Genomic DNA, 144,179 nt, shown 5'->3' with positions numbered 1-144,179 from the left:
CATGGATGCGTGTGATCAAAGTCTCCAAGGATGTCTCCTTTTGTTTGTGCCGCAAAATATTTTGGAACTCCCTCCAACATTGTGGTAGTTTATCAATTATGCCAGCTACCACCAAATTGTCTCCAATCTTTATACCTTCGGATCTCAATTCTGCCACGATCATTTGGAAGTCTTGTGCTTGATCCGCCACCGATTTTCCATCAACCATTTGGTAACGGAAAAATCTACTAGCAGCATACTTCTTTGCACCCACCTTCTCGGGGTCATACTTGCTTTGTAAAGCTTTCCAAATTTTCTTGGCAGAATTGTAAGTTGTATCATAATAATCATAGAAATGATTGGCAAGACAATTCAAAAGATAAGAGCGACAATTATATTCATCTTTTGTATACTTATCTATTTTTTCTTGATGGAGACTATATTCTTCCTTACTCATCTCATTGGTAGGAACTTTTGATGGATTCTTATCAGTGAGGATGTAGGCAACTTTGAGAAGACTCAAGTAGAAGAGGACCTTTCCTTTCCACCTCTTGAAGTCGGCTCCCTTAAAGCGAAAGGGCTTGTTGAGATCTCCAACAGGCTCATTTGGTTTCGCTTGTGTAAGCTCCATGTGTTGAATCTCCTTAAACTTGTTGGTGCAAACACAATAATAATGGAAATAACACAATGAGAAACTGAATAGTACTTCTAAATATTATTAATTCAATGAGAAAAAATTACACAACACTATTTGGACTGAGGCGCGGCACTCGCTCTCTTTAAGGAGATTCAAGCCCTTGGTTGGCTAATCTTTGTAACCGATGCAGACCTTCTCTGACCTGTCTCCCCCAGGATACAACAGCCCAACAAATATTGTATGGCTAGAACAGCTTTTGCACAAAGTGTTCAAGCCCAAAACTCCACCAAAAGAACACATTTCTTTGGCCCGAAATCTCTCAAGTATTTAGGAATATTATTGAATTCACTCTCTCACACAATACTCTTTGCTTTTTACTATTTTCTTCATTCACTCTTGATATGAAATTAGTCCATAGCATAGCCGTATATATAGTCTTCCAACCCTTCACATAACTTACATGTTATTTATTAATTTAGAAAACTTCTCTTAATTTATTTAATCTAACTTATATACAAGTAACTCTTTCTTTAACAACTCTTTCTTTAATAACTTTTATTATAACTCATCTCTTTATTCATCTTCAGTTATTTTGAGTTTTAACATATTTAATTTAAAATGTACTAACAGTATCTACTCCCTAACTCATGTGAAAGAAAAATTGTCATCTTCACAAACCAAAAATCATAGTTTACCCCCATCAAAAATAGGAGATGAAGGTAGTTAAACTCCAATATGGTCGCCATTGCCATTGCTTTCGTTAGGGCTTGTTTTCCGTCATAAATCTTCACACCTAGTGTATTTTTTCACTCAAATTAAGCTTTAATACTACTATGTTGGCTTTGGAATGAAAGGGACCAATGATTTTGATAAGTTTCCCTTATGATTCTTCAATCAAGGATAATTTTTTTCTAGGAAGACAACAAATATTTTCGGAACAAGGGAGAGAGAATGAGGCTGTAATTTTCTTCTTCTTTCTTTAATTGATTCTATACTTACCAATTACATGTATATCTTTTTCAAATATAAATGACATTCCTTACACTTGTCCATCATGCACCCACTTAGATACATGCAAGTAAATGACAATAAAGGACACAAATTCAAAATACATAGGAAACAACTATATGCATAGCTGTTGAATGCTCAAAGAACTGCAAATGGGTCCAATTTCCAGGTTTTACCGGTTGAATCGGCAATTTTCAGGGTTGAATAGCCGATTTTTTTAGTTTGTTTTCATTTTTGGTTCTCGGTTCAACCGGTCGGTCTAGTCTGGTTTTTAGAACTATGGTGTTAAGTATCATAATAGGTGTCTGAAAATAGTATTGATAAATTTGTTTGTACCAGCGACGTAGAAGCTCTACGAGGATCCCACATAAATTTATCATGACCAGCCTTAAGTGATCGACAAGAATTGACAAAAGGAGCTCACACGCAAGAATTGCACAAGTGACACAAAGAAACTTGAATATGGGCAGGTAGTTTGCATTTTGGGGTCCTAGCTTTATCCCCAAAAATGCAATGCTATAGATAACTGCTGCCATCATGAAGAACAACATGATTGCACCATGTTCTTTGAGTGGAGAGATGCCCAAGCCTTGATAGTGTACTCCAAGAACGCCAAGTATGATCGTGATGAGAAAATTGAGAGGCTCGTGGAATTTTGTGGAGGAAACTTCTTTCTCACTTGCACAATTAAAAAACAAGATGTATATATAATTATTGGTGACAATTTGATAATATAATGAATAAATATTGTTAATTACTTTTTATTTTGTATTTTAAAGTTAGCAACTCATACATAAATAATATAAAATTTATATTACCTAGCATCACTCATATATATATACTCTGGCCCTTAAGCAATAGAAAAATCTGAATGCCAGAAAGTACATTTAAATTTTCTAGTATGGTAAGTTCTAAAAATTTCATTCCAAACCCATGAGTATGACTGCAATATTTATAACAGCTGCCAGCGCAGCTCACCATTAACAAAATAATTTTATTCATTCAAAAAGTTCAAATTTCTCTTCTAAAAAAATAAAATAAAATAAAAAAGGTTCAAATTTCATTCGGGGTAGAACAATTTATGCTTGACAAAAGAGGCATTTAAGGCTCAATTGTTGGAGAGGATGAAATTTCCTTTGGTATGTAAAACAAACGCTATTGGAAAGAAGTCAACCAAAAAAATTATACTATAATCATTGACAAAAAATCAATCTAAATTATGGTAGCATGACACCAAACGTGGGTTTGCAATAAGAATATAAATACTATGAAATTATATTAACCGGTTCCATTATACTAAGACTAGTAAGGAAAAGTTGGTTTTTGGAGGATCAAAATCCATCATCTTGGGGCCACTTTCATGGAACTCCTTCATGTAATAATTTAGTATATGTTAGATGAGAGAACTGCATACATTTTAAAGAAATATTTAAAGAAGTCTAGATACCTTCTTTTGTAATATATAAAAAATAAATAAATATATAAAAAAAATAAAAAACTTTGAATATATATATATATATATATATATATAGAACACAATCTTGAGCTTGGTCCAATACCCTCCGTATTTTATGCACATGATTTTGTCGCATTACCCAATTTCTTATGATACTACACCTTCATTGATCAAAGTGGGGAAAAACAATAAAGGCAAGATAATGGCTTATAAAATTTAACTTAAACTTTAACAAAATAGCTAAAGTGAAGCACGTACTTTCTTTCATAGGTAAACCATGTGCTACAAAATAAACAAAAACAGTTCATAAAAAACAGAAAAATGAAGCCCATAATGAACTACGGAGACTAAATTAATCCACATCTTTATTATAGTCCAAATATTTTTTAGTTGTTAAAATTATTATTTAAAAAAAAAAAAAAAAAAACACGCACACACCAACAACAACACATGCAACAAAGACTAGCGCTTTCTTACGGTTCTTTTCTCACCCATTCAATAAAGATCTTGGGTTGTAAGACCCTATTTAAACACGCACACACACACACACACAACAACAACAACAACAACAACACATGCAACAAAGACTAGCGCTTTCTTACAGTTCTTTTCTCACCCATTCAATAAAGATCTTGGGTTGTAAGACCCTATTTAATTTGCACAATTGAACCTTCAAATACCAGTGTGTCATATCAGATTTTTATATATTAGTAGATCTAATTAGTTCAATTGGTAAAAAAATTTGTTGTCAAGTAAGAGATTTGGGATACAAATCTCACCTACACAAAATTTTGACCTAATGATAAAGAGTAATTATCATGTCGTAAATACCATAAATTGAAATTCTATATATCTGTAAGAAAATAAAAATAAAAATGATTTTTGCGGAATTAAAGTATGAGTTTAAATTCAATAGCAATCTCAAGTAAAACCTCTGATGTACATCATCCAATACCAATGTGCCACATAAGATAAAGGTCTCACACATACGCATCAATACTATTTTTCTCAAAAAAAAATTTAATCTCATTAATACCCTATTAAAAACAAAATAAAAAACTCATAAAATACGTAATAAGAAGGGCCTTGCACCAACACGTTGGTTGGCTAAGTGGTAAGGGTTTGGGCCAACATGCATCCAGGCATGGATTTCAGTTCCGCCACTAGTAGTGTGTTATGGCTTCGTATACCCTACATGTAAGCTGTCTACCTAATTTGTCAATGACTGTAATGTGGAATCTTAGCCTATGAGCTGTTAGAATGCTACTATAGTTACGCATAAGTAGAAAAGTCACCCTGACCATTCGACAAAAGAGCTGCCGAGTTTGGGTTTATAATTACATCCCAAGCTAGGTACTGCTTATGGTATTCCTCTAGTTGAGGAAGAATCAGGTGGCATGGTATTGGCAACTTTGGCTTGGTATGAACTGGCTAGGCTAGTAAGTACTAATTACTACCTAGCTGGTGTTTTACGTACTTTAGTTGCCAGAAAATGAAGAAAGATAAAAGACATACCTTCCTTCATAGCGCTTTGATATCTTTGTTTTCTTTTTCTTTCGTAGGACTGATTCACGTCTCCCAACCAGATTATCAAGACTTCTTTCATCTTTCATCTCCATGCTGATCATGCTATACTTCTCCTTAACTCATGAGTATCAATGCCAACCCCGTACCTGTTATATACTGAACATTTCCTATAATTCTTATGATACAGTAGAAAATGCTTGCACGGTTTTTGTAATTTTTAATTATATCATGTATTTGGTAAGATGGTCTAGATTCAGTGATTTACTCCATTTGGTTGGGAATGTAAAACCTACCCTATGATAATGAAGGAATAATATAATACTAATGAACATTTTGCTAGCCAGGGTCAAACCAGACAACTCTATCATATGTTTGGATGTTCCCCCACCCACACACTTAATTTATTTATAAAATAATTTAACATTTTTAGTAACCCTAACATCACTCTTTTTGCAATGGGTGATGTATCAATTTGTAAAATCTATATTGTAAAATTTATAATGGCATCTGTTAAACAATGTCACAAAGATAGTGTTTAAGGTGCATTTAATGTTTTATTATTATTATTATTATTATTACTTTATGCATTTTTAAAAAAATTTAATTTAATTGTACACATGTATCTAAAAAAAACAAAACAAAACAACCACAATGAACTTGTATGTGCAATCCAATATATATATCATTAATATATATTTGAAAAAAAAAATATGCATTGCAGCTAGGGTTGTATAAGCAACACAGAAAACCGACCAAACCAATCAGAATCAACCCGTCACGACCTGATATGACTCCTTCAGAAGTTGACACAGGGTCTCAACCTTCGAAAACTAACTCTGGTAGGTCGAGTGGTGGGTTTCCTCTTCTCAAACCGAAGCCACCTGATCCGATTGAGAAACCCTTCCAATTAAGGCAGAATCTACCTAGAAATAGCGACAATCATGCCTCCTATGCTCAGATTAGGCCACATTTGGCCCTCCTCCACTCAAATTTGACCTCATTTGGCGCAGATCTGACGATGTTGTGCTCTCCTCTACTTAGTTCCGACAACATATTGTTCTACTCCACTCAGATCCAGCCACATTTGGCTCTCCTCCACTTAGATTTAGCCGCTTTTGGCATAAATCCAATGATGTCGTGCTCTCCTCCACTTAGTTCTAGCAACATCTTGCTCTGCTCCACTCAAATTCGACGAAGATCTACAAATCGTCACCCACCGCCACTCCTTAATTGGTTATGCTTGAACTGATCGATCTCCCACCCAAGCCCAATCCAACTAGGCATGTGGTAATCAGTGGCCAACAGTAGATTTCATCATCTTCCAGCTGATTTGAGTAAGTTAGTTTCAGGTTAAGTCCAAATCTACCCAAACTGATTCATGAACAACCCTAATTTCAACTCATAATTAAGCATTTATTAACTTTTAACTTGTGCCTTAGGGCACTCATTAATATAAATTTATTAAATACTCCAAAAACATTACTCTTCTTCTCACATGAAGGGTGATCTCCGGCCCACGCTTCATGCGAGAGGAGAGAGCAATGCTCCTAGATTATGTACTAACTTTTCCTCACTGACAATATCCATTTATAATATCCTTACACGTAAAATTCTTATCCCTTTATTAATCCAAAGAGACATATGGACCACATGCCCTCTCTCACGGCCAACACATCCCACATAAGGAGGAAGCATACAAATGGAAAACGTTTCATCTACAAAGGACAGTGGGCCACGTACAGTTTAGCCTCATGCGGGGGGATATAGTGCAATTGTAAAAGAATAATCATCTGATAGATACATATATATATATATATATATATAATTTAAATGATAACCATTTGGTTCGGAGTCTTGGGACAAGGAAACCAATTAAAGGCTGATCGGCGTTTATGTCTTTCCATCAATCGAGAGAGGTGTAAAGTGTAAACCCATATCTAGACATGCTGACCCCATATCTGCATATGTATATACTAAACATTTCGTACGTGATTATTTGTCTGTGGAAAACGCCAAATGCTGTTTATCATTTTCATATCAAGTATTGGGTAAGATTAGATGCTCTTGGTCAAAAAGGAATTAATGTCATACAATACAAAACATTGTGTAATTTTATAATATTAAACATTGATCAAATTCAAATCTGTCTCGGAAAACGACTGCAATTTATGTCCCTCATCATCTGTCCATCTGAAAGTTAGAGAGTAAAGCTTCCTTTGGCACAACTCTTCGGCGGTCTCAGCCTCACCGTTGACTAATAATCAATATATAAAGGGCTCTTAAGTCGAAAGTTTGTAGTAGAGTCAAACACGCAAAAGTTTGAGTGCAGTGTGTTGGGATTGCTGCGTACTTACCCATAATATTCTCGTGGATTAGACCAATCTTTCTTGCATTTACATGCTTAAACTTTCACTTCTTCTCGTTTAATTTGTTAACTTATTTTTTAATCTATTTATTTAGGCTCCATTCATTTCAATGTAAAACTGTTTTTGTTTAGAATTTTTATCAGCTTAAATTAGGAAAAAATGTCATGACACTCCATAAATTTTGGGGTAATAGTCATTACACCCTCTGAATTTTTATTTTAGTTAATTCACTCCTTGAACTACACATATTTTTCAATTTGAGATTTCTTTTGGTCTACTGTTAAATTCACTAACATCCTCATGTGACACACTTGTGGATTAAAAAAGAAAAGTTTCACCCGATTGAGAGAGGCAAAGAGAGGAAAAAAAAAAAACTTGGGTCTCAGTCTTTGTGAGAGAGAAACGAAAGGATCTCCCTTAATAGAATTTTCATTGATCTCGCAGTTTAAGGACTCAATGACGACGCTTCTTGTGCTCCCCCTACTCCCTACAACACTAGGATTTTCTAAACCATGAAATCTTCATAACAATTCTTCTGGGCATCCACTACTTCTAGACTCAAAAACTAGCACAAACATGGACATTGCTATTCATGAGGTATAACTTATAAGGGTTATATAGTAAACTTTTAAGGGAGCACCTACGGTGTCGTTGGGACCTCAAACGGTGAGATCGACAACTATTCTATTGAGGTAGATCCTCTCTCTCTCTCTCTCTCTCTCTACTATTTTTTTTCATACACGTCACACGAGGACATTAGTGAATTTGATGGTAGACTAACGGAAGTCTCAATTTGGCAAATGTGTGTAGTTCATGGAGTGGTGAATTAACTAAAATAAAAGTTCAAAGAGTGTAATGACCACTACTCCAAATTTAAAGGAGTGTCATGACATTTTTCCCCTTAAATTAGTTTTAAGGAAAATTGCTTATTTTCTAGTGTTTGGTACCATCTCTAAAAATAGTTTGAAAAATATTTAACGAATTATAATGGAAATATTAATGATAAAAATACAAGGAGACTTGGCATGGACTATACCAATACTAAGATCCTAACAATTAGTCCTAGCAGGTGTCCAAGGGCCAAGGACTAAAAACCCCACACTTGCTATAACTTTATGGGGTCTCTCTCTCTCTCTCTCTCTTATAGTAAAATACTTAAATTTATCAAGTGATTTTAATGATACAATAAATTTTACAATAAAAAACTTACAAATTAACATGTCATTAATTACAAAAAGTAATTCAAACATTTATTTATCATATTTTTTAGGCAGAAAGTACATTTTAGTTCCTATATTTTCAGGATATTCCCATTTTAGTCCCTACATTTTATTTTTACCACTTTTAGTCCCTATCCTGAAAAACGCTTCTCATTTTGATCCCTATCATTACATTAGAAACAAAGAAAGCTGACGTAGCAAACGGCATGAATAAATAATATTAAATTAATGTCCACGTAGCCTAAATTAATAACAAAAAAAATTTTGGCATTCAAAAATGTCACGTCAGCATCTAAATTAAAAAAATTAATTTATTAATTTTAACTAATTAAAAAAATTAAAAACAGAATTAAAAACTAAAAATCATATGAATTGAGATTTAAGTGTGTCTTGAACAAGAACAACAAGAACACAAACCAAAAAAAAAACTAGTAAATCTTTGTTGCTGAGAAAGTTTTTATGTTAGTTCAAAAAAAAAAAAAAAAAAAAAAAAACTGATTCTTCTGGGTTTCCCTAACTAATACAAAAGCTAACGTTGTTGTTGGTGATGCGTAACCAGGTCATCAAGCATCCAAAGGTCCACCGATTCCATTAACTCGCTTCCACTTCCACTCGCCAAACTCGACTCCAGCTCAGGCTCCAAACCTAGGAATGATTCTAAGCTCGAGATTTGATCTTTCAGCTCAAACCCATGATCAAACTGAGCCACCTCATTCTTGCAACAAATTTCATTCTGAATCAGTGGCTACAATAGCACCGGTGGTGGTGGTGGCGGCGGCTCAGTGGTTTCAAAACTCGACTCACTTGACTCGGGAAAGATGCAGCGCTTCTTAGCAACCGGCAGTGGCGGCTCAAGAGTGGAAGGTGGAGTTGGTTGGTGGTGGTGATGGGCAAAGTTGAGCTTGGCTTTGTCACCACAGATTCGCATGGCGGCTTGGTCATAAGCTAGAGCAGCTTCTTCGGTTGTGTTGAAGGTACCGAGCCAGACTCGGATACCTTTTTATGGGTCTCTGATCTCAGCCGCCCAAGATCTCACTCTGTGATTAAAACCCAGATCTTTCATCTTCCTAATTCAATCTCTTGATGTCTAGTTTGTTCTCTCTCTTTTTTTTCTTTTTTCTTTTTTTATATTTAATTTCTGGGTTTGTGTTCTTATTGTTCTTGTTCAAGACACACTTAAATCTCAATTCATATGATTTTTAGTTTTTAATTCTGTTTTTAATTTTTTTTTTAATTTAGATGCTGAAGTGGCATTTTTTAATGCCAAAAATTTTTTATTATTATTAATTTAGGCCACGTGGACATAAATTTAATATTATTTATTTCTACCGTTTGCCACGTCAGCTTTCTCCGTTTTTAATGTAACGGCAGGGACCAAAACGGAAAGCGTTTTTCAAGATAGGGACTAAAAGCGGTAAAAATAAAATGTGGGGACTAAAATGGAAATAGCTTGAAAATGTAGGGACTAAAATGTGCTTTTCGCCTATTTTTTAAGTGGTGTCAATCATATTCTTGCCACATCAATTTGTAAGTTTTTTGTAGTAAAATTTATAATAACTTTAGCATTTTTCATTGGTCAATAAATTTTGTTAGGACATATGTGATTTAATGCTAGGGACATATGTCAAATTAGAATTAGTTAATCTTTTGACAAAACGTACTTTACTTGTAATTGGATAGATTTAGGATGTGTTTAATGTTTCAAAGAACAAGATTTCAAGAATAAGTGTTAAAGCCATGCAAATCTGTCTAAGAAACAAGTAAAAAAGTGCTGGATTTTAAAACTCGACAGCTATTTTGACAACCAGTATCTATTGAGGTTTAAAAGCTGTTAAAACCCGATACTCGACAACTAGCTCAATAAATAAGCTATCTATCGAGATTTATAAAAAACTGATTTTCAGCTCTGATTTTCATTCAATCTGTGTATATGTTTGGGCTTTCTTTTCTCACAAGCCTAAAAATATATAAGGATTATTTTAAGGGCCAACAAAGGTGGCGCGAGTGTGAAGCAAAGTTGTGTTCATGCAAATTGTGACCGGAGACAGAATTTGCTCTAGTTCATCTTTCTCTTGAAGAAGTTACTGTGTTTGTACACTGTAGGGTTTTGTAACCGAGGAGTTTCGTAATCTTCATCGTGTGATGAACTGAAGAACTTTGCAGCCAACATCTTTTTCAAGTTGGTGAGTAAGCCACATACTAGGATCCGCGCATCAAATTGGTTAGTCACGTATTGGGAGCCATGCATTGAAAATGAGAGATTGTCACTACAAAACAAGTCTAATTGGGTATTGGGGTAAGAGTTCAATTGTAAGTTGGTATAAGGTATTGGAATTCCTTTACTTGTAACCGCTTGTTGTGATAATAGTGAATTATCGGGAGTGGTGACCTTAAAATCACCTTATGGGATTTTTGCCATGTAGTTTTTCCCCATTCGTAAAGAAATCACCGTGTCAATTTAATTTCTGCTACATTTATTTAATTGGTGATTTGTTTGTACTACCACGCGTATTGCATGCTAATTGAATTAATTAATTAACTTGGCTAATTAATTTGTTAATTTATTTCAAGGGGTTAATACATTCATGGCCTATCAAGTGGTATCAGAGCAGGCACACTCTGATTAGGTTTTAATCTTTACTGTGTGATCCATTGACCCCTGTTTGTCATGGATAGAGGACTGTCTCTTATTATACCTCCTTTATTTGATGGCATTAACTATGCATACTGGAAAGTACGCATAAGAGTTTTCTTGCAGTCATTAGATGAAAAGATGTGGCAAGCTGTGGAGATAGGCTGGACCAAGCCTACGAAAGCGCCGGTCGACTGGGATGATGCTAAGATCAAGGCGGCAAACTTCAACAGCAGGGCATTGAATGCATTATTCAATGTAGTCACAAATGAGGAATTCAAGAAGATTTCCTCTACTAAAATTGCTAAGGAAGCATGGACCATTCTTTAGACAACCTATGAAGGAACCAAGGTTGTCAAGGATTCAAAACTTCAAAGGCTTACTACGAGCTTTGAAGAGATTAAGATGGAGGAGGACGAGTCATTTGATGATTTCTATGCCAAGCTTAAGGACATAGTGAACTCAGCTTTTAATCTTAGGGAAACCATTCCCAAACCCAAGATTCTTAGAAAGGTGTTTAAATCTCTACCCGAGAGATTTCATGCCAAGATCACCGTAATTGAGGAATCGAAGGATATTGACAAAATTCTTTTGATAGAGCTGGTTGGAAATTTGCAAACCTATGAGTTGGATTTGACAAGGATAGGGAAATCAAGCAAGAACAAGAGCATGACATTGAAGGCCAAGAGCAGTGATACTGATGAGTCTTTAGACGATGAAAATTCTAAAATGAAATCCTATATCACCCGACAAGTCAAAAAGTTTATGAAGAATGCTAATGATAAAGGATTTGACAAAGACCGCAAGCAGTCTAGCTCATCTTAGTTCAAGAACCAGGACAAAGGAAAGAAAGATGCTAGGGATGACAGTTAGTACACTATTCCCTCAGGACCAAAATGCTTTAGATGTCAAGGCCTCAGACGCATGAAACAAGAATGCCCTACATATCTCAAGACCAATGGGAAAAGCAAGGCACTTGCTGCTACCTTGAGCAACACCGAGCCTGAAGATGACTCCGACAATGAGGATGATGGAATCCTAAATGCGTTCACTGCTGTTGTAAATCATACTAAAGGGATTTTTGAAGATGTGGATGAAGAAGAGGAATTGGTGGAGTCTAAGTTTGAAAAGATGGATGAGTAAAATGACATCCACACGGTTTATGCAAAGTTGTACAAGGTCTCGGAAAAGCATGAAAAATTGTATAGGTTGGCCACCAAGAAGCTTAGTGAAGTGGAGCATGAACGAGAAGAAATTTCCACAAAGTTTGATGAAGCCAATCAGACCATTGGAGCACTGAGATTTGAGAATAATTTCTTGGCTAAGAAGACTAAGAAGCTTGAGGTAGAGTTTTTCCAAGTTAGAGCCCAGTTGGAAAGGACTTCAAGTGCAAAACTCAATGAGAAGCTCAGTCTTCAGAAATCTGCTTCCGATCAAACCGATTTAGGGTATGATTTCTCTTCTCCTAATATTGCCACTTCTAGTACTATTGTTTTTGTTCCTCCTACTAATAATGTTGAAATTGAGAACAATGATATTAGAAATGAATTAGCTAGTGAGAACATAGACAATGGTAAATCTATCTTAGGAGCACACCCTAAGCTTAATAAGAAAGAGATCAAGAACCCTAGAGCTAAGAAGGGAAATACTCAAAAACCCAAGCAGAAAAAGCAGCATTTCTATCATCACTATGGAGCAGATGGACATACTTGACCTAATTGCTATAAGTGGTTAGCCACTGGACAGAGCAACAGCATGATCTCGTCAGGAAACCAAAATCAGTTTCCATCCTCCTTTGCTCCTCTTAGAGATCTTCTCAAAGCCCTCATGTTTCTTTCGAACTTGAACGGTTTCAATTCTTCCCCCTCACCATCGGATCAAGAGTTTGTTAAACGGAAAGGTTCTTCCAAGGTGTGGAAGGAAAAGACTCCAAGTGATTCTGTCACTTTTTCTCTCTCTCCCTTTTTTTTTTTTTTTTTGCATTACTTGTGTGTTTTTCTTTCGTGTTTTGAGTCAATCTAGTTTTATATATTGCTTTATTTAACATGTTTTGTTTGTTTATTTTTCAATTTTGCTTTATTTTGTTTTTCATAAAAAAATTTTTTTGAAAAATTAGAAAAATACAAAAACAATGTGTGTTTGTGTACCTTGGATGGCCATTGAAACAAATTTTTTTAAACTTTGTATCATTTGTAGCTTAGATGAGCTTCTCTATGCATAACTAAGCAAGTGAGTTTTCTGGCTCGTGTTTGTGATGAGTAAGGTTAAGTAATCTCTTGTACTTAACACTCGTATCACTCTTTTTTACGGAAAGAATTAGAAAATCCTAAAAAAAAGACATAAATAACCATCTCACTACTGTTGCCTGCCAATCATGAAATGACATTTGTATGCTTCGACATAGCAAAAATGAAATGTCAAATGCTTAACATCATTGGGAATTTCTTTTCTATCTTTTATATGCTCATGCATGGTTTGCTTAAAAGAAAAATATGCAAATAAAAATAAAAAGAAAAAAGGATCAAAATGCTTTATATATGAATGCAAGCGTGTATTCTAGGAGATGTGGGAGTTATAGGGTGTACCTCAAAGGTGATAGTCCCCATCAAACAATTATGATTGTGTATGAGTTAAAGTGATTTTCTCATATCTCAAATCATCATAACATGTAGACACTTATGCAATCTTGCAATGTTTTTCACACACAACACGCAATATTCTTTGCCACTTTTGATACATGTGCAGGTGCAATGTGATTTTGCCATCACAAGGAATACATGTGTTAATGCAGGTACAATGTGATTTGGCCATCACAAGGAATACATGTGTTAATGTATGCTCACTAAACTGTCTTAACTTGTTTTTGAAATATTGTTAAGGACATATTTTATATAATTGGCTAATCCTTTGACAAAACGTACTTTACTTGTATTTGGGTAGATCTAGGATGTATTTAATACTTTAAGAAATATGTTGTTCAAGTCTAGTATTAAAGCCATAATGATTGAACCAAGAAACAAGTGAAGAAAAATTGTTCACTAAAGCTGGACAGATAGCTCGACACCTGCGGACAGATAGCTCGACACCTGCGGACAGATAGCTCGACAGCTTCTCGATAGATAGCTATCTATCGAGGTTTAATGAGGCTCGACAGATACTATCTATCGAGGTATCTATCAAGGTTACGGGAATTCAGATTTTTAGATCTGATTTTTGGCCTATGCTTTTGTATTTGTGTAGGGTTTTTTTTCTCACAACCCTAGACATATATAAGGCTTATTTTAGAGGTCGTCACATAAGAAAATTCAAGAAAAACATATGCAAAAGATGACCAATGCCTTATTCTCTCTAAAAGAAGCTACTGTGTCTTTGCGCCTTAAGGTTTTGTAACCAAGTGCTTCTTAATCTTCATTGTTGATGAAGTAAAAAGCTTTGCAGCCAACATCTTTTTCAAGTTAGTGTGTTAGTCATGTACTCGGGAGCCGTACATCATTGGTTAGTCACGTACTAAAATCCATGCAAAAAGGGTGGCGTTCATATATTGAAGAGTTTAGAGGTTTTGAAGCGGTAGAAGGTTTCTGCTGTAAGTTCATCTACGGGGATCGTAGAGTTTAAGGACAAAGGTTTTGTACTAGATCTAAAACTTCTCTTTATTATAGTGGATTGCTTTTCGGGAAGGTTTCCCCCCAGGTTTTTTTACTGTGAAACTAGTTTATTTCATTGGTTTTCCTGGGTCATCATATCTTGTATTATTTATTTTATTCTACTGCATGATTTTGACATGATATTGATGTTTATTTGTTTTAACAAGTTTTATTCATAATAAATCTAATTAACAACTTGGGTTTAAAACTTGTTAATTCTATCAACCGGGATCTAAATTTTCCAACAAATATAAAATTGGTTAGACTTGTTTTGTGTGTGTGTGTGTGTGTTTTGGATCTATGAGCATGACATTTTTTTGTTTTGTTGAGAGATGACTTTGAGAGCTTAAAATGTTGTTTGGATCTTTGGTTGTATAACATGCTTGATTGCATTCATATTTGTGTTTTTTCTCTTCTTGAAAAACTATTTTTAAGCAATCTCGACAGCTGCTAGACACCTCTCGATAGCTAGGCTATCTATTGAGCCCCTTCAGCTGCTTTTTATCGCATTCTCGATAGCTCCTCGATAGCTACTTGATCCATCAAGAAATTTTCTGGATGCTCAATAGCTTCTTGATAGCTTTTCGATCCATCGAGATCCTCTAGCTGTGGACATCTCTTGACAGATCCTGGACAGCTCTACAACAGCTTTTTCACACATTTTAAATCCCGACACCTCTTGACACCTCTCGATCTGTCAAGATTTATGACTTTTCTATATAAAGGATCTGTGCGATTTTTCTTCATTTCTCTTCAATCTCTCTCAATTGTTTTCAGTCTTTTCACCTCCCAAACACTCTTTTCTCTCTCAAAACCTTCAACCCATGTGATTTTCGGCCTTTTCTTGTCTCAAATCACTTGGTATGATCTCTTTATCTCTCATTCTTCATGCATTTAGATCTAGGTTTTGGGTTTTTGAAAAATTGTTGGGGTTTTTCAAAATTAATGAAGTTTTTGTGAAATTTTTGAGATGGATTTTGTATAAATGATCCTAAATCTTCATGCATTGCATCACATTTGCATTATAACAATGTTTCATGCATTTTAGATGTGTGTTTACTTTGTTGCAATGTTGTGTGCTGGTAGATTTGATTGGGCTGAACCCATGATGTATTTAAGTTTGCATATCACCTTCTTATATATTGTCTTTTTGGTGCTTTTCTTATTATCTCTTTCTCTTCCTCTCTCTCTCTTTCTTGCGTTAGTCTGCACTATGGCACCCAAACGCAAATCCACTCCGTCGCAGAACCCTTTTCGTTCTGGGGCATCCACTTCTTCTTCTGACCCTACACCTTCTCATGTATGGTTCCATGATGATAAAGCCTAAAAGGGCTTTTCAGAGAACTTTTCTCGATGAGGCATTCATTCGAAACACCAAGTCATCTTATCGGATTTTTCCGATACTGACCTACCCACTGTCATTTACAGTAGGGGTTGGGGGTCACTATGTGACATCTCGGTCACTTGTTCTTCCATGATCATACAGGAGTTATACTCCAATATGCACGGATTCGATCTTCTCTTGCCTTTGAGGTACGCGCATAGTAGTTACTTCGGATATTGTATATGAGGTACTACACATTCCTAGGGTAGCACATCTTGACTACCCTGGCTATGATCGTCTAAGGACTGTATCCAAAGACAAACTCTCGTCTCTCCTCTCTGAGACACCTTCTTCTTGGGGTAACCGTCAAAACACCCCTTGCTTGGACTTTGCAAAAGGTCCGAGGTTCTTAAACATGGTGATGACATTTATTCTTCATCATTTGTCTCACTATAACTCTATTACAAAGTCTCATGCTTAACTTTTGTTATCCCTCTTAGAGGATATCTCTATCAACTTCCTTTCTCACTTCATTCTATCCTTTATAGATGTCTATAGGGATACGGTGACCTGTGATAAACTCATTTTTCCTTCGGCTATCACGCGTATCCTTCGCCATTTTTTTGTCTTCTTTCCTGAGTCTCCTCACTTCACAGTTATGAGTGCCATAGATGCAGCTACCATTCGACGGAGCGAGGCATAGCTTAGATCGAGGTAGCCTCGAATAGAGACGGCAACTCCTCCAGCTTCTACCGCTCCATCCACATCCGCTCCTTCGTCTTCTGCGAGTGGAGTAACACTTAAGGCCATCATGGCATAGCTTGTGCGCATGGATGCTCGCCTTGACACACTCAGTGATGAGTTGTGTCAAGTGAACACCCGTGTTGGTCGTATCGCATGACGACAGGCTACCATGGGTGGTTTCACTATTGCTTCTTCTCCATCTCCATTGGCTTCTGAGGATGAGAGTAACGATGGCTCTGGCAGTGATGATGTGGATGAGGATGATGGTGCTAGCTTGCCCAGTGATAATGAGATGTCTACTTGATGTACTTACCCTTTGTCACTCATGACAAAAAGGAGAAATAGTTTTGGATATAAGAGTAGTCATACATAGAGGGAGGGTTAGCATAAGAGATTTTTGTGACAGGGGGAGTGTTTATGAGGGATGTAGTGAGGACTTTTTGTATCTTTTCTACTTTTTGTATCTTTTCTTTTCTTTCTATTTTAGATACATTATTTTTGTACATCGATCTTGTGACCACTTAGTGATAGCAAACCTTGTACTTATGTTGATATATATATATATATATATATTGAGGTTGTTATTACTTTCTTTCACTTATCTTCACATGCGTTGTTTCTTTTCTCTCTTTATGCATATGATTCTTATATATTGTATGCAATCTCTTATTTCTATTTCACACTAAGATGCCGTGATGAGTTTTGTTTAAAGTGTTTCAGAAATACAGGTTGTCAAAGTCTTCTTGCCATAAACTCTCTTCTTGCAAAGTTTTTCAAGAGTTTGTATTAGGATAGATTTTATTGTATTCAACAAGTGAGTATGAGTTGATTGATTTATAACTTCTCTCATATGTTCATTTGTTTGTTGTGGTTTTGTCACGGATTGCCAAAGAGGGAGATTGTTAGCACATATGTGATTTAATGTTGGAACATATGTCAAATTAGAATTGACTAATCCTTTGACAAAACGCACTTTACTTGTAATTGGGTAGATCCAGGATGTGTTTAATGCTTCAAGGAACAAGGTTTCAAGAATAAGTGTTAAAGCCATGCAAGTCTGTTCAAGAAACAAGTGAAGACGTGCAAGATTTTAAAACTCGATAGCTAGTATCTATCGAGGTTTAAAAGTTACTAAAGCTTGATACTCGATAGATAAGCTATCTATCGAAGTTTATGGAAAACAAATTTTCAGCTCTAATTTTCATTCAATCTGTGTGTATATGTTTAGGCTTTCTTTTCTCACAACCCTAAACATATATAAGGATTATTTTAAGGGCTATCAAATGTGGCGCGAGTGTGAAGCAAAGTTATGTTCATGCAAATTGTGACCGGAGACAGAATTCGCCCTAGTTCATCTTTCTCTTAAAGAATCTGCTGTGTTTGTACACCGTAGGATTTTGTAACTAATGAGTTTCATGATCTTTATCATGTGATGAACTGAAGAACTTTGCAACCAACATCTTTCTCAAATTGGTGAGTAAGCCGCATACTGGGATTCGCACATTGAATTGGTTAGTCACGTATTAGGAGCCGTGCATTGAAAATGAGAGATTGTCACTACATAATAAGTCCAATTGGGTATTAGGTAAAGGTTCAATTGTAGGTTGGTATAAGGTACTAGGATTCTTTTACTTGTAACCGCTTATTGTGATAATAGTGCATTCTCGGGAGTGGTGACCTTAAAATCACCTGGTGGGGGTTTTTGCCGTATAGTTTTTCCTCACTCGTAAACAAATCACCGTGTCAATTTAAATTCCACTGTATTTAGTTAATTAGTGATTGTTTATGCTACCACGCGTATTGCATGCTAATTGAATTAATTAATTAACTTGGCTAATTAATTTGTTAATTTATCACAAGGTGTCAATACATTCTTAGCCTCAGTACTAGAATAGGAAACAATATCTTGCTTCTTGCTATGCCACGAGACAAGAGAAGTACCCAATAAGAAACAGAAACCTGTGATAGAGCATCGATTAGTAGGATCACATGCCCAGTCTGCATCTGAATAAGCATGAAACTCGAGAGAAGACCGAGAGAAGTAGTATAGACCATGATAAAGTGTACCCTTGACATATCGTAAAATCTAAAGAACGGCAGTATAGTGGACAAAATGAGGGGCATCCATGAACTTACTAACCAACCATACCTACGATATGTGAAATATCTAGACAAGTAATAATGAGATAGATTAGACTACCAACCAATGGACGATAGGGAGTAGCATCAGATATAGGTTCACCATCCAAGGGTGCAAGCTTTGCATTGTATTCCAAGGGAGAGGAAACAGTCTTGTTGTTAGTGATACCGGCTTTGGAGAGAAGATCAGAAACATATTTAGCTTGGGAAAGATAGTATTCATCAAAGGATGAGGTAACCTCAAGCACAAGAAAATAGCTGAGAGTGCCCAGATCTTTCATCTCAAAATATTGACTAAGGAAGTGCTGAAGAGAGTAGATACCTCCAGAATCATCTCCAATAATAATCATATCATCAACATAAAGAAGAATAAGAGTGATACCAATAGAGGATCTTCAGACTAAGAAAGTAGTGTCATAAGGACTCGAAGTGAAACCCTGCTGAGCAACAACTAAGCTAAACTTTTCAAACCAAGCTCAAGGAGCCTGCTTGAGGCCATAAAGAGCACAGCGAAGGCGACAACTTGACTACTTAAGTGTGGATAGCTAGGGGGTGGTTACATGTACACCTCTTCTTGGAGGTCTTCATTGAGGAAAGCATTCTTTATATCCATTTGATAAAGAGGCTAACAGTGAACAGCAGCCACAGCAATGAGACATCTGACAGATGTAAGATGAGCAACAAAAGAAAATGTCTCATAGTCAATGCCATACTTATGATTAAAGCCCTTGGCAACTAGGCAAGCCTTGTATCATTCAACAGATCCATCAGCCTTGGTCTTGATCTTGTAAACCCACCTACAACCTACTATAGACTAACCAGAAGGCAAATCAACCATATTCCAAGTGTGATTCTTATGAAGGGCATCTAGTTCTTCGTTCATAACTTTCTGCCAAAGAGGGTCAATATGAGCCTTACGATAGGTGTGAGGTTCATACAGGGTGGCAAGAGTAAAAGAGCAATGATAATCAGTAAGGGGGATGATGCTTACCCGAGTAGAACGACGAAGTTCAGGACCAAAAGGAGACTCAGGAGAGGGTGGTGCCACAGGATCCAAGACAGGCGGGTCATATGCCGGGGACAAAACCAGAGATGAGTCGTTTGGAGAGGCAGCCGATGTCGAAGAATTCTCCACAAGTTTAGGATAGAGATGGAGGAAAAGGTCAGTAAAAATGGGAGACTAGAGGAAAAGGACGCAGGAAACTGCTAAAGACTCGTGAAAGGACGATGTTCCCAAAACTCAACATGATGGGAGACACGAAGGCGATGAGAAATGGGATCATAGCAACAAAACCCCTTTTGAGATACACCATAACTAAGGAAACAACAGAGAAGAGCATGAGGCTGGAGCTATGTTCGTTCATAAGGAGGAAGAGAGACAAAACAAGCACAACCAAAAACCCAAAGAGAGAAGTAATCAAGGGTTTGACCATAGAGAAGTTCGAATGGTGATTTGTTATGTGTAGTTGGTGAAGGAATATGATTAATGGTGTACACAGTAGTGAGTGCAGCCTCACCTTAAAAGCGCTCAGGAAGAGAGGCAGAAATGAGAAGGGTGTGGACAACATCAAGAATGTGACGATATTTTCGTTCTACACGACCATTTTGTTGAGAGGTATAAGGACAAGACTGCTGAGTAAGGGTCCCATGACTATCTAAAAAGGATAAGAAAGATTTATCATTATATTCTTGAGCATTAGATTGAAAGACTTTGATGATGCGATTGAACTGTTTTCAATTATTTTATAAAATGTTTGATAAATAGATACAAGTTCAGACCTATGGTGAAGCAGATAAATCCAAGTATATCGAGAAAATCATCCACAAATATGACAAAATATCTAGATCCTCCCTTAGTGGGAACAAGGGTGGAACCCCAAATATCAGAATGTATAATATCAAAAGGTGCAGAAGAAAAGGAGTCACTATTATTAAAGGACAATTTTGCTTGTTTGCTAAAATGGCAGGAAGTACAATCAAATTTTGAAACTGAATTGAACCTAAATGACCTTAAGAAGCTAACAACTGAAGACGAGATAAGGATGGATGACCAAGACGAGCATGCCATAGATCAGGTGAGGGGCTGGCAATGGTAGCAGTTGCAGAAACAACTTTTGAAGGAATCTTCGAGTCATGAACCTCAAACATGCGACCAATCTTACGGCTTGTCCCAAGCACTTGACCCGTCCAGGGATCCTGCACATCCACACCATGATTAGTAAATAGAAGATCTATGCCTAATTCACAAAGTTGACCAACAAAAATCAAATTGAGGGATAACTTTGGGATATGAAAAGTGTTTCCAAGGGATAAACAAGAAGAATAAATTGTTCATTTATAACTAATAGACATAGGAGTTCCATCAACAGTGTAAATGGTGATGGGGTGTTCTAAGGGTGCCTTATCAGAAAATTGTGATTCATCAAGAGTCATATGGTTAAAACATACAATATCAAAAAACCAAGGTTGTTTACCTGAGGTGACAAAAAGGGCAGTGGAAGTTTGGGATAAAACCTGTTGAATTACTGCCTCAATATCAACCGTAGTAAGTGAGGAAGCCAAAGATGGACCTGTAGGAACCGATGGATCTGAAGGACATACAACAGCTGCCTGAGAAAGAGAAGCTTTCTTCTACTCTTGCATAAATTTCTGCAGTTTGTGACAAACTGAGATGTGTTGGCCTTTGACGTGGCAAAACTCGCAGCGAGTATCTTTGGAAGATTGAGAGGTGAGACGCTCAGAGTTTATTCATGGAGGAGCAGTGAATACATGATTAGATGATGACATGTAATGAGTAGGCCAACGGTTCTCCTTAGAAATGAGCTCCTTGACTGTAGCATCAAGAGAAGGAGTAGGAGACTGCTAAGCAGAGAAGCCCTAGTAGGCTCAAAATCCTCATGTAAACCCATCATGAAATGCATAAATTTACAGCGATCCCGATATTTGACAAAGAGCTTAATGTCCTTAGAACACACTAGTGGAGGATCTACATAAATTTACGGTGATCTCAATATTTGACAGAAAATTGTTCCCATATAGTAGAAGTCTGAGAATAAAAATCAGAAATAGACTGACCTGTCTCTTGGAACATTTGATAAAGTTTTGATTCAATGTGGAACTCCAGGCTTGAATCATTAGTGCAATTATAGCAATTGGCTAGAAATTTCCAAGCAACCTCAGTAGTCTCAAGATGAGGAAGAAGATTATGAATGGAGGGAATAGAGGTATTGATAAACAAAGACAAGATCTTACTCTGAATACTCTCCCATTCCTCTAGGCATTCTTCATAATCATTCACTGTAACAATAGTCTTGAAGGCATCTTCAGCAACTATAGCTTTGGATTGAGGTTTTAGTACTGGCTTAGGAATTGAACCAGTCACATATCTCCATAGTTTACGACCCTTGAGAAAGACCGTCATATTCTGAGACTATGCATGATAGCTAGTAGGACCATCCAACATAATGGTGATAGGACGTATGATATCTCGTTCATTTTGTTGAGCCATAATGAAGAAAATGATCAAAAAGTGGGATTTAGAGACCTCAAATGCATAAACGAAGCCTAAAATCAAAATCTATGTGAAAACTGATCAAGACTAGTCGTGTTGAAATTTTTTAACTTTGGTCAAAAAGTCAATGCAAATGTCAACGGTCAACAGTCAACAGTGGTGGTCAACGGTCAAAGTCAACTACTGACGTGTGCTGACGTAGGCAGATGACGCGAGGTGCTGACGTAAGTTGATAACGAAGACGCTAACGTGTGCAGGATGATGTCAGCCTAGCTCTGACGTGGACAAACGCTAAAGGCTTAGGCGCGTGGCGGCTCAGTTTCTGACACGTGGAGCATGTGTGAACTACTAGTGGCGCGTGGCGGTATGTGGAGCACGTGTTCGATAGTCAAAAGGTTTAGGCAACGCGTGTTAGGTCCTTTTTGGCTGTTCTTGGTTGGGTTTTGCTCGCGATTGGCTATTCTATCACTCTATGCCTTTACTTTGGCAATTGGATGAACAGAACGATGAGATCCGAGAGTTGCAGGGACTGTGGGCGTGACGGCGGTGACTCGCTTCTGACAGTGACTACTGGGTGAAGGCAAGGGCAGCGGAAAAATGCCGGAGATGTCCATAGGAACCAGAAAGTCAGAGGAATGGCTTTGATACCATGTTAACAATATAAAGTGAGAGAGAAAGACTAAATAGTCTGTATATTGATGTATGTATAATAATGTACAATAGAGAGCCTTATATAGGCTAGATATGTGTGCAGTACAAGTAATATGAGAAAACTACAAGTACAGTATACTGGGCTAAGCCCAATGGGCTAATCTAGTCTAAGCTATACACTAACACATGCAAAGTGCACATACTAAAATTAAGATAATTTTGATTTCAAGTGATAATCCAATAGTAAGAGCTTCTTTTGTAATACCTTGGTACTTGTAATTTGAACTCTATGTCCCCTTCCCTCGTTATCAACCAATATAAAAAATTTAAGTTTTGCTCTCTAAAATTTAAAATGTTTTATTTTATACTATAATCTTTCTCCTCCTCCTATCTTTGCTGTAAATTACATGTTAAATGACAAGTTGGCATCTAGAACACATACCCGCTGACCAGGTTAGGGATGTGTCCAAACTTGATTTTACTCCTTTACTTTTTTTCCTTTATCACTATTGTCTTTTTAGAATTTTCCCGCATTGTCTGGTCCCACCCAATCACCAAACTCTATTGCCATCAAAAGCCACATGAAAAGTCCAAAGCCCAAAACGCTGTTTCAATCTACTTGACACATCATTAAAACCCCTTTTATTAACACTGACACGACAAAGAAACCATATCCAACAAAAACTCCAAGATATAAACTAGCAATCTTTCTATATCCAAAATCAACCAGAAGTCATAGAAACCACATAATTTAACAGTAATATATACCTCTTACCCATTAGTTACACCACATGAAAATTCAAAACTGTTACGGGAAAGGATAGAACTCTTTCGTACATGCATGAAGGACAAACATGATTTGGCATAGACAATTAACAAAAAAATAAATCAATTTTTCCAAAAGATAATTTCAAATTATATTCTTTCCCAAATTTTGACAACTACCAAAGAAAACAGTCAACACTAGGGTTTCAATCATTCACACTAGCAGATGTAGTACGTGTAGGCCTTGAAGTCACCAAGGATGACTTGGCAGCTAGATGGAGATCTAGCAAGGTGGATGTGGGATGGATCGATGTGAATGTGGGGGGGAAAAAAAAGGAAAGAGATGTGAATTTTAAAAACTAGCATGAGTTGATAAGGTGACTGATTAAAAAAAATACACTAGTGTAGTTTAAATATGACTCCAAGTTCAATTGACATAGTTTTAAATTAAAAAAAAAATTAAAAAAAAATTTAAAAAGGAAATTACACTTTACCTTTTTAAATTATACCAACTTTTACATTTGTCCCCATTAACTATGAGAATATATACTTACCCTCTAAACTAGATAACCAACTCCTAGGATTTTCGTGCTTAATGGAACCCTTGATTGATCATGAAGAACATGGTGAGAGAAATGGAGAGGTGCTAAGGCAGCTAGGGTTTTCTAATTGTATGCAGCCAACGTCAGTGATTATTGGAAGTAAATGAGCACTCTCATGCAAATGGTATTCTATATATGTTTAGAATGCAGAATATTGTACGAAAAGGGCATATATATAGAAATGCTAGAACAACTAGTATTACAGAATCTACAGATAGTGGTACAGTACAGTTCAATACAATGATAGTTCATAAGCCTAAGAGTACAAGGTAGCTAAGCATCTTTCCATAAAGAAATGGACAATGTAATCTATTGTTTGATTATTTGACATCATTAATTGGGAATTTAACTTTGCCATTCCACACAAATGGGCCAATTAGACCATATCTGCAATCTGATTATCATCACCTTGATTTTGTTTCTTTGTGCCGCCAAACAAAGTAAACTTGTTGAATGCTTTGGATGTATGCTTATATATCTTTTCGAACGAATTACATAATGTATTAAGTACCACGTTAGCTGCGCGATATAGGTGCTCACAAATCTGTTTGTGCTTGCGACGAATGAGCTCTACTAGGATTCCACAGAAATTAATAATCAGAACCTTGTAAGGATTGACAAGGATTGATGCAAGCAGGCCTCTTTTCCATTCAATGATGAACTGAAATGTATGTTTTCCAATAGTAAAAATACATTTATCAATTATTCATTGATTTGACCACAAATTTATTGGAAAAGTCAATAAATCTATTTCCAAACTCACTCTTAACTTTATTTAAAAAGTCAATATACATCTTTCACTATATTTTAAATGATAACAAAGAATCTTATAATTTAACTGTCTAGCACCTTTTAATGTTTCCAATGGAAACATCTAGAGTTTAAATCTCTCTACCTCTAACTATCAAATTATTCACATAAATAAATAAATATATATATATATATTCTAAATATGACTTACAATTTAGGACAAAAAAAGTCCTAGATAATAGAGCATTAAATGCACCTTAACATATGCTCTTAAGACGCTCATTAACAAAAATCATTAATATATTATTACTTTTCTCTAATAAAAACAAAAATCTTATAAATGTAATAAATTTCATAAATTTCATAATTTTTTTCACAACATCTAAGATGATATATTGTGATTAGTGATTATTGCAACTATCTTTACATTGGACCACATGAGCAGATGTTATAAATTGAAACTTTTTTAAAAAATTTTATAAAAAAATCTTTACATTGGACTACTATTAATATCATTTTTATTGTACATCAATCAAAACATATCATCTCAACAGTTATGAAATTTGTTGGGTATATAGACTTATTGATAGAAAACAACAAATCTTCACTAACATGCAAAATGCACCAACTAAATTTAAGGTAGTTCGGACTTCGGAGTTCAATTTTGTTCAAGTGATAGCTTAATTTGTGGTGTCTTATGTTTGTAGTTGGAACTAAAAGTCTTATAACTCAATAACACATCATAATATTTTCAATGGAGAGTATATATATATATATATATATGAATGCCGGTAGTTGGAACCTCACATCTCCCTCCCCCACTATTGTCCTTTTGTATTGGTTCACATGCATGTACATGCCAAACAAAGCCAAAAAACATGGTTTCAATATAGTTGCCACATCACTCCAAAGTCTAAAACCCACACCTTTTATATATGCTGACATGACAAAGAAACCATATCCAACATCATCTCCAAGATATTGGCATCCCGTTTGGCTTTAGAGTCAACCACATGAACGACTTAGCAACCTTTCTCTCTCATCATAAAAACCACATAATTCAACAGTACAAAGTAGTGTAGACCAATAATTAATTCACCACATCGATCAAAACTGTTACGGGGAAGGAAAGAACTCTTTCGTACATGCACGAAGGACAAACATTTGTAGGCATAGACACAATTTTTCCTAAAGTCCATTTCAAATAATATCCACTAGCTCAAAAGAAAAATTCAAATTCTATTCTTCCCCAAATTTTGGAAGCTACAGAACAAAACACTAGTAGATGTTGTACGTATAGGACTCAACGGCTAGATGGTGATCTAGCCAAGGTTGATGTGGGCATCAATGGAGAAGGGCGGATGCCAAATTGCCAATGGGAGAGAGAGAGAAAAGAAAAAAAAAAAAAAAAAAAAAAAAAAAAAAAAAAAGGGGGGGGGGAAGAGGAAAGAAATAAGGAAAGAGAATAAAAAACAGAAAGAAATGTGAATTAAATATATCATGAATTAACAAGTAATAATAATTTTTTAAAACAAAAACTATTAAACAATGCGGAACATTAGAGATTCAAGTTCAATCCATTTTGTTCATTTTATAGTTAAGATTAAGGTATACACTACTAAATCTAGAAAATAAAATCCAAAGGACAGAATGTACAGAATTAACAAAACTTGAAATAGAGAGGATTATGATTCTTGGGCATAGTTGTTGGAAACGTTAAAATTTTTTCTTGAAATGGAAAATAAAAATCACCTCCGCACACCCTTGGTGTGATGGTCACTCCACAAGTATAAGTGCTTGTGGAGTATGGGGGGTAAGGACTGGGGTTCAAGTCTCCAGGAGGGAGCTTCACATACATATACACTTAAATTAATCTAGAGTAGAAATTCTATCTTGTATAAAATAAAAATAAAAAAACAAAATAAAAATCACTAAGTGCTTGTGGAGTGTGGAGGGCAAGGACTGTGGTTCAAGTCTCCAGGAGGGAGTTTCACATACATATACACTTAAATTAGTCTAGAGTAGAAATTTAATCTTGTAAAAAAAAAAAAAAAAAATTCACTAAGAAAAGTGAATAAATAATGCTAGTGAATGTTCATAAAAAGATTTTATTAACCAATGTCCTAAGGGTATTCATTTAGAAAATATTTTTAGAAACTTTTTATAGAAAAAAAATATCATGCTAAAGTACATTTACTGCTTGTAGAGAAAATTTTTCAAATTAGAACAACCCAAAGAGAAAGGTTATGTCATGGTTGGGTGATTAAGGTTTGAACAAGAACATGATTACAGTTTTTTTTTTTTTTTTTCTTCTAATAATTCAATATTATTATTAAAAAAGGGAGGGATTCCAACCTTGTTTTCTTTCACAAAAAGAACCAGCTATGCTTTAACATGAAATTGATGCCAATAAAATCCAAACCTGACCAATATAAATATCGATCCAGTATTTTATGCACATGATTTTGTTATTTTAGTGGCAGGGCCAAGCTAGGGGAAAAATTTATAAGTAAGATATTTATGTTTTCATATACCCATAAACATACATAAATACACACATGGTTGAATTGATCAAACTATAAATAAATATTCTGGTGTTTTATATATTTCACAAATATTATATATAATACTTAAAAACCAATATAAACCATGAGTAGGGGTGGCAATTTTTATCCATATCCATGAACCCACCCATTACCCACCTTATTTGGATAAGTCTTAACCCAACCCATTTGAATATTTGGGTTAAATGGGTAAAGACCCAGTTGGTTATTTAATTAGATGGGTCTAAATGGATAATCCCACTAATACCCACTAAACCCATCTAAAATTTAAATAAACAACATAAAATCTAAATTTCTAGAAAATGACTAAAATACCCCTGAAACTTAAAAAATGACCAAAATACTACCAAAACCCAAAAAATGACCAAAATACCCCTAAAACCCAAAAAATGACCAAAATACCCCTCTAAAAAATTACCAAAATACCCCCAAAAAAAAAAATGACCAAAATATCCTTGAAATCCAAAAAATGACCAAAATACCCCCAAAACCCAACAAATGACCAAAATACCCCCCTGAAACCTAAAAATTACCGAAATACCCCCAAAATCCAAAAAATTACCAAAATACCTCTGAAACCCAAAAAATGACCAAAATATCCCAAAAACCTAAAAATTACTAAAATACCACCAAAACCCAAAAACTGACCAAAATACCCCCGGAACCTAAAAATGACCAAAATACCTCCAAAACCCAAAAAATGACCAAAATACCCAAAACCCAAAAAATGACCAAAATACCCCTCAAAACCTAAAAATTACCAAAATACCCCCCAAAAAATGACCAAAATATCCTTGAAATCCAAAAAATGACCAAAATTCCCCCAAAACCCAAAAAATGACCAAAATACCCCCAAAACCCACAAAATGACCAAAATACCTCTAAAATCTCTAAAATGAGCAAAATACCCCCCAAAACCTCTCAAATGTCCAAAATATCCCCAAAATCCAAAAACTAACCAAAATACCCTCAAAACCCAAAAAATGACCAAAATACCCCCAAAACCCACAAAATGAGAAAAATACCTCCAAAACCTCTAAAATGAGCAAAATACCCCCCCCCCCCAAACCTCTAAAATGACCAAAATATCCCCAAAACCTAAAAATTTCCAAAATACCCTAAAAACCTAAAAAATGACCAAAATGCTTTCTAAACCTAAAAAATGACCAAAATACCCCCTAACCCTTAAAAATGACCGAAATACCTTTGAAACCTTAAAATTACCAAAAATACCCCTGAAACCTAAAAAATGACCAAAATACCTCTGAAACCTGTAAAATGATTAAAATACCCCAAGACCTAAAAAATGACTAAAATAACCCCAAAACCTATTACAATGACCAAAATACCCCAAAAACCTAAAAAAAAATTACCAAAATACCTCCAAAAGCTAAAAAATTACCAAAATACTCCCTAAACCTAAAAAATTACCAAAATACTCCATAAACCTAAAAAATGACCGAAATACCTCTAAAACCTAAAAAATAACTGAAATACCCCAGAAACCTAAAGAAATTACCAAAATACCCTAAAACCTAAAAAAAGATCGAAATACCCCCAAAAACCTAAAAAAAAGACCAAAATAACCCTAAAACCTAAAAAAATGATCAATAAAAACCCCTGAAACCCAAATTATGACCAAAATGCCCCTAAACATGTAAGATGACCAAAATACACCTGAAACATCTAAAATTACCGAAATAGAGGTTTCAGGGTATTTTGGATGTTTCAAGGATATTTTTGACAAATTAAAGGTTCTAAGAGTCTTTCATTCATTTTATAGGTTTCGAGGGAATTTCGGTAATTTTTTAGGTTTCGGGATTATTTTGATCATCTTTTAGATTCTAAGGGTATTTTATCCATTTTTTAGGTTACGAGGGCATTTCTGTCATCTTATAGTTTTAGGGTTATTTCGATAAATTTCTAGGGTTCAGAAGTATTTTGGTAATTTTTAGGTTTTGGGGTATTTCGGTAATTTTTTAGGTTTTGATGGTATTTTGGTCATTTTTAGGTTTCGTGGGTATTTCGGTCATTTTTTTGGGTTTCAAGGGTATTTGGTATTTTTTGAGTTTCGGGGGTATTTTGGTATTTTTTGAGGTTTTGGGGGTATTTTGGTCATTTTTAGGTTTTTGGGGTATTTTGGTAATTTTTTTGGGTTTCGAGGGTATTTTGGTAATTTTTAGGTTTTGGGGGTATTTTGGTCAATTTTTGGGTTTCGGGGATATTTTGGTAATTTTTAGGTTTTGGGGGTATTTTGGTCAGTTTTTGGGTTTCGGGGGTATTTTGGTAATTTTTTAGGTTTCGGCGTATTTTGGTCATTTTTTGGGTTTCGGGGGTATTTTGGCCCTTTTTTGGGTTTTGGAAGTATTTTGGCCATTTTTAGGTTTCGGGAGTATTTTGGTAATTTTATGGGTTTCAGGGGTATTTTGGTCATTTTTTGGGTTTTAGGGGTACTTTGGTCATTTTTTTGGGTTTCGGAAGTATTTTGGTCATTTTTTTAGGTTTTGAGGGTATTTTGGTAATTTTTTGGGTTTTGGGGGTATTTTGGTCATTTTCTAGGTTTTGGGGGGTATTTTGGTAATTTTTAGATTTCAGGGGTATTTTGGTCATTTTTTTGGGTTTCAAGGGGTATTTTGGTCATTTTAGTGGTTTTTAAGCATATTTGGTGATTTTAGAGATATCAGGGGTATTTTGGTCATTTTAGAGGTTTCATGGGTATTTTGGGATAATTTTGGATGTCCAAGGGTATATTGGTAATTTTGGAAGATTAGGGGTATTTGCATCATTTTAGGTATTTATGGGTATTTTGGAGGTCAAGAAGGTATTCAAGTAGTTTTAGAGGTATTTGGGTCATATTGGGTTAAGTGGGTGGGTTACTAATTAAATGGGTTGGGTTAGTAATGGATAACTAATTTATATATAAACGAGTCATAAATGCATAAATGGGTAATTATACACCCAACCCATCTATGACCCAACTCGCCCATTTGCCACCCCTATTCAGGCTAAGCATGCCACGGTTTACGAACCATCCCAACTGAGACCATCCTTGTTTTCTTACCTGTGACTAAACCATTAGTATTAAAAATTTATAAAGGGCCTCTAGTTCGTAAAATAAAAGGCCTCCATAATTACCTTTGGACTCCCCATCTGTCAAGGTATGCGTAGCCCAACATATTAGCAAAACTATCTACACAGCAAACCAATTAGGCTTAGCCTACAGGTATTATTAGAGCAAATCTTTAGTGGAATTGACTCAGTTCAGCAAAGATAGTAGCCCCTATTGCAGTGAACTCAATTACGGTAGGCCTTATACCGAGTTAAAGCACTCGCAGCAAAAAAAAAAAAAAAAATTTGAGACACGTTATTCTGTTTACTTCACAATTACACTTTTATCACATTAGAGATAATAGAAGAGAGAGAGAGAGGGGGGGAAGGCCGGTGGAGAACAAGAGTCGCCGGAAGGACAAAGCCGGCGAAGATCGGCATTCACCCAGCAGCAGCGCCTCATCCGCCTACCCACCGCCAGACTGGGTCAGAATGGCTTGAGTCTTTTTTTTTTTTTTCCTTATTTTCTTATTCTGATTCAACTTTGCTATTATAATAAGAAATACATTTTGTTTGTGTTTTGTGTTTTGATTATGTGAGATGTTTGAGTCTCTGAGGGAGAAAAATTCATCTAGAGTTGCTACGGTGCTCTCCAAGAGAGTTACTGTAGCAACTCCAAAAAAAAATACAGGATTCAAGATTTCATTTTATTTTATCTTTCCTCACTTTTCCCTAGTAACCAAACAGAAGTTTAATCCTTTATAACTGGCTGATTTTCTCAATCTTGTTTTTAAACCCCTTTTTGGGTTTGGTGAAGCTCCGGCTCAGCTGATTATTATTGTTGGGACTTGGGAGATATGGTGGCTGTTTGGATTCAGCTGCCTGCGTCTACGTTTTGTTCACAACGCGTTTCAGCTCTTTTTTTTTTTTTTTTTTTTTTTTGGTAGCCGCACTTGTTGACTTTTTGTCAGTAAACAGTGCATTTGTGCACTGTTTATGGACCCACAAATTTCACTTTTTAATAACTTTTTCATTAAAAATGGGTCCCACGATACTATTCATACATTTAAAAATTATTTTGCTACAGTGTTTTCAATTTTCAGTTTCAGCAAAATAAGTTCTATCCAAACAGATCCATGATGTTGGGATATATAATTAATGTCTAAGGATTAGGTCACTTTACTTCAATCTTTTGAAAACCTAAAAACTAGGTTAGCAACTAGTTGATTGTTGCACATCATCTGAAAGCATACCTCTTTCAGCCATTCCATTGACCCATTCTACATATTAAACACATTAAACACACACACACAAATAAATAAATATAGAGAGAGAGAGAGAGAGAGAGAGAGAGAGAGAGAGAGAGAGAGAGAGAGAGAGAGAGAGAGAGAGGAGAGAGGGCTAGCAACTAGTATAATGTGGTATCTTTATTTTCTGGTAGAAAGTACAATGAGGTACCCATAAAATAAATAAATAAATAAAAAACAGGTATGGTACAATTGAAGGTATGATCGTATGTTGAGGCCAAGACTGGTCCTATTAGACTATTTCTACAATCTGACCACACAAATGGGCAGATTTAGACTATACTATATCTGTTTTACCAGTGCAATTCCACACGAATGGGCAGATTAGACCATATCTGCAATCTGACTACCTTCATCTTGAGCTTGTTTCTTTGTGCTGCCGCCAAAGAAAGTAAACTTGTTGAATGCTTTGGTTTTATGTTGGACCCAGTGTGATATGTGACAAAGGTGCTCATAAATTTGTTTGTACTTGCGACGAGTAAGCTCTAGGAGGATTAAACATAAAGTAATCATGACCTGCCATAGGAGATCGACGGAGACTGACATAAGCAGCTCCCATGCAAGAACTGCACAAAGAACTGCAACTAAGAGTTGCACCGAGTGGAACGCTTAGTCCAAGGATGCCAAATATGACCATGAATAAAAAACTGATAGACGCAAGGAAATTCGTGGAGGAACGAGCTTCTTTGTCACTGCACCATTAAAACAAAAAATTAATCAATGGAACTGTTTGACTTTGGATTTAAATTTTCTAGAGTTACCATGTTAATTCGAGATAGACTTTTTAAAATCTAATCCATTCATTTTAAAATAGATAGGTTGGATTCTTGTAAATTCTAAAATAAAGTTACCCAAAAATTTAAGGATTATATTCATCTCTTTTTTCATGTTATTACATAGAGATTAGTTGGGTGATTATTTGCAATTCCGGTTATGACCCACATGACATGAGTACCACTTTCAACAACAAAAAACAAAAACAAAAACTTGAAATTATTAGTTAAAAAACACAACCCCATCAAACCTTAAACATTTCGTGGGCTATTGAACCTTATTTAAAAATAATAATTACTATAAACCCACCTGTGGTATGATCCGTTTTTACTTTGCCTACTTGTAGTTTAAAACTTTATACTTTGTCAATATGAAGTTACTTCCATCAGGACTCTGTTACCCACCTTTGGCTTTTCCGTTAAAAAACAACTTTTTCAATCAAAACATAACATAACACGAATCAAAAAGTTAGGGTTTGAATTTTTTTTGAAAGAGCTTGGATTATGGGGTTTTGTGTGGCTATGCAAACAACTGGTCCTCTGCTGAAATTACTTAGAAAAATAATCAAGAAAGAAGGAAGGCAAGAAAGATAGGGCAGCGGCCAACAAGGACAAAGATAGCAACACACGTTTCAAGAGTTGAGTGCAAAGACAGCATCATTGATGTAATGCATTTTATTGTTTGTGTTGCTAAAAAATAACATTTTAATATTTTGAAAGCTTTAATACAAATGCTCTAAGCAGTAGTATATATATAGCTAGTGTTTCATTTCAAGAAACAAACAGTTAAAAATGAAGAGAAACAGGAGACAAAGATGTACCTTCCAGCTTGGTGATTTACTTCGTTTGTCCCTACGGGATGACCAAGACTTGTTGTAGTTGTTTCCTTTTTCATGATCCCCATGTCAACGTTGTTTCTGTTGATCCTCCTGGACGACGTATATATAGTAAAATTTGTGGGACGGTAGATGCATTACCAAGAAAAGATATTATTCATATATATGTTAACCGCTATATGTGGGTCCCCAGATGCTCTGCCAACAACTTACCAATAAAGGGATACAGAATAAGTTCAATAAAAGTCAGAAATCAGTAATAGAAAGTATGACATTCTCAAAAAAAAAGTAATAGAAAGTATGAGGTCTTAAAAACCTAAAGATATATTTGTCCTACATTATGAAAGGGTTGTGTTGGGAGCAAAGAGTATTCTTTTTGGAATAGGAATGAAACTTCATTAATCATTAGAAAAAAAGTCAAAGATAGGTGGCTTACAGAACAGAACACAAGCTTAGGACACACTCAAGCAAGAGTACAATTTACCTAAATCTTATTTCAGAGCATATGAACACTCAAAGCTCTGTCATGTAGATTTTTTTTTCTCGTGGGATAAAAATAAATTTTTCGGTTAAATAGTTATATAGTTGAATCTTAAGAGGACAATCTAAAAAACAGCATCTAAAATATTGTACCTAATTAAATCTTATTTCAGATTATTCATTGATCCCTTTCACAACCAAAAAAAAAAAAAAAATTATCGATTCATATCTACTCAAGAAGTGTGTGTTTGAGTTTGACAAGAGAGTGTAATTAAGTGTGTATGTGTGTTTAACAGTTAGGAGGCATTTGGTTCGCTGTGATATTACATTATGCTGTAATATTACGTTATTATAATCTTACATAAATATTATCTCAATACAAGAATATAAAATTACATTATTTAGAAAGAATGTGAGATTAAGATAATGTAATATATTTTGTAATTTTAAATTATGATAATGTTAGAAAAATAAAATAAACCAAAAACTTTAATGTCACATCACTGTAATGTGCATTACATCAAGTTTATATCACGACGAACTGGATTGTCCTTTAATTTTATTTCTACTTAAACATAGGGGTGCAGTGACATTTTTAAACTAAAAAATGAGGAATCCAAACAAGAGAAGCCTCTTAAATAATAGTATAAATAATAATAATAGAGTTGGGTCACCTCATTGCACGCGGCACGTGGGGAAGGTTGTTGGGTCACCTTCTAGTGTTTTTTTTTTTTAATTACTAATACATAAAATAAGGTTTTCTCATAAAGAGCTAGCCTTGTAGTTCAATTTCTCATAACCGAACCCTATATATATTATTACCTACAACAATGAAATTTCTATATTCTATGGTATTTTCGAGTTAATATTTCACAAAATTATTAAATATGAATGATATTCAATGATTATTAATAGAAATTGACGATAAGAGCAATATCAAAAGGTATTCAACTATTAAAGGTTAAATGAAAATTTTAAAAAGTAAAAATTTTAAATGAAAACAATCCCAAATTTTAAGAGTTAAAAGTGTTTTTTTTAAGGGCATTCTCTAGAAATTACGCCGTTTGTTATATAACTTCTAGACAATAGAAAGAACTCAAGGTTTAAACCTAATAGTATTTACAAAGTGTGAGAGTGAAAAAAGAACTTTTTAGAATTTAGGGATAAAAAACAAACTTTTAGTAAAATTTAGGGGGCTAAAATAATATTTTGTCATAATTAGAAAAAAAAAATGAAATTTTAGGTAGTAAAGGGTCTTTTTTTTTTCTTTTTTCTTTTTTGAAGAGCCAATTTACAGGCCATTTAGACACGCAAGCACAATAATAATAATAATAATAAATCTTGCAAAGAGGTATAAAGTCAAAATCGAAGAAAGGAAAAAATATATATATATACACACACATTGTAGCTTAATAGAGAGCACAATCTTCTCTAAAAAGAGTGGCAGTTACCATGATTTTGTAAGAGCTTTGTCTTTAATTAATTCTCTCTTACCCAATCTATTTGGTGACCTACCCTGTATCTACTTTCCGTCGTTGTAAAAATCGTTCAGTCTCCAACGATGTTAATTCGTTGTATGTAACTGAAACTACCCTGATTTTGAGTCTATTGCATGGATAATGTTCACGTCTTCACGCTTCAAAGATATTCATCAAATCATACAATTCTCGGAAGTTGTCCTTTAGAACATTTCTTTTTTCTACGCATACGCACATATCCCATATCTTATATTTATGTTATGATTAACACCGAAGTCAAACTCACAACGTACGTGTCAGCAATAAGTTCGGACAAAGCTTTGATTAACAAAACAAACGTTCTTGTGTGCGCGGTGAGCTTAACTTTGAGTAAGAAACAACATCTTCAGCATTTTACTAACTTGGAGGTGTACCATTGGCTAGACAGATAGTAATTTCATTTTCCTTGTTGCCTATGATTTTTATTACTATCTGGTGAGGGGTATTGTCAGGTATCTGACAATACCTGACAACCTGAGGTATTTTCAGGTAGCTTATTACTTATTAAACAAAATGGGGCATTGCCAGGAAGCTGGGGAGATTATTAGGTTTAGTAGATGTTTTGCCAAGTTTTTCTTACTACCAAGATTTGTTATTATTTTTTTGAACTACTTTTACCTGACAAGTTCAACTCATTTGTTTGAACTACTTTTAACTTCAAATACTTAAAATGATTTTTTCTTGGTAACCGAGAACTTTGGTTTGATTTCAGCTTCAACAAATCGTTATGAATGTAAAAATCTTGCCCCAGGAGTTGCCGCTTAATGTAAAGTGTCACATCTGATGTATAGTAAAAGCATTGTGTGGCTGTTTGGGTCAGACTTTCATCTTATTATCTTTTTTTTTTTTTGTTTTTATGAACATTCATCTTAGAGCATCCACCGACTCATGTAAACTTATCATTTATTTTATACAAAAAAAAAGATTCTTTTTTCTATTTTACACATCTATTTTTACAAAACACTTATATCAGTTCATTTATTATACATTATATTTTATATAAATAATATTTTTATACTCTTTTTTTAATATTATTTTACACATCCATTAACCTATTCTTCTTCTTCTTCTTTTTTCTTTCTTTTTTCTTGTCTATGCCGTTTCCTCTTTCTTTTCTTCCTCTTTCTCTCACGGCCAAAACCTAGAAGCACCATCACAAGCACTCCATCAACACCACAACCATCACAAGCACCACAACGCCTCTCCAATCCAAAAGCACCAATCAAAATCAACATCAGCGATCAAACCCACATCACCAATCAAACCCAACTCACCCCCAAAACAAAACAAAAAAAAAAAAAACAATAAGAATCTTATACCTGTGCTCTTCTTCAGTCCATGGGACACCTTTTCTCGTTTATGTCTCTTTAGACTTAGACCCAAAATCCACAGCACCCTTCAAATACTCGGAGCCCTGACCCACCAAGTCAAACTCATCCTCGTAACTTGGTAACTCAACTCGAAAAGCTTGTCCTAGACACGAGACCAGGATGAGGCACCCTCTGTGATCATTTGTCTGTGTGTTTGTGTTTGTGTGTGGGTGTGGGTTTGTTTGTGTTTGTGTTTGTGTGTATCTGAGGAAAAAGATGATGAGGATTGAGGAGAGAAGTCAGTTTGTTTTGCACAAAAAAGAGAGAGAAAAAAAAGGCGCAAAACGTGAAATTAATAAAATATGGTATAGATGAGCTACAGTAGCCGCGCATATATGCACGGTTATTGTAGCAAATGTGTAAATTTGCACAACTTTAGAAGGACTGATGTGGAAGATTTTTGGGGTAAAATGTGTAAAAATGGTTACTTTTTGTATTTTGCAAAGGTTTACACGAGCTAGTGTGAATGCTCTTATTATCTAAATTCTCTTTCCCAGTAAAATAAATAAATAAATAAATAAAAACTATAAAATGCTTTAGTACCTCTCATCTTGGATGGATAGGTGCTGAAAGATTAGACAATGCTATAGATGATGAAAAAAAAAATAACATAACATAACATAAAAATTCTTGGCTGAAAACAAAAAAGAGAGCTTTTTTTTTTTTTTTTTTGGTTGGTAAAAAGGAATAATTCATTAAAACTAGGAAACAGAAGAAACAGAGCAACGTCTCATAGAATATAGACCATTCAAATCAAAATTAAAGCTAGCCTCTAAGTCCACAGGCGGACTATAAAGCATAATGAAATCATCACTTTGGGCAACGCCCTTCCTGGCCAATCCGTCTACGCATCGATTTGCTTCGCGATAGCAGTGATTGAAGCGAATATGGCTGAACCTAGTACTTAATTGTCTGCAATCATCCAACAGGGCAGATTGGCTAACATTAGACTGAATGGGGCTTAGTAGCGCATCAACAACACACTTAGCATCTAACTCTACTTCCATAATCAGAAATTTTTTTGCTAGACATAGTTTGAGCCCATCCCGAAGAGCCCATAGCTCTGCTACATAACTGGTAATTCTCCCAATTTTTCTCGAGAAGCCAACGATCCAATTTCCGTGCTCATCTCAAACAACACCACCGCCCCCTACAAACTCAGGATTTCCTAATGATGAACTGTCGGTGTTCAACTTCATCCAACCTTGATTCGGCCTCTCCCACCTTATGTGCTTTTCGATCAGTCTGGGTGAATTTCTTGGACCCAAACCACAAAGGTAAAACTCAAGAGTTCTATGCCTAATCTTCACCATTGCACTGTGATGGGATTTTTTGTTTTGGAAAACCCAAGAGTTACGCTTCTGCCAGATTACCCATATGGCAAAAAGAAAGGTATATCTCCAAGGAATAGGACTTTGGGGGATGGCGTGGTTTTTCCTACCATTTTTTTCCAGCCACTCCAAAAGCTCGATCCTGAAGAAAGATGGATCCAACGCTTCTGCATTTAATTGCTGCCACACCGGTTTAACAACTGTACAGTCATGGAGGTTATGTATGATGGTTTCAGTAGCTTGCTGGCAAAGTGGGCAATGGGTGTCTATGCCCACCCCTCTAGCATATAGACAAGTTTTAACTCCAATACTATGATGATAGCATTTCCACAAAAATAATTGGATTTTTGGGAGAATGATAGTCTTCCATATCCACTGCCCTCTGAAGATTGGGGAGTTTTCAAGCCCCACGGCTAGAGCATAAGCACTGAGTGTGCTGAATAAACCATTAGGTGTCCCTGCCCACGCAAGCTTATCTCTGCTTCTTGCGGCAATGGCAATAGGAGTTGCTTAGACACCCAATACAACATCTTAAGGCAGAACCATGGATTAGCATCCCACCTCCAGCCACTATCCGACACTACTTCTTGAACTTCTAAGTGATGTTTCTCTCTAGTTAGGGGACCTTGCATTACCTTTCGAAGAGGTCCTTGATCTGACCATCTGTCAAACCAGAAACTAAGCTAGCTTTCTCTTCCAACAGTCCACATTGCACCTCTCTAGAAAACATCCTTCCCCTTCTTCATGGCTGTCCAAACCTAGGAGCAAGGGAGTTTTTCACTGTTGCTGGAACCAAGTCTTCGAGAATTACAATACTTTTTCTTGAGGACTCGAGTCCAAAAAGCCTCTGTCTCAGTGTTGTAGCACCAATTCAGCTTGGCCAAGAGTGAAGTATTCCTCCCTTTAGCTGTTTGGAGTCCTAGACCCCCCTGATTTTTGGGTTTAGTTACCTTCTCCCATCCAATCCAATGCATTTTCTTGGACGTTTCAGTTAAGCCCCATAGAAAATTTCGGTTAACTCTATCAATGCCCTCCAACACTTTCCCAAGTAATTGGGCACACTGCATGACATATGCAGGAACCGTAGATAAGGAAGATTAAATGAGAACAGCCCTTCCAGCCATGGACAATAAATTTGCTTTCCACCCAGCTAGTTTTTGTCTGATCTAGAACAAAGTTGAAATCTTGGCTAGAGGTCCCCTGATGCTTAATGGGAATTCCCAAGTATTTTCCTAAAGAGGGAGTAGATTGGAATCCGAGAATATAGCAGAGAGATTCTCTAGTGTCATTGTCTACGTTTGGGTAGAAAAACACCCTTGTTTTTTCTTCACTTACCAATTGGCCTGATTTACCGCAAAATAAGTCCAACACATCTCTAATGATGGAATAGTTCACTTGATTAGCCTTGGCAAAAAGGACAACATCATCTGCAAACATAAGATGGGAAAAAGTTGGTCCACTCTTGGAAGACTTAACAGGAGTCCAAAGCTTTTCACTACACTTTTCCTTAATCAGTTGACTCAAGAAATCCGTACAAATAATAAAGAGATAAGGAGATAAAGGGTCGCCTTGTTTGATACCTCTAGAAGGATGAAAACTCTCCAAAGTTCCCCCATTAAACAAAATGGAAGCAGATACAGAGGTGATGTAGCTCATAATCAGTTGAATCAAATCCTGTGGAAGGTTTATCCTCATGAGCATCTCTCTAATGAAACTCCACTCCAGCTTGTCATAAACTTTCTCAAGGTCGATTTTAATTGCCATGTACCCTTCTTTGCCCTTTGCCTCACTAATCGTATGAATTAATTTTTGAACTATGATGGCAATATTAGTACCTCTCCTGTTTGGCACAAAAGCTGTTTGGAGCGGATTAACAACTTGATCCAGGTGCAGCCTCAGTCTTGCCACAATAACCTTGGTGACAATCTTATAAACGGAGTTACACAAACTAATAGGCCTGTAGTTATTGAGCGATTCTGGACCTTGCACTTTAGGAATAAGAGCGATATGCATCCTGTTCAGAACCTCAGGCACCAACTTGTCATTAAAAATTTTCTGGATCTATTTAACTACAGAGTCTCCAACTATCAACCAGAAGCGTTGGAAGAATCTAGCATAGAGGCCGTCTGGGCCGGGGGCCTTGAAAGCTTTCATGGACCATAACGCAGCCTTAATCTCTTCCACCAACACCTTACCGCCTAGATTATCTCGAACTTCATTAGGAAGAACTACCTGCCATTAAGAACTAGGAGAAGTGAGCCAAGAGGAAAAGGTTTGAGAAGTAGAGTAAATGTCTTCAAACCCTCTCTGGATATAATTTGCTATGTCCTCCTCCTCCAAAAACCACTCCCCCACTCTATTTTTTATAGTTGTGATTCTGTTCCTTTTCCTTCTAACTAAGGTGGACAAATGAAAGAACGAGGTATTGCGATCCCTCTGAACAGTCTAGTTAATCTAAGACTTAAGGGCCCATAGCTCATGCTCCTGATCCAGAATTTGATCAAGTTCCAACTGTAAATTACTTTCCAATTGAAGGAGAAAGGAGGTGGGGCTAATAGTAATTGCACGTTGAACTCCATTTAGCCTAGCCAAAATTCTTCTTTTTTTTGCAAAAACGTTTCCAAAATGTGTCTTATTCCATGTAGTGGCTTTCTTAGCAAAATTTTCAACAGCCTCTGTTAAACTCAAACCTGCCTGCCAAGAGAAGGAGACAACACTAGGGAAAGAGGTATTAGAAAGCCAAAGTTTTGAAAAACAAAGGGGCGAGGTCATTGCATCAATCTTTTGGGATTAGATTCTAGAATAACTAGACAGTGATCAGAGTGTCGCCTGGTAAGGTGAGTAACTTGGGCTTCAGGACAGAGATGCCACCAATCCGGGGTGACAAAAAATTTGTCGATGCATTCCTGGATAAGCCCACTGATTCCTCGCTTATTGGTCCAAGTGTATCTTGATCCCGAGAACCCCAAGTCCACCATATTGCACCTGTCTAAACATTCTTTGAACTGCAAAGAGTTGTTAATATTTACAGCCCTTCCACCATATTTATCACTACTTATAAAAGGTTCATTAAAATCACCAACTAATAACCAAGGAAAATTATTTAATTCAGAGAATGCGCCTTTCAGTTATTCTCGGGCTTGCATAGATAGCAGAGAGGAGCCAGCTAGTGTTCAGGGGGGGGGTACCTTTACTACCGCGTGAATCTCCTACTCAGTGTTCGCAAGGGGGTAATTTCAACTCTATCCGAATTCCAGAGCAACCACAGACCTCCGGCGTACCCAATGGTCTCAGTGTGAATCGCTCCATCAAAAGGGAGCCTATCTGTGATCTCTTTAGCTCTAGGTCCACCTACGTGGGTTTCCATAATCACCATAATGGCTAGGGTGTGAGCTTGATTAAGCTCTCTTACATAGCTCTGAAAATTGGGCTTCAGCGCTCCTCTACTATTCCAAATGATGATATTCATAATGAGATAAAAAAAGAGGGGTGGAACACTTATCAATTTGAGGTAGGGCTCTCACTTCCCCCCTCAAATTCCATTCTAACCGAATCACCATTTCCCACTGGTTCACTGTGCACAACATCGGCAAGAGCGAAATCTGAAGAATCGCCTCCCAAACTTGCCTCCTCTCCTCCTCTAGAATTGTGCTGATGGTGAGAAGCTACCACCAGGGGTTGATCGTCGCCTTTCAAACTAGATCGTCTAGATCAGGAGTCCCCATTCTGAAGCTCTTCACGATAAGGGGAAGAAATACCCACGCCTTCATGAGTGTCAGCTTGAAACACCCCACCACTCTCACACTGATCACTCCTTCCAATAATTTTACCCACCTCTGCTGCATTTGTAAACTGGAATTTTGGATTGAAGGATGACCTCCCTCCATTTACTTTCCACGAAGTAGTGTTCAGATGGAGCGACTGCTTCTTGTCAATGAGATTAATTTGAGAGCTATTTGAAACCCTAGCACGAGCACTTTTCTTTTTTACTTTCACTGAGGCCCCTAATGCCGAGCTTGGTTGGGCTGGTCCTACGCCTAGATCGCTGCTGGTTTGATCCATATGTATCATTGGCCAATTAGCTTGAAGCTTGGACAAATTGGGCCCGAAGGGCCCGAAGGGGTTGGGGTCTACGCTGTGTTTACGTTTGTAATCCTTTAATGGCCCAATGTCCATCAAGGTGGCATGTGACGTGCAAGTTGGCAAGGGTGGTCTTGCCTTGTCCACCCACGTACTTTGGTTTTTTGGACTTTTGTGTCCATTCCTTCTGCATGACACCTCCAGCCACGGACCACAGTCCCCATCTTGTACATCTCTCTCTTGTACATCCCCTGTTGTACTATCTGAGCTAGTAGAAGCACCTAGATCATGCTTGTTGCGTAAGTCATGCACCGGCACAAAATGACATTCCGGTGCCCCCATTTCTAGTGACTGAGGAACATAGATAACAAACGGGAAAAACTCCCTTCGATGGCTGACTCTGCCACAGCCAAAACACAACTTTTGAATCCCTTCGTACGATACCTGTTTGTCTACATCAATCTATACACAGAGCCTTGCATAATATCCCCTCGCTTCTGACACCGTGTGGGTGTCGATCCTCAAGACTTTTCCAACTGCCTCACCAATCTCTTTGAGAACTTCTGCATCATAGTACTCAATGGGGAGACCATTAAATCTGATCCAGACCGCAACTGACGATACATTCGCCGTTTCAGCTTTAAAATTGGACTCCCATGGCCTAATGGATACGAAGTGTTCGCCTAAGAACCATGGACCTTTCCTTAATACGGCGTCATGATCCTCCTTGAGTGAGAAACGTACTAAGTAAAAATCCTTCTCGAGGTCAACACAATCAAGCCTGCCTGCCGGCTTCCAAAAGGCCATTAACTTCATTTGCATATAGTTAAGACTTACAAGTCAACCAAAAACCTTAACTATGAAAGCTTTGGTCCACGATGCCCGAATCCTTCGTTTCATGAACTGGGATAGCTTAACCGTCACGAAGCCTGCTCTGAGACTCCCCACCTCGTCATCGTCTGAGGCAGCATCATCTTTCTCTACCATATCAGTGAGGTCAAAAGCTTGAGTATAAGCACCTAGGATTTCCCCTACAAGTTTGTCTTTGAAGAACTTACCGACGAAACCTTGGTCAAGTCTTGGTCCAATATCTGAGCTCTCCCCCCCCCCCCCCCCTTTTAAAGCTCACATGGTGCCCCTTTTTAATCTTTTTGTTATTCCGAATGAGTTCCGCTTCCTCCTGAAGAGAGAGAGCTTTTGGGTTCATTCTATTCCCACTAGAGAGAGTAGCTTTTGAAGAACTATTTGTGTATATATATATATATATATATATTTTTATTGCGAGGACAAAAAAAAACAAAAAGGTTATCTATTGATCCACTTCGTAAAATGATTTTTTTATTTTTTATTTTTATAATTCAATAGTCACAACAATGAAAGGAGAATTTGAGTCCTAGATGTCATAAACACATTAAGAAATACCAACTAGTTGAGCTAAACTGTGATCTTAACCAAAAGAATGTGAGAGGTAACACCCAAATACATACAAAACACATTGACGTGAGATACCATAAGCTATGAATATTTGTTAAAAAATAATAATTTATTTTAAGGAAAATTACATTTTACCACCCTAAACTATACACCAGATCGCACTTTGCACCTCAGTGTTACTTTTGCTGTTATGTTTAACAGAATTCTACTGCATGTGACAAGCACATGCTTTTTGCTTAGGTATAACAAACTTAAAAGACTGAAACAACCTTCTTCAAAATATATTAAAACAAAAACTAATTTTTTTTTCACATCTCTCTCTAGCGTGCCTCTCCCCAAATTTAGATTCTTTTCAAAACCTTATGGCCCACCCACCTCACCCATCGTCCTCTCTCTCTCTCTCTCTCTTCAATTCTAATTCCTTTTCGAAGCAATTAGAGTTAAAAAACAAAAGTTGAAGCTACTTTTAAAGAATTCCTATTCTTTCTCTCTTGAAGCTCTTCCCAAGAAATGGAGTCTAGTAGGTGATCTCTCTCTAAAGAAAGAAAGAAAATAAGACCAAGGAGAAGTGAAAAAAGGCATTATTATTATTGTTGGATTGGAATTAGCTTTTAAGAGTGGAGGAGAGATCTAGTGCTTCGCTGCTGGAAAATGAGTGTGTCCAGGTTCATCAAGTGCATCACTCTCAGCAACGGTGTTGGGCAAAACTTGCATGTTGATTTCCTACACTAGCATCTAGCAATACTTTCCCTACCATCAATATAGAGTTCCTCTTTTCGTAATTTTGGCTCCATTTTGGTCATTTTCTATCTTTGTTTTCATTCATGGATCTTTCTGGCCAAATAAAGAACAAAAAAGAACAAAATTTGAGTTTTTTTCTCTCTTTGGACGATGGGTGAGGTGGGTGGGACTAGAGGTTTTGAGAAGAATCTGAATTTGGGGAGAGGCACGCACATCAGAGAGCAGACAAAAATTGGCTTTTGTTTTAATTGATTTTGAAAAAAGGTTTTCAGTTTTTTACATTTGTTCTACCTAATCAAAAAGCATGTCACATGCTATACGATTCCGTTAAACATAACAGTAAAAGTAACACCGGAGTGCAAAATGTGATAAGTATGATAGTTTAGGGTGCAAAGTGTGCATTCGGATAATTTAGGGTGCAAAGTGTAATTTAGTGCATAGTTTAGGGTGGTAAAGTGTAATTTTCCATTTATTTTATTAAAAAATATTCATATTGAGAAAAGCTTGGGGTAGAGATGAGAAAGGTATTCTGGTGGGTTTGGTTTAAAGAGTAATTAATATATGTTTGTTGTTACTGTTCTTGACTCCTGAGTGATGTCATTGTGTATAAGTGAGAAATGTTAATTTAAAAAAATTAAGAGTCCGGTTAATGTGTGTGTCCTTATTAACCGGTCATTTTGAAAAAAAATTTATAAGAAATTAAAAAAGTTGTCAAAACAGAATTACTTTTTCATTTTTCCATAAATTTTTTTTAAAATAATTTACTAATGTATGTACAAATTATGTATTCAAAACAATTTACCAATTACCACAAAATGTGAAAATAGGTAAGTGATTTTTTCTATATTCAAATTCAGAATTTGAATACAGAATACAGAAAAAGAAAACGAAAAGTGAATATTCCCACTTTTTGAAATCAAACATGCCCAAGGTTGTGTGTAAGGAGGAATGTGAGCTTTGATCGGGCTCACTGGTACGGGTTTTGTTGGAAGAATTGGGTTATGGCCTTTATGGGCCTATGGCCTATTTTCTTAGTAGCCTAGAAACTATGATTGTTAAACTGCACTGTACCCATGACTTCCAATCACCCAAATAAAACCAATGTATTGTGCATGTTAATCAAGTCATGTTATCATAAGGGGAAAAAGTTTCTCAATTAAATCAAAATAAAATTGAGGGTGAAGTACTAAACAAAAGCAAATGGAAAAAATATTATCTCAAATCATCCATTTTCTCTTCCATTTTTCTTCACAAGTTTTTTTTTTTTTTCCAAGTTTCCACATTGGAGGTAGCTTCAACACTGAAAAGATCAAAGAGAACAGAGAGTGTTGAGAGATAGTAACTAATGTCTTAGAGGAGATATCAAAATATGTATAAAAATTAAATTATAAATAAAATGTGTAAAAGAAATTAAATTATATATAATCCTAGATTGGTTTTGAGTCTCTTGACTGTCCCACGCCATTCCAAGGAAGAAAGCTATTTACCATTTACATACGAAGCACATTGATTTGATATACTGTAAGCTATTGTTGATAAACAATTAATGTTGTTGAAAAAAAACTTTCAGATTGAGAAAAACCTCGTTTACATGGTGACTAACGTTGTATGTAAGGAGAAACTTGAGCTTTTCGTTAGTTTGATCAATATGAATTCTGACTAAAGAGTTCAGCAATGGCCTTCTTACTTAGTAGTCTAGAAAAGGAGATTATTAAGTGCATCATACCATGTTGTTTAATCACCCAATTAAAGCTCATTTAATGTGCATGTCAGCCAAGTCATGTTACTAAACGGAAACATTAATTTAAATTAGAAAAAAATTGAAGTAGCTAGTTTCCCAATATGATCTAACATGTACTATTATGTTTATAGAGAGAGAGAGACACACACACACACATAATTGCATATACAAGTAATTTACCCACTCTATCAACAACCAAAAAAAAAAAAAAGTGATTTACACATCAATTTTTTTAAAATAAATAAATCATTATGGGTGAGATACTAAGCATAAGCAAATGGCAAAAAATAAACCATCACCTGTTTTACTCTTCCATTTTTCTTCTCCGCAAGTCTTCTATTACTTTGCCTAGTCTAATTATGTTGCAATGAATACATTTATTATCACCTCAACACACAATAACATAAACATTTGAATTACTTTTTCATATTGAAAATACATTATTTATAAAAATAAAAGATAAATTTTATTAACATACATTGAGGTTTGGAATAATGCTAAATAAGTCCAAAACTTTTCAAAACTAACCAATTCTGTATTTAAAGGCAATTTAGTCCCTAAACATTGCTGAGAAAAATGACTAACTAGCTAAACATTGTTTAGAAACTAAGTTAGTTTTAGAGACCGAATTGATTAGTTTCAAAAAGTTTTAAACTTGGATATTAACTTAAACCTCATATATACTACGCTCTATCTGTTTTTGATGAAAAAACTGGCCAAAATGGCCCAATACCACGAATTTTTGAAATATTTTGTAGAAAAACACTGTTTCGGAACTATATAGGAGAATACCACTTTTTATGGAACTCGAGTTCCTAGAAGTTTTGCCACCGTGGCGCTGCTGAGGTGGAATTGGGCCATTAAAAAATGTTTTTTTTTTTTTTTCTAAGGTACTCGAGTTCCTTATAAATTTTTTTTTTTTTTTTGGTTGTTGGGATTATTGACAAATAAACATAAACATAAAAATAAGTAGCTTTTTTTTATGTTTATATTTATTTAAATAGAAGCATTGTAAAATATAGAGATTTTAATTTCAAAATATGAATTTAATTTCTACATTAAGTAAAACAGTTCATGTAGAACGAGCTCCAGCATTAAGCCTCCGCTCCATGGACTAAGCCTCCAAAAATCTCCCATTAAAAACCACACAATATTATTCGAGTCGGGTCGGGTCGTCAACATGAATCAAATGATACCCTTAAAGTGTGGATGAAATGTTTTATAATGCTTAAATTTATAAAAGATACTAGTGAAAGTTCCATGCGTTGCATGGCTTTAATCCTAAATTTTCTTTATATATTTTTTTGAGAAATTATAACTAAATGAGTTATTATTACATAATTTTAGAATTATTTTCTAACTATATATAAGACAACTGATGATTATGTACATTCAACTTTTACAAATCTAAAGATTAACTGTTCATTAGTTTTGACTAAGTTTATATGAAATCATTGTGTCATTTTTTTCCCTGCTATTCTTTGTTGCTACATATGATTCTTGTGCTTTGGTTGGACAATGTCCTCTGCTTTGTAATGGCCCAAACACCTTAGGAAGTGAAATGCCTCCAGTTAGATATGTTGATGTTTCCAATATTTGTGTAATTTGAAATGTTAAACACATAACACTTATCACCCAAATTAGATTTATTGTACATTACTTGTAGCAAAAATTAATAAATTCAATACATACAGACTCATCCAAACCACACAGACCAACCACTCTTTCACAAAAAAACCATATGGCTCCTAAAGTAAGGACTTGCCACGTGAATACACAGATATGCAACCCTTTGTAATGCACCGTTTTCAAGGATGCAGAGCATCCCTGTAAAGTTTATGCATCAATTTTGGGGGTGAGCTGTCCACCATTACTACACTGATGTTCGTAATGCTACATGTGCTGCTCAACAATTTGGTACGTTCTTTGGTTTTCCATTGAGCTTACATGATTTTCTTCATTCAACGATTTCGAATTTTTCAACAAATTCAAATGATCAATACATTAGTACACAGTTTTCCATTTAATTTTCACGATTTTGTACATTTAACGAATTCAAACTTTTCAACAAATTCAAACTATCTGTACATCTAATTTACACAATTTTATTTTGTACTTTCAAGATTTTATACAATCAACGAAATCAAATTCGAACGATCTGTACATCTAAATTTTGTTTTTTACAAATTCGAATGATCTGTACATCTAATGTACACAATAACTAAATGAATTTTCACGATTTTGTACTTTCAACGAAATCAAATTTCTCAACAAGTCCAGAATATTTGTACATCTATACATCTATTCAAATCTGCTTACTACATTCATAAAATTTGTTTTCTGCATTAATTAAAACTATTCATTGTTTTCTCATAAAAATTGTTCACTGTTTTCTACATAAACTATTTCTTGGATTTTGCATAAAATTATTTTCTATTCAGCATTATTTAAAAAATTGTTCACTCTCTTTTCTGCATAAATTATTCTATGTTCACTACATAAATTGTTCATTGTTCATTGTTCATTGTTTTCTCATAAAACACCTAGTGAAATCATGTTTTCTAAATTTAAAAGCCAAATCTGAATGCTTTTTCTTGTTTGAATTTCACAATAATCGAATCTATTTTTCTGCATTGATAAAATCTGTTTCTACATTAATATAATTTGCTCTCTACACATCATGTTTACTGCATATTCAAATCTGCTTACTGCATTCATAAAATCTTTTTGAGGGGGAGAGAGTACAAAAGTCTTTTTGAGGGAGAGGGAAGGCTATTACAAAAGGCTTTCTAAAACTTGGAACTTAAACGCTTAGAATCTTAGAAACTTAGAAACTTGTCTTCTGTCTTTGTAGTCCGTCTCTTTTATAGGTGAAATGAACCATGGTAAAGTAGGTAAATTTAATTCAAGTTAATCTGTCGGTGGTATGGAAATTAGTACTGATGAGTAGTAGTCTGTCTGCGTCTGTCTGGGAATCTTTCAGATCTCGGGAATCTATTAGATCTCTTTTTACGCATGCTAGTAAATAGTAGTAACTTTTGAACACCTGTCTGGACTGTCTTGATTTGTCTGGAAGCTATTCACGCGTGCTAGTGAATAGTAATCTGTCATGGATGCCATCTTCGGTGGTTCTACCCAAGCCATTAAAGATGCAATGGTTGTCCTGAATCAAGAAATTATGTAATTGTGGTAGTCAATGTTGATGTGAATTTGAATTGGTTCAGAACCTTAGGAACAAATACAACGAGTCCATGGCTTAGGTGATTATCTTGTTTTGTGTTTCATTCTCTTTTCCCTTTGCATACAAATTTCATTCTAGATATGATTCACATTTATTTGTTCATTCTAATGATTTCTGCCTTTATATAAACTACAAAATGAAAATTCTTTGTTTGGGTTCTTAATTTTGAATAAACAGAGTAATATCAATAACATTCTGGTGAATGATCATTATTGACAACTACCCTCTAGGAAGCTGTTTTATATTCAGGTATTTGTTATTTTGTTAGCTTTAACACATTATTAAATAATTTACGCAAAAAAGAGAGTAAACAATTTTTTAAATAATGCTGAACAGAAAATAATTTTATGCAGAATACTAGAAATAGTTTATGCAGAAAACAGATTTTATGAATGCAGTAAGCAGATTCGAATATACAGTAAACATGATGTACAGAGAGGAAATTTTATTAATGTAGAAACATATTTTATCAATGCAGAGAAAAAGAGATTCGATTATTGTGAAATTCAAACATGAAAAAGCATTCAAATTTGGCTTTTAAATTTAGAAATCACGATTTCACTAGATGTTTTATGAGAAAACAGTGAACAGTTTTTAAATAGTGAACAGAAAATAATTTACGCAGAAAAAAGAGTGAACAACTTGTTATAAAGTTTACACAGTAAGTTGTTATTAATTCTCATCTGGACCTATTAGTGACATTATATTTTTCCCTACCATTAACAACTTGTCATGCAGACTTTATTATGAAATTTTTGAAAAAATATTGTGTCCATAACTTGCATAAAGAGAGGTAATTAAAACATATATATCTTGTCTTTTTTGGTAATTTACAAATCAAACCGCCACTTTTATAAGTATTAGCCAAACACTCAACTTTGTCAAAAAGCATTTTTTGATAGTTTTTACCAAACATGCTACTTTAAAAAAAAAAAAAACTCAGTTTCATATTTTACTTTTTAAAACTTCCACTTTTTCCAAAAGAACTGTTTGAAAAAGCTGAACCAAACTCACCTTAGTAGAACTAATAGATTGTGGTTTTTTTTTTAGTTGCAACTTACGCATATGCAAGTAACAATAAAGAATATAAAGAAAATTTAGGATTAAAGCCATGCAACGCATGGAACTTTCACTAGTATCTTTTATAAATTTAAGCATTATAAAACATTTCATCCACACTTTAAGGGTATCATTTGATTCATGTTGACGATTCGACCCGACTTGAATAATAATGGGAGATTTTTGGAGGCTTAGTCCATGGAAATTAAATTCATATTTTGAAATTAAAATCTCTATATTTTACAATGCTTCTATTTAAATAAATATAAACATAAAAAATAAAAAAGCTACTTATTTTTATGTTTATGTTTATTTGTCAATAATCCCAACAACCAAAAAAAAAAAAATTTATAAGGAACTCGAGTTTATTAAACTCGAGTTCCTTAGAAAAAAAAATAAGGAACTCGAGTTTAATAAACTCGAGTTCCTTACAAGGTACTCGAGCTCACCAAGCTTGAGTACCTTAGAAAAAAAAAAAAAACATTTTTTAATGGCCCAATTCCACCTCAGCAGCGCCACGGTGGCAAAACTTCTAGGAACTCGAGTTTAAGAAACTCGAGTTCCATAAAAAGTGGTATTCTCCTATATAGTTCCGAAACAGTGTTTTTCTACAAAATATTTCAAAAATTCGTGGTATTGGGCCATTTTGGCCGAAAAAACTTATATAAAGCTAGGTGGGCCATCACAGAACTACCATCCACTAAAATCCACACATTTGGCAAAGACCCTAACTTTTTTTCTTTTCACAAAAGCATAAAGCAGATTGTATTGAGTCTATTATTGACCATAAAAATTAAAAGTCACCCATCTGTATTTAGTCCTCTCTCCCACATGCCAAGATCCAGATCCAAGTCCAAAGCAAAACCCAAACCCACATAGTTCCAAACTTCCCAAATTTCCATACTTTATTTTATTTTATTAAAACACTACAAATTTAATTAAATCTTCAACGGTCAAAAAAAATTGGTGAAACCGAAAGCCCCACTTAACGTTCACTCTCTCTCTCTCTCTTCCTCACTCCACTAACGGTCATATTTCATCTCCTCACCACTCACTGTCTCTCCCAATCCCAAAGCTCTCTCTCTCTGTGTCTCTGTCTTTCTCTGTGTGTGTGTAATGGAACCAGCAAAAATCGATTGGAAGAGAATAGAGTCAATATTTGTGGAGGACGAACTGTATGAGCACATAAACGCACCCAAGTGGGTGGATTTCTTGGCTCCGCACGAATCTGTGGATGATGAGGCCTGGTTTTGCAGACCCAGTAAGCTTTTCTTCCTTTTCAACCACTATACTCAAATACCTTGTTGTGAATGAATCGAATTTGCTTCTTTTTTTTTTTTTTGAGTTTTTGGGTGTAATACTATAATGGGAAGGTTTATTTTTGTGGAGTAGTGTTGTACATTTTTCAGAAGCATGTGTGTTTGGTGATTATAGCTGAGAATTGTGTTGGTGCTTTTTTTATGTGAAATGTTTTGTGAAATTGTCTTTGATTTTGCAGATTGCAAGCATCCGAAGACTGCTGAGGATTTTCTCAAGTCAACTCCTTCTAAGGTTTGTAGTCTTGGTTTTTTTTTAATGCTTTCTTGGATGCTTTAGTATTGTTTGGTTGCTCAGAAAATGGAGGAAAATAAAGAAGAAGAATGAAATTTTGAATCTTGGGTTGATTCTTTAAGTGGGTACCTAAGATGTATTAACAATATTACCTTCACTTTGGCTTGTGAGCTAGACTGAAGTGACCATTTTAAGTTTATGCTTTAGTATTGTTTGGTTGCTCAGAAAATGTAATAAAATAAAAAAGAAAGAAAGTTTGAATCTTGGGTTGATTCTTTATGTGGGGACTATTTTAAGCTTCTTTACTCAAAAAAAGATGGAAGATTCAAGATTTCGTTTTCTTTTCTTTTCCTCACTTTTCCTAGTAACCAAACAGAAGTTTAATCCTATATAACTGGCTGATTTTCTCAATTGTTTTCCCTTTTTTGGGTTTGGTGAAGCTCACAAGCTCAGCTAATGGTTCTGAATCTTTTCCACTCCGTGATCAAAGTAAAAGGTACTAATGAAAATCCTAGCTTTATTACAGTCCAATTCAATTAGAGTTTTTCTATAGTTTATCTAAATGATTTTTTTTTTTTTTTGGTTCCAATTAATTTAGAGATGCAAAATTGAAGAGAAGAGGGCTTAACAATCCCAAATTCAATGAAGATAGCGAAAATCAAAACCCAAATTTATCAACTCCTCCAGTTCACCCTGCCAAGTCCACGAAGACAGCAATCAAATCAAGCACAGAGAAGAAGAAAATGGTTAATGACATGCCACAGAACAATGAGTTGCCGAGGCTGAAAGGCACTCTCTCGGCAAGGAACTTGTTTGCAGGGCGGGATATACTTAATCAGATCACTGAGTTTTGCAATGAATTGAAGAGAATGGCGACGAGGACGAGGGAGAGAGAGACTGTGGAGAGGTTGATTGTGGAGAAGAGTAATGTGTGTGTGGAGGAAAAGGCGACAAAGGAGGGTTCTTGTGAAGTTTTGGGGAAAGTGAATGAGAAGGATAAGGAGAAGGAGAGGAAACCATTGCTTGAAGTGGATAAAGAAAAGTCTCTAGGAATGGAGGAAAGCAGTGTTAAAGAGAAGCTGAGGAGGAAGAAGTAAGTTTGTTTTGCCCTCTCTTATTTTTAAGAAGATATCTTGTGCATCTAGCATATGCATCATCTCTCTCACAACATACAATTGTGTGAGACTCATTTTTTGAGAGAGATGAGGCATATTATAGATGTACAAGACACTTTTTGCTCAATTTGTGTATACATGTGTGTGTGTGTGTGTAAATCTGCAATCTTATTTGTGTGTATGAATTCTAATGGCATGATTTCAGTAGCTAGATAAGTTCACTTACAATAGATTATGGAATTAGTATTATAATCTCCTTAGAAGTTGATATTGAGCGCAGGAAATCCTTTGTTTAGAACCATCTTTGATGCAACTAATTAAGTGGTGATTAGTAATGGCAAATGAACCATCATATCTGTCACACCATATCATGCATATGCCAGATCTATGAGACAAATATTGCTCAATTTGTGTGCCAGTGTTTGTGTTTGTGTGTGTAATGGAATGATTTCACTTAACTGAGCAAGTTCACATACAAATTTGAAACAATGTCTATGAAATTGGTATTATAATCACCTAATCAAGTTGCCATTGAGTGCATGAAGTTCTTTGTTTAGAACCACCATCGATGCAACTAATTGAGTGGTGATTAGTAACAAGAAGAAGTATATGCAAGATGGATGATTGTGCACATTTATATAATGGATCTTGGACAAGCAATTTAATCGGTGAACAATGGGCTAATCTCAAATGTTGGAAAGTTGGGACCATTGGAGTCCACAAAATGGTTATCCAATGGTTGTGAAAGTCTCATTAGGCAGATTGTTAAATGAAGGGTTTAAACTATTGATCTATTTAGCAGCGGTTCAATTCACAAATTGTGTATTCAAGTTAGCTCCTCTTTCAAATAAAATTATCTTTATTTATTAAAAAAAAAGGCTTTAAATGATTGACCATATTTCATTTTTGGTATTATGATTATGAGATTATATGTGACGATTATCTGTGCAGAAGAGCTGATGAGGCAGAGAATGTTCCAATTTCTCTTGATTTGAACAATGTAAAGCACAAAAGAGAGGAAAGCCTGCTGCAAATTCGGACAAATCCTCCCTCTCCCCAATGCTTTTCTGCTACTCGTGGACCAACCAAAATCACCCCATCAAAGGCTACCAAATCCAGGATGATGGTATGTACTACTTTAAAAACATAATGAAAAACATGATTAGGAGGAGGCACATCTAGCTCATCTAGATTGAGCTTTAGGCTTCAAAGCTCGTGAATGTTGATCTAATCCTCGAGTGCAAACTACTTTTGGTTAGCAATTATTATATGCTTATCCAGATTATTCAATTATGGAGGTAGGTCCCGCAATAAATGTGTCAATGGGAGTCACAAGATCAATTGAAGAGGATTTACTCCCATTGACACATTTATTGCAGCAGGACCTACATTGATCCTTACTCCTTACCCAAACTCCGTAAAATACTTTATTTGAATGTTTGACAAATAATATTGCACTCAAGAAGTAATTACGGTTGTTGCCACCTTAGTAATTATGTTTGTTGCACCAATGATGTTATGACTTTCACTTGCAGCAAATATGTAGTAGACTGGATTCCATGCAAGTCTTTTTGCTTAAAACTATGAATTACCAATTTCCTGATTGATTTGTATTTTTACAGGCTACACAGGAGAGGGGGATACTTCAAGAAGTAGAGCAAAGTAAGGAGGTGATGAAAGGGGAATCTGCAGATAAAGGCCGACCTGAATCTATTGTTGAAGGAAGAGAAGCAAGAGCCTTGGATGTATTTTGGTTCCTTAAGCCTTGCACACTATCCAACTAATTGGTTCACAATTGAACAAGAAATTCAAATTCATTCTTTCATTCTTTTTAGTGTACCTGCCTCATTGTTGTATCTTATAGTTTTTCTTCTTAATTATTCATTTGGTGTTGATAATATAACTGTAATAATAAAGAAACTCAATAATTGTACTAAAATTTCATATTACATCAATAAAATGTTGTATCTTAATATCTCCATTCCTATGGAGTATTTCTGAACATGTTAGTGAATCATAAGCATGTCATATTTATTCATGAGAGACAAATCAGTGAATCACAAGACCAATCAGTGGGTTATTTTGTTCTTTTCAGGCTGATTGGTGATGGTGAGTGCTCCTTTTGCTACAAACTCTAAGCAGTATATTTTACCAAGAAATCCAAAGCAAAAGCTTGGATTAGAACCTCTAACTCCATCTTAAGATCAAGGCAATATAACCAATGTTCTAAGAAAAGTGAAAACAATTGGTGTCATGGTTCTCTTTCCTTGTCTTTTGCCTAGTGTTGATATTATTATACACAAGACAACTCAGATTTGTCGAGGGGGTTCTTCCAGATAAGATAGGGATAGAAAGCTACATTGATCCTTTCTCTGTTGCTATGCTTCTGCTCTTAGCACAATGCACTACAGTGTTGTGCATGTTTGACACCTCAATTCTGTCACTCTTGCAGAGGCTCGTACAAAAAAAGGTACAGAAGAAAAAAAAATCTACATTTGCAGCTAGAATGGGTTAAGAATTAAGCTGCTGAGGTTCCTGTTTTTTTGTTACTTTTTTATTTGTTGGATTGACACATATGTCGGTGCCCGAGATATATTTGAAAGTAAAAACCTTCTTTCCCATAGTATCCACATGATATAATCCATCAATTGGAGCCTGCCATACATACTATTTCTTTTCCCTTGTAATATAACTAAAGTTTAAATAAAAATTGATATAGTGCAATTGGTAAATTTATATGAAACACTGAAAATGGGACAAAAGATTTTTACTTATATGTTGATTGGCCTAGTAATAATAGCATAGACCAACATGCCTCAAGTAATGGGTTTAAATTCCACCCTTTGCAATGTGTTGCGGCTCCTTATACCCCACCTGTAGGCTGTTGGCCTCCCCGCCCACTCCAATTTATCATCTGTGTAAACTAGTTCATACATACCAGGAAAATATATATATATATATATATATATATATAGATAGATGCATGATGCATACACCAATTACCATATGAATGTTAAAAGAAAAGAAATGTGTTTGTCTTTATATTTTCTGAAATAATACTCAACACATTTGTATTGCCTTGAACCGGGGATCAATTCTCCACTCTTCCACTAATTATCCCAAAAAAGACAGGAAAACAAAAAACATAATTCCACAATAAAAGCCACAATCCCAGAAGCAAAAATATATACCAATTGCCATAAGAATGTTAAAAGAAAAGAAAATGTTCTTCCTTATATTGCCTTGAAATAATACTCAATTCATTTGTACTGCCTTGAACCAGGGATCAATTCTCCATACTTCCACTAATTATCCAAAGAAAAAAAAAGGGAAAAACGAAAATCATAATTCCACAATTAAAGCCACAATCCCAGAAGCAAAAACAACTTTTCTGGAAAACATTAACAATCTAAGTCATATCAAAATGAAAAGAACAAGTCTAAAACTAAATTTGAAGAGAAAAAAGAAAAAAGAAAAAAAACTATTAAAACAAGGATCTGATCTTTCTAAATCTACCTCATGTTGCTGCAAAGCATACAATCCACAAGCCTAGACCAAACCACACGAACTCTTGGATACACCCTATTGGTATATATTCTTGATTCCCTTAGAAAACCTTCCACAGCCTCTAAAAAGAGGTTCAAGCTTCTAACAGGAGGAACATAGAGAGTCAGAGGCACAGCAGAGAAAGCCAATGTGAAGAACAGTTGCAACACCATCTGGGATATTTGGAGATTGACACAAAGAAATGAACTTGATATCTCAAAGGTTCTTGGACAAAGATTCTTTATATGTGTTACAAAGAGATAGGAAAGACAAGGCAACAAAAAAGGAGGACTTTTTTGAGAGATTGGTAGAAATTTTGAGAGCAAAAGGAAAAGAAAGAAGGGTCTCAAGAAAGTGCAGATGAATTTCTAGAAATATGAAGAAGTCAGATTTGTTGAAAAATGAAGAAGTTTTACTGGTAGTTGGAACTTGAAAACGTGAGGCTGACTTCTCTACCATTTGTATAGTCTGAATTTATAATCTCTACATGTGTATCTTCATGTCTACCACCACTTCTTTTAACTTATCAATGTCAATAGTCAATAGTCAATACTCTTTTCTTTTTTTCTTTTTTCTTTTTTCAATTACATCAAAAATAGTAATTTAGAAAATTGAAATTTTTTTCCTTTTTTCAAAGACAATAATTACTATATAATTTTCCCCGGAAAAAGTTGGTTATTAGAAGGTAATTGAAACTAGAATGGCAACAGGACTAATTAATATTAATTTTGAAAATTGACATTTTGTTTCCCTTCTGTCTTACCAAGACGATAAACTACTATATAATATTCCCTTGAAAATGTTGGTTAGAAAGTAAGGGGTGTTTGGTAATGTTGTTCCAGTAACGTTGTTTGTATTTTTTACAAATATGTATGAATAAAAAAGTGTGTAAAAATACGTATAATATTATTTAAACACTGAAAACTGTTGTTCTAATTACACTACCAAACAGCCCCTAAATGAAACTAGGATGGCAACAAGAAAAGGCATGGTAAGATCATGAGTGCTCCATTCCTATCTCTTATTTGGGGAAAGGAGGATGGGAACGGATTAGTTGAAAACGAGACAAGTTAAAGGTATTATGTCATCTCAAATAAGGTTATTCTGTCATTTATGAGATAATGATGAAAGAGAAAATTGACGCATAACCATGAGAATGTTAAGAAAGATAGGAAAAAAAATGCAAGAGACAATAAAAAATAAATATAAATTATTTACATTATGTAACATACATACATATCTACATATATGTATTTGGGGTTGCAGCCTGCAAGTCTTAATTTGCTCCATCACCTGTTAGAGATTAGAAAAACCACATTGGTTTGGGTGAATTAAGCAAAATGAGATGTATTTTTCAGTCCCAAATAAAACAAAATTTGATATAAGGAGTAAATAAAATCAATTTTCTGCGAGAAACTTACACATCCATATGATTCCAAAAAAAACTTTTAACATATATACCAACAAGAAAAATAAAGGAAAGCCATTTATAGGCTCTCTTTGACCCAACTTGGGTATATGCATAAAAAGCATTAGTCTAATCATTTCTTTTAATCGTTCATTTATTTTAAATGAAAATGACTTTTTTTGGAATAGGGTTCAACTCCCTCTTGGAGGTAGATAGAGGTTTGTTAGTAGTTGTGTTTGGGTTGGTAGAGAAAGAAATTTATTGTCTTAGGAACTTGCAATCCCTCCTTCTTCCACAAAAAGGGGAGGGAAGCAAGGAGTAAATAGAGAAAATTCCAAAAATATTACAAAATGGTGCTTTGTTTTTGTTTTTTGTTTTTTGAAAGGAACAAAATGGTACTTTGTTAATTTTGTGTATGGCTTTGTTTTGTCTATCAACCTTCCATCAAGTGTAGTTTCAATTTTAAATATTTCACACAACCCCCTCCACCCTTTTGTGAATATATATTTATATATATATATATATACACATACATACACATATAATTGACAGTGGCCAAACTTGAACTCTAAATGTTTCCATTAAAAACAACAAGAAGTATCAATTGAATTATAAGGCTTTTAGACCCTCCCCGAGAATATAGTCACGAGGCATGACATATCATATGAAAGTTAAAATCATTCTTTTTGGTAAAAGAAAAATGGTCATGTTAATGGGTGTCTTTAAGACAATTGTTAATAAACCATATTAAAAAAAAATTTGACTCCACTTTTATTAGAAACTAGTATTATGCTTGTGCGATGCACAACTTGATAAAAAATTATATATAAATTTAAAATATATATATATATATATATATATATATACATTGATAATATAATCAAATCTAATAACAAATTAAATAGTAAAAATATTTTTAAAAATTAAGTTACATGGAAAATGTATATTATGTAAGGTTTTTTTTTTTTTTTTGCAAAACAAAATATTATAAAATATTTAAAAAAATTATGGCAAGTTTTAATTTTCTAAAAGCTCTTATTAGTAAAATTTTAATTTAATTATATATATAATATTCTATAAATATTGCTACAATTTAAGATGCATTAGACCCCTTTTTTTAGTGTAGTATACGGTTGCTACAATTTTAGATGCATTAAATCTTTTGATTTAGTGACCACTACACACCCTTGGTGCGATGGTCACTCCACAAGTATAAGTGCTTGTGGGGTGTGGGGGACAAGGGACAAGGTTCAAGTCTCCAAGAGGGAGCTTTCATACACATATACACTTAGATTAGGTTATAGTAGAATTTCTATCTTATATCAAAAAAAAAAAAAAAAAAAAGATCTTTTGATTTAGTTTAGTGTACATTGAAGCAATTTAAGATGCATTAAACCTCTTTTTTTTTTTGTAGTATACGGTTACTGCAATTTAAGATGCATTAAAACTTTTAAGATGCATTCAACTGATTGATTTAGTGTAGTATACATTGGTGCAATTTAAAATGCATTAGACTTCTTTTTTTAGCATAGTATATGGTTGCTGCTATTTAAAATGCATTTAAAAAAAAATTTAGTGGAGTAATTAAAAAAAAAAAGAATTGGATTACACTATGTCTACATTGCTGCAATTTAATACGCATTAGACTTTTTTACGTAAATATTTTCTTTTTATAATCTAAAAATCTAAAAAAAAAAATTGTAATTCGGTACCGCCACTTGACGCAACCATGACTTTTAAACTCAACTTTTATTATATAGTATATGATATAAAAAATTGTCAAAAAAAAAATTAATTACTTTATCATTTTTCCATATCATTTTTTCATAAAATATTTTTAAAAATAATTTTTAAACTAATACCCCTAAAGCATCTTTTAACATTTCCGAAAGAAATACCAAGATCTCAGAAATTTAGCTATATCTCAATTCCAAAATTGCCTCTTTGTTTGCCTCAAAGGTTAGGCCAAAAAAAGAAGGATGAAAGGACTTTTTGTTTTCTTATTAATGTAAGTTTATTATTATATTATATTCATTTGGCTTTTTGTAATAAAGTATGTTTTTTTTTACAAGGAAAGCAAAGCATTGATAATGAATGGTTTGTAATGGTGTTCACACGTAAAGCATGGCAGATGGAGCCCATTGTTTGTGATCCTTAATAAGAGTTCCAAAAGAAGGCTGAAAGTGTCGATGTCATTTATGACCATTATGGACCACGACAATAATACCCTCATTAACACGTCCTCTCAATTCCCACTCTCACCTATGGTGTCATTGCGAGTATATCACATTCCAAGGTTTTGTTTGATAAGTCACATCTATGTAAAGGATAAGGGTGTTTCTTTAATTTTTTTCTTCTCACACCTAACTGATAAGGGTGTATAGTTTAGAAAAATCCAGAAAACCATTGTCACAAAAACTACAACTTTTTTTTAATAATAATTTTATCAGAAGAAAAAAAAATTGTTGGTCACTTAGTCAACTATATATTATTGATGTTGTTTAAGAAATTCAATTTTTTAAGGGAATAATATATCATTCAATGTATTGTTTATGGCAAAAGATAAATGGTGCTTGTTAAAGTTTGTCAATGTGAGTCCTACATTAAAAAAATTGAGTAAATAGGAGAAAAAACACCACAAGGTTGGCAATAAAGATTTGGACAAAATTGCCCTCTTAAAGAAGACACGGCTTAGGGGCATTTTTCTTCTTTGGAGAAAATTGTCCCCTTAACACATTTCTCTCTATTTCACTTTTTATTTTCCACCAAATCTTATTTTACCAATATTTTACTATCCACTTTCTTTCACTTTACCAATATCAAACTCAATTTCTTCCCCTTTACCAATATCAAAGAGAAGAAGGGATGAAGAAATGCCAATGAAGGATTGAAAAATAATTAAACAAGGTATTACTCTTGTATTTTATTTGATTCATAGTTATTTTTTAAAAATAGGTTAAAATTAATATGATGTTAATTTTTATTTTTGATACATGTATATTGTAACACTAATGGATGAGAATGTAATTGCAAGTGACAGTCAATACTTTGCTCCAAAAGATTGCTTTGATTTAAATGAACCACTTTAGGAAGTTATTATAATTTTATTTTATTTGTGATTTACATTTCATTTATCATAGAATATTTTTAAACTCTTTTTAATATAGCACCAAAATTAATATAATGTTAATTTTTACTTCTAATACATGTATTATAGCACCAATGGATGAGAATATAGTTGCAAGTGAGACTCACTACTTTACTCCAAAAAATTGTTTTGACTTAAATAAATCCCTTCAAGAAGGTATTATAATTTTATTTTATTTGTAAATTTACATTCCATTTATCATAGATTATGATGGTTTTAAACTCTTGTTTTAATATAGCACTAATGGATGACAATGTAGATGCAAGTGAGACTCATCAATTTGTTCCAATGAATTATTTTGACTTAAATGAATTGTTTCAAGAAGGTATTATTATTTTCATTTTATTTTTAATATATAATTCATATATCATATAATATGATGTTGATTGTTTTTTTAATTTTTGTTTTAATATAGCACAACTTGATGATGATTTGATTGCAAGTGAGGTTCATGGAAGTGTTTCAAAGAATTGTGTTGAATTAAATGAGCTTCCAAATGATGGAAAAAATAATAATACTTATGGAGATGAAATAATTGATTGGAATGAATGTCCAATAGATGAAATGGAAGTTATTGAAGAACATGAAGATATAAATTCAATAGAAAATGAGTTTGAGCCTTTTGTTGGTCAATGTTTTCCTAATGAAGAAGAAACTTTCATTTTCTATAAAAATTATGCAAATCGATATGGTTTTATCATTTGAAAGGGTTGTACTGAGAAAAAAAAAAATAGTAAGATGTGATTTTTTTTTTTTTTTTTTTTTGGTTGTCATTGACGAGGTAAACAACCTCTAAAAATAGTTGATCCGTCTAAGGAGCAACGAAATAGGAAGTCTTTAAAATGTGGATGTAAAGCTCATCTAAGTATCATTTTACGAAAATCATTTGATATTTTTCCTCGAGAATGGCATGTAACTAAGTTTGTTGTAGACCACAATCATGATTTGTTCTCTCCTTTGGAGGTGCGATTTCTTCTAGCCAATCGAGTTATCACTATAGATGATGAAAAATGAATTTTCTTATTGAAAGAAGCTGAAATTTCAATTAAAGAGGTAATGTGTGACATGAAACTTGAGAGGCATTTGAAACATGGACAACTTCCATTTTTTCAAAGGGATATTCATAATCTTTATGTGAAAATGGGGAGGAAGAATGCAAAGAATGATGCCATGGATCTCCTACAATTTTGCAAAGTTGCTAAAGAAGAGAACTCTAGATTCCAATAAGCATTTACAACCAAAGAAGAAAATAGATTGGAGCATATTTTTGGGTCACCTACTCATTGTTTTGATTGGTACCAAAAATATGGGGATGTTGTTTTTTTTACTACTTACAAGGTGAATGCTTATAATATGCTTTTTGGTATTTTTGTTGGTATCAATAATCATGGAAAGACAATTTTCTTTGATTGTGCACTTCTTCGAAATGAAACAACAAGTGCCTTTCGATGGTTAATGAAGGTACATTCTTTGTCTAATAAATTTGTACAATTTTTTTTTTTAATTTTATTTGATTATTTAGTAGAATAATAATGTATATCCTTTAAAATATTTTCATGCTTTAGTAAATCTATATTTGATTAGCAGACTTTTGCATGCTTAATGAAGAATCAATCTAAGGCAATTTTGACGGACCAAGATCCATGGATTACCAAGGCATATCAAAAGAATTTTCGGCTACAAAGCATGCCTTTTGTATATGGCATATTACTGCTAAATTTAGCAGTTGGTTTACATCGATTTTTCGTAATCAATATTTAAATTGGTGCATAGGCTTCTATAAGTTATATAAGTTAAAGTCATATGAAGAGTTAGACGATCAATGGCTTCAAGTTATGACAAAATATGACATGCTCTCTAACAAACATGCAATTGGTTTATATCAAATCAAGCATTTTTGGGTACCATGTTACCTTCGTCGCCATTTTTTTGGGAATGACAACAACCGGAAAATCGGTAAGTATAAATGCATTTATTAAACGGTTTGTTAGTTCTCACACAAACTTGATCCAACTCATTAAACAAGTAAGTCATTATTTACCATTGATTTCTTTTGTTGTATATTTTTTTTTATTTGTTAATATTTGTAGTCTTCATGCGTCATACAAATTTTTTTAATATATTTTACTATTTGGAAATTTAGGTTGATCTTGCCATTGAAGATATTGAGCAAATACAATCACATGATATGATGTTGGACGGTTGGAGACATATAGAGGTTCTTCTTTGATATCAATGTCACCGTTAGAAGACCAAACACATAGTGTTTTGATGCCTAATGCTTTCAAGATTTTTCAAGAGGAGTTTGGGAGAGCAAAACAATATTTGGTGCTTCAAGAAAATGGTAATGAATTTGTGCTACAATATTATAAAGATGAAACTAGTCAAAGGCATAACGTATTATGGGATGGTAAGATGACATATTGTAATTGCAAAGAATTTTGAATTTTTGGGTATACTTTTTCATCACATACTTAGTGTATTCCTTCATAAAGATTGTTACCAAATTTCATTCTTGTATTTACCACCACGTTGGTGTCGTTAAGCATCATTAAGTGAAAAAGAATTGCAAGTGGTGGATAATGAAAATTTAGCGGACAAGGAAAATATGGTTGATGCTAATGTTAATGATATGATTGATTGAGATTGCTTCATTAATTTTCCTCTACTCTTAAAGACAAAAGGCCGCCCGAAGCAAAAACGAATGAAAGATGGAAGAGAATTACAAAAGAAAAAGAAGTCTTGTTGCCTTTGCAAGCATGTTGGCCATAACATTTCAACATGTCCAAAGAAAGATAATTGTACTTCCTCAAATGGTGCGGAAAAAAAAAAATTACTTCAAGTGAAATGGGATTGAATCCAATATTTTCTTTGAAATGTTAGGCATAAACTTTTGAGCTTGTAAAAGAAAGAAAAAAACTATAAAAATATTGTGTTTGTTAATTTTGACAATATTATGTCATTGGACTAAGATGCTTCTCCATGACAATATAATGCCTTTGTTAATTTTGACACTTCTCTTGTCTTTTTTTTTTTATTTGGTTTTACATTTCCATTTTGACAATATTATTCTAGTGAATATTCACATTATCATTTTCAATATTATGTCATTCTACTAAAACGCTTCTTCCTACTTTTTTTTTTTTAAGAACTTACCTAAATTTTTATTAAGGATTCAATAAATACTAAATCAAATTAAATATTCTTGAAGAAATTTAAATCATACTTAAATTTCCCATTTATAAGGGATTCAAACCTAAACTTTGATCCGTGATGGTATTACATTGTTAGTCTCTAATATTTATCTACCAGTGCTTTAGTTCCTAAAGTATCTTATTGGTCTTTAAAGTAACAACTTTGACAACTTATTAGTATTTGTTATTGTTTGGTTTTTTTTTTTTTTTTTTTTTTTTGGGTGTACCCCTAGCATAAACAATTCATTAAAAATTAATATTTTTTTTCAGTCCCTACTATCTCATGCCTCACTACCATTGTCTCGTATATAGGTGTGAATGGATCGGGTTGAGGAGTATTTTCAATTTGACCCACCATAGTCAGGTCGAAAAAGGATCTAGCCCAACTTAGCCCACCTAGATCGGGTTGGAATTAAAAAAAAAAATTTAATTAATTGAGCATTCAAACAACACCAATACAAATAAGAGAAAATTTTAACCTAATAAACCTGAGCATACCATCAAACTAACAGAAACTAATTTATTAGTGCTTCAAAGTTAATGGGATATCATATAGCTCTATCCTAACTCAGTTGATAAACAAAAGAATAAATAATAAAATTATATAATATATTTTTAAAATATATATATTAAATATAGGTGGATTGAGTTAGGCGAATTTGCTGACACTAACCTTTAAAAACCGACCCAACCTGATAGATTAGGTTGAATTGGATCGGTTTTGGCGAATCCACGAGTTGGTTGCACACCCCTAGCCTCATATAGTAGAATAAATAAAGGATAAAGAGTTGAAGAAGAAAATTTAAGACTTGAGCTTCCTCTAATGCGCTTGTGAATTTATGTTCTCTTATTCATTCTTATTTGTTTGGCTACAAATTTTCATCTTCTTTTAATTTCTTATTGGATCTTCCTATCTTTTTTTCATTAGTTTTCATTAGTTTTTCTTTTTCATTAATGGTAGATCAAAAAATATTAATGTCACTAGTAGATCTAGATGAAAATTAATAACAAGTTATTCCGTAAAATTTATTATAAAATGGTTAGGAAAATATTGTATAAATAGCACTATTCTTTTTTTTTTCTAAAGAAAAATAGCACTAATTTAAAAAGTTTGGAGATACAATAAAATGTGACAATATTTTCACAATATTTTTTGTTTTTAGTAGTGGTAATCCTAGTCTAATATTTTATTATTTTATTTTATTTTGACATATGAAATATTTGATACATCAACTTTGTGAAAATTTTGTGATAATTTGTTGGGTTGTAACACCATTTGTAATTTTTATTTTGTAAAATTCCTTGCATGATGGACACGTATCCCACCTTTTACTTTTATTTAATTTATTTTACCTCTTTTTTTTTTTTTTTCCTCAACCACACGTTTCTTTCACCCTTACCTTTGTCTCCTTTCACCTTTAACTTCCCCCATCCACCTTTATCTCTTTTCTACTTCTCCTTTCTCATCTTTTAAAAATTTTATGTTCTCCCCATATCAAACTCTTGGCTCAACTTCTCTGTCTTTTGATTTTTTTTTTTTTTTTCACAGCTTTCTTTTCTAACTCAGTTTGTCTTTTCTTAATTTTCCCACCATCAACCCAATTCATCTCCCTCAATTCCAGTATTTAAAACCTTGATTTGAGGCCCCTCCCTTCAACATGGCGCCGCCACTGATTTTGGCGACATCTCAGGCATTTCTCATATGTTTTTATGGTTTTTTTTATTATTTTTTATTAGGATGTACTGATGTTGCTTGTTTTCCTGTGAGATGGGTTTTTTTGGATGTATTGAAGTTTATTGTTTCTTGTGAGATGGGTTTTTTTTGGGATGTACTGATGTTGATTGTTTCCTATGAGAGGATTGTGACTCTAGTTTTTAGTTTTTAGTTTTTATTATTTATTTTTTTTTTAAGGATACACAAAGAAATATGAGTAAAGGCTTAAGTTGTTGAGAGATGTGAAAGAGGGAATTTTGGTATTTTTATTAATTTTTTTTAAAAAAATAATTACAACATACTACTAACCCAGTAACCCATAGGTAGAACCCTTTCCCCCTTAGACTTCCAAACACTTTGTGCATGAGGAGATATCAATTCAGCTACAAGCTTTGACGTTTATTAATTTTTATTTCTTCCTATAAAGTTAACCCAACATTTGATAAAAAGACTACATAAAGTATGTAAGACTGTCCTAGAAGCTCGGTATTAATGTGCACCGTAACACAAGCCATTGTTTATTAGTAAAAAAGGAACAAGTTTTTAAAACTACTATCATTAATTTAAACTAGTGGAAGAAAGGTATTTAGGTTTTGAATAAAATAAGTATTATGTTCAGAACATTTTCATACCATTGTTACAACAAATCTTATGTGGTAGTTTGTTATTGGCAAGGGTGGACCCACTTAGAAGGGTAGGAGTTATGACTCCCCAAACTTTTCTAATTTTATAAAATTACCCCTAAATTTTTCTATATTTTTGAAAAAATATAAAATTGACCTCCCAAACTTCTTAAATATTAGATTTTTACCCCTAAATTTACCTAAAATTTTCAAAAGAAATATGATTAGCCTCCCAAACACTTCATATTTCTTCTTTGACACTATTAAATTGGTTCAATTTTATATTTATTATTATTTTGGCCCCCCCCATTCATAAAATTTTAATTCCGCTCCTAGTAATTGGTTCTAATTTAAACATATCACTGGAAAAAAAAAAAAAAAAAAAAACTTTTTGTCCACTAGTAACAACTTGTCACTTAAAATTTGTTGTAAAAATATTGTGAACATAACATTTCTCATTTATTTATGAAAATTTTTTACCTCCAATGCAGTTTGGAGGAAACTTCCCCCAACTTATTACGTGACAGTTAAAGAGACCATTCACGTATACTTTTAGTCACATGTGTTTTTAAATGATATATATATATATATATATATATAGTTTTATAAATCGAAACTTATTCAAACCTTGTATTTTATTTATTGATTTTTCAAAAAAGACTTAAAGGGCCAATAATTTAGGACAAGAGTAATAAAGTGTTAGTAATAGTCGCTTAGAGTTTGTTTGGATATCGCTTATTGTTGAAACTGAAAATATTATAGCAAAATAATTTTTAAATGTGTAAATAGTGCCGTGAAATCTAGTTTTAACTTAACATTTGTTAAAATCCGTACTTGCGAGTCTCGTGAACAATGCATGAAACCCCCAAAAAAACGCCAAATGCAGGGAGTTTCATTTTTCAGTGCAATCCAAACTCAATTTTTAGTCAAAGACTCTATGTTACCACCTTTTTTTGGAAGATTATATCACCACCTAACTAACAATTTAATTAAAATTCTAATTTACGAAAATAATATTCATTAGAAAGCAACTATTACCACCATTGCCCAATTGGGCTGGTTGGGGAGCACGGGAGAGTGGGTTCAAGCTGTTGGAATTGCAATATGTAAGTATTTCTAACCATTTTAACTAAAAATAATAATAATAAATAAATAAATAAAAAACCCTCCAATTTACTGCACTAACTTGGTTGAATGCCTTTCTTTAAGCAAAGGAAATTATTCATATTTTTGTCTCTCTAGAATTTTTTGTTCATGATCATTTCTCTCTATAATTTAAGCTTATATGAAAGAATTTGGGATTGTTTAAGGTTTTCAAAAGGGTCTTTATGTATGTGCATGTTAACTTGAGATTTGATTGATCAGCAATATGTGTCAATATGAAATTCTGATAGAATTTTTATGAGATTTTGGGAGGTGACAGTTGGTGGCTGAAGGGTGAGTCATGGCAGTGATGGACTGGTGGTTGGTTCACCATCTGAAGAAGTTTTTCGTTCTAGGTGTAGGTATTCCTCAAGGAAGTATTGTGTCTTCCCTGCTTTGCTTATTTTACAATGGACATCTGGAAAGAAATGTGATCATTCCATATCTTGAGAAAGCTAGTGAAGCTGCTGCTAAAGATATATCTAGAAGACATATTTCTAGTGATGCTTCTGCATAGGAAAGTAGCGGGGATGGATATATACTTCTTAGACTTATGTGTGACTTCCTTCTCATTTCAACCTCAAAGAAGCTGGCTGCTAGCTTCTTTTCCAGGTTGCAAAGAGGATTTCGGGCGTACAACTGCAACATGAATGATAACAAATTTTCTCTCTCAATTTTGATATTGAAGACTTATCAAGGATTCCATCAAGTAGGAGTGGATTGCTTATTAATTGTTCCACTTTAGAAGTTCAGGCAGACTACTCAAAGTTAATTTTCGTATATAATTTTACTTAATTCTTGTCATTCTACTTGCTAGTTGTATCTTATAATCTTCTGTTTTGGATTTTAGCTTCAGATGTCAAGATTAGGACAATCATTTGAACCTTTGAAATCATTCCATATCATTGTCATGCTACTCATTAAGCGTACATTTTATACTCTCGAAGCGTTCTTATTTGGCTTTATATCTCTTTCTTCCAAACAATTATACTTGAGAGTTTCCTTTTGCTTGTTTTCTTTTTGTTTATCATTATTGGACCTAATTCTTATCGAATTTCCAGCCACAAATTATCAATATCACATCCTTAGCGACTTCTTCAATATGTTGTGAGTTAAAATGTTTATATTGCAAGCAGTAGTCAAGCAGTGTCCAGTCCTCTTTGAAGTACTTTTGAGATTTTTGTTAGATATGATTCGTTTAAGATAAGTCCGTGGTTGGGCCCTTAGAATGAAGCCAGGTCTAATTGTTTGACTCATTTTTGGGCTCTTTTTTTTTTTTTTAAATGATATTTCATCGTCTTGTTATTGAAGCTCTACATGTTGCAGTTAGATTTGCCTTTTGGTTTATCTAATGTAAACTTTGAATCTCAGCTTTATGAAAGTTCAATTTATTCCCCCATTAACTTGTTCCTTATGCCAGGTCACCATCTGAAGACAAAGCTATGTGGCTTTATGAGACCTAAATGCCATCCTATATTCTTCTGTTCAAATATTAATTCTGCAGATGTTGTCAGATTAAATATATATCATGCTTTTTTGGTATATGCAATGAAGTTTCATTGCTATGTTCGTGACTTATCATACATATGAAAACTTCGCATGGGATTCTATCTAAAAATTATTAAAAAATCTGTGAGGTATGGATGTAGTCATAACCACATTTGTTGCAACAGACACAGAAATATAAGGGAAATATTTTTTTGTATTTTTTGAAAAATTCTGCTTATAAATCTGTTCAACGATTTGTTAATTTGCATTCTACACCAAACAATTTGTTATTGAAAATTTTTAAAGTTATTTACTTATTTATGATATATTGTCGACTAAGTACCATATATTAAATTGTCAATAACCTACTGATCTAAAATTTAGAAATTCTTCTCATCACTTAATCCCATCTTCAATCTGAATAGATGCATATATATGTTGGTAAAGTCTGAGACATGTTTCTGTTTTTTTAGACTTAAGACTCTTTTTTTCCTGTTTATACCTTCTTTTCACATAAAGATGGACTCTACGTGATGATCCTCTACTTAGAAGTCATTTATCTGAGAGGGGGAGGCATATAAATTGAACTTCTTCAATTCTTTCTTACCCAAAAAGGAAGCAAGAAAAAAAAGAGATCCAATGTATCTTTTCCTATTATAGGAAGTGAAGAAATGTCTTTGTTCTGTTCATGACAAATACTTCAAGCACAATTGAAAATTTGTGATCACAAATGTAAATGTTTAACTCTTTGCATCTTTTTTTTTTTGTTGAAAAGTAACTCTTTTCATCTTCATTGAGTACCTATTGTTATTTTTTTTACTATGTAATTTTCTTTGGTTGCTTACAAGTTACAACATGTGGGGTGGGGATTTATCCCCAAGTTCAATTCTACGGAATAATTACACAATACTACTTAGTTATCTCTTGACTATTATAAGACTCTCTCTCTCTCACAAAACCAAAAGGAATCAGAGAAATTAGGGTTTAATCGCAGAAATGGCAATGGCTGGACGAATCAGATCGACTCTCCCTCTCTTCACAAAGGCTCTCCGCTCCGATTCCCTCTCAGCTCACCGATCAGCGCTCGCTCTCACCGACTCTCAGGTGCTTTCTTCATCTCTAAACCAAAACGCTCTCGTATTTTGCTAATTTGCTCTGGTTTTGATTTGGTTACGCGCTTGTTTGGTTTCCGAGAAAATCGGAGGAAAGTTGTGAAATTTAATTGGAGGTGAGAGAAGCCGAAGCAATCCTTGTGTGTGAATCATTCCGTGAAGGACTTCGTGATCTTTGGGTTTCTAATCTCTCTCATCTGCTTCATTTTTGGAAATCTTAGCCCAAGCGACCACAATCTCTCTCTATATCCCCACACTTGCACAGAGATGCTCTATGCAATTTTTGAATTTGTATGCTTTCTCTCTCGATTTCATTTCTGAAAATATGTGGGTATTGTGATTCTTATTTAAGCTTGTAGTTGAGCTTCGGCTGGGCATATGGGTATTGTTTTTCTTTGTTCTTGTTCTTGTTACCGTTCTGACTGTGTGGGCTCCATCACTTTATCATAAAAATTGAGTTTGAATCATGAAAACTGAGAAATGAGAACTGAATTTTGAGTTAGATCAAATCAAATAGGCCTTAAATATTCAGATTTTGTTTTTCAAGGCAAAACACACACACATATATATAAAAGACAAACTAGAGATGAAGCAACAAAAGAACCCACTTTTTTAATACAGAATAAAAATAAAAATAAAAATAAAATTGAGTACTATGTACAAAGTTGAGCCAGCATTTTTTATTGTTTGTGTGCTGTGACTTCCTACCATTGCTTATTCTTTTTGCTGCAAAGTCGCAGCAGCCCCTGCACCACTCCATCAATCTCTTCATCTCCCTTATTTTCCATGTTCTCCCTCAATTCTTTTGCCTTCCTCTTTGGAGTTTTCTCCACAAGTACCTTCCTGATAACCTTTGCCACCTCTTCTCTTTCAAGCCTCCCATTCGTGTCTCTCTTCACTTCTACACCTGCACCTAACGCCTCCACCAGCCTAGCATTCACTGGCTGATCAAGATGCATGGGCATGAGTATAATTGGAACCCCAAACTTCATGCTCTCCATCACAGAACTCCATCCACAATGACTCACAAACCCACCAATGCTAGAGTGCTTTAAAATCGTTTTTTGTGGTGCCCATCCCTCCACAACCATTCCCCTATCTCCAATGCTATCAAGAAAACCTTTTGGAAGTGCCATTTGAAGATTGACTTTCTCACCTTGAGGGAATCTCACTACCCATATGAAGTTTACCATGCTGAGCTCTACCCCATAAGCTATCTCTTGCATTTCCTCCATTGACAAAAAATACTTGCTGCCAAATGAAACAAACACAGCTGATGATGGTTCCTTGCCATTTAGCCACTCTATGATTTCCTTTTTCTCATCTTTTTCAACGGGGTCTTGAACAAGTGGACCAACCGGCACAATCTTCTTCTTCACTAAAACAGAGAGATAATCAATATACTTCGCCTCGATTTCTCGAAAAGTTTTGATCAAAATGATTTCAGAAGATTGTTGGAAGCATTCTAGTATTCAATCCCCATCGTTAGTATCATTTGCGAACTTACGAACCTCATAATCCCGAAGATAAATTTCTGGAGAAGGATATTCAACACCAGGGTTGTAGGCAAGGTGCATAAAAAAAGATGTCATTGAAGCACTCAGGGCCAAGAACTCAACGGCTGGAATATTTTGTGACTGAGCTAGTGACGGTGCCAATATCTGAAGAAAATCATAAATAACCAAATCAGGCTTTAATTGCTTTACAATGGTGGTGATGTTTGGGCTAGCCATGTCCATGGCCTTTTTGAGTGTGGGCATGAGATGGGGTGGCAAGCCATTGGTTGTGTGGTAGTGTGGTGGAAGCTCGGGTAAGGATGGAAGATGGAGTTCTACAAGTTCTATTGACAGTGAATCCTTTTCAGATAGTTGTTGTTTGATGGAGCCAAGGTTTATTGGTGTAGTACAAAAATAAATATGAAAGTTTCTAGTTGTTAGCTTCTTGGCTAGCTCTAGGAAGGGTGATATATGGCCATGAGCTAATCATGGGAGCATTAAGACACTAATAGTGTTGTGTGTAGCTTCCATTCTCAATTTCCTGCTCTTTGGGGGGCTATTGCTTTTGGCTTTGTCTGGGGACAGATACCATATATAATACGAGCTGGTAATCAAATAAAATTTCATTACCAATTGAGTTCCTGTGAGATCAATTGATAAAATTTTTGGTAATCAAATAAAATATATGGGTTTTTCTTTTTTGTTAAAATAATTTACACCAAAAATTAGTTGATATCTTAGAGTCTGTTTAGAATCTGCTTATTTTGTTGAAACTGAAAACTTTTTATTAAAAATACTGTAAATGAAGTTAAAAGTTAGCTGAAGTAGTACAGTGGGGCTCATGAATAGTATCAAAAAGTGTAGTGATACCAATGAATAGTAGCAAAAATAAGTTAAACAGTAAAATAAGCTAACTTTTTAATTTGGAGCTATACGCACACTTAACTTGATAATAAGAACCTGAATAGATGTTGTAAGTTAAAATTCTAATGTATTTTAAAAAAAATAAATAAACAAAAACAAAAACAGAGAGGAAGAAGAAGAAAGGTAAGACTGGTAATACAAAAGTTAGAAACATTAACTCTGGTCGAAAGGCATCACCAACAGCTTCTCCATATTTTTGTATTATTTGGACAGTGAACAATGATAATTAATTTTTACTTACCTACTTTTTCAAATTCGTCTTCCAATAGATTATCTATCATTTCTCTATCTTATTTAAATATTATTTTTTTCATTATTTATTCTTTTTTTAACAATTATATTTTTTAATGAGAAATGTTATATTCACAGCATTTTTCACAATATTTTCACAATAAAATTTATGTGGAAAGTTATTACTAGTTTTAATTAACCCACTACTGAAATTATTTTTTTACTTACCAATATTAACTAATAACAATCTGTTACTTAAAATTTATTGTGAAAATATTATGGTAGCATTTCTCAATTAGGAATTTTATATTTTATATTTATTTTTTATTTTTCCTTTCTTTCATCTCACTTTCATCCATACATTTCTTTTCTTTTTTCTCCTCTACATACATGTCCATTATCTCTATCCTCCCTTCTTTTATTTTCTTTTTCTCTTTCATTCAAGAACATTCCAAGGAGCTCTCATTCTCTCTTTTTTTTCAAGAAATTATTTTTTTACTTACCAATATTAACTAATAACAATCTGTTACTTAAAATTTATTGTGAAAATATTATGGTAGCATTTCTCAATTAGGAATTTTTTATTTTATTTTTTATTTTTCCTTTCTTTCATCTCACTTTCATCCATACATTTCTTTTCTTTTTTCTCCTCTACATACATGTCCATTATCTCTATCCTCCCTTCTTTTATTTTCTTTTTCTCTTTCATTCAAGAACATTCCAAGGAGCTCTCATTCTCTTTTTTTTTCCCCAGCTCTCTCTTTTCTTTTTTTCTTTTCTTTTTTTTAACTTGATTCTAGAACATTCACTAGCTCTCTCTGAAATAAGAAAGAAAAAAAAGAAAAAAAAGAAAGAGGTATAGAGAGAAAGAACAAGAGAGATGGGTCACTATGCCATCGTCCATCTTCATCCCCACGCAATGTAGTCTAGATGGGTCAGATGACTTCTGTCTTCTGTCTTTTTTTCTTTTTTTTTTTTATTAATTTTAAAATTGTGTTTTTGAGTTTGTATTCTGATAATCTGATTATGCTTGATTTTAGAGATGTTTGAGAGAAAGAATGTTGTGTTTGTAGCTGTGAGAGAAGAGAGAATTTTTTTTATTGAGATGTATGAATTTTTTAAGTAGAAAAATTCATTTGGAGTTGCTACAGTGCTTCTCTAGATAGAGAAGCACTGTAGCAATTTCAAAAAATATTTGGAAAAATTTTGCATTTAGAAAATCTGTTGGAGTGTGAATAGTAGAGTTTTCTCTCTAAAAAATAAATATAGCTAATCTATTGGAAATGCTCTGAACTAAACTAAAATAAGGGTGTAGAAAAGGAATCAAGTTTAAACGTCACTCGTGATACCTAACCAGTGATAAGAAACACAAAACTTACGTAAGTGCTTGCATAAGTGATATAAGTGATGTTGATACTTATTTTCGCGACACATTTTCTACAAGCTCGAATCAACCAAGCCTGACTTCATTGTGAGCTCAATTCATGTATTATATTTTATTTTTTTAAACATGGTCCAAGCTCATGTGACTTATGTGAGAAATTGAGGATGTGTGGTTTAGAGGGTATGGGTTGGTTCCTTTCGGACCTTTTGCATGAACCCAGTCCATGCGTGCTACCAAGTGGGTAAGGGACACTGGCAGTACCTCAGGCTCATGGAAGAGGTTTTGTATCCAAAATTTCCACCCAAAATAGTTTTTATGCTCTGGGTGACATGTGGCCTAAAGTTTCTACCCTAACTCACTTTAACTTTAAAACATAGTTGGTTCCCATTGGCCAACTCCATCTACTAGGCATCACTTAGGTGAGCCTTTCAATGATCTGAAATGTCTGATCAAAGGCAACCAATTAGAGCAAACTCCATTTATTTCCAAAATTATGTAAAAAGCTTACCAAACTCTTCCTTAAACAAAAGATCATAGGAGATAAAAACATCTTCCACTACTCAAAAACCAGTCATTAGCAACACTCCAAACTCTATATAAAACTCTCTTTTCAATTCAAAAATGAACTAACCGCGTTTTACCCACATACTTGAAACTTCAGAGTAAAAGCCCATTCAGCCAGTCAACATTCTCATGATTCTGAATCTTAGGGGTGGAAATATGGGTACAGGGGAACCTACCCTCTCTTGCTCACAACCTCTCTCAATTCCCTCTTCTCAGTAACTGTGAGTCGAAGTTTTAGACCTGTTGAACCACATATTCCCCATAGAGCTGAAACTTGAGAGCCAAAACCCACTGAGTTAGGAAACATTCTCACAATTCTGAACTTTAGGGGTGGAAATATGGGTACAGGAGAACCTTCTTTCTTTTCCTCACAACCTCTCTTAATTTCCTCTTCTCAGTGACTATGGGTCGAAGTTTCAGACCTGTCATGTTTTTATACTTTTTCAGCATTTTTGTTATTAGCATTTTGATTCTCTCTTGTCAAAGCACCATTAACCTTTTTTTTCTATATATTGTGAATTTTGGGCTTGATTTTTCACAAATAAACATTTCTAAAGAACCCAATGAGATATTTAGGCCGTTTTCGCATTTTCGGCCCTTGTCGCAAAAATGTCCCTGACAAGTGACAAAAAATTAAAGAAAGAAAATTTTAAATTGAACTTTTGACCTTTATTTTTCAATTTAAAATATTGTAAATATTGTCGTCATTGGACCTTTATTATATATGATTTATACAAAGTAACTATATCTCATTAGAATATAAAAAAAGCCACGTAAATACAATTAAATCTTACAAGATCGAATTATTATTATTTTGTTCGACAAAATATCCAAATTTAACCCGGTTATATTACCAAAAATTTTTAATAAAATTTCAACATATGACGCCTATTCCATGATGTAATTCAGGGGTAGACCCAAGTGAGGACCCAAGGGCTTGGGTCGTCCCTAGGCCAATTTTTATTTTATTTTATTTTATTTTTATAGTTATTATATATTTTTATTTTTGTAGTTGGATCTCTTTCCAAAACTTTAGACCATTTTACCCCAATCAAACTAATTAGTCTGTAAGGACTCGATTTATAATGACCCAAAATGATATGGGGTTCACACGTAAAAAAGGGTCAAACAATATAATTTGTAGAGCGTGGGTATTAAGAACTAGATTAACTTTTGTAGAATGAGAAGATTCACCCTCACGTATATTGAAGGCTCAGAGCTGGCACAACAATCGGTTTTTTCTTGAAATAGATATAGTTCTTTTGTTTTTCACGTTTTTCTTCTTCAGTCTTTGCTTTTCTTTTTTTTCTTTTTTCTTTTTTGTTATCCTTCGATCTCCTTTTCTGCGTGTTCTTCTTTCAGTTTATATACCACCCTCTGTATTCCATTCTCACCACACACGTGTAGGTTGGGTTCGAGGGATTTCTTTCTGTCCCATCTAGCGCCTCCTGGAACTTCCTATGGGCAGCTGTAAGGCTGCTTCATTACTGTTCAGGTATCACCTTCACATTAATGCGGCCAGAAAGTTGGTTGAGAGGCAATTAATGCGGAGGCAGCTGTAGTTATAGATATTTGTTTGTCTTTTCTTTCTTACCCTTGGTCTGTTATCCCATCTTCAGTGGTGACCTAGTTCCGAGATCCGATTGTAACAAGACCGCGTCCTGATCGTCTTCGGACGCATACTGCCGAGGAGTATGGTGTCCTCGGACGAATACAGAACTCTACTTTCGTGATATTGACTACCCCCCCTCGGTGGTTACCCTTACGACCTGACTTGGGCCTCCTCGGACAGATTTGCATCCTCGGATGGGCCACAGGCCCAACGATCTTGACCTTAATGGGTCTGTTGATTGACTGGCCCCCACATAGCCTAATCCAAATAGCAACTATTAAACCCAAAAATTTAACAAAACAATAAAAACATTTACAATGGTGATTGTATTTTACCAAAAAATATATATATATATATATATTTTACCACCAAAGAACCAAAAAATCATGTGTTATTAGAGAAATTAAAACTAAATTTTTTACAACTACAGTAAACTGGTATAAATACTAGCTAACTATAACAAGTTGTTAAAAATAATATACAATATTTTATTAAGATTATATTTTTTCCTTCAATTAAAAAACTCAAATTCTCTATCTTCATTTATTACTTTAATGAGTTTTTTATATTATTTTAAATGAAGTGATAAAAGAAATAGAACATTTGATATTATGTCTATTGTAAAGTAGAGTGGTAAAATAGATAAAATAGTTTTTTGAGTTGTTAAAAACTAAAATTTTTAGCACTACCACTGTGAATGATCTAATTTAAAAAATAAAAAATAAAAATCATAGCCAACCTAGTATTTTTTTTTTAAAAAAAAACATTATTTTGTTTTTGTCTTTGTTGGTAGACAATTGCATCTTAATGTATATAAAAACAACGATTTTGTATATTTATAATTTTTTTAATACTATATAGATGTCTATTTGGAGTTATTTATTTATTTTTTTATTTTTTTATTTTATACTCTGGCCCCCGCTAGCTTGAAATCTTGAATCTGTCCCTGATGTAATTGACCATATATTTCTTATTCAACGATAAAAAAAACTTTTCTAATTAAGTCAACTGGAACTGATATGTTATATTACCAAATTTAAACTAACTACCTAGCAACCCGTATAATGTACAGAAATTATCAATAAAATATAATTTTATCTCTCTTTTCTAATTGGCATATAAATATGAAAATTTGTTAATTATAATAGTCATAAATACTTATTTATTTTAATTATGTTTGTATATGAAATTTTATAATTTTATAAATTATCATAAAGTGAGCACATTTTATCTTTTTATTGTAAGTTGTAGTCAAATTTTGTCCTCAAAATTACCTTCCTTTGATATATATATATATATATATATATATATATATAAGGGGAAAAAAAAGAAGATATAACTAGATGTGGGCCCGAGAGGTCTGCAACCCAGCCCAAACTCTACCTGGGCCCAGAACCCGTGCCGAAGGGGTATCCTGCCGAGGACGAATGGTCAATGGCCGACGTGGCGAAGGGAATGGCTGAGGACTTACCCTGTCCTCGGTATTCCGGAGCTGTAATAGAAGGACCCACACTGCGGTGTAGGCAACCCCCAAACAGCCCCCCTCCAGGGGAAGTGAACGAAATGGGGCCCATAGGGAAGCAGGGTGTGAAAGTTGGACTAAAGAAAACGCGTCCTTTCTTCAGTAAATGCACCTGCCAATACCCAGAGATGGTTGAAAAGAAAAGACGTTTGGACAGTGTGAACCTTGATCCATGCAACTAATAGAAAGTTAGATGGGATGGCTGACGGGACGGACACAGAGATAAGCTCCCGCCTGACCTACAAGTGGAGGGTCAGGATCAACCAGGCCGGACTATATAATAAAAAGGAAGGTGCGCCAAAAAAGGGAGGCTAGGAAAAATGGCCAAGAAACGAGAGCCTCCCAGCCCACCTCCATGAGAAGTACTCTAGGGGTGACGATCATTTAACCTTGTATGAACCCCCTGAAAAACCCACCGCCTATCGATCAAGGCCTAGCCTTTCAAACCCACGCTCTACAAATGATATTGTTAGGGCCGTTTTACGTGCGAACCCGACACTGTTACGGTCCGCCACGAATCGTGACCCTACACTAGAGATACAACCTACATTTGGAACTTAGCTAGTTTAGAGCATTGACAACCTATTTGCAAAATTTTATCTAACTTTTCTAGCAAAAAACCACTTTTTAATTTCTTGTTTTTAATTTCAATTATCCATTTTTCAAATACATGCTACACCTCATTCTTCATTTTCTTATAGATTCATTCAAAGTATTTTATCTATATATTAGGGAACAGAAAGAGTGGAGAGATAGAAATTTAGAAAAAAAAAAAAAAAAAAGTTGGAAAAAGTTCTACAAAACGTTACTTTGCTCTTCGAGGCTTTTTTTTTTTTTTAATCTATATTATTAATAACAAGATTCTTGGTTTGGATTTCAACTTTTTACTTACTAAAGCACTCTTATCTTTTAGTTAAATAATTTTAAATTAAAAAACACGTATTGGTTAAAGGAGTAATTTACTATCCTTAAGTTTTAGGCTTTTTCTTTTATTTTCTCAATTCTACCTAAAACTTAGGACACTATCTATCTCATTTTTAACGTTACCTTAACTCTTTCTTAAAAAAAAAAAAAAAAAAAAATACACTTGGTTATTTATATATCACTTTTAAACATTACAACACTAAGCAAAAAAGAAATAAATAAAAAAAAAGTATTATTCCATGCGCAAAGTGTGTATTATGAGTCTAGTTAAATATATATTTATTTTGGCAACGTGCTTAAGCTTGTTGAGTAGTGGCCACAACAATGACATACACAGGACGTTGATTTTCGACTGTCAGGTGTGTGGAACTGCTTACAAGAGCTAGCCAGAGTGTCTTGAACACTTGGAGGCCTGACACACCAAGACCTTCGAGATTGACTGACGTTGCACCTCATGTGGAACTTTCATCCACAACAACATCTGCATAATTTGAGGTTCAATTGTTCCCGGAGCTGCCCACTGGTATATTATTTTAGGATTTTTATTAATGTGTTCTTTTTTTCTTTTTGCAGATTGACATCTCCGTAGGTATATATGGTATTATTTTTTTGTTTTTTTTGTTTGTTAGAGATATATATTAGGCATATATTAGCCCAATATAATAGGCCCAAGCCTAGTCCTACTTATACTAGTAGTCTAGGGTTTAATCGCCTATATATACTCATGTTAGAGTTCATTGTAATACAAGTTATTATACTACACTCTTATATAATAAAGATGTAGTCATTAAAGGATTCTGCCGTGGATGTAGGCCGACAAAGCTAAACCACGTAATCCTTGTGTTCTCGGTGTTCCTATTTTATGCTTCCCCTTCCGACTTTCTGGTTCCTGTTAACATCTTTGGTGTTCTTCCGCTGCCTTTGCCTTCATCCAGTAGTCATTGTCAAAAGCGAGTCACCGTCGTCACGCCTACAGCTCCTAAAACACATCAATATACAGACCATTCAGTCTTTCTCTCTCACTTTATATTATTAACATTATTGATTAGGTTAGAATTTCATGCTATTATCTTAAAGAATCACTCACCTAAATGCTTCTATTCATATTTCATGGTCTCTTTAATTAGTGGAAATTTCTAAAATGTGTAGTGAAATTTGAAATTAATATGTTTGTATATATATATAACCTTTAACATTATATCATACCCGATTTCTAATATTATTATTATTATTATTACAACAAAGAAAAGGAGGAGTACTTATAACAAAGAAAAGGAGGAGTACTCCTCCTTTTCTTTATTGTTGCATTCCATGTCCACCAAAGGATGATTTGTACAACACAAATTCAAATGTACTTCATTAACTTTGAGCCGTTACCTAACTCACACTCTAAGAATGTGTTTGAATACCGCTTATTTTGCTAAAAACTGAAAACACTGTAGCAAAATAATTTTTAAATATGTGAATAGTGCCGTAAGACCCATTTTTAATGAAAGTTTTTGTGAAAAAGAGGTTTGTGAGTCAAGTTTGTGTGGAAAAAGAGGTTTGAGTCAAGTTTGTGTGAAAAAAGAGGTCTGTAAGTCTTGTGAACAGTGTATGAAATCCATTGAAAAACATACAATAAGCCTGCAAATTCGTCACAATTAACACTTGTAAAAGTATTAGCAATAGTAGAAGTCTAAAGAAGTGCCACAACCCATAAAAATATTAGTACCAGTAGAGGCATAAGAGGTGCCAGTTATGTGATAATATAGATATCTAGTTGGTTAAAATAAAAAGTAAATGGGTGTACGACTGTAAGTGCAACTATCCCAAAATAATTGCAATTTACCCCCAATATTGTCAAGCCTATTGCATTGTTGTAACTTGTAAATAAAAATGAAACTGGCAATTCAATAGATTCGCTTGGCTTATAATCATTAATTTGTTGTGGAATTGACCCAATACACGAGTCAATTAGAAATAATAATAATAATAAGGTGTCGTTTTTAATTTTATGAATTCTTGTTTGTTTGGCTAGAACTATCAAGCTCCGTTTTTAGTTTTTATGTGCTGTTTTTTAAAATCACATTTAAAAAAAAAAAAATTTCTCAATTTCTCAATTTTTCAAAGTACAAGTATACTTTATCATTTTATCAACAAATATATATATATATATATATATATTTATATATATAATATACACACTTTAGCATATTTTCGGCAAAAAACTAAATAAGTTGTTCCCAAATAAAAACTAGTCTAGGACTACAATTCTAATGAAATTTAGACATTGTTAGTTGAGTGTCCATCTTAAGACTCATTGACATAGCATTCACAGCGGTGATAATGTGATGGATCATTGATCCGAGACAAAAACAAGTAGAAAGAGAAAAAGGTAAAAGTAAAATCGACAGAGTTTAATGAATTTGTTCTTGTTTACTTAATTCACTATGTTAGCATAGGACTCAAATGACCACTTGCTAAGAATATACCTTATTTAAAAATTTGTTATGAAAAAAGAATTCAATGTAAAAAAAAAAAAAAAAAGAATAAATGACTAAAGAAAAAAAGAGAGTGGAGTATTCTTGTTCCTTTTAAGTTCCTATTAGGATTTTTAGGAGTAGAAGGGGGCGATCACTGTGGCTTACCTACCTAGTTGTGACCATAATGGCACCCTACTTGCTCTCGAGCGAGACCCTATACTCTCGGTCTGTGAGAAACTCACTTATTATTTTTTGAACCGTTTAGGATGAAGATGAGATTTAAAGAGTACCAATACACAACTAGTGTTGAGGCTTGATCCCAAGTCCTGAAAACTTGCTAGCTAGCCCGGTATCTTACCAACTAGGGCACCCGAATGTATTACATTGTACTTATTCCTATCTAGTTTAGTAAAGTAATTTATTGGCAAAAACCACATTTTTGTCCCTACATTTTCAGGTGATTTCCACTTTGGTCCCTAGATTTTATTTTTACTGTTTTTAGTCCTTATTTAGAACAATGCCATCAATTTTAGTCCTTTTTCTAATGCCCTAATGGCAAAGTCCTAGGTGGCAGACGGAACTATTAAAATAATAATAAAATTTTTTATTTTTGCATTAAAAAATGCCACGCCAACATCTAAATTAAAAAAAAATTATTAATTTTAACTAAATAAAAAAAATTAAAAACCAAAAATCACATTAATTAAGATCTAAGTGTGTCTTGAAAAAGAACAACAAAAACACAAACCCATAAGTTAAAAAAAAAAAACCAACAAACAACCATTCAACACCAAATTCTCCAGCAAATCACTAATCCACATGATTTTCACAAAGTCCATAATTGAATAACTAATCTGCCATACAACACCGAATTCTCTAACAAATCAAACCCATAAACTCAGTAAACAAACCAATCTCCAACAAATTCATAAACTTATATTTTCTTAGGAAACAAACACCAAAAACCCAAAAAAATTAGCTCAAATACAAATTCATAAATCCCAAAGCCCCCATTTTCTCAAACCCAACAAAATCATCAAAGACCCATAACAAGCCACACCCAAAATCTCCATTCCTTTTCTTGTTCTTCTTCCCTAGATCCACCACTACTAAACCCAAATCCATCACAACCAAACCCTAAAACCATTTCAACCATAGCTTAGATATATTAACCATCAAACAACCCAAACCCTCACACCATCACAGATTGAAGAAGGGAGATTGAGTGGGTGAGTCCAAGAAAAGTAGAGACTAGAGATGGAGGGAGAGAGCAAGTATACCACCTTGATGGTGGCTTGTGGCAGTGAACGTTGAGGAAAGAGAGCGATTGACTATGGTGGATTTGTCATCATCAAGGGTGCTGTTGTTGATGAAAGAGAGAGCCTGGCCAATTTGGTCCTTCTTGGCTGGGGCCTCGTCAGCTCTCTCTATCTCATGGTCAAATCCCATGGCTGAGACCTATGGCCACACCCATCAGTTGTTGATATTTGAATATAAACAAAAGATCACAAATTCAAAATTTGAAAAGAAACAAGCACCGAGAGAGAGAGAAAGAGAGAGTCATTGATCTAAAAAGAAAGAAGAAAAACAAAGATACAAACACAAATAGAGCAAGTAATGAATCTTGAAAGAACGAAGAAAAAGAAGTAACCCCAAGGCCCCTTGTGTCGAACTTGTACTTTGCCCATTAGAAAGAGGCAAAGGTATTAGCAGAGTTAAGCTGTTAGTGCTTACTTCTTTCTAACTTAATTCTGACTTTTTTGGGTTTTAATTTTTAATGATAAAGAAAAAGGGAGAGAAAAAAAAAGAAGAGAAAATGTTTTAATTTTCTCTACCCCTTGTGTTGGTTATATTTTAATTTTTTGGATTTGTGTTTTTTGGTTGTTTTCTAAGAAAAAGTAAAAGAGAAAATCTCAAATAAAGGAAAATGTTCTTTTTGTTCTTAAATTTGGGTTTGTGTTCTTTTTGTTCTTGTTCAAGACACACTTAGATCTCAATTCATGTGATTTTTTGTTTTTAATTCTGTTTTTATTTTTGGGTCATGCTAACGAGTACCCTAAGGGTACTCATTAATAATCCATTTCAGGAAAATTTTGACGTTACTTTTATGGGAAATGAAAAAAACTGTCAAAATATTAATTGTTTTTTTTTTCTTTTCCCATAAAAACTTTTTTTAACCGGATTCTTAACTAGTGCCCCAAGGGTACTCGTTAGCATTTCCCTTTATTTTTTTTTTATTTAGTTAAAATTAATAATTTTATTTATTTATTTTTTTAGAAAGATTTTTTTTTAAAATTTAGATGTTGAAGTGGCATTTTTTAGTGCCAAAATAAAATTTTTTATTATTATTTTAATAGTTTCGTTTGCCACTTAGGACTTTGCGGTTAGGGTACTGACGGAAAGGACTAAAATGTATGACATTTTTCTAAATAAGGACTAAAAGAGGTAAAAATAAAATTTAGGAACTAAAATGAGAATCGCCTAAAAATGTAAGAACGAAAATGTAGTTACCGTCTAATTTATTTACACGCACGTGTGAAGATTTAAACAATGACATAGCACAGACACACTACTCATCCTTCAGTGATTTTAAGACTCTCTCTCTCTCACTCACAAAACCAAAAGGAATCAGAGAAATTAGGGTTTAATCGCAGAAATGGCAATGGCTGGACGAATCAGATCGACTCTCCCTCTCTTCACAAAGGCTCTCCGCTCCGATTCCCTCTCAGCTCACCGATCTGCGCTCGCTTTCGCCGACTCTCAGGTGGTTTCTCATTTCTAAACCAAAACGGTCTCGTTTTGCTAATTTTCTCTGGTTTTGATTTGGTTACGCGCTTGTTTGGTTTCCGAGAAAATCGGAGGAAAGTTGTGAAATTTGATTGGGGAAATGAATAAAGTTTTGATTTTTCGAAGATAGGATTTGACTTTGAGCTGAGCTGATTATATTGTTATTATTTCGAGAATTTGTAATGTGGTTTTGGTTTGGTCCCTGTTTGGATGTTGAGAAATTTTAGGGAGAGATGAGAGAAATGAAAGTTGGGTGTTTTGCCTTTTGATGTAATTAGAGAAATAGGTTTTTTTATTTTATTTTTTTAATGATTTTTAGGGGTGGTTGAATAGTGAAATGAAGCTAAGATTTAATGATTTTGTTATTGATGAGAATAGAAAAATTAGGCGATTGTTATATTGATTGACTAATTTTAGTTTTTGATTTGATTGGCTATTTTTAGTTTAATGCATAAAAAATTTGGATGTTCTGTGTTTTGATGTAATCAGAGAAATGGTAAAATTTTATTTTTTTGGGGGGTTGTTTGAAATGGGGAAATGGAGCTAAGTTTAAGTGAATTTGTATTGATGAGGATTGATAAATTAGGGGATTGTTGTATTGTGTGTTGTGCTTTAGAGTTAGATTATTGGTTGAATTCTTTGAAGGATTTGTAATGGAGAAACTGCGGTTTACTGTGTTTGGTTATGGAGAAAGTGACGGCGAAGATTAGAGAAATGAAAGTTGAGTGTTTTGCCTTTTGATGTAATTAGCGAAATGGCATTTTTTATTGTTTGGGGTATTTGAATAATGAAATGAAGCTAAGGTTTATTGAATTTGTTATTGATGAGAATAAAAAAACTAGGCGATTGTTATATTGATTATTATTTATAGTTTTTGTTTTTGATTGGCTACTTTTAGTTTAATGAATAAAATTTGGATGTTCTGCCTTTTGATGTAATCAGAGAAATGGTAAATTTTTATTTTTTGGGGGGTTGGTTGAAATGGTGAAATGGAGCTAAGTTTTAATGAATTTGTTATTGATGAGAATTGATAAATTAGGCAATTGTTATATTGTGTGTTTGTGGTTTCAGAATTAGATTAGTGGTTTAATTCTTTGAAGTATTTGTAATGGAGAAACTGCAGTTTACTGTGTTTCGTTATAGAGAAAGTAAAGGAAAAGATAAGAGAAATGAAATTTGTATGTATTGCTTTTGAAGTTTAAGGTTCTGAAAGATGGGGGAAATTTAGTTTGACTGGTAAGATAATGGTATTAGAATAGGTGCTAAGCGGGTTTTTAAAAAAAAAAAAAAAAATTAAATTCTAAGGTCTTTAGCAAAGGAATTTATGATTGAAGAAGCTGAATTCTTCTCTTTTCTGACATTATCTGAATTGTTATGTTTCTTTGGATCAGTAAGTAAAGTTAGCCCGAGACAGGGAGTATACTAAGGACACTCAAACTAAAAATAGACAAACAAGCAGCACAAAAATTAAGCCATTAATAATCTGACCAGAAAATCTAGGAGATCTACCTCTGACCCAACACCATAACCCTCTGAATTGCTATGTTGACTTCTCGGTTTCTGAATATGTCAAATATCAATATGAAAGCATATTCTTTTTTTTTTCTTTGATAATTAAGAAGAAATATTATTGATAAAAGAATAGCAAGAGAAACACAAAGAGTTCACGGTAGTGAACAAAGGAAAAGAAGAAACAAAAAGACAGAAGCAACCCCTAATCTATTCTAATAGATGAAAGAAAATCCAAAAGGGTAGAATTATCCGAGTAACCCCAACATCGAGACCAATTAAAGAGGGTCTGCTGGCAAAACTCTAATAACTAAACCACAGTTTTTCCCTTATCCTCAAAAGACTGCCTATTCCGTTCAGTCTAAATAGTCCACATTAAACAACCTGGAACCAAATCCCAAATATCCGAGCTATGCTTCCCAAGCCAATGATACCAGCAAAATAATAAGTCCACAACTGAACCTGGCATGACCCATTCGATCCCAAACAACTGAATCATATACATCTATAAAGAATGAGCTATCGGACAGAAAAGTAACAGGTGATCCACAGATACCGCATTGTTACAACACAAACAACAACGATTCGCCAAAGGGCGACCACGAAGCATAAGGTTATCCAAAGTTAGAATCTGACTATGGGCTGCTGTCCATATAAAAAAAGCCACCCTTTTAGGAACCTTAACTTTCCAAATTCCCTTCCAAGGGAAAGTGGAAGGAGCTGCATTTTGAATCTTATGATAAAAGGACCGAGTATCAAACTTCCCACTGCCATTAAGATCCCAACAAAGTCTGTCACACCCTCCACCCCTTGGAATTCGGGTTTGGATGAAATGAAGAAAGGAGTAAGAAGCCGCCAACTCCCAATCATTGAATTCCCTATGAAACCTTAAACTCCACACTCTGTCATTATCACCCACTGCAGGGCTTAACACCTCTAAAATGCAAGCCTCCTTATTAGTTGAACACAAAAATAACTAAGGATACAGAATTTTGAGAGGAACATCCCCAATCCACTTATCATGCTACAAAAGAATACGAGAACCGTCTCCCACCACAAAAGAGAAATGCTTAGCGAAAGTTTCCCACCCTTCACTAATACTCCGCCATAACCCACAACCATGAGCCCTACTACAAGCTCTAGTGCACCAACCCCCTTTTCCTTCCCCATATTTCAAGGCAATGACCCTACGCCACAAATGCGAGGTTTCATGGCCATACCTCCAAAGGCATTTCCCTAATAAGGCCTGATTAAAAGGCACCAACTTCCGAACTCCCAAACCACCCAACTCATGTGGCAAGCAAACCTTTTCCCAAGCCACCAATGGAAATTTGAAGCACTCAACTGTTGAACCCCACAGGAAGTTCCTTTGAATGCGTTCCAATCTAGTCGCCACAGCTTTAGAGATAGTAAAAAGGGAAAGGTAATAAGTCGGAAGGCTCGAAAGGGTACTCTTTAGCAAGGTGAGTCTACCACCCTTTGACAAATAAAGCCGCTTCTAGCTTGAAAGCTTCTTATCCATCCTCTCAAGGATCGGATTCCAAATAGAGGGTGTTTTGTGCAAAGAACCCAAAGGCATACCCAAGTAGATCATAGGCAAACTTCCCACCTTGCACTGAAGGATATTAGCCAAAGACTGAATGTTACGCACCTCCCCAATAGGGACAATTTCACTTTTCCCCATATTCACCTTCAAACCAGTAAAAGCTTGAAAACAGGTCAAAATCAGCCTAATAGAAAGAATCTGCTCTCTAGAGGCATCACAGAAAAGAATGGTATCATTAGCAAATAGAAGGTGAGAAACACGGATACCAGTAGAATTAACAGTACCCACAAGAAAACCCTGAATGAAACCCCCATCCTCAGTTTTCTTCAAGATACGACTTAAGACCTCCATGATCAAAAGAAAGAGAAGGGGAGACCTCTAGAGCTATCAAAGAAACCAGCAGGAGATCCATTAACTAGAATTGAGAATCGAATGGTAGAGACACAAGTCTTAAGCCATCTCCTCCATCTATCCCCAAAGCCCATCCTCTCCAACAGATAAAACAAAGCATCCCAATTCACATGATTATAAGCTTTCTCAATGTCTAACTAACACACCACCCCCGGAGTACCACACTTCAGTCTACTGTCTAAACATTTATTAGCAATAAGCACTAAATCCAAAATCTGTATGCCACCCACAAAAGAATTCTGTGACTCCGAAATAAGTTTATCCAGCACCCGCCTCAATTTGTTAGCTAGAACCTTAGACAACAACTTATACACACTGCCCACTAGGCTGATAGGCCTAAAATCTTTGATATTTAAGGCATTATATTTTTTGGTAATCAGAGATAGGAAAGAAGCATTCAGAGACCATTCAAACTTTGAGCTCCTATGGAAGTGATCAAAGAATGCCATGACATCTATTTCCACTACACTCCAGCATTTTTGAAAAAAAGCCATAGTGAAACCATCCGGACCTAGGGCTTTATCACCCTCCATCTCATGTAGAACCTTTACCACTTCTTAGAAAAATCCCTCTCTAATTCTAGCCGCTCATCCTCCTCAATTCTAGCAAACTTTAATCCATCCATAGAAGGGCGCCAAGTATTTGACTTAGTGTACAACTTCTGATAGAAATTGACCACCTTAGACCGCACCTCTTCCTCATCCTCATAGAAGGCACCATCTACCTCTATACCCCGAATATGATTAGTTCTTCTATGAGAGTTTGCAACCCGATGAAAGAAGTGAGTATTATTGTCCCCCTCCTTCACAAATAAAATCTGGGACTTTTGTCTCCAAGAAATCTCCTCTAAAGAGGCAAGATTAGCAATTTCACCTTAAATCTGAATACGATGAGAATGATCCTCCTAAGAAAGACCAGACAAATCCTCCCTAGCATCCAAACCTAGCAATTCAAATAAAAGACATTTCTTCCTAAAGGCCAGATCCACAAACTCCTCCTTATTCCACTTTTTCAAGTCTTCTTTAAGAGCTTTTAATTTATGAGTCAGAATAAAGCTAGGAGAACCCGAAAAGCAATACTCATTCCACCATTGCCGAACCCTCTCTACAAAGCCCTCTTCTTTCAACCACATACTCTCAAACTTAAAGGCACTCCGACCTTTATTAACACTACCCGCCACCACCAAAAGAGGGCAATGATCAGAAACTACACGAGGGAGTACCCTTTGCAACACGTTTCCAAAATGATCTACCCAATCCACCGATGCCAAGGTTCTATCAATTCTTGACCTACAAACTGACCCCGAATCTCTAAACCAAGTAAACGAAGCCCCTTCAAGGGGTAAGTCTACAAGGTAATTAGCCTTAATGAAGTTTGAGAAAGCAAACATAGCCGGACTAAAAGCCTCACAACCAAATCTCTCACTTGGATGTTGGATGGTATTGAAATCCCCAATATCACACCAAGGCGCATTCCACCTGGAGTGCATTCTTGAGAGTTCTTCCCACAGAGCACCCTGCTGACTATCCTCATTAGGCCCATACACTCCTGAACAAGCCCATACAAAATCATCTGCAACCCCCTTCAAAAACACATTAACAGAAAACAGACCAATAGCACAAATCACTTTTTCAAAAACTCTCTTATCCCAAACCAGTAACACCCCCCCTGCTGTATTGACTGCATCTAGAACAACCCAATCTAGGAACGGACTACCCCAAAGGCTTTGAACAACCAAAGAGTTTAAAGAAGACAGCTTAGTTTCTTGAAAGCAAACTATATCACACTTCCACTCCTTAAGAAGATTTTTACATACCTCACGCTTCTGAGGATTATTTAATCCCCTAACATTCCAAGATAGCAGCTGTAAATTCACTTGCTTTACTCACTGCATGAAATATCTGAGAATCAGGAATGTATTTAATCATTTTTAATTTTTCAGAATTGGGCAGTGTAACAACTTGTTTTCTTTTATTGCTGCTATTTCTACTCTGAAATCTCCATACGAGACATTACATCATTCATTGACGGCCCATTTTGTTGACCTTTATTATGTATGGTTACATTCTAAAGGTCTCATTTTTTTAATTTAGTTAGGAAAAAAAAAAGAGTTATGTTAATGGTTGCCATTAGGAAAATTGTTAATTTTAGGAAAGTTTTGTTCTTTGTTCACTACCGTGAACTCTGTGTATCTTTTATTCTTTTCTATTAATAATATTACTTTCTTACCTATAAAAAAAAAAAAATTGTTGTTAGGAAGCATCTATGGTAAAATAGTTTTGCAAATTGTTCTTGCTTGATGAATTTGACAGTTCTGCTCAATAAAGATTATGCCTTTGTTTGCTTAATTGTTCTTTCCATTGTTTGTGTTCTGTCTAATTGCTTGTCATTCTTTGCTAGCAGTTCTCAAGGAACTATGCCGCTGCCACTGGGCAAAAGGAGGAGCGGGTTAAGGTAATTGATCTATTAGCCTTTAACAATTTCAGGAGTACTTTCTGATATCCTATGCATATCTTGTCTTTACACAAACATGCACACTCATTAGGTAGAATTTTAAGAAAATAAATATTTTGAAGGACCTCATCCTGGCTCAAAACTATGTTGTAAATTTTCAATTTCTATTTTCTGATTGTATGCTTTACTATTTATTTGTTTGGGGAGATATATGTCAGTCTTATAAATTTGTCTTGCATCAAATGCCAAGAGCCTTGTAGCTCAATTGGCACTTTTTGGTGATCCAACGGAGATGTCCAGGGTTCAAATTCCCCCTCCCCCATTGAAATTGTCCTGCTTCAAACATATTCAAGTTAATTCAAATTGAAAACAGTATAAGCTGCATTATGGTTCTGGATCTATAAAATAATTGCATTTGTACTTGATATCTGGGTTTTCACATGTTTATTGATGTTGGAGCCCAACCATTTATTCTAATTTGGGAATGCTAGCTGGCACATTGGATTGATGAAGATGTCACTCTTGGCTTGTGCTAAATTGAATTTTTTAAGTATAAACTTGTATGCATATTCAAAAGCAAGTGTATGGTCTTTCTGCTGTCCCTTATTGCGAATGAGCACGTCTCCCCTTTTGGTAAGCAGCTTATCTTGGGTAACCAAGAAAAGTGCCCACCCCCCCTCCTTTATGGTCAGGTGAAAGGTGGCATAAGGTAACCTACAATCATTGTTTTGTCAAAAAAAGAAAAGAAAAAGAGAAGCAAAAGTTTTAGGTTTCCATGCTCCAAATTTCTGCCACAGACGTAAATCAAAAAATGTTGTGGCACACATTTTAATTTGGTTTACACAATTGAAATCTTTTAACTGTTCATGTATTTCACACGTCAAGAGTCTCATCCTGTTGATAACTTGATATTGTTTTATGCTGCCTCTTCATGAAATTGCAGGTGCCTTTAGCTTTGTTCGGGGGATCTGGAAACTATGCGTCTGCATTGTACATTGCAGCAGTAAGAACAAATTCTGTGGACAAGGTTGAGACTGAGCTTCTTGACCTTGTTGAGGCTATTAAGAGAAGTCCTACTTTTGCCCAGTTCACAAGGGACCACTCTGTCCCAGCAAAGACCAGAGTGAAGGCTATCCAGGAAATTGCAGGTGGAGCTAAATTTTCAGAAATTACAAAGAATTTCTTAGGTATGATGAACTGCACTTTATTCTTTGGCAAAGTGAACTTGATTTATCTCTTCTGTTTGTATGAACAATATGTAATTTAGATTTTTGAATTTGATTTATTTTTCTGGTGTAGGCAATTTAAACATGTGAACTTAATTTCTTCATTTTCTTGCGTGGAGTATTTGGTGTGAGAGAAATAGTCACACATTTGAGGATATTTTTGGTCAAACTCATCAAGCTCATTTATCTCTTTTTTCTTTTGCCCTTCTACTATTTGTCTCGTTTTGCATAAAATAGCTTTTGCAATCTAGATTTCTCTTACCAAAAAAAAAAAAGGATGGTCTGAGCTTTAGGTTTTTTTCTATTTTGCTGTCTTCTGCCCCAGCCTCAACCCCTCACCTGGAGTTCCTTATTGTATACTTCCTATATTCTGGAGTCATTTACTGATGCATATCTATTGTTATCTTAATCATCCTATATATAGGGTTCGAACCCCATATTTACTTGCTTTTGTCTGGGAATGCCACCTTATACATCATCATTATTCCAGTGTCATTGATTGGTACATCTAAAAAAGTCATTTACTTGTACAGCCAAAAAAAGAAAGTCTTTTACTTGATACTTCAAGTGAAAGGTTTAATGCAATGGGCTTGTGACTTCTCTGCTGCATATAACTCGTCTTTAGTTACCATTGTTGTTATGGGGGAAAAGGGTGTTGTTGGTGTTCTCTTTATGTGGTTGAGCTTAATAACTTTTATTGATTTTGTGGATATTGTTGATGCATAATTTTAGTGCATATTCTTGCAAGATTCTGACACTGAAATACTATGATGTATGCTGTGTCACTGACCATGGAGAGGTTTATCATATTCAATATATTATCAATTTTCTTGATTGATTGCTACTCATGTTTATTTTTATTTAATTTCCTTTTCCTGTTGCTTAATTGCATTCTTTTTGGATAAAAGTCTTTTAATGCTTGTATTTAGTCTAATTCTTTTTAATTTCTTATAGTTGTGTTGGCTGAGAATGGGAGGCTAAGGAACATAGACAGCATTGCCAAGAGATTTGGGGATTTGACCATGGCATATAAGGGAGAAGTCAAAGCTATTGTGACTACCGTCATTGTAAGTTCCTCCCTTGGATGGCAACATTTCTATTACTAGGAGTATATAAAACACTGTTTTATACCTTGCATAATTACCACAAGAAAACTAGCATAATTACCATCGGGTACTTAGCCTTTTTAGCTTCTCTGTTTTCTGCACAAAAAAGAAAAGGGAAGTCCATATGAACTTATTGGCAAAAAAAAAAAAAAAAAAAAAAAAAAAAAAAAAGAAGAAGAAAGAAAAGAAAAGGGAAGTCCATATGAATCTCAGAATCTTGTAATGCCCTTGTAATGTATGGTATCTGGGGTGGTGATGGTGTTATACCCTTGTGCTGTTTGGTGCTGGGGTGGTGGTGGTGTATCATATTCATAAGGCTGCTGGTCTTTGTTTTATCCCCAATGAGTATTGTTGCTCTGAAAGCCAGGTTCTATAGATGAATGCACAAGATTTTAGTGCATTAGGTAGAGGGCCAATTAAAACAAAGAAGTATGTAAAAATATATGAAATGAACAAAAAAAAATGGCGTCTTTGGGGAAAGGGGTGAGAAGGTAAAAATCCATATTCCTTAGAAAGAATTTCAACCCAAAAACAACTATAATAACAACAACCAAGCCTTGGTTCCAAAATTTTGGGTCGGTTATGGATTCTTAATAGACTAATTAGAATTGGCTACATGTATTCTTTTTCTGCCATTCTATTATATTTGAAGTCATACTTTCAGTTTGTGATACTTCCTTAATTGACATGTCATTTTCTACTACTACTTATGTTATTGTAAGTCTTACTCCTTTTTTCGTTCCTTCGACTTAAATCTACTCACTCTTCCTCACTAGTAATTTAATTCCTCCTTTGCACATAACCAAACAATCTCAGGTGCCTGTCCCCCATCTTTTCATCAATAAGGATTGTCGTCATCTTTAAGCAATCCATTTATATTAAAGTGACTAAATTTTACATTGGCTGTCAACCTGCACACCCTTATTCCATTTTTTAGGTTTGGAACCAGCTGTGAACAAAATATATGCCACTAAGCACAAACATGGTCCAAAAAGCCAACAAAAAAGTGTGTTCATTTGAAGCCCATAAAAAAGTTAAATGTAAATCAACATTTAAAGTACCACTTTGTAGGTTTTAAAGAAAGAACAGATGGTTCAGCTAGTTTTCATGCGCATCTAGTTTACCAATAATCAAATATGTGGGTTACCCATGACTTATATGGGTCTATTTGATAGTCATATACATCGTTTAGTTTTAAGAATTGTGCATTCTGTTCTAATTGTTGTTATTTTTCTTCCGTCCAGGCCCTTCCACCAGAAGAGGAGAAAGAACTTAAAGAAACACTTCAAGATATTATTGGACGGGGGAAGAAGGTTAAGGTCGAGCAAAAGGTATGTTGCATATCCTCCATGATGTTTTGTTATTTTCATGCACTAATTCTTTTAGAATTGAAGCAATAACTATTCTTTTTTATGTCTGTCAGATCGATCCCAGCATACTTGGTGGGCTTGTGGTTGAATTTGGGCAAAAGGTCTTTGATATGTCCATCAAGACCAGAGCACGCCAGATGGAAAGGTTCTTGAGGGAGCCAGCAAACCTTGGCAACCTGTAAAAGGTGTTTAACATGAATTTCCTCAGATGTTTAAAGGACAAGATTTTTTTTCCTATTTGATTTTGGTGCTTATAAACTCACTCACCTATGGTTGAATGCCATCCTTTGCAAATAAGAAGCTACTTCTTCACATCTGTTCACAGCAATTGATTGTACAACTCTCTTTGAATGGGTTTGTGTGCATTTTTACTCGGAAACTTTAAGGTCATACCTACTCAATATCTCTGTTCGGATATTGTTCAAATATTTAATGATAAGAGGCACATTTTTATTGCAAGTTGTAGATTCTTCTAAAGAACCCCCGGTTCTCTGTACTGCCTCATAATCATGAGATACAGTTCATGATTTTTGAGTAGCTTCAAAGCCCGTTTCTCAGCATATTGGTTGGTACCAATCAGAGAACCCCAAATCAAGATCTATTTTACTAAATTTCCACTGCATTTTATTTTATAGGACTTGAGCCAGTATTCTTTAGTAAAAGTAAAACTAATTGACCACTGCAATACTCTGAAATTTCACATGGGGATCTTGTTTTAGTTAGATATAAGCTTCATAGCATTCAAGATGAAAAAATAAATTTGGTGATGTGATGCAGCTCTCATGGCTACATATGTTGTGTGGCTTGCAATTATTATAAGTTGATGAAAATTACAAGGCTACTAAAAAAGTTAATGGAATTGTAAGTTTTACAAAATTTGGGAGTGGTCTAAACTTGTTGGGAGTTTGTGTAGGTGATACATAAAAACCATAAAAAAAAATTGGATCTTGATGATAATGAGTACTAAGAGTAAGAGTGCATGCTAAGAAATATAAATATTCAATTATGAAGTGTAAGGTACACTTTTCAAAAAGAAAAACATATTTGTTAATTTATTGGTTTGTATGTACAGTTTCATAGTTGAACAGTTGCGCACTGTTTGAATTTTTTTTTTTTTTTGGACAAATATTAGAAATACAATTGAATGGAATATTAAAAATTTAAACCTCTCTTGTATATAATATACAAATAACCAGGTACTTTCTGTTTTTGTTTTTCCAATAATAATAATAAAAAAACCATATGATTTAGTCTCTAAACCTCATGTCTCACAGTCATACTCTACTAACATATGGGAACTGATAAACATTCACTATCTATGAGAGTTGATAATTAAACATTCATATACATTGTTGGGAAACTGCTAAACATTCTGTACAAATAACCAAGCTCTAAAAAATGCAAAGTGTAAATTGGGTATATAATTTAGGATTGTAAAGTGTAATTTTCTCTTCTAAAAGTGGTTGTCCACTGGTCGGGTTTGTGCCCAACCTGAACTCAATCTGAAATTTTCAGTACAAAACCTGAAACCGACCCAGAATTCTTGTTGGATCAGCCAATTCAAGTCTTATTGAGTTTCGAGTTTTGTTGCTAGAGCCAATACTAGGCTAGATCTAGTCTGATCAGTCAATATTTGGCCGATATCCAGTCAGATTTGTCGAGATCTTGCTGGATTTGGTCCGGATCTTGACGAGATCTCGACAAATCTGAGGATGAGAGAGATATAACATTGGTCGGTTTAGTTTCCGTTGAGTTTCGAAACCCAAAACCGCCACTCAACTCGCATCTTTCGGGTTCTAACGTCATAGACCCGCTACCGACTACAGGTTGCTTTGATCGATTCAACCCCAGTTCAGACGATACTGATTTGGTCGATTCCAGTGGATTTTAGGGTGCTGTGGACAGCCATGCTAAAGTATTACTCTTTAGTCAATTTCCTAGCAAGACTATAAATGAAAAGAGTGCTTTTTAATATCTATTTTTATTCTTATGGTTTTGTTCAACACTCATTCTATAATTATCCACCTTGCTGCTATTTCAAAGTCAATTTCCTAACAAGACTATAAACGAAAAGAATGCATTTTAATATTATTCTTATGGTTTTGTTCAACCTTCATTGTATAATTATCCACTTTGCCGCCATTCCAAATTTTTATTAAATTCGTAGATTCCAGTTAGTTCAATTGGTTAAACCTTTTGTTATCGAATAAGAAACCTAAAATTAAATTTTGTCAACACCAAAAAGAAACTCGCTGAAGCCTTGGCGTGATGGTAAATTACAATTATTATGTAGTGGATGTTATATGTCCAAATCCAACGAAGTTTTATCATATTGATAGAATTGAACATTTAAAGACTTGGATTCAAATTACAAATTTGTATGGCTCAAATTTAATTATTAATAATTTTACGTGCAATTTTTTCTAAAACTGGAACAAAAGTAGAAATCATTTGTAAATCAATTCGAAGTGCCAAAGAAACAGGAAAAACTAATAAAAAGGTTAAAATGTGGAATCCATTCATCATGAAACAAACGTAGAAATTGTTTATAAATTAATAGGACGTGCCAAAGAAACAGATACAATTAGTAAAAAGGTTAAAATGTGGAAGCCATTCATCAGTAAAAATGATTCCGCAACCATGCGGCTGAATATATATATATATATATATATATAGAGAGAGAGAGAGAGAGAGAGAGAGATGCAGATGCCATGATGAATAACTCATGGCATAGCAAGAGAAACCTTGTTTCCTCATTTTGATTGATCATGCCACTTCTTTTCATTTTGAGTCTGTCTGACGATCAAATACTTGCAGATAAAAGCTGAAAAGGGTTGTACTTTGTACTTTAATTTTGCTTTTTGTTGGGAAACTGATAAACATTCACTTTTCATTCCATAAGATTTTTTTTTTTTTGAGCAAACTTTTATATTTCATAATTTGTTTAAGCACTCCTAAAACATTGCTCTCTTGATGTTGTGCATTTGATGATACATCTATTACAAATTTTACTAAATAAATTTTATAATTTAATGTGTTAGTTTGTAAATACAAAGCACAAAAAATAATTTATTATATTAGTGATATATCATTAATCATATGAACATTAATTGTTTCACATATAATAGTATCTACACTCTTTTAAATTATGTACACATTCTTTCATATCATGTGTAAATGTGGATATCTAGTTTGGAAGTGACATTGTGTGAAACATTTCACATTAAAGAGTGAAACAATATTTTTCCTAGTCAAGCTTAATTATCAGACTAAGACACCAATTAGTTTTTGGTATATGTAGGGATCGAAATCCCTGATCTCTTATTCGACGATAAGATACTTTACTAATTGAGTTAATTAAAACCCATAATTACTACAATAGTTTATAAGTCTTTTATAATAACATTGATAATAACTTCAGCGTTTTTCAATTGTACATTCACATTGTACTACAAGGTATTAACTGAATCGGGGTGAGTTGGTTTTTCTTGTCTTTGTAACCAAGTAGCTTGTTGCTTCAAACAGCCTCTTTAGCATGTTATAGGTATTTACTATGGACAGCTGTGGATATACAGAACAATGCTTTTGACACACTTGAGTAGCTTGAGAGTTTTCCACTCTCACTTTTTTCCCAGAAAACTGTAGCAGTCCCTATTGGGTGCACAGAAGCAAATAGATTTAAATAACTTATCTGCCCTTAAAATTTTCGGGTATTGACTAAGACTACCTCATGACAATCTTGGAAAATGACTTTGAGGATTGGTGATGGGTGTTTTTGCATGATACATATGAGGATTCACACAGAAAATTCTTTAACATGTAGGATTTCAAGGAGAGGATTGTAGGATTTCAAGGAGAGGATTAGGTAAAGAAATTTAGGAAATTCCACAAGAAGATTAGCATGACAGCCCATAGGATAGGGAAACATGTGGGGTATAGTGTAACTGTAATGGCACTATAATCTTGTGGAAAAAGTCTTGTAAATTAGTCTTATTTTCAAGTACAACTTATTAGTTGAAAAGATTAATAATATTTAAATAACTGATATTCCTTCATGGCATAATGAATAATATGGAGTAATTTGCAGGAATGTTACTTTGGAATTAAAAAAATATGAAAATAATTTGCACTAGGTACATGAACAAATTTGACATTATTGAAGTGGTTGAGAATAATGAATAATGGAAGATATAATTTCGTTGTGAGAGAATTTATTGAAATCAAATCAAACTATTTTCTTAGAAAATAATCAGAAGAAATTAATAGAAATATTAAGATATACTAAAGTTTTGTACGTTTTGATGCAAATGCTTAGAACAAATTTCAAATCTACTCCATGTTGAAGCAATTAATAACATTAACAGATGGTCCTACAAGTATATGGATAAGATCACACGTAAAATTCTTTAGTAACAAGTATAAATTAAGTAGAAATCCTTGTCATGGGATGAAAGAAAAACTACTACCTATTCATTTCATGTTGTACAATTATCTAAAGATATTATTATATATGTTTTTTTTTTTGAGAAACATATTATTATATATGTTGTACTCTTTTGATTGGTTTAAAATTTTAAATATTAACATCCCTTGCACATTTAGCAACAAAGGAGCTGAAAAAAATTACTCCCATATGATTGAGGTGATCCTTGAAAACAATCTAATTTACACAGAAAAAAATGATTGGGGTAACTGAAACTTTAACCACTTCTATTTCTTTTCTTGGTCAATTTTATTAGGCAAGGAATTTTTGGGAAAATATAAAGAAAAACGTAGTTCTAGAATCTTAGCGCTAAAAGTAAATTTTAATGATTAAATTGAACTATTTTCTAACGAATTAAGCTTTGAATTGATTTATAATTTATTATGTACTAATTGGGTGTGGAGAAATTCTTACACATATTGCCAATTGCACGTAATTGACTTGTGAAGCATGTTTGGTTGTTTTTTTCTATTTTGATAGCATATTTGGTTATTAGCACGAGGGTCATGCAAGAATTAGACAAAAAAAAAAAATCAAACGAAAAACGACGCACTAAGTCAAATGAGAAACATTTTATTATTGAAAAACAAAACTGCAAATAATCTCATTTATACACATAATTGGTTCTTGGTGTTAGAATAATTATTAGATGATTAAATTCAATTATTTCTTAGAAACTTATTAAGCTTTTGAATTAATCATCTAAATTTATCACTTGGGTGGAGGAATTCTTATATTATAAATTCATGTAATTGGCTTGTGAACCATGTTTGATTGTTTTCTTTCTTTCTCTCTTTCTATCTTTTTGTTTTTGATAGCATGTTTGGATGTTAGCACAAGGGTCATGCAAGAATTAGACATACCAAAAACAAATGAAAAACGACACACATGCCAAATGTGCCACATTTATATTACCGAAAAACAAAAGTGCAAAACCTTTGCCATAGCAAGAATTGTACCTAAAACTAAAGTACTTTTAGTACCTTTTTTTTATGGTCTAGGTTTATACTTCAAATTCACGTGTAGTTTGAGAGAGATTATTATGTGAAGTGGAAGCAAAAGTGCGGCATTCTCACATACAAAGATGATGATTACCTTGTGAGTGAAGGAAAATGCATCGAAAAAGACAAGAATAGAGTCAAAGACAAGAAGACCAACCATCCCTCTCTTCTCTCTCTCTCTCTCTTTCTCTCTCTCTCTCTCTCATACACACACATACACACACAAAGGAGGTCCCCCTCCAATCCGTTTTCCACTCCACCTATCAACCAACAAACATAATCCTTCTCTCTCTCTCTCTCTCATACTTCATATTCATATTCTAAGCAAACCCCACAAACCATCACAATCATCATCACCATTACCACCCTATAAAGCCTTCTCTCTATTCTTCATACATACGAACATAATATACATAGACACAACTTTCTTTGTGGATCCCCATCTTATAAGGAGAAAAGTCTTACAAGGCCTTCCTCACCATTTTTTTCCCATTGGAAATTGAGCAATGAGGAAGCCTGATCAGATGGGAAAAGAGAGAATGAATAATACCAATAATAAGAGTAAGCTTAGGAAGGGTTTGTGGTCACCTGAGGAAGATGAGAAGCTGATGAGGTACATGCTAACCAATGGACAAGGATGTTGGAGTGATATTGCTAGAAATGCTGGCCTTCAAAGGTGTGGGAAAAGTTGTAGGCTTCGATGGATCAATTATCTCAGACCTGACCTCAAGCGTGGTGCATTCTCTCCCGAGGAGGAAGAGCTTATCATCCATTTGCATGCAATTCTTGGCAACAGGTTCTCTCTCTCTCTCTCTCTCTCTCATACACACAAACAAATATAGTGTACAAATATTGCAGGTGATTTCTTAGAATGAAACACTTTTTGAACTTATTCTCTAGCCCTTCTTTCACTTAAGGAATTAGTACCATATGTAAGTAGGCTGAAATATACTTTTTTGAATTTTTCCTCCTAATTAAGAAAGTTGTCTTAAGTTTAATTTTGTCTTCCAAAGTCTAAAAATATTAGTTTTTCTTAAAAGTTTAAAATATATTAATTTCTTCATTCTATTTGTTTGTTGTGAAATTTATCTAAGCCATCTAAACTTTTTTTACGCGTCACATTAGTATCTGTTTATCATGTGTGTTATTCTTTTATAGAAAAATGGATGGAAAGACAAAGTTGACACTTCAAAAAAATTTTAAGAACAAAATTTTTAACCTTTTAAATTTGGGGATGAAAAACAAACCTGGATTAAATTTTAGGGTCAAAATGTATATTTCAGGTTTTCAACCTACGTAAATAATATTTATCCATTTTTGTATGATCAATCTAAACAGGAAAATTAATTCCAAGTGAAGCAGTGATTAGCCAATCAAGAGCAAAAAAAAAAAAATTTGACACTGCAAATCTTCCTGGTTCTGATCAACCTTACTATAGTGTTTAGCCAAACAATAACTAAAGAAAAAACGTTGAATATGGCAAATAGCTGAATGCAATATTGTTCATAAATCTCATGCAGTTCATCTCTGACAGTTCCATACACACACAGTGTTCAAATGTACTTATATTATCCACTTTAAAAGCATACTGTTCAAAGCACTTGCACTTTGCCCTTGAGAAACTACTCGCTTCTCCCAATTCTAGATAAAAGAGGTAGCATCGGAAAGCTAATTACATCTTACTCTTGAATTTTGGTTTGTGATAAAGAGTGGTGGCTGTATAAGGTAGATTTTAGGTTCATATATTCTCACACACACACACAAACGAGCCACTTATTATAAAAAACACATGTAACATACTTTGAAAAGTCTAGTTATCAATTCCGAGTGAGATATATATATATATATATATATATATATATAGCCAAAATTGATCCTCTTTCTCCTTTCTAAATTCTGAGTCAGATTTAACAAATACTTGTTTGCATGTACTATTAAATCTGGGATTTTCTCTCTCTCTTAAAAATTATTATTATTATAGGGCTGAGTTTTGAGCCTAATTAAGTCTCCAGCTAGCAGCATGCATGCTTTTGAGGCATGACCAATACTTGCCCAGAAGTTCCACCTTAATAATTTGATTTGGTAAACAAAATAATCTTATTTAACTTACAATAAAGTCGATGTGAGTTTAGACCTTGACATTAATATTCTAATCATCTCATACTTCGTAGTTCGTATATAGTACGTAGTTTGTTTTTTTTTGGCTTGGCATGTCCCTTTCAGTTGTACCTTAAGTAATTGACCATCCATATATAAGTCATGCAGTTTTAAATTCTAGGTGCATCTGGCTGAAATAGCGTTGATTAATTTTCTCAACCATTAATTAATTTCTCTTTCTTTTTACAAATATTTTCAGGTGGTCTCAGATTGCAGCACGTCTTCCCGGAAGGACCGACAATGAAATTAAGAATTTTTGGAATTCCACATTGAAGAAAAGGTTCAAAAATAACACTTTCTCAACCTCAACAAATGACAGTGATTCTTCAGAGCCTAGAGATGTCATAGGTGTCACACCCTTGAATGAACATGACATTATGAATATGTGTATGGACACATTTTCCTCATCATCAAACTCCATGCAAACTTTGGTCACAGCAGGCAGCCATTTAGATCCATTTTCCATGCTCGATAACTGCTATGACATGACGGGTGCAGCCGGGTTGTTCAACGTGCCGACAAGCTTAACACCACAAGTTGGTAAGGGAGATGGATTTTATGGTGATTATGGGATCTTAGGGCCTAATAATATGGGGTTAGAAAGGGACCTCTCACTTCCTCCACTAGAGAGTAGAAGCATTGAAGAGAATAATGCAATGGTAGATATGAAAAGCACTAACAACCACTTCAATAATAATGGTTGCTTCAACAATACTAGTGAGAGCTTTAAAGTGGAAAATATGTTTGGGTTTGGAAATCATGGACAAGGAGAAAACTTAAAGATGGGGGAGTGGGATTTTGAAGGATTAATGCAAGACTTATCCTCCTTTCCATTCCTTGATTTCCCTGTTGAATAAAATCCCACGTTTGGATCCTTCCTCTCACTCTCATAAACTATCCAAAGCCATACCATAGGAAATTTTTGGCCAAATATTATTTCTTCCAAAGTCATCAAATCATACATAAACCCATTTGGCTTGCTTTGTTCTTTTTGTTTCATAAGTACCCGTTGTTTCTCTTAGCCCTTAGAAAAAACAATGTATACACCAATGCTCCCGTGGTCTTAGATAGGTGTCTGCAATAAATTTGCAATGTATTAAGATTGTAGGATGGTGATCTGAGATGTTTCTTGTATGTATCTCAATTTCCTTGTGAGGTACTTTGGTTGATCTGCAGGAACAGTTGGTGCTATAATCATAGTTCCAATGAAGAGAAATGTGAATAGACATATAGAAGTAGACAGGGAATAAAGATTAGTTGTTAAGTTGTCTTTGGTGTACAAAAGGAAATAATTTGGGGCTAGAAGTCGTTATTAGTGGCAGAAAGTGAAAGAAAATATGTAACCTCAATAATGTAAACGATCATGTCAATAAGAAGCATAATGGAAACTTCTACTGTTTTATATATATACATGCTATTTTAGTAATATTTAAATGATTAAATTATCGTTTCTTTTTTGTTTAAGTATTCCACGATATCTAAGCAGATCGTTTTATGTTCGAATTATCAAAGACAGCTATCAGGGGTGGCGGCATCTCTAGTCCAAGGGGTTCACTGAACTCTCTGAGCTGGCAATTTATATATATAAATATAAATATATATAAAATATTGTTGTTTTTTTATTTATTTTATTTTACCCCCAAAACAAAAAAATGAATATGCTCTTCTTAACAACCTATTCTTGCAAATAAAGTTATAATCAATTTGAGAAATGCTATGTACATAGCATTTCACAACAAATCCTAAATGATAAATTATTACTAACTTTTATTATTGAGCAAAAAAGTAAGTTTAGTGGTGGTTTAAAATTTTCAAATTAGAGTTGGTAACAACTTACCACCTAAGATATGTTGTGAAAGTATTGTTGATGTGGAACTAGGGATGGCAATGGGGCGGAGCAGGGCCAAAGGATGGGGTCTTCACTCCCACCCCGTATGGTTTTGTTTTGTCCTATCTCTACCCCACCCCATTGGGGATGACAATTTTGCCGCTCCCCGTTTTGCCACGTGGGTTTTTCCTGCCCCGCAAAGGTAGTTTAAAATTTTCAAATTAGAATCAGTAACAACTTACCACTTAGGAAATGTTGTGAAAGTATTGTGAATGTGGAACTATGAATGGCAATGGGGTGGGGTGGGGCCAAAGGATAGGGTCTTCGCTCCCACCCCGTATGGTTTTGTTTTGTCTTATCTCCGCCCCACCCCATTAGGAATGACAATTTTGCCCCGCCCCGCTTAATCCGCCCATTCCCACTTGGCCCCGCGTGGATTTTCCCCACCCCACAAAAGTGGTTTAAAATTTTCAAATTAGAATTAGTAACAATTTACCACATAGGATATATTGTGAAAGTATTGTGGATGTGGAACTAGGGATGGCAATGGGACGGGGCGGGGCAGGGCCAAAGGATGGGGTCTTTGCTCCCACCTCGTATGGTTTTGTTTTGTCCTATATCTGCCCCACCCCATTAGGGATGACTATTTTGCCCCGCCCTGCTTAACCTGCCCCTCTTTGCTTCGCCCCACGCGGGTTTTCCCCGCCTAGCAAAGGTGGTTTAAAATTTTCAAATTATAATCAATAATAACTTACCACCTAAGATATGTTGTGAAAGTATTGTGGATGTGGAACTAGGGATGACAATGGGCAAGGCGGGGCCAAAGGATGGGGTCTTCGCTCTCACCCCGTATGGTTTTGTTTTGTCCTATCTTCACCCCACTCCATTAGGGATGACAATTTTGCCCCACCCTGCTTAACCTACCCCTCCCTGCTTCGCCTCGCGCGGGTTTTCCTTGCCTCACAAAGGTGATGGGGCGGGGATGAAGCAATATTTTTGCCCCGCACCATGGGGTGGGGCGGGGATGGGTTTAGACTTTTTAGATCCACCCTGCCCCGCCCCACCCCGCCTCGCCCCACGTTGCTAAGGGTTATAATTGTAAATTTTTTATACCCTAAAACCCTACTATTTAAACAAACATATCAATATTAGCTTATTTTATTCTACCCAATGTGGTTTTCTGCCTTTATTTTGTTATATGTTTTACTATGAGATTTATTATTATTATTATTATTTTTTGCGATTGTCTTGTTAAATGCTTGGATATATTATTCAATTTTTTCTAAAAATTGATTTGATTTGATGAGATAAATTTAGTTGTAATTTCAAGTATATTTTTATTAATGAAATAGGTTTTATTAAGTAAATTGTACTAGTTGTAGGACAAATTAACAAAAAGTAGAGTTTTACGGGATGGGGTAGGACTTCGCGGGGCCCCAAGGGGCAGGGATACGGTGAGAAAGTTTTCCCTGTCTTGCAGGGCGGAGTGGGGATGGAGCAAAACAAAACCATGCGGGGTGGGGACAAAGATCCCATCCTTCGGTACCGCCTTGCCCCATTGCCATCCCTATACCCCATAGAACTCTACTTCTTGTTGATTTACCCACGATTATTACAATTTTTTTTAATAAAACTTGTTTCATTAATAAAATTATACTTGAAATTACAAATAAATCTATCCCATCAAATCAAACTAATTTTTAGCAAAAACTAAACATGTTATCCAAGTGTTTAAGAAGACAATATCATAATAAAAACAAAAATCTCATGGTACAAAATCAATGATTCAATAGTATATAAATTTGTTTCTAATAAAGACAAAAGAAAACGTTAAAATTGGTACCTTATTTCCAACATTGCTAGAGAGAAAAAAGAGGTAGAGAATCACGTTAGGTAGAATAAAATAAGCTAACAATATGTTTGTTTAAATAGTAGGGTTTTAGAACATGAAAAATTTACAATTTAACCCTTATCAACAAGGGGGAGCGCGGGGATGGTCTAAAAAATTTAAATCCATCCTCACCCTGCCCCGTGGTGTTGGACTAAAATCTCGCTCCATCTCCGCCCCTCCAACCTTTGCGGAGCGGGAAAAACCGATGCAAGACGAAGTGGGGAGGGGCGGGACAAAATTGTTATCCCTATGTGGCACATCTCAATTGATTTAAACTTTTGACCGAATATGTGAGTGGATTGGTTGAATCTGAATGTGCTTTTGATTTGTTATTTGTTGAGTGAGAATTGGGTGCGTGGGCTAGTTAATCAGTAGGTAGCAAATGTTAACACTAAAATATAATTAAACAATATATGATTCTAAAAATAAAAATATTAGACAAGGGGCGTGGGACAGAAGAGTCATTGAGTAAAAAGAAAAACAAATGTTAACACAACAAACATTTTCTTAATACAATTATAAAGAAAAATAGTTGTTAAAGTTGAGTTGAATTGTAAAATAAAAATTGTAAAACAGTGTAGACATAAACTAATAGATAAAAAAATTCTAAGCAGTAATAATTAAAATTCACTTAACAACAATAATTAATATATTTAATGTATTTAGAAACAAGAGATAATTTCTAAGATTTAATTTTAGTAACAATAATTAGTATGTTCATTGTATTAAGAAAGAATATGTCAAATGAAATTACTATTTATCATTTATTCTTTTACTAGTACTATAGACAAATTTATAATAAGAAGACCGCGTAGACTTTAAGATTCTTTTACCTATAGACAAATTTATAATAAGAAAACTGCGTAAACTGTAAGATTCTCTTACCTAAAATTCGACTTTTTACTGACCACGTAGAAAATAAATTTTAGAATTGCCGCCGACGGCTATGCATAATTTGATTATTTAACATTGAATATGACATCTTCCTTAAAAAAAAAAAAAATTGAATGTGACACGAGGACAATAATTGGCTTATGTGAGGCCTTTTCACCCGTCCACACTAATGCATATCACTTCCAGATGAAATGCTTCGTAGCAAAACAAGAAACGTGAACACTCTGCAGCAAAAGTCCATAACTAACAAAGATTTCGCAGCCCTCAGCTGTTCAGTAAGCAACTGGTTAATATATAAGGTCTTCATGCATGCATCCAATTCAACTTCTGAAGTGACATGTTGATTGACCATCTTGCATAGATAAATCAACAAAAGAGGATCAATCTGAGAGATTTTTCTTCTGCACCAACCTCTTCAAAATGGTCACCAGTACTCATCACCCAACACTGAATACATTCAAACATAGTTAAAAATAGACGCTATTAGTTATAGACTCTCAACAAACCAATCAAGTTCGGAGACTTGCATCCGGACATTTAAACATATATGCCGACAAACTTCATAGTAGAAGCTGAGAGAAACAAGAAACCTGCAGACATCCAGTCACTCTAAGTCCTGCATGCACTGAGACTAATTATCTCCTAAAAACTGCATCATTCATGATTCAACATTGACTTAGTCAGTAGACCACTGTTTACCTATCATTTTCATCTAATAACTAAGATTCCAACAAAAATTAGGATTTGCTTGTAGTATTTCTTTCTTTTACTTCTTAGGTTCATGACTTTTTTTCTTAATGTGAATCACGAGTGCAGCTTCTGGACAAAATATATATGGTTACACTAAGTCATTAGGTACCAACTAAAGGAAAAAGATAACACCATCTTTTGACAAATGATCTTTCAAGCATCATAGCTTCTACAATATTCATGTTTGTCCATATCAGTATCAGTATGAGGATTGAGGACCCCATGAATGTCCTTAGTGATTGAACATCCATCAAGCTAATTAAGGTCTATGACTTTATTGGATTTACCTTGAATTTGAAGTTAGAAATTTAGCCAACCCAATTTTTTTAAGGCTTAGTTGTAAAGTTTTTGGAAATTATATACATGGGTTTGAATGTGCATGGAAATTTTAATTTTCTTTGTCATATGTAAAAATAGAGTAAATTGGTTGATTTCACCTACAGTTTTGATAAACACACTATAAATATGTGAGGATTAAGGAGTCCATAAATGCCCTTGGTGACTGGTAGAACATCAAGCTAAGGTCTTTTGACTTTGGATGTACCTTAAACTTGAAGTTAAATCTTTCCAATCCATTTCTGTTAGAGTTACATATATTTTTTAAATGTTAGTTTGGTAGAAATCATTTGGGTTTGAATAATGTGCATGGAAATTTTTAATTTTCCTTGTTGTAAATGGTGGAGTAAATTGGCTTATAAAGCAACAGTTTTAATAAAGAAAAAAAATGGAATATTTCTGTTAGAGTTATATATATATATATATATATATATATTTTAAATGTTAGTTTGGTAGAAAATGGGTTTGAATAATGTGCAAGGAAAATTTTAATTTTCGTTGTTGTAAAAGGAGTAAATTGACCGTAAATTGACTTACATAAAGCAACAGTTTTAATAAATAGACCATAAAAAAGAAAAAAAAAGAAAGAAAGATTGGAAAACGTCGCCTGAGAGATTCGAACTCTCGCGGGGAAACCCCATGTACTTAGCAGGCACACGCCTTAACCACTCGGCCAAAGCGACGCTGTGTGATGAATTTCATAAATATATTTATCTATATTTTTTTAAACTCAACATTTTCATAGTTCTTCCTCTAAGTTACATAAATAATAATTGGAAATAAAAAGGAAAGGATACAAATTTAATATCTTATGCAATAATAGTTAAAAATTTTGAGATATATATGTTAAAAAAATAAAAAAAATCATATCCACATTAATTATTTAGTATAGTATGAGTTTTTAGCTGTACAAGCTTTTCTTTTACCAAATAACTATAGTTTAACAAAATTTTCAAGTTTAACGAGTACTAATTTTTGCATATATTTTTCTGTATAGTTTAGAGACATAAATTTTTCATAAAATGCCTTTATTTATTTATTTTATGACATTTCTTTTGCTAATATTAAACTAGTAAGTTATGATAAAAGTTGCCAATGGGAGATGGTTCAGTTTGTAAGGCTCGAGCACTTCGTCCAACCCACCTAACTAGGTACCAGTCCCATTGTCAACAGTCCTTCATTGGTGGACATCCATAAGAATTGGTTGCGTCAAAAAATGATAGGCTTTAAACCGAGTGCCCTACTTGGGAGCTGACATAGCTTAGCTAACCCCTATTTTTTGTTTACCAAAAAAGAAAGAGTTGCGATAGAAATTTCTAATATATTTTTTTTAAAAAAAATTATGAAAGAAGTCACAGCAATTTTCACGTGAATCTATTACTTTAATTTTTCTTTTTTTTGATAAGATTTTACTTTAATTTTTCACTTTCACTTTTTGGTTGTGCTTTAGCTGTTAAAGTATGCTACCTTTGTTATTCCGTTAATTAACAAATTTTTTTTGTCCTTTCTCTTTTGTCATGTAAATTATAGAATCCAATATTGTAAAATATGCAAAAATTGATGTTTTTGTTCTATAGTATGTGGCCTTTTCTTATTTTTTGGGATGAAGAATAAAGTAACCTCATGTTACCATTTTAAAAGAGGGAGAATACCATTAAACTATGTCTTTTTTTTTTTTTTGGTTAAATCAATTAAAATATAAAATTAATGGTAGTCTTTTGTGATTTATATTAGAGATGTGGGTTCCAAGCCCTTTGTATTTGGATTGGATCCATTCACATTGAACTTTCCAATTCTCTTTAATTTTTATTTAGATGTAAGACATACAATATTTAAAAATCAAATAAATGTCATGTGTCACACTTTTGGTTAAAAATGGTAGGGAGTTGGAAAATATAATTGGAAGGAATAGTCTTCATTGTATTAAGTATCTGCTTCTCATAACATATTTTCAAATTATTCAGGTTATTTGGATCCTTCTCAAAAAAAAAAAAAAAAAAAAAAAAAAAAAACGATTATTTGGTTTACGCACAAATTTTAAAAACCTTATTTTAAAGTGAAATTGTATTTTTGTCCAATTAATTTTAAGCTTAATAAATCAATAGACATAAACCCTTCCAAACAAGCACTAAGATTATTATTATTATTATTATTATTTTATGCAAGCAGAAAGCCACATGAAAAAGAACAAGTGTGCTTCAAGATGATAACACTTAAATCCACAAGGGTTACCTGAATCTATTTGGAGAATTCCAAAATCTACTAGAAAGGAAAGGAAAAAAACTCTTTGAGATTTTTATTGATGAAATTGAATTGTCTTGAAAGTTACAATACATTTGAATTAGGAAAAGAAACCCCAAGGCTCCTAGGAGACCCTTAGGAAATCCTAAACTATTCTTAGGACAGCTAGAAGACTCTAAAATGTCATAATTTGTGTCAAGCATGAAATTAAGTTAGAAAGAGGAAAAATTGGCAAAATTGATCAGAAAATTACAAATCAGAGGCCTAACTGAAGATATTTTCCCCAAAAACTATATAAGTAATGGTCATAAGGTAATGAGTTTTGATGTTCACAATGATTCCCTTCATGTCACCAAATATCACGTAATTCTAATGATGACTCTGATGATTTCTACTAGTATTTTTTTACATATTAAACTTTTTATGTGTTGACTTTAGCTATCTTTGTGTTCAAGGAAAGTTTGTACTATCCGTTCTACATCAACTTTAATACGCGTACCTAACTTTGGTTTATAATTAGCCTTATATAAGTAGTGAGATGTGCACAGTAATTTGAAACACAATATAGAATATTTGCTCTCTTCTTATCTCAGTACACAACACTTGAAGCCCATCTCCCATCTCCCACTTTTCACTCTTTGACACACAATCTAGCCCATTGGGCCGTCTTTTGTATTTGAGATGAATCCATTTTCATTTTTATCTCTTCTCTTCCTTCTCGAGTTTTTATTCCTAAAGTTAGGATGTGCTCGGACTCTATAGTTTCTTTGTCGTAATAAAGTTATCTTTATTAAAGAAAAAAGTATGCAACCTTAAATTTCTCAGGCTGAAATTTAGAATTCCAGTGAAAAGTCTTTGCACTGTTATGCATGTGTAGCAAGTTATCTTTTTGGTGATCAGTCTAAGGACCCCATGCTATAAGGAGTGGAAAATAAATTACAGCAGGTCCCTAGCTATGCTAATGCAAGATCCGGTTCCGCGTAAGAAAGGAAATGTATTCGGTGATGATGGAAGTGAGAAGTGCAATTCATGATGTCTCTTGGCATAAAAGCTAAAGCAATACATTCCCATTAGATTAGATTATTTCCTCATGTTCACATTATTGCCTTTAATCATGACCACGTATGGTCACTCAGCCTTGTATTTCAATCCATCACCACTCTTCAAAAGCAAGCAATATTCAAACCCTAATTGCATTTATACTGCTCATTAATTCTCTCTGTCTCTTTCGCTTGATGATCATCAAGTATTAAATGGCACATTTTTATTTGATACAGCTAAACTAAGGCCCACATGTAAGATCCATGTGAGTGTACATTGAAACTACATAGAAATCTTATTAGAAACAGCTTGAATCTAGCATTTCTATGCATTGAGCTCGCTAAGATACATTCACTTATACTTGTCACATGTTAACATCTGAATGGATCCAATATACAAGAACACTGGATATCCAAGTCTTGCCCAATCTAATTAACAAACAATGTAAGCATGTCATTGATTTGTTCACATTTAAATTTTTTTAGTTTTTTTATTTTCTTAAATAAATGAGGATTTAAAAGTTATAATAATAAACGAACTCAATCATGCATGTGCAATTTGATCTCAAGGGCATCAAATACCATGGAAACCTAATTATACAAATTAGCTGTAACAAACCATTCTTGTAAGATAAGTTGATATGGTCCATATTTGGGGGCATTGTAAGAATTAATTAGTACTCTTATTTTGGTAATATTTTAATTAGTACACTCATTATATATCAATGAATCTTTTTGGGCAAGATGACTTTAAAATTGAGAAGAGACTAAATTAGGGAAAAGAATTGCTAAAGCGTGCTTACTTTGCTATGATTCCTTCTTCTTTTTTCTTTTTTCTTTTTTTTTTTTCTTATTTTTTTTATAAATTTTTTATGAGGATTTTATTATTATTATTATTATTTTTTAATGAGGACTTTGCTATGATTCCTAAGATGTCCAAAAAGAGAGACAATTCGGTGTAAAAGCATATGCTAGTTTCTAGGGAAGTGGCTCTCCCTTAATTATCGGATATAATTTTTATATGGCTTGGCCACACTCTAAACTAAAGTGACTTTGGAGGTACGATTTTTGTTTTCCAAAAGAATAGGGAAAATATTATAATTTTTTGGTCATTATTATTAATAATGATAACATTGTCAAACAAGGTTTACCATATAATAAAGATTGCATCATTAAGTTGAATTATAAATTTGGAGTACTTGGATTTGTAAGAACTTTTTTTTTTTTTTGGATAAAAAGGATTTGTAAGAACCTAGACTTAGGTTCTTATCCTCAATTCTTATTATTATTATTAAATAGTTATTTGTTATAAACAATAAAAAACGATTCGAACATCTTTATAATATTTAATTGGTCCATCAATTTCACCTTGCTGGTTAAACCTTATTGAACCAACCCAAATGACTTAAACTAAACATATATGTCCTAAACCCAGAAATTGGCAATTCTAATGAATTTCAGTGATTAATTGAAAACATTTTTTCCTAAAATGGAAGGAGAAAACTATTTTCGTCACTTACTAGTAAAGGATAAGCCTACCCTATCTAGTTATCATCATCCCCATGTTTTTCCCCCACACAATAAGTCAATAGCCATGCTCTCATATCATCACTTTTGGAACATATATACAGTTTATAGTTCATAGTCTATTTTGCTCCTACAATAATGGCACATACTAATGATATTCTTTTAATGAGAAATGAGAATTATTTGTTCTTTGTAATAAAAACTCTTTATTAATTGGTACTAGCTAGTACAAAAAAGTTTACAAAGAGAATTCCTTAGAGTTCTTAGTGGAAAGTAAAATGCTAAGGAAAACAAATTTTACAGTTTCATTAACAATTTATTGATATGATAAATTGTAATTGGCACAACATTATTTACACATGACCAATACCATTTTTAATATAAGAGAAATAGTAAATAAATGCATTAAGAGCATCAGTTTAAATATTTTTTAGAAATTTTTTATGAAAAGAAAATTAATTTTTTTAATATTTTTTATAAAAGTGATGTCAAAATTTTCTTAAAATGATTTGTTAACAACTACCATAATGGCACCCCTTACCATGAATCTTAATATAACCCAATAACAACATGTCAACAATTATCAAAAAATATTATGTTAAAAAGTTTTGGCTCTGAAATGGCTCAAATTCTCAAAGCCAAGCCAAACAACTCACCCTCTCAAAAAATCACTCTCTCTTTATCAGCTTTATAAACCCTACTAATTAAGACCCTTCCCCATGTCAGAGAAATCATCCCTCTCTCTCTCTCTCTCTCTCAATGTCTAACAATAGAATGGATGGTGTTGAAGACCAAGAAGCTCTGTTTCACTCCTACCCTTGTGCCTACTATGTCCAAAGCCCTTCCACTATTTCCCATGCCAACAGCACTGACATTAGAACCAACAACATTGATGAATCCACATTCCACTCCCCAGTTCGCTCAGAAACCTTCCTTACAAACCCCACAAACCCAAACCACAGCATCGAAGCCTCACGTTTCACTCTCTCACGCTACTCTTCCTCTCGTGGATCAAACAACTCACTAATCTTGCATGAAAAGAAGAATAATAGTATTATTGCTTATGATGTTCAAAGCAATGGGACAGCCGGGACTCATGAGAATTGTGAGAACCGTTTGATCATTGTTGATCATCATGGAGGGGTTGATGACGATGAGGAGGAGGAAGAGAATGATGAGAAAGAATTATATTATGGGAGAGGAAGAGGGTTTTGGAGAAGGTATTGTACTTATCGTAATTCTGATTCATGTCTGTGGATTTGCTTGCAAATATGTTGGAGGGCAATACTGAGCTTGGGAATTGCATTGCTTGTGTTTTACATTGCTACAGAGCCACCACCACCCAAGTTATCCATCAAGGTACTACATCTTTCTCTCTTACGGATCATTAATGTCAAGCTTTTTATTTAAAAAAAAAAAAAAAACAGTTTATTCATTTTTTTTTAACTTATTCTATCATAGTTTTGTGTAGTTTATTTTTTAAACCAAAATTTATTATTAATGAAAATGAGCTCTTCTGAATGAACACAAACCCTATATTTAGGAGATTATATTATTTATTGTATTTTTATGATTTGGTAAATAGATTTTAATAGACAATTTAGTCAACCTAGTTCAAAATAAAACCTCTCTTTTAAGAAAAAAAAATAGATGATGAGACTTTAAGTTTAAAATATAGTAGATGCATCATGCATGCCTAAGTTAATTTATTTGTTTATTGGCTGGATAGACGCATGCCTAAGTTATTAATTTTTTTTTTTAAAAAAGGTGTATTGTCGGAATAAACTTTTAGTAAATATATATTATATAGACAAAGGGAATGAAACTTTATTGAGACTATTGAAAGGATTTGACTAAGGATGGGTTGTCGGATCTCCTCTTAGGGTCCGTTTGGTTAGGGGAGTGGAAAAGTGGGAAGATAGAAAATGGAGAGATGATAGAAAAGTGGAAGGATAGAAAAGATTTAGTTTTTTCTCGTATGTATTTGGATGGGAGGGTAGAAAAGTGGAGGGATGGAAAACTCTTTTGTTTGGTTGAGAAGAAAAGTGAGAGGATAGAAAATAAAGTTTGTATAAAGTTACCATTATATCCAATTTAGGTAAAACAAAATAATACATTATATTTTTATTAAAAAAATATGTATGAATGATTTCTTCATTAAAAAAATAAAATAAAAAGAGGATAAGAAGTTCAAGAACCTAAAACTTTTTTTTTCAAAAAAAAAAAAAAAAAAAAAAAAAGAAAGAAAGAAAGAAGGAAAACAAAGGAAGAAAAGACAAGAGTCAATGACCTGACTCACAAGCTCATGCAAGTTCCCATAATAAAATAGTAAAATAAAAAAGGGAAAAAACTTACATATAACACATTAACTTGGAGGGGTAAATATGTAATTCAAGTGCTAAGCTCCCATTTTCTCTCTTTTCTTCTCAGTTTTCCACCCAAATTGGGAGGATAAAAATTTATGGGCCCGGGTGGATTTTTTTCTCCAATATTTTTCATCTTTTGTGTTTTCTCTTCTAAATCAAACAAGAGAAAATATCATTTTCTTCCCTATTTTCCTTTCTTCTTTTCCATCCCTCCTATTTTCATTCCAACCAAATGGAGCCTTACAGTTTCAACTTAAGGGACCTTGAGGTTATGCATAACTGCCACATGCTACTTTTTTTTTTTTTTTTTCCTTGGATGAATACATTAATGAATACATTAATGTACATTGCTTATGTAAGCAGATAGAGATTGATGAAAAAAAAAAAAAAAACCTATGCAATTAAAAAAGTTTATCTCCAAACATGTTGGAGCTATTTTGTTTGAACTCATGATTGTAGTGATTAAAGAGACCGTTTATTTGCAGTCATGTGATTTGTTTAAATAATATAATAAATAGACTTATAAATCACTATGTAATGAGTTGGAAAAAATAACTCTAATTATATTTGGAGCCAAACTTTGTTTCTATATAAAATAATGTGCTTCACGATTCAAAGAGTGTGTCACACACTAGCTCTAGCTCTTTCTTTATTATGAATTTTCTTGATTTTACTAGGTTGGTTGATACTGAGTTGCTTTATGTTTTCCCTTCATTTTGTGCTATATCAATTGTGATATATTGTTTCTCAACCAAAAAAAATAAAATAAAAAATTGTGGTATATTATGTGTCTGGTTTGCTTATTTATTTATTTATTTTTTCATATTAAACTTTGGTTGGAATACATGGACAAATTGTAACTAATGAAGTATATATAAAATGGACAGTAAAAAATGGGATAGAAGATTTGTAATGGGTTGATATTGTTTGTTACATGCATGAAAGCTTTAGCCAACAGTGTACATATAATCATACATATGAAGACCCAAAAAAAAAAAAAAAAAGCATTAGTCAATGTAAAGAGCTAACCTAATGGACAGAAAACTTAGGAAGACCCAAAATGTCTCCTATCAGGACCGAAATTATAGGTACAGAATTCTCAACATTGTTAGGCCCATACTACATTACTTGTCTCATTAGTGTTAGACAATAAAGTATAGGGTCATAAAGGAATTTTTAGGAACCCAAACTTTAGACTGGATGGGTAACTTGTACTGAGGGTTGAGGTTGCAGATTGGCCCAAAGTTAGCCTCTGCTTTTTTCTTTTTTCTCTTTGTGGAGAAAAGGTAGACTGTACAGTTGAAATTGAAACATTGATGTATGACCAGAATCATGACCAAAAAATAAAAAAGGTTTGGCCTAGTCCCATGATTGAATTGACTAAAGTTGCAATAGCCCAAAGGGAAACATAAAAATGTTCAAGTTCCACAGCACAAAGCAGTCCATGTGCCTAAGATCATTACTTTGCCTAAGCAATGACTGGCTAGGTGTTCATTTCTATTTACTTTATTTGTCTAGTTGAGCATTATGTAAAGTAAAATAATAATAAAAAATAAAAAAGAGAGAGAAAGTTGACAATTTAAAAAGTTTTACATAAGTAGATAAGTCAAACATAGTAACAAAAACACCAAAGTCTTTATTCCAAAATTTGGAGTTAACTAGAGATCCTTAACAAATTAGTTAGAATTGGTCATATGCATTCTTTTTCTTCATTTTATTTTATTCAAAATCATACTCTTTTTAATTTTCTTTATTGATGTGTCTGTCTTTATTTTATTTTTAACTTAAAAGAAATAAAATAATAAAAAGAGCTAATATTAACTTAATGAGACATGAATATGTTAAGGTACAATTTATATTCACTTCTTTCTTATGTGTAATAAATACATGTTGCAGATTGCAGGAATTAGCCAATTTGTGCTAGGGGAAGGAGTGGATGCCTCAGGTGTTACAACTAAAATACTCACCTACAATTGTACCATCAATTTAGTGATTGATAACAAGTCCAAGCTCTTTGGCCTTCACATTAATCCTCCAATAATGGAAATGTCATTTGGTCGCCTCACTTTCGCAATGTCATATGTAAGTAAGTCCAAGACATCATGAATTTTCTTATCTACATGAGTTGAACTCTTTGTTTCTTGAACATGGCAACTAAGTTTTGAATGAACAATATTTATTTTGGAATTTGGAACAATTTTATCAGATATTTGTAAATTAAAAAAATGATATGGAAGAGTGTAACATTAACAAAAAGTTGCATTATATATATATAAACACATTATATTGTATATACAACTTGAAACTAATATTTATTGGAATATTAACTTTTGTGGAAAGCTAACCTCTCTTGGACCTAAAAGTTTGGTGCTTATTGTGAACTTCGATCAGAAATTTTGGAAATCCATGGGCCAAAATGGGCTTTAGGTGCATCACAAGGAAAAAAAACTCTTTATGGAATTATGAAGCGTTGGCCAAGAGTTCGATTTTAGTCCCTCACATTTCACAAATGTAACGATTTATTTACTTATGGTTCATTTGGATTAAGAGAGAGGGAGGGGGAGTAGAGTAGAGTATAATAGATTTAGCACAAAATTAGTTTATTTTTAGCCAACTCTACTTTACTCCCCTTCACTCTCCCTCCTTCCCTCTTCTATCTAAACAGACCATTAGTCTTTTTTGTAGTTCTAAGTCACTCTATATTTAAGGGACCAAGACTAAACCGAATATTTTAGAAAAGGTAACTTATGCATTCGACATATCACATATGTGTCTTCTATTTCACAATATGTATTTCAATAGTATGTCAGGTTTATATGTTGTGAGAGAGATGATGTACATGTCAGATGTATAAGATAATTATTGTATATTTTAAGGTATTAAAATTGCAAATAAGAAATTGTCAAAAAAGAAAAAGAAAGACAAGGACCATTTTTTTAAAATTTAAAAAACTGGATTAGAACATTTAAAATTAAGGAACCAAAATTGTACATACTCTATATTTGAAGGATCAAAATTTTAATTTACATGAAAAAACCAGGGTTAGAGTGCAAAGCTTTCATGTATATGCTTCATATGTGTATGTAATATTGGTACTTATATACATGTAATATTGCTGTGATTACCTCTTACTTTTTATTGCTGTTATTATTTATTTTGGCCGAAATCTTTGATAATGGGTTTGTTATGTATAGGGTCCAAAGCTATATGCTGAGAGTGGCTCCACATTGTACCACTTATATGTAGAAACGAAGAATAAGCCAATGTATGGTGCTGGAAGAAACATGCAAGACAAGCTAGAGTCTGGAATGGGATTACCACTAATTTTTCGAATGAGGTTGAACTCAAATTTCCGAGTTGTTTTGAACCTTATCAGGCCTAAATTTCATCATCAAGCTGAATGCCTATTAGTCCTTAATCGTGCATATGATAAGAAACATCGAACCCAAGCATATAATAGCACTTGCACAATTACTTCTTAATCCTTGTTATTAATACGTGTTTGGAATACACAAGTATAGATAGTGATCAAGCAAGCGAAGATGTTTGGCATGTGATTATAAATATAAATTTTGAAACCAAGACTTGGTTATTGTTGAGTATACATATAAATGTATTTGCAACACCTACATCTAGGTTCAATGATAAGAATGATGAAAATGATTAAATTGTTTGATTTGTCTAATGAAAAACTGAACTAATCTCCTCAAATTTACAAGGACTAAAAGATATAGTTCTATTTACTTGAATGGAGGATGGTACCATTGAAATTAATGGGATGGAATTATTTACTTGATAATGAATGTCACCATATCAAGTTTTCATAATAAATTGTATTTATGGTAGTAACATATTCTCTAAACTCAAATTACAAGTACTAATTAGTGTTGGAATGTTTATCTCTTAATCACATGGAGGATCTAGAGTACATATTTAGATAGTGATATAAGTGATTACGTTCTTGTATCATCCACAATGTCAACGCTATTCTTTCAATCACTAAAGTCACTCATAATTTGATTTTGCCAAAATTTGAAAGGATGGTAGAAGAGGATAGGGGATATTGATGCAACAATACCCACATCAAGGACAAAATGGGCTTCTGCCCTTTTTGGGCAAATTAATTAGCCTTTTGCCCTTCTTCCCAAACTAAATAGGGAAATGTCCCTCTTTTGGAAATCGAGTTAAAAAAAAAAAAAATTCTAGAGCCCTATAGTGACGTTTTTAAGGACCTATAGTGACATTTTTAAGAACCTATAGTGACGTTTTATAACTTGATATCCATGAAATCGAGTTATAGGCACTATAGGTCCTTATAAACGTCACTATAGGTCCTTGAAAATGTCACTATAGGGCTTAAATCGATTTTGAAAAACTCGATTTTCAAAAGAGGGGTATTTTCCTATTTAGTTTGGAAAGAAGGGTAAAAGGCTAATTAATTTGCCCAAAAAGGGCAGAAGCCCATTTTGTCCCCCACATCAACACTAGATCATCTACAACATCAACACACTATTCATTGGTTTCATTTTATTGATTTTTCTTCTTTAGATACGTGTGGAAAGTTTTTTTAGCTTGTTTTGTAACCCGTTGTGAATCTTGTGCGCAGGATATAAAAACTGTTATTTTAAAAATTAGGGTTTCATGTTATTTTTGTAAAAGAAAACTATACTGTCATATCTTGTATGTTTCCCTGAGAATAGTGAAATCCTTACAACTCCGTGGATGTAGGTAAATTGCCGAATCACGTAAATACTGTCTTGTGTGTGATTATTTTTTTTAGCCTATATTTTTTCTTTATTGTTGCATCTCACAAATCTAGAAATTTTGTGTACATTCCCATCAAGATATTCATTATTGCCTAAATCTGACTTCCATACCTCTATTTCTGCAGATGCATCATGCTTGCCTAAGTTTATTTATTTATTTATTGGCATGATAGATATGCGTGCCTAAGAGCACTCATAGCAGTGGTGCTATATTGTTATATTTTAGCTCCTCAAACCCCAAAATCATACTCACAGCAATGGAGCTAAATCTATAATTTTTAGCTCTATTGCTACAGTATACATATATAGATAGATGTGCACTATTCATGAGAGCTAAAAATATATATATATATTATTTTATTGAATTTCTCTCTCCTCCTCCATTAAAAAAATATTTTCTCTTTCTTTCTTTCTATTCTAGATCTTCATAGTTGATCTTCATCGTTATCGCCCACGTTGCCGTCCCATGCCGCTGACCCATCTCGCCCAGTCCTCCATCTCACCGCTCACCCAACGCCGACAAGCCTAGTCCTCCATCTCACCGCCGATCCAAGCTCCATTGCCGACCTAAGCTTCATCACTGATCCAAGCTCCACCGGCACCGCCTTTATCGAACTCAAGAGCGCCGCAGATTTCGTGGGTTTCTCTGGGTTTCATGGGTTTCTCTGGGTTTCATGAAAAGAAGGGATTTTAGTTTGGATTTGTGTTTGATTTCAAAGTGGGTTTGAGTTTGTGATTTGATTTTGGGTTTGTGGGTTGGGTATCGGTGGGTTTGGCAATGGGTATCGGTGGCTGTGGCACTGGGTGTAGGCGGTGGTGGCTGGTGGCGGTGGGTTGGGTTGGGTTTTACAGTGGGTTTCAATTTGTTTCACAATGGGTTTTGGTGGATTTCAGTGTGTTTTGCAGTGGGTTTTGATGGGCAGTGGAGTGGGTTGGGTTTCTGACGGTGGTGGTGGCTTGGGAATTATGTTGATGGTGGTGATTTGTGTGGTAGTTTTTAACTAATTTGAATTTTTGGCAGTGGTTATGGGTGGTTGTTCTTGGCTTGTTAGTTGTTGTTGGGTGGTTGTGGGCGGTTGTTTTTGGTTGGCAGTGGTCGTTGTTGGGTGGTTGTGGGCGGTTGTTCTTGGTTGGCCGTGTTGGTGGATTGGTTTGTGGTGTTTTTATTGTAGTGAGATAGATTATTTTATTGTAGTAGATATATTATTTTATTGTGATATTTATATTATTTTATTATGTTGAAAGCTAAAATAGATCCACTACTACAGCATGTGTGTAGGTAAAATAGATAAAGTAACTTTTGGTAGAGCTAAATTGCTAAATTTTTAACTTCACTGCTGTGGATGCTCTAAATTGTTAATTAAAAAAAAAGGTATATTGACTGAATAAACTTTTAGTAAATATATATACAAAGAGAATGGAACTTTATCGAGACTATTGAAAGGATTTGACTAAGGATGGGTTGTCAGGTCTCCTCTTACAGTTTCAACTTAAGGGACCTTGAGCATATGCATAAGCATCTTTAGCAACTTAGTCAAATTTTCACTCTGTTTGGAGAGTAAACAATTTTACTTACCCACTTTTTCAAATACATTTTTCAACAGACTCTCTAACTATTCTCTATTACATTTAAATATTATTTTTATTCTTTATTCTTAATGTGCATAGAAAAAGAGAGAGAGAGTTGAATATTTTAGTCATAAAAATTCATTTGAAAAGCAATAGTAACTCTTCATGTGTGGAGAGTACTGTAACTTATCTACTCTATTTTTTACAATTTGAAAAGGTTGTTGGAGCTAATTTTTGTGGGTTTGCTCTCCAAACATAGTTTTAGAGAGGCTATTTGAGATGCCCTAACTACCGCATGCTACTTTCTTTTTCCTTGGATGAATACATTACTGCACATTGCTTATGTAAGTAGATAGAGATTGTTAAGAAAAAAAAAAGAAAAAACCATGCAGTCGAAAAAGTTTAGCTCCAGACATGTTAGAGTTATTTTGTTTCTGTTAGGTTCTAAAACTTTAGGAACTAAATGTATTAGAACTTCAATTTGTAATGTGTTGACAAACCATGATCAAAATATAGAGTCTAGGTTTAGGGTTGTTCAAAGTGTGTTTATTTGTAAAATTTGAATCGAGTGATTGCAGAATTTATTGGGCTAAATCTACAAGGCTTGATTGATCGAAAATTAGATTCGATTGATTGAAAATTAGACTCGATTGATCGAATCTCGTGCAGATTTATTTTTTTGCAAAATTTCCAATTCAGCCCAAGCCCATATAATGTGTAGGGTTTTATGTTTTACTCCAAATATAAAAGGAAAAACCCTAGCTAAGTTTTTAGGTCTTTTTGATGTGCTATGTGTTAAATCTCTTGTGAGATCTAGAGGTTTTTACTTTCATACACACTTAGGGTTATCAAGATCAAGATTCAGGTCAAGAACTTGGTGATTGCTTCAATTACTGCATAAAGAACTTAAAGAAGATCCAAAACCTTTGAATGGAATCTTAAAGTCATAAGTAGGACAACTTGTGGTTGCAGTGGATCAAGGAAAGAAGTAGTTTGTGGACTCGGAGCTGTCACATGGTTGTGGTAGTAAGTTTTCTACTCGAGTTAGTAATAGTGTTAGGACATATGTGATTTGATGTTAGGAACATATGCCAATATAGAATTGGCTAATCATTTGACAAAACACACTTTACTTGTAATTGGGTAGATCTAGGATGTGTTTAATGCTTCAAGGAACAAGGTTTCAAGATTAAGTGTTAAAACCATGCAAGTCTGTCCAAGAAACAAATGAAAAAGTGTTGGATTTCAAAGCTCGACAACTAGTACCTATCGGGGTTTAAAAAGCTGCTGAAACTCGATGCTTAATAGCTATCTTGACAGATAAGCTATCTATCGAGCTTTATGAAATTTAGTTTTTTAGAGCTAATTTCAATCCAATCCGTGAATACATATTTAGGTTTTCTTTTTTCACAACCTTAAACATATATAAAGATTGTTTTAAGGGCAGTCAAAGGTTGCGTTCATGCAAATTGTGATCAGAGACAGAATTTACCCTAATTCATCTTTTTCTTGAAGAAGCTGCTGTGTTTGTACACTGTAGGGTTTTGTAACTAAGTAACTTCATGATCTTCATCGTGTGATGAACTAAAGAACTTTACAACCAACATCTTTCTCAAGCTGGTGAGTAAGCCACGTATTAGAATCTGTTCATCGAATTGGTTAGTCACGTATTGGGAGCCGTGCATTGAAAATGTGAGATTGTCACTCAGAACAAGTCTAATTGGGTATTAGGGTAAAGGCTTCAACTGTAGGTTGGTATAAAGTACTGGGATTCCTTTACTTGTAACCGCTTGTTATGATAATAATGAATTTTCGGAAGTGGTGACCTTAAAATCATCCGGTAGAGTTTTTGCCGTGTATGTTTCCCCCATTTGTAAACAAATCACTGTATCAATTTAATTTCTGCTGTATTTAGTTATTTGGTGATTTATTTGTGCTACCACGCTTGTTGCATGCAAATTGAATTAATTAATTAATTTTACCAATTAATTAAGTTAATTCGTCACAAGGGGTCAATACATTCTTGGCCTATCAAATAGGATGTTAGTGGTGTAAGCGACTAAATTTCTCGATTGGAAATAAGTCAAACAAGTGAAATAGTGTCACAAATGCGAATTTGTATTTATGATTGTATTGATAATTGTGTGGTACAATTCTCTGTGATTACAAAAGATTGATCCTCTAATTCGATCTCCTTCAAAGATTTGTTGATTGGATTTGTAGTGATGTGATTTTGATTCGAACACCCAATTTACTTCAATTTGGCTGAAGAATGGATTGAAGATCTTTGGAACAGAATTACAATGAATCTCTAACTATGAGCTTGTTGGAAATCCTTTGTTCTTCGCGTTCTTCGTGTGTTATTCGTCTTCGAAGGTTTGTGGTGGAAGTTCTTCGGGGTTTTAGAGACTTAAATCCGTGGAGCTTCGCTGATTTGTGGTTGTTTGAGGTTTTTGGAGGCTTTTGAGCTTGATTCCAGTGAACTTTGAGTTCTAAGAAGATGATTTGGATGATTCCTTTTCGAATGTTCTTTGTATTTGAAGGTTTGTGGTGGAAGTTCTTCGGGGCTTTAGAGGCTTGAATCCGTTAAGTTTCACTGATTTGTGATTTGATGATGCTTTCGGACATTTGAGCTTGATTCTCGCAAACTTTTGGATCTAGGCAGATGGTTTGGATGATTTTGTTTCGAATGTTCTCCAATTTTGGGGTTGAAGTTCTTAAAGTTCCTGGAGGCTTCAGGGCTTGATTCCGGTAGAGCTTTTTCACTTCTGAATCTTGGTCCTTCTAAATGTCTTAGGAAGACTTCTATTTATAGGAGTTTGGAGGTGGGTGAGCAACACGTGGCGGAGCCTGATTGGTGACACATGTCACAGTTTGATTGGTTCGCTTATGTCATCACTTACACGTGCTAGACTGCTTGAGTCATCGTTTACACGTGCTAGATTACTTGAGTCATCGCTTACACGTACGAGGCTGCATGTGTCATTGCTTACACGTGCGCTGATGCGTGACTGGTTTTTGCATGACACTTGGCAAATTTCTGTTGGCTTTTGAATAGTGATAACAAAACCTAGCAGCAATACATGGTGCTTTGTAATTGGCTATATTTTGAGATGTGCATTTTTATTTCAATTTTAACCGTGTTTTAGACTTGCTTAAAGTATGTTTATGTGTAAAGTTGGAATCGAGTGTACTGTAAGATTTACTATGTAAATATGCTTGGCTCGATTGATCGAAGCTCGTGTAGATTGATGTTTTGCAGAAATTTCCAACTCAGCCCAAGCCCGTTTGACGTGTAGGGTTTTATGTTTTGCCTTAAGTATAAAAGGAAAAACCCTAGCCACATTTTAGTGTTGTTTTTTATATTATGTATGTGAATCTCTTGTGAGATCTAGAGGTATTTGCCTTCACATATACTATGTCAAAAGCTTGATGATCAGTTCGGTTGTTGCATAAAGGGCTTAAAGATACACAAGTGAGAGTACTTGTGCTTGCTATGAATCCAAGAGAGAAGTAGTCCGTGGACTAGCTGTCACGTGATCGTGGTAGTAAGTTTCCTACTCGAGGTAGCAATAAGATGTTAGTGGTCTAAGTCGCTATTGTGTAAACTTCAATTCTTTATAGTGGATTTGTTTTATCTTGAGGATAGTTAGGTTAAATCTTCCTAAAGTTTTTTACCGGTTTGGTTTTTCTGGGTTCATATTGTTGTGTTATTTATTTTCTGCATTTTACAATGATATGATATATTTGTGTTAACCTAGATTTGAATAATTTGACTAAGTAATCACTTGGCTAATTGACTAGGTTAATCTGGTTGTGTTTTAAGGAGTCTAAAAATGTACATAGGTAATAATCACTTGACTAAATAACTAGGTTAAACAACTTGTGTTAAGGGGTCTAAAAACATACTGTTATAATCCATATTGTAGCAATTAAAGAGATCGTCTATGTATAGTCATATAACTTGTTGAAATAAAATAATAAATAGACTTATAAATCCCTACGTAATAAGTTGAAAAAAAATAATTTAAATATGTTTGGAGCCAAACAATATAAATGTGCTTCATGATTCAATGAGTGTGTCACACACTAGGACTAGCTCTTTCCTTTTTATGAATTATCTTGATCTTACTAGGTTGGTTGATACCGAGATTGCTTTATGTTTTAATATGTGTCTGATTTATTTATTTATTTTTCTTATTTTAAATTTTGGTTTTTTTTTTTAAATATGTGACAAACTGTAATTAATTAAGTATAAAGTGAAATATAAAAAATGACACAAAAGATTTGTAATGGGTTGATATCGACGGTTACGTGCAGGAAAGCATTAGGCAACAGTGTACATATAATCATAAATAAAACAAAAAAAAAAAAAAAAAAAAAAAGCAATTTTTTTTAGAAAAAGAAAAAAAAAAAAAGAAAAAAAAGAGAAGCATTAGTCAATGTAAACTGTAAAGAGCTAATCTAATGGACAGAAAAATTAGGAAGACCTAAAATGTCTCCTGTCAAGGTCTGTTATTATAGGTACAGAATTCTCTACATTGTTAGGCCCATACTACATAGGGTTATAAAGGAATTTTAGGAACCGAAACTTTAGACTGCAGATTGGCCCAAAGGTAGCCTCTGCCTTTTTTTTTTTTGGGGAGAAAAGGTGGCCTATACGGTTAAAATTGAAATATTGATGTATGACTGGAAATCATGACCAAAAAATAAAAAGGTTGGCCTAGTCCCATGATTTTTTTTTTTTTTTTTGGTAGAAACGGGAAAGTCTTATTTAAATATAACAAAGTTTATATAAACGTAGCTATATTCAGCTTGACAGGACATACCCTACTAATCCCTAGGCCTGTTATATCCATTACAAAACAGTGGTATAATAAATTGGGACAGGTGTCATAGATGGCCAAAAGTTGCTGCTGGTGGTTTTCCCGTTTCGCTAACACATCTACGTGTTCATTGGCCTCACGGTAGACATGGCGCACTTGTACCACCCATGCTCACTCCATAAGGCTCCTGCAATCACAGATTAAAGGAAATACATCTGGAAAGAAATTGTCAGTTGAAGTAGCTAACCAAGATAATACTATCACAGAATCAAGCTCTAGTTGGATAAATTTGAAACCCAAATTCCACGCCAACATGAGACCCCGACTCACCGCTCCCAATTCTGCCATATTATTAGTAGCAATACCCATACTCAATGGGCAATTGTTCCAATCTTATCCAGACAACCGTAGTCGTAACTTTGGCTGTACTGGGATGGAAGTTCGCCTCCCATGCTTGAACATGGAGGTATTGTTCACCCACGAACCATGGGCCATCCATGAGCGCATGATGATAATCCTTTAGGGCATCAAATTTCATAATAAAGTATCTATATCCGATATCAATTAAATGCGTGTTACCTGTTGGGTGCCATATACCGGCTAACCTGGTTTGCAAAGCACGATATACGAGCTGTTTACCCATAAGTTTCAAAATAATGCTATTTTGCCACGGTCCTGACATTTTCCGTTTCAGGTCTGCTGATACATGTATTTCCCACTCCTCTTCATTATTCATTTGGTCCTCTTCCCTGGGCTGCTCCTCACTTTTTCCTGTCCTTCCAGTCCTCTCTGATTCAGATTCTACCTCCTCGTCCACTTTAGTTTCTGCGTCTTCAAGCTTCGTCTTGTGCATGACAGCATCCAAAGTTGCTTCAGCATAAGATTTTTTTCTTGAATTACCCCTCAGATAGGTAATCACTGGGTTCTCGGTTTCCTGGGGTGTGTTGTTCATTGTTTAATCAAAATGATTTACTTCAATCTCTTTGACACGGCTAGTCCCATGATTGAATTGACTAAAGTTGCAATAGTCCAAAAAGAAACATAAAAATGTTCTAGTTCCACAGCACAAAGCAGTCCATGTGCCTAAAAGCTAAAATCATTACTTTGCATAAGCAGTGACAGGCTAGGTGTTCATTTTGATTTACTTTATTTGTCTAGTAATGGGCAATATGTAAAATAAAAAAATAAAAGAGAGAGAGAGAGAGAGTTGATTTAAAAAAGTTTTACATAGGTAAATAAGTCAAATATAGTAACAAGAACACCAAAGTCTTTATTCCAACTTTTGGAGTTAATTAGAGATCAATAAATTAGCTAGATCATATGCATTCTTTTCCTTCATTCTATTTTATTCAAAATCATACCATTTGTTATTTTCTTTATTGTCGTGTCTTTTTCTTTTTTTTTTTACTTAAAAAATAATAATAAAAAAAGCTAATCTAGAGTCAAAGAGACATATGTTAAAGCTACTATTTCTATTCACTTCTTTCTTATGTGTAATAAATATGTGTTGCAGATTGCAGGAATCAGCCAATTTGTGCTGGGGGAAGGAGTGGATGCCTCAGGTGTTACGACTAAGATACTCACCTACAATTGTACCATCAATTTAGTGATTGATAACAAGTCCAAGCTCTTTGGCCTTCACATTAATCCTCCAATAATGGAAATGTCATTTGGTCGCCTCACTTTTGCAATATTGTCATATGTAAGTAATCCAATACATCATGAATTTTCTTATCTACATGGGTTGAACTCTTTGTTTCTTGAACATGGCAACTAATTTTTGAATGAACAATAATTATTTTGGAATTTGGAACAATTTTATTAAAGATTTTTTAAAATAAAAAATAGATATGGAAGAGCGTAACATTAACAAAAAGTTACATTATATATATAAACATTATATTGTATATACAACTTGAAACTAATATTTATTGGAATAATAATTTTTGTGGAAAGCTAATATTAATTGTTAGTATGCGGCAAAAATATATTGTTGTGGAAAGCTAATATTTCTTGGACCTAAAATTTAGGTGCTTAATGTGAACTTGGATAAGAAATTTTGGTATTCCATGGGCCTAAATGGGCTTTGGTGCATTACAAGAAAAAAACTCTTTATTGAATTACAAAGCATTGGCCGAAAGTTTCAATTTAGTCCCTCATATTTTAAAACTGTAACAATTTATTTCCTTCTTCTTTTTTGTAGTGCTAAGTCACTCTATATTCAAGGGGACAAAATTAAACCAACCCCATATTTTAAAAAAATGTAACTTATGCATTCGACATATGTATTTCCTATTTCACATGTATATTATAATAATAATATGTCAAAGTTCATATACTGTGAAACATATGATGTATATGTCAGATGTATAAGATAATTATTGTATATTAAAAGATGTTAAATTTGCAAATAAGAAATTGACAAAAAATAGGCAAGGGCCTTAAAAAAAAAAAAAGGATTAGAACATTTAAAAATTAAGGAACCAAAATTATACATACTATATATTTGAAGGATCAAAATTTTAATTTGCCTAAAAAAAAAAAAAAAAAAAACCAAGGTTAGAGTGCAAAGCTCTCATCTATATGCATCTTATTTGTATGTAATATTGGTACTTGTGAGAGTGTTCTGTAAAAGGAAAAAAAAAGAAAAAAAAAGGCATTGTGATTATCTTAGATAATGGGTTTGTTATGTATAGGGTCCAAAGCTATATGTTGAGAGTGGCTCCACATTGTACCACTTATATGTAGAAACGAGGAATAAGCCAATGTATGGTGTTGGAAGAAGCATGCAAGACAAGCTAAAGTCTGGAATGGGATTGGCACTAATGTTTCGCCTGAGGCTGAACTCAAATTTCAGAGTTGTCTTGAACCTTATCAGGCCTAAATTTCATCATCAAACTGAATGTCTATTAGTTCTTAATCGTGCATATGATAAGAAACATCGAACCCAAGCATAAATAGCACTTGCACATTTACTTCTTAATCCTTGCTATTAATATGTGTTTGGAATACACAAGTATAGATAATGATCAAGCAAGCGGATATGTTTGGCATGTGATTATAAATATAAATTTTGAAACTAAGACTTGGTTGTTGTTGATTATACATATAAAGGTACTTGCAACACCTACATCTAGGTTCAATGATACAAATGATGAAAATGAGTGGACTGCTTGATTTGTCTAATAAAAAACTGAATTAATCTCCCCAAATTTACAAGGACTAAAAGATATGGTTCTATTTACTTGAATGGAGGATGGTACCATTGAAATTAATGGGATGGAATTATTTACTTGATAATGAATATCTATCAAGTTTTCACAATAAATTGTGTTCATGGTAGTAACATATTCTCTAAACTCAAATTGCAGGTACTAATTATATTGGAATGTTTATCTCTCAATCACATTTAGAATGTTTATCTCTTGATCACATGGACGATATTGAGTACATGTTAGATAGTGATATAAGTGAGGACGTCCCTGTATTATCCACAATGTCAACACCATTATTCCATACGCTAAAGTCACTCAAAATTTGATTATGCCAAAATCTGAAAGGATAGTGGAAGTGGATGGGGGATATTGATGCAACAACGTCCACATCAAATCTAGATCTACAACAAAATCAACATCACTATTCATTGCCTTCATTTTCTAGCTTTTCTTCTCTAGATATTCATTATTGCATAAATTAGCTTGAAGCTTTGCAGCAAATAATGGCAATGGCGTCTTCACTTCCCTCTTCCTCCACTTCCTTTTTCTCTCCTCTCTCCAAATTAAATTCTATGACTTTGCAATATATAGAAGATGTAGTGTCTCTACTAGATGAGTGGGCATTAAATCTAAATTCTCTTAAAAGTTTATAGATTAGGAATTGCCCTAGACTAACACCTCTATTTAGAGTTGTGCCATATCTCACCTCCCTTGTGGAGCTCAAGATTGGACATTGCAAGGAGTTCAATTTGTTAAATGACATAGATGATGATGAAGACATGGATGACGACGATGACATTAAATGGAGATGCCTTAATTGCCTTCATTCTTTGAGTTTCAAATGATTCTTTATTTGTAGTCTCTCCCTATGAGTCTTCAACATGTTATTACTCTACATTAGCAAGCTCAGAACAACTTCAATGTTCAAACATTCCTAATTTGGCATCATTTTCTAGTGGAATCAATTGTCTCAGATCTTTACGATCTTCGAAAGTTATAGGGATTCCCAATTTAATGACTTTCCCCAAGTCCATTAGCAACCTCACCTCACTTGAAGAGCTTGAAATTGTTGAATTCACTAATTTCTCATCACTTCCTAATGGGGTAAGTTGACTTAGATCGGTAATAATAATTATAAACCTTCTTAATTTGATGGCTATCCTAGAATCAATTAGCAACCTCACCTCATTTAAACATTTTCAAATTCGCTTGTGTTCAAATCTAACATCATTACCTAATAGGATGAGCTATCTCACGTCTTTACAAAAGTTGAAAATTGCAAATTGTCCCCATTTAGAGAAAAAATATGAAAAATAAAATCAGTTAGGATTAACCAAGATCGCTCACGTCCCTCATTTTACAACTCATTTAACCTTAGAATTCGGATACCGCACCTTTTGCAATAGCCTCTCATCCATCTTCTGCAGTTTTCATATCAACAAGCTTGTAAGTACTAGTCAAGTTTTTGCCATAATATGCAATGCATTTGTTATTAGCTTCTTCCAATATTTCAATAGTTTTGCTTGTAAAAAGTTGTAATATTTAATGTTCTTTTTTAAAGAAAGAAAATAAAAAGTAGTGTAATGATTTGATCATATTATATGTGTTTACAAATTTTGAAATTGCATGATTTAGTGATTGACATATATAGGCATGTCTCACACCTACTTAAGAATGCAAATATCGTTTTGATAAAATAAAAATGTAAATATCCTTCAATTAGTTTTTTTAACATTCTTGATTGTGTGTCATTAAATTTATTTATTTTTCTTTATTGTACTTTGTTTCAATTGTTGAATAAATAACTAAATTTAAGCAAGAATACAATATTTTGAATTAACCATTTCTTATATAAATCTTAGAAAAATGACTTTAAAATTTTATTATATTTAAATAACTAATGCACTGCTTAAAATAATTAATATCATAAAATAAATGTATTTTATAATACATACATACATACATACATACATATATATATATATATATATTTATATTTATATATAGAAAATTTAAATTGATAAGATTCATTTTAGTGAATTCACAATATTTAATTTTTGATGGCTTTTGTTTCAATTTTTGTGAAAGCAACTAAACACGAAGAAAAATGTCATTTTCTAAATCAATTAATATTATTATTATTCCAAATAATATATTTTAGAGAAGTTAATTTATGCATTTAACATATGTATATTCTATTTCACAATATGTGTATCCCAATAATATGTCATGTCCATATGTTGTGAGACAAATGATGTATATGCCGGACGTATATGAAAATTATTGTATATTTTAAGGTATTAAAAATTCAAATAAGAAATTTCCAAAAAAATAGACAACGACCATTTTCTTTTTAGTTTAAAAAACTGGATTAGATCTTTTATAATTTAGGAACCAATATTGTACATACCCTATATTTGAAGGATCAAAAATTTAATTTGCCTGAAAAAAAAAAAAATAAAACTAGGGTTAGAGTGTGAAGTTCTCATCTATATGCATCTTATGTGTATGTAATGTTGATATATATGCTCTGAAAAAAAAAAAAAGTTATGGAGGGACCATCTGTGATTACCTCTTACTTCTTATTGCTGTTATGATTATTTTGGCCGAAATCTTAGATAATGGGTTTGTTCTGTATAGGGTCCAAGGCTAGATGCTGAGAGTGGCTCCACATTGTACCAATTATATGTAGAAATAAAGAATTAGCCAATGTATGGTGCTGGATGAAGCATGCAAGACAAGCTAGAGTCTGAAATGGGATTGCAACCAATGTTTCTCATGAGGTTGAACTCAAATTTCAGAGTTTTCTTGAACCTTATCATGCCTAAATGTCAACATCAAGTTGAATGTCTATTAGTCCTTAACAATGCATATGATAAGAAACATCGAACCCAAGCATATGATATATAGCACTTGCACAATTACTTCTTAATTCTTGTTATTAATATATATTTAAAATACACAAGTTTTTTTTTTTTTTTTTGAGAGAGTTTTAACTTATGACGTCCGCTCCTGATGATAGCTTTTTATCATCAAACCAAGACACCAATCAGTTTTTGGTGTAGGCAGAGATTGAACCCCAAATCTCTTATACAACTATCAGAGACTTTACCAGTTAAGCTCACTGGAACCCACTAGAATACACAAGTTTAATGATCAAGAATGCGAAGATGTTTGACATGTGGTTATAAATATAAATTTTAAGACCAAGACTTGGTTGTTGTTGTTTATGTACTTACAACACCTAGATCTAGGTTCAATGATAAAAATGATTGGACTGTTTCTAATGAGAAATTGAACTAATCTCCCCAAATTTTCAGGGCACCATTGAAACCAATGGGATGAGATTATTTACTTGATAATGAATGTTACCGTATCAAGTTTTCACAATAAATTATATTTACAGTAGTAAGTTCCAGTTAGCTCAACTAGTAAAGTCTCTGATGGTTGAATAAGAGATTTGGGGTTTAATCTCCGCCTACACCAAAAACTGATTGATGTCTTGATCTGATGATAAAAAGCTATCATTAGGAGCGGATGCTATAGGTTGAAACTCTCTCTCAAAAAATTATGTTTTCGCTATTAACATATTCTCTAAACTCATATTACAAATACTAAACTAGTGTTTTTTATTTTTATTTTTATTTTCATGTAACAATGACATTGGAATTATTTCCAAAGACTTTGTTTTTTCCTTTCTACTTAAAAATGAACTGTTTTAAATAAAAAAAAATTATTTGACTTTCTCTTAAAATTAGAACGAGAACTTTATATAATCCTCTCCATTATGGGGGATAAATCTATTAATTTTAAACCATTCAAAGAGGGAGAGAGAGAGAGACAGAGAGAGAGAGGCTCAAAAGGGACGAACTACATAGAGGTTTGGGCCCTGGGGTCACCCTCAATTTTTCAAATTTCACCTTTATATTTTATTAAAATTTTGTGAAAGAAGTCCTTTAAATCCAAGCTAAAGTTGAATCTGGTTTAAATAATACCGACCTGAACCTCTAATCAGGAACACCTCAAATTATATAATTCTTTGATTCATTAATGCCTGCATAGTGTAAAGTTGAGTTGGGTTTAATATTCCCAAATAAATCTATCTTTTTTGCATTTCTTTATTAAGCGCAAATAGGCTCTCTTTCGGTCCCTTCAATTACAATATACGAATATCGTGGCCAACAATCAAAAAGAATTACTTAAAAAAAAAACAATAAAAAATAATTAGAAAACTAAAAGATATTAAAAAAAAAAAAAAACAAAAGAATTAGTAAAAGATTACTTTCATAAAGGCAGCATGATTTCTTTTGTATAGGAGTATAGGACCACCATTAAAAAGCTAGCTAGTCTCTTTTCAAATGGTTTTAAAGTCTAAATTAAAAGTGCTTCACTATTTTTTTTGTGAAGAATTATACCCAACAATTTCACGATAGCTTTTTGTATTATGCATGATTTAGTGCGTTTTAGTTATTCACAGAGTGAATGGAGCTGAAAATACCTATAATATGCATAAATTTATTGTCGACACTTGCATCAAAAAGGCAATTAAATTTAGCAAACTTTGTTAGTTGCTAAAAGTGCATCTCATTAAACATGCACTTATCATATCATATTACTTATAGGGAAACATTAACATCCCACTGCCCTTTTTAAAAGGAGTTGTATGCCATAATTATATATATGTTGATTTAGCTAAAGTGGAAGAAATTTAAGTAATCAAATTAAGCAAATAGGATTATATGATTTAAATCTCATAAAACAAGCACTTATCATAACGTGCTAATTACATGACAACATTTGTTTATATAATATATGTCAATGCCCTTTTTAAAAGGGATCTAGCAGTCTTGAAATTTATTATATATGTTGAATAGGTTAAGCACATAGAATTACATTGTCCAAATTATTCTAATTAAGAAAATATTAAAACTTGCACTTTATAATGCTTTTAAAAAATGATAGGTTAGGGAATTCCATCATTTTATACAGCATGGTGTTTATGGGGCGGTTTTAGATTCACTTATTTGGTACAGTTAATCATGACATTATTGTACATGCAAGTTACAGAACAATATCACTTTTTTTTTTAGAGAGTTTCAATTTATGGTGTTCGCTCTTGATGATAACTCTTTATTATCATACCAAGATATCAATAAGTTTTTGATGTAGGTGGGAATTGAAATCCAAATTTCTTATTCAATCATTAGAGATTTTACCAATTGAGTTAACTGAAACCCACAAAAACAATATTACACTTGGATATGTGAAAAGAAGGTATATGATAATGATCATGATGCTATTTTAGTAGTGAATACCTTATAAGTCCTCTCTATGGAATGGCCACTCACAAATTGTAGGTCTCTTATGCATTTTTTTTTTGGACCCACAGTTGCCGCCTAAAACTAGTTTTTTTTTTTTTTTTTTTTTTTTTTTTTTTTTTTTTTTTTTTTTTTTTTTTTTAGTGAGGAATAAAGGGGTAAACAGTTGGGATGGTAATATTTTTTCCTTCGGCTCATCAAAAAATATTGTTTCCTTCAGTACACATAATTGAATTTCTATGGACTTGCCAAAAGTCTTGTAGCTGATTTGGCACCTCTCCATGTACAAAGTACTTGGGAGTTTAGGGGGAAAGGGTTCGAGTTGCAGAGTTAGCAACATGCTGTAATTATTTCTCAAAATAAAAAAAGAATTCCTATGGGTTCAAATCATCCAAGTTTTTTTTAAATGACGGCTATTTGAACTAATTAAGCTCAAATCAACATTACTTTATTGACGATCATTCATCATTCAGCACTACAATGTTAAGTTTTAATCAATCATTTTGTCCTTTTTAGATACCAAATTGTATAGAAACAATCTGATGCGATTTAAGAACTCATCCCAATTAACAGGCCCACTAAACCACTAAACGCAATACTCAGTTACCTAATTGAAGCAATAAAAGAACAACTTGCATCAGCTTTATTGTATATTGTGCTACGCTAAACCGCCCATTACACAATAAGCAAATAATCTAGCATGCTCAAGTTTATTATATATTCAAAAAACACAGTCTTTGGTTTTACTTTGCATGCCCAAATAAAGAACACAGCCAGATCTTCGTATAAAATAAGTAGAATTAGTGGGTTAGTTAAGTTCCAAATCTTGGGTTCCAATTTGCAATACCATCTTATTCTCGTGATCTGTACATGAAATGCATGAGATAAGAATCTATTATGGCCGACAAATAGAAAAGAATGTATCAATATAAAAGAGAAAATGGATATCTAGTTATCTAGTACAATATTCCGTTAAGAAGTACTACTTTCTTTTCATCAAATAATTATGAGGTTTGACAAAGACCCAAGAGGAAACATATTGGTTGGACATCACATCGCATAAAGTAATAAACGGTGAAAGTATTAATTCTAGAAAGCTAAATGGTTGCTTTGAATTGAAGCCATTAAAAATATCAATTTACATGAAGAAATACTAAAAAATTGACATTTTCATGTTTGCAGTAGATCAATGGTGACAACTGTTTGCACAATAATTGCAATCGATGGGTATACCCCGACAATCTAACATAGATCCAGCTACCACAGATGGTACTAGCGGAGATAAAGAGGACAACTCAAACAATAACATGGAGGTCGAAAACAACTTGGAGGGTGACTTAGAGGAAGACTAATATAGATCTGGTCATCATTTTAGTTGTTTTAAGTTTATAACAAGGTTTAATTTCAAGATTTCTTTATATATTCTATATTTTAAAGTTTGAACTTATATGAATTTTTATCTTTCGATGGATCAATTTTTAGTAATTATTGTAATATTGTATATATATATATAATAAAAAAAAGATTAATGGTGACAACTATAGGCATCATAATTAAAATAGAACACTTTTATCTAGGTAAGAAACCTAAAAGGTGAAAAATACTTCACCTTCACATATAAAAAATTCAACATATGATAGAAAATTAGGAGGAAAAAAAAAAAACAAAGAAGAATTATCTAAAAGCAAAATGGTTAATTCTTTTGAATTAAAAGATTTTAAATAAACAAATTATTGGGTATAAAGTTTAATTAAGTTGTCCAATAAAACCAAAGAAATCCAGGAATAATCTTGAAAAGGTTTATAGGGACATATGATAAAAAATATTGAGCTATGTGGAGTGTAGTTAATTTATGTTTAATTTAGATTATGATTCAATCCGATATAAAAGTGTTGCAATAGGATACAAAAACCGCTGTTTAAGATTAAGGTTTGTTGTGCTGTTTTGAGAGATACAAATACCGTTGTTTTAGATTAGGATTTGTTATGCTGTTTTGAGAGAGAAAGGTTGTACTATAGTATCCTATTTTTTTTTTTTTTTTAAAGTAAAATCATTGTAACTCTGTAGATGTGGACAAATTTTTGAAAGATCTAAAAATTTATCTATATTCCCAACAAAAAGCTATTTGTTACTCAATTCTCAATTAATTACACACTTAGTGTAAAAAAAAAAAAAAAACCGAAGATTTGCGAGAAGATATTTTAAAAGGAATGCTCGTTGGTTCCAGAGAATCCAGACTGCTTAGAAAAATTATCTAGTTTTTTCTAGGGTAATGTATATATACCTTGTAATAGGTGCCTTTGAAGCCATTAATTTGGGAGTGATGTTATTTCTACAACATAAAAAATCCCTGGTTGGAATCTTTTGAACACCACGTACAAGGGTTTAAGTGTTTTTCTAGAATTTTAAAGTTTTTTTTTAGTTATATTAATCCAATCTTCATAATTAATTAGGATTCATGGATTATTGCACACATTTCAAATTCTGTTATCTGCTTGTTTAGCTTCTTTTTTTTTAAAAAAAAAAATTTTAAGATGATTCCTAGCTACTAAGATGATCTAGAATAAAAGTGTTATAACTTTTAATAAATTCAACTTCGAAGGTATAATTTACACTTGTAGGGGTAAATGCCCGAGATCATATATTGGGTTTTAGGTTTCACTCGGGACAATTAACAAGCCCAAGGAGAGGCAAATGGTTGTTAAGGGATCCCCAATTAAAGTCTCATAAGCATGGAATACATGGAAGGTGATCCAAGGAGGAATACCTCCTCGAATGCGATGAATGTAACTCAAATGCGTACTCTAGCAATTAGAGGGCCCCTCCAACAGACTCTAGTGATAGGAATATGCCTCATAAACATGCAGGGAAGAGGGAAACACAAAATATCTAAGGAAAAGCTGCAGCCACTACATTAAATGCATTGCAGCTACTTTCCTAGCCGCATTTATATGGAAAAGACCTTTGAACAGTATTGTCTTAGCTACCACAACTCATAGAAGCTAAAGCGGGGTGTCTGATGAGACGGGCACTTAAGTAGGGACTCAGATGATCAACAAATGTAAGATCAAGATGACCCGAAATGGGCTATATATGTGAGAGACCCTCCATGAGATGAGGATCGGAAAAAGAAGAGAGAGAACACTGTAGCAATCTAAACTGTCTTAATATCCAACTGTGATCAACATATATAATTGTTACCTCCTCGGACTGAAAGTCCATTGACATCAATATCTCTTATTTGTGGTTGATTGACATTTAACTCAACACTTGCCGTTGTACAACTCATTAGGCCTTAGTTCTTTGACCCATTCTCTACAAATTCATTGTATTGGGCCCCTTGAACCAAATCCCCATACACTTTGGGCTTGGGCCTCAAATTCTGACCCTACAATTGGCGCTGTCTGTGGGAAGAACTTGTGCCTCAGCGAACGCAATGGCTAAACATGGTGGGATCATGTCTACACCAAGTAGGTCCACACCAAACAGAGCTTGCAGGTTCTCAATGACAGGACAACTTTCTTAACCTTGAACGGGAAAAAGATCAGGACAAACATCGAGAGGGTAGTGTACGTACTACCCATACAAGCACAAACCATTCTAGGGTGAGAAGTCACGTATCCCAAAAGCAGGACGATAACAAAGCCCTACAATGGGAGATTGAAGACTTAAAAAAGAAACTACGTCGTGCGCAACGGAGGCACTCCCCCTCCAGTTCAGATACTAGTGACAAAGGGGATGACAATTATAGGCAAATGTCAAGAACTCCACCAAGTGAGACCTTTTCTTACGACGAAGAGCACCACCATAAACGCAGACACAAAAGTCCGTCCCATAAAGGCCTAGTGAATGACGCCATAAGCAAGGCCCTGGATCAAATCTCCAAGTCACCCTTCACATGCAAGATAGAAGAGGCTAAGCTTCCTCGACGATTCCATCAACCTACTTTCACAATGTACAACGGTCGAACGGACCCCGTAGAGTACGTAAGCCAATTTAACCAAAGAATGGCCGTCCATTCCATTGACAAGGCTTTGATGTGCAAAGTATTTTCGTCCAACTTGGGGCCGATGGCGATGAGATGGTTTGATGGCCTCAAGCCAAATTCCATTGGTTCCTTTAAGCAGCTAACCCAGGCCTTTGGCTCTCGCTTCATCATGAGTAACAGGGTTCCTCAGCCCTTGGATTCTCTGTTGTCTTTGTCCATGCGAGAAGGGGAGATCCTGAAAGCCTACTCGGACAGGTACTGGGAGATGTACAATGAGATAAAGGGTAACTATGACGATGTCGCTATCAACACTTTCAAGAGCGGCCTCCCAACTGAGCATGGTTTAAGAAAATCCCAAATAGGAAAGCCTGTCACCAACCTGCGCCAACTCATGGACTAGATCGACAAGTATAAAAGGGTTGAAGAAGACCAGCAGTTGGGAACAGGTAAAGCAAAGGTTGTCCCTTAGGAGAGGAGGGAATTCAAGTCGGACCGATTTAACAACAACAACCGACCGAGGAGAGACTTTGCAGGGCAATCTAGATCTGTCGATGCGTAAGCAGTTAACACTATGTTCCGAGATCTGGTACATCAATTTCTAGAGAAGATCAAGAACGAGTCATTCTTTAAATGGCCAAATAAGATGGCAGGAGACCCTATAAAGCGCAACAAAAACCTATATTGCCAATACCACCAAGAACCGGGCCACATCACTGAGGACTGCAAAAACTTAAGGAACCACTTGGATCAGTTGGTCCAAGAGGGAAAATTAAGGCACCTCCTACATCATCCCAGTGGTCAACAAGGACAGGCGAATCCTGAGGCTCGAAGAGACACCTCCTATTGGCACGATAAATGTCATTCTTGTTGCTCTGGGAAGGACTGGCTCTTGTCCTTCTAGATTAATATTTGTGGCTTGGATTTCCACTGAGGATGATGATCGGGAGTCCAAAAAGGCCAAGAGGGAAGCCTCGCTAGTGCTGGGATTCTCAGACGAGGATAAGATTGGAACCATCCAAACCCATGATGATACTCTGGTAGTCACACTCAAGATTGGAGGATATGATGTGAAGAGAGTGCTAGTGGATCAGGGCAGTGCTGTGGAAGTAATGTACTCCGACCTGTACAAGGGGCTGAACTTGAAACCCGAGGACCTAACAGCGTACAATTCCCTTCTGGTAAGTTTCGAGGGAAAAACCATTACTCCAAGGGGCCAGATCAAACTGCCTATACAAACCGGTTCGGACGTGGTGGAGGTGGATTTCATTATAGTTGACGCTTATTCACCCTACACAGTTATTGTGGCTAGACCTTGATTTCATGCTCTAGGGGCTTTCTCCTTTACCCTGCACTAGAAGGTGAAGTACCCGTCGGAAGGCCAGGTTAAAGAGATTGTGGGGAATCAGACCATAGCCAGAAAGTGCATGGTGGCCGCCATCTCACGTCAACCAGGTGCTAAGCCCTTGGCCTCTACTGGAAGGGGCTTACAATAATCAGCCACCCCGGCATTGCCCAGTAATGAGTCAATTAAGGAGGCAAAATGCAAAGATCTAGAAAAGGTAGCCATTAGCGATGATTCAGAAAAGTTCTTTCAAGTCGACTCGGAACTACCTCCCCAAGAGAAAGAACTAATTGGGTTTTTTAGAGAAAACGTGGACGTGTTTGTGTGGGATGCCTACAAGGCCCCAGGGGTTGATCCGAGCTTCATCTGCCACCACCTAAACGTTAACCCATCCGTTACTCCTAAGAAGCAACCACCCCGGCACCAGTCGAAGGAGCATACCAACACTGTTAGGGATGAGGTGATGAAGCTCAAAAGAAGTAAGGGCTATCAAGGAAATTTTTTATCCCAAGTGATTGGCCAACACTGTAGTGGTAAAAAAGAAGAGCGGAAAATGGCGAGTTTGCGTAGACTTCACAGATCTGAATAAAACCAACCCAAAAGATCCATTCCCTATGTCTCGGATAGATCAGTTGGTAGATGCAACCATGGGCCATCCTCGAATGAGCTTCTTGGATGCCTTTCAAGAATATCATCAAATTCCACTGGCCGTAGACGACTAAGAAAAGACTGCTTTTGTCACTCCCATTGGAAACTACCATTACAAGGTGATGCCTTTTGGTTTGAAAGACGCAGGGTCCACCTACCAGAGGATGATGACCAGAATGTTTGAGCCGCAACTGGGTAAGAGCATTGAAATCTATATAGATGACATGGTGGTAAAGAGTGAGGTGGTGTCCGAGCACGTGAGAGGCCTGGGGGACATTTTTGAAATTCTGAGGAGACATAAACTGCGTCTCAACGTCCAAATGTTCATTTGGGGTAGGATCAAGAAAATTCTTGGGCTACATGGTGACCCACAAGGGGATCGAGGTCAGTCCTGATCAAATCAGGGCTGTAAACAACTTGCAGCCACCTTGAAATCCTAAGGAGATCCAAAAGCTTGCCGGCATGATTGCTGTCTTAAACCATTTTATTTCTCGATCGGTAGACAGGTGTAGACCTTTCTTCCTCTTGCTAAATAAATGGAAGGAATTTGAATGGACCGAAGAATATGCTTTGGCCTTCCAACAACTTAAAGAATATATATCTCGACCACCAATCATGTCCAGTCCTGAGGCCGATGAAGTCTTGTTTGCCTACATCGCTTTGGCCCCTTATGCAGTAAGCCTAGTGCTAATTCGAATGGACAACGGTGTACAATGACTAGTCTATTACGTGAGCAAATCATTGCATGAAGCTGAGATCCGATACCCACTACTAGAAAAGGCCATCCTAGCAGTGGTTCAAGCTACACGAAAACTTCCCCATTACTTCCAGGCACACACAGTTATCATTCTAACCTAGTTTCCGTTCAAGTCCATACTTCGTAATGTTGATTATACAGGGAGAGTTGCTAAGTGGGGCACGATTCTAGGGGCTTTTGACATCAAGTACATGCCTCGTACCTCCGTCAAAGGCCAAGTCCTTGCAGACCTGGTGGCTGAATTTGCTGAAACCTCGCTAAAAGAAGAAGTAGGGGCGCAAGGCATGGATGAATAATCAATTGGCGCAATCTCTCTACAAGGGCCCACATGCTGAAAAATATATGTTGATGGCACAGCAAACCAAAGGGGCTCCGGAGTGGGCTAGTTCTGATTTCCCCCGAAAAGACTGGGCTTCTCAGCCACGAATAATGAGGTTAAATATGAGGCCCTCCTGAAGGGGATGTCCATGGTTCAGAAACTAGGTAGAAAAGCAATAAATATGTTCTCGGACTCAAGACTGGTCGTTGGCCAAGTAAATGGGGAGTTAGAAGCAAGAGACGAAAGAATGCAATACTACTTAGACCAAGCTAAATGCCTACAATCACACTTTGATTCTTTTAGCTTACTACACATCCCTAGAAGTGGAAACACATATGCCGACTCCTTGGCCACGCTTGCCACCTCCTCAGTTCAAAGTTTGCCCCGGGTCATCCTTGTGGAAGATTTATAGAAACCCTCAGTAATGAAGAGAGAAGTGATCTATGTCCACCATGTCAGAGTGAGACCTAGCTGGATGGACCCTCTAATACTGTTTCTGAAGGAAGACATCTTGCCTGAAGAGAAGACCGAAGCTGACAAGATATGGAGAAACACTTCTCGGTTCTGGCTATCCGAGGACCAGAAGCTGTATAAACGCTCCTTTTCTGGACCATACTTACTCTACATACACCTTGAGGCCTCAGAACTAATCCTGGAGGAATTACACGAAGGGATTTGTGGAAGCCACACAGGAGGAAGGTCCTTATCTCATAGGGCCATCACCCAAGACTACTGGTGGCCAAACATGCAGAAAGAAGCGTACGAATACGTGAAGAAGTGTGACCAGTGTCAGAGATTTTCACCAAACATACATCAACCAGGAGGGATCCTCAATCCACTGATCAGCCCTTGGCCATTCGCTCAGTAGGGCTTGGATATTGTTGGGCCCTTTCCCAAGGCAGCAGGGAATAAAAGGTATCTGCTGGTCGACACTGATTACTTCACTAAATGGGTTGAAGCTGAACCTCTATCAAATATCAGAGATGTGGACATCAAAAAGTTCGTCTGGAAAAATATTGTTACCCTGTTCGGGGTTCCTCACACCCTCATCTCGGACAATGGTTTTCAGTTCGATAGTAAGGCCTTCAGGAGGTATTATTGCGAATTGGGAATTACGAACAGATATTCTACCCCAGCCTACCCCCAGGGGAATGGCAAGCCGAGGCTGTTAACAAGGTCATAGTGAACGGACTTAAGAAAAGGTTAGATGACGTGAAAGGAAGATGGGTGGAAGAATTGCTGCATGTCCTGTGGACGTATCGAACCACACCCCACAAGTCAACAGGAGAAACCCCCTATTCGATGACTTATGGGGCCGAGACTGTTATTCCTCTAGAAACGAGCTTTCCAATGCTAAAAACCAGCTCATTATGTTCGAGTAGCAACAATGAGCTACTAGAAAAAAGCTTAGACTTTATTGAAGAAAGAAGGGAAATGGCAATGATCCAACTGGCGTACTACCAACACAAACTTAGGCAAGGTTATGATGCCAAAGTAAAACTGAGGCCACTAGTGCTTGGGGACTTAATGCTAAGGAAAGTTATGGGCACTGCAAAAAATCTAGCATGGGGAAAGCTGGAACCAAATTAGGAAAGACCGTATCGCATCACCTCAGTGGCTGGTATTGGGGCATATTTTCTAGAAGATTTAGATGAGCATATAATACCACACCCTTGAAATGTAAATAACCTGAAAATGTACTATTATTAATGAAAATTTCCTTTTTCAATAAGCTCTTTTGTTGTATAAAGCCCTCATGCTTCTTATCTTTCATTCACTCAAGTATTAAACAGAATCTAAACCCTGCATGGCTCCTCAGACTACAGACTTAGGAGAAATTAATTACTTTATACATTTACTCTAGTATTAAACAGAATCTAAGCCCTGCATGGCTCCTTGGACCACAGACTTAGGGGAAACTAATTACTTTAGACATTTACTCAAGTATTAAACAGAACCTAAGCCTTGCATAGCTCCTCAGACCATAGACTTAGGGGAAATTAATTACTTTAGACGTCTACTCAAGTATTAAACAGAACCTAAGCCTTGCATGGCTCCTCGGACCACAGACTTAGGAGAAATTAATTACTTTAAACGTTTACTCAAGTATTAAACAGAATCTAAGTTTTGTATGGATCCTCAAACCACAGGCTAAAGGGAAATTAACTACTTCTAACACTCAAAGAACACCTTTATAAGTGTTAGACAAAATGTAAGTATGAGGTATGAAAGTTCAAATAGTGTATAAAACACTCTTGAACATTTAGACCCCAATAACAAAAATATCAATTCAAGTTTAATGTCAAACAATAAATGTACGGAACATGAACATAAGCTAATAATCGAATCGATAAACAATCTAAACCATAAATAATCACAATTACAGCAGTAATTAGATGGTAAAGATAAAGGGAAGAGAGATGCAAATACAAGGACAACACTCGATGTGTTATCGAAGAGGAAACCAAAGCCCTCGGCGTAAAACCTCTCTTCCGCCCTCCAAGCGGTAAGTAATCCACTAGAAAATGTAGTTGGGATACATGAACAGCAATAGACCTTCCAAGCCTAATCTACCTAGTGTACCTAAGCCCTCCAAGTTTCTTGCTCCAACGAGGTTACGCCGAACCTATTTCTTTTCTAGCTTCCCGGATTCCGCTACTTGACCATAGCATCAACCAATGTAAATTGGTTCCTTCCTAACTGCTTCCCAAAGCACCAAACAGCCCTCTCACAGTAATAGATATGGTGAGAAAATGTTTTGGTAAAATACCTCTCAAAGGTTTAACAATGGAGAGGAAGAGAGTTGAGGAATTTGAAGAGACTCTTATGTAAAAATTGTAGATGAATCAATCTTGTTTTACTCTAGG

General features: G+C 34.3%; 6 protein-coding genes, 1 non-coding gene and 2 pseudogenes across 8 annotated transcripts; 6 read left to right on the top strand and 3 right to left on the bottom strand.

The window, feature by feature from the left end:
- Nucleotides 1–8,722: 8,722 nt before the first annotated feature.
- Nucleotides 8,723–9,256, bottom strand: LOC115984478 (annotated as a pseudogene).
- A 42,063-nt stretch (nucleotides 9,257–51,319) lies between these two features.
- On the top strand, nucleotides 51,320–55,136 carry LOC115983865. 2 transcript variants are annotated; one of them, XM_031106704.1, is made up of 6 exons: nucleotides 51,320–51,738; nucleotides 51,976–52,028; nucleotides 52,469–52,524; nucleotides 52,627–53,121; nucleotides 54,098–54,269; nucleotides 54,766–55,093. In XM_031106704.1, the coding sequence occupies exons 1-6, from the start codon at nucleotides 51,594–51,596 to the stop codon at nucleotides 54,925–54,927; spliced, it is 1,083 nt and encodes a 360-aa protein (XP_030962564.1). In that variant the 5' UTR covers nucleotides 51,320–51,593; the 3' UTR covers nucleotides 54,928–55,093. The 2 variants fall into 2 exon arrangements, with proteins under 2 accessions (XP_030962564.1, XP_030962563.1); XM_031106703.1 differs by having other exon boundaries at nucleotides 51,325–51,738; nucleotides 54,095–54,269; nucleotides 54,766–55,136.
- A 15,441-nt stretch (nucleotides 55,137–70,577) lies between these two features.
- LOC115983864 lies at nucleotides 70,578–72,667 on the bottom strand (annotated as a pseudogene).
- Nucleotides 72,668–84,172: 11,505 nt separating this feature from the next.
- LOC115983863 (ATP synthase subunit O, mitochondrial) lies at nucleotides 84,173–94,509 on the top strand. Its single transcript, XM_031106702.1, has 6 exons — nucleotides 84,173–84,405; nucleotides 90,298–90,348; nucleotides 91,292–91,535; nucleotides 92,529–92,641; nucleotides 93,925–94,011; nucleotides 94,104–94,509. Exons 1-6 carry the CDS (start codon nucleotides 84,298–84,300, stop codon nucleotides 94,230–94,232), a joined length of 732 nt encoding a protein of 243 aa, XP_030962562.1. The 5' UTR covers nucleotides 84,173–84,297; the 3' UTR covers nucleotides 94,233–94,509.
- A 5,347-nt stretch (nucleotides 94,510–99,856) lies between these two features.
- Nucleotides 99,857–103,097, top strand: LOC115983789 (transcription factor MYB83). Its single transcript, XM_031106565.1, has 2 exons — nucleotides 99,857–100,330; nucleotides 101,891–103,097. Exons 1-2 carry the CDS (start codon nucleotides 100,041–100,043, stop codon nucleotides 102,546–102,548), a joined length of 948 nt encoding a protein of 315 aa, XP_030962425.1. The 5' UTR covers nucleotides 99,857–100,040; the 3' UTR covers nucleotides 102,549–103,097.
- A 4,894-nt stretch (nucleotides 103,098–107,991) lies between these two features.
- On the bottom strand, nucleotides 107,992–108,073 carry TRNAS-GCU. The gene has a single exon. It is a non-coding gene; the product is annotated as a tRNA-Ser (tRNA).
- A 4,875-nt stretch (nucleotides 108,074–112,948) lies between these two features.
- Nucleotides 112,949–118,129, top strand: LOC115983281. The gene is made up of 3 exons (XM_031105930.1): nucleotides 112,949–113,557; nucleotides 116,461–116,646; nucleotides 117,759–118,129. Exons 1-3 carry the CDS (start codon nucleotides 112,958–112,960, stop codon nucleotides 118,044–118,046), a joined length of 1,074 nt encoding a protein of 357 aa, XP_030961790.1. The 5' UTR covers nucleotides 112,949–112,957; the 3' UTR covers nucleotides 118,047–118,129.
- An 8,560-nt stretch (nucleotides 118,130–126,689) lies between these two features.
- Nucleotides 126,690–128,682, top strand: LOC115984477. The gene is made up of 3 exons (XM_031107501.1): nucleotides 126,690–126,716; nucleotides 127,239–127,427; nucleotides 128,422–128,682. Exons 1-3 carry the CDS (start codon nucleotides 126,690–126,692, stop codon nucleotides 128,680–128,682), a joined length of 477 nt encoding a protein of 158 aa, XP_030963361.1.
- Nucleotides 128,683–138,013: 9,331 nt separating this feature from the next.
- LOC115984476 lies at nucleotides 138,014–138,646 on the top strand. The gene has a single exon (XM_031107500.1). The coding sequence runs from the start codon at nucleotides 138,014–138,016 to the stop codon at nucleotides 138,644–138,646; it is 633 nt and encodes a 210-aa protein (XP_030963360.1).
- Nucleotides 138,647–144,179: the final 5,533 nt, after the last annotated feature.

Source organism: Quercus lobata, chromosome 4 (genome assembly GCF_001633185.2).
Source record: "Quercus lobata isolate SW786 chromosome 4, ValleyOak3.0 Primary Assembly, whole genome shotgun sequence".
NCBI classification, from domain to species: domain Eukaryota; kingdom Viridiplantae; phylum Streptophyta; class Magnoliopsida; order Fagales; family Fagaceae; genus Quercus; species Quercus lobata.
This window is presented reverse-complemented; position numbering and strand designations above follow the sequence as displayed.

What these genes read in the sequence shown, in the direction of transcription:
- LOC115983865 (XM_031106703.1), top strand. Translation starts at nt 51,594, where the DNA reads ATGGAACCAGCAAAAATCGATTGGAAGAGAATAGAGTCAATATTTGTG. An exon ending in GAGAAGCTGAGGAGGAAGAA is followed by an intron (nt 53,122 to 54,094) that starts GTAAGTTTGTTT and finishes TTATCTGTGCAG; the next exon opens with AAGAGCTGATGAGGCAGAGA. An exon ending in CTACCAAATCCAGGATGATG is followed by an intron (nt 54,270 to 54,765) that starts GTATGTACTACT and finishes GTATTTTTACAG; the next exon opens with GCTACACAGGAGAGGGGGAT.
- LOC115983863 (XM_031106702.1), top strand. Translation starts at nt 84,298, where the DNA reads ATGGCAATGGCTGGACGAATCAGATCGACTCTCCCTCTCTTCACAAAG. An exon ending in TCGCTTTCGCCGACTCTCAG is followed by an intron (nt 84,406 to 90,297) that starts GTGGTTTCTCAT and finishes CTTTGCTAGCAG; the next exon opens with TTCTCAAGGAACTATGCCGC. An exon ending in CTATTGTGACTACCGTCATT is followed by an intron (nt 92,642 to 93,924) that starts GTAAGTTCCTCC and finishes TCTTCCGTCCAG; the next exon opens with GCCCTTCCACCAGAAGAGGA.
- LOC115983789 (XM_031106565.1), top strand. Translation starts at nt 100,041, where the DNA reads ATGAGGAAGCCTGATCAGATGGGAAAAGAGAGAATGAATAATACCAAT. An exon ending in CATGCAATTCTTGGCAACAG is followed by an intron (nt 100,331 to 101,890) that starts GTTCTCTCTCTC and finishes AAATATTTTCAG; the next exon opens with GTGGTCTCAGATTGCAGCAC.
- LOC115983281 (XM_031105930.1), top strand. Translation starts at nt 112,958, where the DNA reads ATGTCTAACAATAGAATGGATGGTGTTGAAGACCAAGAAGCTCTGTTT. An exon ending in CACCCAAGTTATCCATCAAG is followed by an intron (nt 113,558 to 116,460) that starts GTACTACATCTT and finishes TACATGTTGCAG; the next exon opens with ATTGCAGGAATTAGCCAATT. An exon ending in TCACTTTCGCAATGTCATAT is followed by an intron (nt 116,647 to 117,758) that starts GTAAGTAAGTCC and finishes TGTTATGTATAG; the next exon opens with GGTCCAAAGCTATATGCTGA.
- LOC115984477 (XM_031107501.1), top strand. Translation starts at nt 126,690, where the DNA reads ATGATTTACTTCAATCTCTTTGACACG. An exon ending in ACTTCAATCTCTTTGACACG is followed by an intron (nt 126,717 to 127,238) that starts GCTAGTCCCATG and finishes TATGTGTTGCAG; the next exon opens with ATTGCAGGAATCAGCCAATT. An exon ending in CTTTTGCAATATTGTCATAT is followed by an intron (nt 127,428 to 128,421) that starts GTAAGTAATCCA and finishes TGTTATGTATAG; the next exon opens with GGTCCAAAGCTATATGTTGA.
- LOC115984476 (XM_031107500.1), top strand. Translation starts at nt 138,014, where the DNA reads ATGTCAAGAACTCCACCAAGTGAGACCTTTTCTTACGACGAAGAGCAC.